General features: G+C 31.2%; 7 protein-coding genes across 9 annotated transcripts in view; 4 read left to right on the plus strand and 3 right to left on the minus strand.

Annotated features, from left to right (window-relative positions):
- The first annotated feature begins 4566 nt into the window (after window positions 1–4566).
- LOC142223645 (odorant receptor 1a-like) lies at window positions 4567–16459 on the plus strand. The gene is made up of 5 exons (XM_075293499.1): window positions 4567–4923; window positions 10795–10975; window positions 11091–11556; window positions 15619–15774; window positions 16238–16459. The coding sequence occupies exons 1-5, from the start codon at window positions 4584–4586 to the stop codon at window positions 16292–16294; spliced, it is 1200 nt and encodes a 399-aa protein (XP_075149614.1). The 5' UTR covers window positions 4567–4583; the 3' UTR covers window positions 16295–16459.
- A 10079-nt stretch (window positions 16460–26538) lies between these two features.
- Window positions 26539–27274, plus strand: LOC142227249 (uncharacterized). Its single transcript, XM_075297689.1, has 2 exons — window positions 26539–26933; window positions 26994–27274. The coding sequence occupies exons 1-2, from the start codon at window positions 26639–26641 to the stop codon at window positions 27269–27271; spliced, it is 573 nt and encodes a 190-aa protein (XP_075153804.1). The 5' UTR covers window positions 26539–26638; the 3' UTR covers window positions 27272–27274.
- A 6411-nt stretch (window positions 27275–33685) lies between these two features.
- LOC142223648 (ethanolaminephosphotransferase 1) lies at window positions 33686–63203 on the minus strand. The gene is made up of 5 exons (XM_075293500.1): window positions 62155–63203; window positions 52393–52461; window positions 42856–43466; window positions 42601–42781; window positions 33686–34805 (listed from the first exon to the last, which is right to left on the minus strand). The coding sequence occupies exons 1-5, from the start codon at window positions 62227–62229 to the stop codon at window positions 34443–34445; spliced, it is 1299 nt and encodes a 432-aa protein (XP_075149615.1). The 5' UTR covers window positions 62230–63203; the 3' UTR covers window positions 33686–34442.
- On the minus strand, window positions 63138–69821 carry LOC142223650 (odorant receptor 45a-like). The gene is made up of 5 exons (XM_075293501.1): window positions 69471–69821; window positions 66426–66606; window positions 64046–64505; window positions 63758–63913; window positions 63138–63703 (listed from the first exon to the last, which is right to left on the minus strand). The coding sequence occupies exons 1-5, from the start codon at window positions 69799–69801 to the stop codon at window positions 63650–63652; spliced, it is 1182 nt and encodes a 393-aa protein (XP_075149616.1). The 5' UTR covers window positions 69802–69821; the 3' UTR covers window positions 63138–63649.
- A 13969-nt stretch (window positions 69822–83790) lies between these two features.
- On the plus strand, window positions 83791–86427 carry LOC142223652 (transmembrane reductase CYB561D2). The gene is made up of 3 exons (XM_075293502.1): window positions 83791–84131; window positions 85797–85992; window positions 86056–86427. The coding sequence occupies exons 1-3, from the start codon at window positions 83937–83939 to the stop codon at window positions 86367–86369; spliced, it is 705 nt and encodes a 234-aa protein (XP_075149617.1). The 5' UTR covers window positions 83791–83936; the 3' UTR covers window positions 86370–86427.
- Window positions 86428–89547: 3120 nt separating this feature from the next.
- LOC142223653 (uncharacterized) lies at window positions 89548–110375 on the plus strand. 3 transcript variants are annotated; one of them, XM_075293503.1, is made up of 12 exons: window positions 89548–89752; window positions 95229–95267; window positions 95754–95813; window positions 95944–95979; window positions 101071–101190; window positions 101247–101354; window positions 101413–101502; window positions 104927–105169; window positions 105472–105531; window positions 105583–105657; window positions 109927–110004; window positions 110069–110375. In XM_075293503.1, exons 1-12 carry the CDS (start codon window positions 89627–89629, stop codon window positions 110321–110323), a joined length of 1290 nt encoding a protein of 429 aa, XP_075149618.1. In that variant the 5' UTR covers window positions 89548–89626; the 3' UTR covers window positions 110324–110375. The 3 variants fall into 3 exon arrangements, with proteins under 3 accessions (XP_075149618.1, XP_075149619.1, XP_075149620.1); XM_075293504.1 differs by having other exon boundaries at window positions 95232–95267; XM_075293505.1 differs by lacking the exon at window positions 95229–95267.
- Window positions 110376–135699: 25324 nt separating this feature from the next.
- LOC142224492 (centrosomal protein of 104 kDa-like) overlaps window positions 135700–144179 on the minus strand; it is a 13426-nt gene continuing 4946 nt past the window's right edge. The window contains exons 4-7 of the mRNA XM_075294269.1: window positions 138820–139976; window positions 138611–138756; window positions 138440–138541; window positions 135700–136619 (exon numbers count right to left, since the gene is read on the minus strand). Of these exons, the coding sequence (XP_075150384.1) occupies window positions 136471–136619; window positions 138440–138541; window positions 138611–138756; window positions 138820–139976 (1554 nt within the window). The 3' untranslated portion in view covers window positions 135700–136470. The remainder of the gene's footprint in view (window positions 136620–138439; window positions 138542–138610; window positions 138757–138819; window positions 139977–144179) is intronic.

Here is a 144179-nt window from a genome sequence, read left to right on the forward strand (position 1 = left end):
GTGTTTTGAGACTCGCTGTCAGCGTTGTTTTTATGTTTGTTCATAAAACTGTAACGGTATCGAAAGTTACAAGTGTTTTCTTCAAGTCGAATGAAAAATCAGCTAATTTGGTTGTCAATTAGCAAAAAAAATTTCATTAATACGCACGTGCCTCACGAAAAAAAAATATTTGGGAATTTAAAAAGAGGTTTTTATACATATGACTTTTTTCAAAAATTTCAACAAAAATTTTGAAAGTTTTTATTAAATCTGTTGTAGTACATGTCGAATAAAATATTTCTGGAAGTCCAATCTTAGAATTGCAAAAACACAACAGATGAGAAATTTTTAAAATTGAAAAGTTGCCTGTGGGCAACTTTGGGCAATTGTGGAAGTAAAATTACATATTTTTGAACATAAGACCTAGAGAAAAAAGGTTTGAAAAAGAATGATTTTGAACAAATTTTGAACTTCGATTGGGATGTCCCAGTGACGAGAAATGCGGTGATGATGTGGAAAACCTATCTGCAGTGCAGGGGGAATTTGGAAGGAATCGTAAAAAGGGAGGAAGCCATAGATATCGACTTTCTTGGCAACATACTAGTGCATTTGCACGAATATTGGCGCTTTATAATACTTTGGTTTATTTACACTGCCAGTTAAATTGACATGGGTTCAAAACAAAACATTTTCGTGATTCACGCTTGATTCACGCGAAGTCGTGAATGAAATTTAAAGGAAATCCCGCGAATGTGCGTGAACGGGACTAAACAAAAATATGTGGCGCGTGAGTAAAAATCAAATTGTGTTAATGATTGTGAGTGAGTAACATTTTTCCGAAATCACGCTCCCGATAAAAATTCACTTTTACGATCCAACTCACGCTCATGATCCAACTCACGCTTAAGATAAAATTCACGTTCACGATAAAATTCATGTTAAAGATAAAATTCACTCACACTCACGGTAAAACAGAGACACAAAAAGTCACAATCACGAACAAATTCACGTTCACGATTAAATTCAAGCTCACCGATTTCATCACGATTAAGATTTTATAGGGTGAGTCACGAGAAATTTCGAAAATTTTATTGAGCCACTAAAATTGTCGTGTTCCGAAAATATTCGTGAATCACGAGGTTTGTCGTGAAGTACGAAAATTCTCGTGAATCGTGCGAATGCGCGAGTATAACTTTTCATTTCGTGGATTGACGTGAGCGTGAATTCCTACCCACATGGCGTGCGTGAGTACAAATATTTCTTCGTGAATGTGTTTGAACGTGAGTGAAATTCCACTCACGCGCGCATCTAAGTATATATTTACTGTAAAATAACAAAAAACAGTAAATATATACTTATATGTATATATTTACTGTTTTAAAGTTGCCCACAGGCAACATTCTCTACAGCCTAAACAAATGGGCGTGGCGACCCGAAATTTTGGCCAGACGCTTCTTAAATGACTTCAATATGATTAAAAGTAAAAAAAAAAATTTTCGATACCTAAAAAAATTCGTGGTCGAAAGGGTTAATCGGCCTTTTTATAAACTCCACCATAGGATGGCGGTATATTAACTTTGTCATTCCGTTTGTACAACATCGAAATATTGCTCTAAGACCCCATAAAGTATATATATTCTGGGTCGTGATGAAATTCTGAGTCGATCTAAGCATGTCCGTCCGTCTATTAAAATCACGCTAAATTCCGAAAGAAACAAGCTATCGACTTGAAACTTGGTACAAGTAGTTGTTATTGATGTAGGTTGGATGGTATTGCAAATGGGTCATATCGGACCACTTTTACGTATAGCCCCCATATAAACGGACCCCCAGATTTGGCTTGCGAATCCTCTAAGAGAAGCAAATTTCATCCGATCCGGCTGCAATTTGGTACATACTTACACCAGTATATGGTCTCTAACAACCATGAAAAATTGGTCCACATCGGTCCATAATTATATATAGCCCCCATATAAACCGATCCCCAGATTTGGCTTGAGAAGCCTCTAAGAGAAGCAAATTTCATCAGATCCTGCTGAAATTTGGTACATGCACACAAAATTTTTTTTCTGGTTCAATCACGAAATTAATTGATCCAATTAATTTTTTAATTAAAATGTCTTCAATCAAAGAAATGATAGTATCAATTAAAAAATTAATTGAAGGTCAATTAAAAAATGAATTGATCCAATTAAAAAATTAATTGATACTATTAATTTTTGTGATTCATTTTTGTTTCAATTAAAAAATTTGTTGAATCAATTAAATTTTTAATTGAATATTTTTTAAAACTCAATTAAAATTCTAATTGGAAAAATTTTCGTGAAATTTTTTTCTGTGTGGTGTTAGTATATGGTCTCTAACAACTATGCAAAATTGGTCCACATCGGTCCATAATTATATATAGCCTCCATATAAACCGATCACCCGATTTGGCGCGCGGAGGCTCTAAGAGAAGCAAATTTCATCCGATCCGACTGAAATTTGGTACATGGTGTTAGTATATGGCCGCTAACAAACTTGCCAAAATTGGTCCAAATCGGTCGATAGTTATATATAGCCGATCCTCAATCACACAAAAATTGGTCCATATCGTTTCATAATCATGATTGACACTCGAGCTAAAAATAATCAACCAAAATTTTAATTCTATAGAAAATTTTGTTAAAATTTTATTTCTATAAAAAAATTTGTCAAAATTTTATTTCTACAGAAAATTTTATCAAAATTTTGTTTCTATAGAAAATTTTTTCAAAATTTTATTTCTATATAAAAATTTTGTCATAATTTTATTTCTATAGAAAATTTTGACAAAATTTTATTTCTATAGAAAATTTTGTCAAAATTGTATTTCTATAGAAAATTTTGACAAAATTTTATTTCTACAGAAAATTTTGTCAAAATTTTATTTCTATAGAAAATTTTACCAAAATTTTATTTTTATAGAAAATTTTGTCAAACTGAATTATATACGTATTTAATCGGCGTTTTGTTAGTTTAGTATATACCTAACTTAAAATTAACTAACTAACTTAAAAGTTTTTAGATACCTTGCACTCGGCAATTATTATCACAGCCCAAGTAATTTGATTGTCGATGACAGTCTTTAGTAGAAGTTTCTACGCCATCCATGGTGGAGGGTTTATAAGATTCGGCCTGGCTGAACTTACGGCCATATATACTTGTTGTCAATTATATTATATGTGTTCCCAGCAAAAAAAAAAAGAGCTTCCAAAAAAGTAGTTTGGATCCCCAATCTGTGATGCGGAAGTATTGCAAACTTGGATCATCTCCAATGAATTTTACATGGGCTTGTCATAGGACGAAAGTACTCCCTTTTTGGATTCTTTGCATTGCTTTAGAAGTTGTGCCCTGGAAGTTAATTTGAATGAAGAAATTAAAAAGGCGAAAAAAAAATATTTTTTCCTTCAACCAATTTCATTTTTTTCCCAACCATATTTTTTATTACACTATTATTTACCTATTATCTAATTTTTTATAATTTGAAAAACTTTTTCGCTCCGACCAGGGGTTGAACCTGGGATTGATGGCACCATAACAGAATGCCTTAACACACTCAGCCACAAACGCCATTGAACGTAAAGCGTCGAAAGGTCAATTCAAATGTTTGTGATATGATCATAATACGACACCAAGGAATAACATTCTAATTGCTTCTCGAGATGTTCTTTATTACTATGAACGACAAAATAAGAAACGCAGGTTCAAATCTCACTAGCGGAAATCTCTAAAAAAATATTTTATTTTTCTAAAAAAATATTTTTTTATTTTATGCATCGTTTTTATTTCCGGCATATATTAATAAATCATTAGTTAATAAATCTATACGATCATTGCAGTGCTGGAAACAATTTCAATTAAAAATTAACCAAGTCTTCTGTATACGCAAACGCTTTTGGTGATTTGTAGTTCATATAATAAACTGTCAATTAGGCAAATAACATATCATGTGGCTAACATTTCTACTTTGACACATATATCAGCGTGAACTTGGTAATGCTTCATGTTAGCTACCTTGTACACTCAAAAAAAGTGGAATCTTTATTTCACTAAAAAAATTATTTATATCTAGAAAATGTTCTTGAAGTCGTCGAAAATTATTTACTTATTTTTGTGATATCGGCGTGATGCCAGCGTTTTACTGTTTAGTTTAAATTTTCTAAAAATATTCAAAATTTTCTAAAATTAACCAAAAGGTTTCTTCAAAGTGGGTTCACCGTTTTTTTTTTCAGTGTAATTTGTAAAAACAATCTCTTCCCTCATGTTTCGAACTATTATCGAATACACTATGAATAATTGACTATACCCCAAATGTCTAACGTTTAAGGCCAAAGAAAACCCCTTTAATTGTCGTTTGCTAAAAGAAAAATCACACCAACAAAAGGTAAAATAAAGAACGCCTACTAAATTTTGAGGAAATTCATAGACCTCCCTGTTTTGACACTGATAACATATTATTATAAAATATGACAACAAAGGCATTGTTATTAAATGGACAAAGTCGCTAACACATACTTTATAAAAAGGATTTGGTTTTTTCAAAAAACTTGACAGTGCCTTTTTTATTCTCACCCATCGCTAAGATGTACGAAACAAACAGCAAACCTCGGCAAAATTTGGAATTTCTTCGAATTCAACATAAGGTTTTGAGCAGAATAGGCCTTGACATTGGGGTCATAGATGGCAAAGATTTTTTGAAAAATCGTCCAAAATTCTTGATTCTTATAATGATTGCCATTTATTTGGAAATTGGTCTAATTACCTTTGCTGTAAATCAATTTAGTGTTCAAATCGGTATGGCCAGTGGAGCATTGTCCATGTTTAATCAGGGTCTATTATTACTACTTAAGATGGGTTTCTTGATGTTTAGAGCAGATGATTTTTTGAAATTAATTTGGGATATGAATCTTCTGGCATCATTGGGTATGTATTGGAAAAAACAAAAACGATGAGCTCCGACTTTCTAGTTCTTGCCAATATAATATATTTATTAATGTATGCTTGGAAAAGTCGGGTTTTTTAATTTTTAAAAATGCAAAATACTCGACTTTCAACTTTTGCGATTAAATTAAAAAAAATCTGATATAATCAAATAAAATCAAAAATAAAGTCAAGTTAAAAAATTTAAGTTAGGTAAAAAAACAATATTGGAAGTTTTTACATTTTTTTATTATACCAATTAAAATTTGAATTAAATAAAAAAAAATATTTCCTATTAAAAATATAATTTATTTTAAATAAATTAGTTACTTAAATATAATTGGTTTATTATAACAAGTATAAAATCGTATAAAACTACAAGAAAATAGACTGCACCAATTAAAATATTAATTAAAATTTAAATTTTATTACATTTAATTTAATTTTTTAGCTGAATCAATTAAAAAATTAATTGAAAGTTCCACACAAAGTTCCAATTATATACATTTTTTTTTAATAATTACTTATCATTGATACATTCAATTTTTTATTTATTTATTTAACTCATTTTACAACCAAGCCGAAATGGCCATATACGGTTACAGGGATACTCAAAATAAAGAATTACATTAAATTTACTTAAAAAAATTATCAAAATAATTAGGACTACAATCAAGGACTGCAAAAACTTGACATTATTACACCTTATTACTAAGTATATATCTTACTACTAATTCTGACTCATATCTAAAGAAAAATCCAACCATAAATATAAAATATAAATAAAATTAATACTAAAGCATAAAATATTTTCTAGAGAAATAAAATTTTGACAAAATTTTCTATAGAAGTACAATTTTGACAAAGCTTTCTATAGAAATAAAATTTTGACAATATTTTCTATAGAAATAAAACTTTGACAAAATTTTCTATAAAAATAAAATTTTGACAAAATCTTCTATAGAAATAAAATTTTGAAAGAGTTTTCGATAGAAATAAATTTTGAGAAAAATTTCTTATAGAATTAAAATTTGACAAAATATTCTATAGAAATAAAATTATAACAAAATTTTCTAAAGAATTAAAAATTTTGACATAATATTCTACAGAAATAAAATTTTGACAAAAATGTCTATGGAAATAAAATTTTGACAGAATTTTCTATAAAAATAAAATATTGATATAATTTTCTCTAGAAACAAAATTTTGACAAAATTTTCTATAGAAATAAAATTTCGATAAAATATTCTCTACACGGATGAAAAAGACTGTTTTTCATATGTTTGGCTATAAACATTATATGTTTGGAACACAAATTTTTAAACACAATATTTTTGAGTGCAATCATATAATGTTCATAAACTAGCATAACATGTTTGGGACATAGATGTTAATATGTTAGAACATATTATGTTTCGGACATAAAATGTTTGTAGATATAATATGCTTGGATGCAAACATATATTAATTTAGAAATAGCCTATAAACATATATGTGTTTAGTAGCTTGGAGCGCTATTTAACAGGGAGCGATATTGAATTAAGTTGGTGGTTGTTGCTTGTTATTACAAAATGAACATTTTATTTTTCCTTGGGAAATTGATCAACTACTTCTTTGATCCTTACAAACTGCGTGGTCCGCTGTTCAAATCCCCGTCCGGCAAAAGGTAAAATTAAAATTAAAAAAATCATAAAATTGAATAATTTCTTCTACAATGTTTGTATTACAGAAAAAGGTGCTAAGAACTAAAAAATCTCGTGGAAGTGAGAAAGATGTCGGGGAATATACAATTGGGCAGAAACAAAATTTTGAGCATTCAGGTCGAAAACCTATGTTGTTAGCACCTATATTACCTGTTTATTTTCATAATTCATTATGATTGTAAATATATAAATAAATAAATAAAATTTTGAGCACAATATTGTTTGGGAGAATTTTTTTAAGCATATAATATTTTTGGGTGCAAAATGCTTCCAAACATATTATATGGTCACATAATAACATATTGTTTTTTGGAAGACAACATTATTGAATTTGGATGCAAAAATACAAAATGTTTGAAACTTAGACTACCCAAACATATATTGTTTAGACCAATATGCTTTCAAACATATTATATATTGGTAGAGATCAAACATATAAATGTTTGGGCAATACCCAAAAATGTATATGCTTGAAGCAAAATATGTTTGGGAGTATATGTTACGGAAGCGATTTTTTGTGAGGGTGTAGAAATAAATTTTGACAAAATTTTCTATAGAAATAAAATTTTGATAAAATATACAATAGAAATAAAATTTTGACAAAGTTTTCTATAGAAATGAAATTTTGGCATAATTTTCTATAGAAATAATATAATTTCTACACCCTCAAAAAAAATCGCTTCTCTAACATATGTTCCAAACATATTTTGCAGGAAGCACATATATTGTTGGATACTGCAGAAACATTAATATGTTTGTTTTATGTGAGCATATTATATGTTAGGAAGCATTTTGAATCCAAAAATAGTATATGCTTGGAAGAATTTCCCAAAGAATATTGTGCTCATTCCCTCACATAATTTTCACTTCCACGAAATTTTTGAGTTCTTCGCATCTTTTTCTGTAACACAAATATGCTGTTTTTTTTTTTCAAATGTCTATTCTCTTGGTTCCGAACGTCTATTCTCTTTATTCCGAATACTCATTAAATTAAATAGTATTTAGACTTAAGCATATAAAATTTTTGGCCTTAACACGAAACAGTTTTCCGAAACAACATACAAGCGGTTTCACAGAAATTGCTCTCATTTCATTCTCTCGCTGTGTTATGTTGATATCTTTTTATTCAACCCTCCCGGTTTCCATCTCTATTTATTTCTCTATACTAATTCTCTCTCTGTCGCTCTCTGAATAAAGTATCACAACATATATATGTTTACTCGAAATTTGTAAATTTATATATGTTTACATTCACACATATTATGTTTATGGAACATTCATGCCCCAAAAATAATATATTCTAACATATTAACATATGTGTCCCAAACATTTTGTGTTAGTTTAGGAACATTACATGTTTGCACTTAAATATATTGTGTTTAAAAATTGTGTCCGAAACACATTTTGTTTATATCGGAACATATGAAAAACATATTTTTCTAACAGTGTACAGAAATAAAATGTTGACAAAATTTGCTATAGCAATAAAATTTTTATAAAATTCTCTATAGAAATAAAATTTTGAAAAAAAAAAATTCAATAGAATTAAAAATTTGACAAAATTTTCTATAGAAATACAATTTTGATAAAATATCCAATAGAAATAAAATTTTGAGAACATTTTCTATAGAAATAAAATTTTGACAAAAATGTCTATGGCAATAAAATGTTGACAAAAATGTCTATAGACATAAAATTTTGACAAAATTTTCTATAGAAATAAAATTTTGACAAAATGTTCTATAGAAATAAAATTTTTCCATTCGTTTTGTTATTGCTTTTTTTTATCATTTTTGTTGTTTTTTTGATTTCAGCTTCAAACCATGCATTGATTAAACTGCAAGTGTAGCTTAACCAACAGAGGAAAAGAATGTTTGTCAAATTTATTTGGGCAAAGCCCTATAGACTGCAAGATGGTTGGATAGATACACGTTTCGGAATTACCACATTCCTCATCAGCATCCTCTACTTGTAGCAAAACTATCAACCAATTATCAGAATAAATTCCGGCAGTTCACTAAACCCAAAAGTAAACCACACTTGAACCTTCCGAAAAAAGGTTTTACATGATAGCCGGCTTATGCCGAAATAAATTCGTACAAACATATCTCTTTTCCTTTGCCACCGTCAAATCATCGATTTGAGTGCTGTTGGCTGGGTTTATTTTGAGCGTGCTTCCTCTTTTTTCCATTCGTTTTGTTTTGTTATTGTTGACTTTTTTCTTTAATCAATGTTGTTGTTTTTGATTTCAGCTTAAAACCATGCATTGATTAAACTACAAGTGTAGCTTAATCAATAAAATTTTGACAGAATTTTCTATAAAAATATAATTTCTACAAAATTTTCTATAGAAATAAAATTTTAACTTATTTTCTATAAAAATAAAATTTTGACTTAATTTTCTATAAAAATAAAATTTTGAGCAAACTTTTTATGGAATTAAAATTTTGACAAAATTGAAATTGAAGTAAAATTTAGACAAAATTTGCTATAGAATTCAAATTTCAACAAAATTTTCTATATAAATAAAATTTTTATAAAATATTCAATAGAAATAAAATTTTGACAAAATTTTCTCTAGAAATAAAATTTTGACGAAATTTTTTATAGAAATAAAATTTGAAAAATTTTCTATAGAAGTGAAATTTTGGTAAAATTTTCTATAGAAATAAAATTTTGAGAAAAATTTGTATAGAAATAAAATTTTGAGAAAAATTTTCTATAGAAATAAAATTTTGATAAGATTTTCTATAGAAATAAAATCTTGTTGAAATTTTCTATAGAAATAAAATTTTGTTGAAATTTTCTATAGAAAAAAAAATTGATAAAATTTTCTACAGAAATAAAATTTTGAAGAATTTTCTATGGAAACAAAATTTTCTACGGAAACAAAACAAATTTTTATGGAATTAAAATTTTGACAAAATTGAAATTGAAGTAAAATTTAGACAAAATTTGCTATAGAATTCAAATTTCAACAAAATATGGAAATAAAATTTCGACAAAATTTTCTATGGAAATAAAATTTCGACAAAATTTTCTATAGAAATAAAATTTTGACAAAATTTTCCATAAAAATAAAATGTTGACTAAATTTTCTATAGAAATAAAAATTTTGACAAAATTTTCTATAGAAATAAAATTTTGTCCAAATTTGCTATAAACATAAAATGTTCACAAAATATTCTATAGAAATAAAATTTTGATAAAGTATTCTCTAGAAATAAAATGTGGACAAAATTTTCTATAGAAATAAAATTATAAGAAAATTTTTGATAGAAAAAATTTTTTGACAAATATTTCTATGGATATAAAATTTTACAAAATCAGATTTTTTTTATATAATAACACCACCTAAAAAATTTCAACCGTATTGTATTACCAACGGAATGGAAAAGTTAGTATATCCTATAATGGAGGGTTCTATTCTGACCCAAAACACATACTTGTGTCACATTTGAACTCAGTTGGATTAAAACTGCGACTTTGATCACAAAAATGTGTTCACCACCGTGGTGCAATGGTTAGCATGCCCGCATTGCATACACAAGGAGGTGGGTTCGATTCCTGCTTCGACCTAACACCAACAAGTTTTTCAGCGGTGGATTATCCAACCTCAGTAATGCTGGTGACATTTCTGAGGGTTACAAAGCTTCTCTAAGTGGTTTCACTGCATTGTGGAACGCCGTTCGGACTCGGCTATAAAAAGGAGGTCCCTTGTCATTGAGCTTAACATAGAATCGGGCAGCACTAAGAGAGAAGTTCACCAATGTGGTATCACAATGGAATGAATAGTCTAAGTCGGGCTGCCACCTAACCTAACCTAACCTAACCTAGACCAACTCAGGGCCCTATCCTAAGCATTATAGCCCAAGACACCATGTGTCTATCTCGTATTCTTCTGGGTGTTGCAAACACAATGTTTTTACTATTCAATTGTTCATTAAATTTATTTGGTTCATTAAAAGAAAGTGTTAACTCTTATAAAATTGCAAGATGAGTATTTGATCTCAATTATAAATAAAAATTAATTGAAACGGCCCAAGAAATCTATTAAAGTCAAGTATGACACTTGTACTTATTTGACATCGATTACACGAAAATTCGATTTTCGAATTACATATCCCAGTGAAATATTATGAGGTTTAATTAATGTTCTTCACTTCCACAGCAAATGAAACCGAAAGTAAACCTTGGTTGGAAAAGAATCGATTTTCATGTGTAATTACAAAAGTCTATTTGATGTCCTGCTATTTGGCATTGTTTGTATCCATTATTATACCAATACCACTGATGCTTAATGAATATTTTAAAGGAGAGGAAGTCTTACCTAGGCTACCATTCTATGGAGAGTAAGTACAAAAGATTATCTGTTTTAACTGCATAATCAATATATGACGATAAAAATAATTTTGAAATTTGAAAAAATTAAGATTTTAGATTATTTCATTGTCCTCACTATTTCAGATTCCCCTTTGAAGATCTTGGCCTACCCATATTCATAATGAACTTTACTCTCTCAGCGCTATATGGCAATACTTTACTATGTCTTACCGTGGGTATTGATACCCTACTTGGTTGGATAGTTCATGCTATATCGGGACACCATCGCATACTATGTCTTAAAATAGCGAAAATTGCTGCTAAATTTTCTAACGAAGAAGCAAACAGCCATGAAGACTTCATACGGGATATTGGAAATTTTGTACGTTATCACAATAGACTGCTGGATTTCATTGATGACATCAATAGCATATTTGGACCAATTTTCTGGGCTGAGGTCTCTTTTAGCTGTCTACAAATGTGCTTTGTAATTTTCAATCTGAACTCTGATGCCGATATTCGAATGTTGCCTTTTAATATTATGGTTTTTACTGTAATCACTATGCAATTGGTTATATATTGTTTCGGAGGGCAAATGGTAAAAACCGAGGTGAGTAGGTAGCTTTATTTTTATATTGAACAGAGTAAGTTAGTAGGGAAGGTCTCACACATGTTTCTAAAAATGTTTTGAAAGCTAAATGTTACTCAAAAAAAAAAAAAAAAAAAAAAACAAGTAATACGGCCGTAAGTTCGGCCAGGCCGAAGCTTATGTACCCTCCACCATGGATTGGGTAGAAACTTCTTATAACCACTGCCATCCACAATCGAATTACTTAAGTTGCGGTAACGCTTGCCGATGGCAAGGTATCTTAAAACCTTCTAACACCGTCTTCTAAATTGTATGTAAGTCCATACGTGGTATATATTAAATCAAACAAGTATATACGGCCGTAAGTTCGGCCAGGCCGAAGCTTATGTACCCTCCACCATGGATTGCGTAGAAACTTCTACTGAAGACTGTCATCCGCAATCGAATTACTTGGGTTGCGGTAACACTTGTAACCGATGGCAAGGTATCTTAAAACTTCCTAACACAGTAATATGTACCACATAGTCCATACGTGGTATATATTAAACTAAAAAAGGCAGATTAAATACGTATATAATTAAGTTTAAAGTTTCTATAGAAATAAAATTTTGACAAAATAAAATTTTGACAACATTTTCTACAGAAGTAAAATTTGGAAAAAAATTTCTACAGAAATAAAATTTGGAAAAAATTTTCTATTGAAATAAAATCTTGACAAAATTTTCTATAGAAATAAAATTTTGACAAAATTTTCTATAGAAATAAAATTTTAAAAAAATTTTCTATAGAAATACAATTTTGACAAAATTTTCTATAGAAATAAAATTTTGACAAAATTTTCTATAGAAATAAAATTTTGGTAGATTATTTTTGGCTCGAGTGGCAACCATGATTATGAACCAAATAAAATTTTAACAAAATTTTCTATAGAAATAAAATTTCGACAAAATTTTCTATAGGAATAACATTTTGAAAAAATTTTCTATAGAAATAAAATTTTAGTAGATTATTTTTGGCTCGAGTGGCAACCATGATTATGAACCGATATGGACCAATTTTTGTGTGATTGGGTATCGGCTATATATAACTATAGACCGATATGGACCAATTTTGGCATGGTTATTGGCGGCCTTATAAAGGGTGATTCTTTTGAGGTTAGGATTTTCATGCATTAGTATTTGACAGATCACGTGGGATTTCAGACATGGTGTCAAAGAGAAAGATGCTCAGTATGCTTTGACATTTCATCATGAATAGACTTACTAACGAGCCACAACGTCGAATTTTCAGTGAATGGGCCCTAGAAAAGTTGGCAGAAAATCCGCTTTTTTATCGACAAATTTTGTTCAGCGATGAGGCTCATTTCTGGTTGAATGGCTACGTAAATAAGCAAAATTGCCGCATTTGGAGTGAAGAGCAACCAGAAGCCGTTCAAGAACTGCCCATGCATCCCGAAAAATGCACTGTTTGGTGTGGTTTGTACGCTGGTGGAATCATTGGACCGTATTTTTTCAAAGATGCTGTTGGACGCAACGTTACGGTGAATGGCGATCGCTATCGTTCGATGCTAACAAACTTTTTGTTGCCAAAAATGGAAGAACTGAACTTGGTTGACATGTGGTTTCAACAAGATGGCGCTACATGCCACACAGCTCGCGATTCTATGGCCATTTTGAGGGAAAACTTCGGAGAACAATTCATCTCAAGAAATGGACCGGTAAGTTGGCCACCAAGATCATGCGATTTGACGCCTTTAGACTATTTTTTGTGGGGCTACGTCAAGTCTAAAGTCTACATAAATAAGCCAGCAACTATTCCAGCTTTGGAAGACAACATTTCCGAAGAAATTCGGGCTATTCCGGCCGAAATGCTCGAAAAAGTTGCCCAAAATTGGACTTTCCGAATGGACCACCTAAGACGCAGCCGCGGTCAACATTTAAATGAAATTATCTTCAAAAAGTAAATGTCATGGACCAATCTAACGTTTCAAATAAAGAACCGATGAGATTTTGCAAATTTTATGCGTTTTTTTTTTAAAAAAAGTTATCAAGCTCTTAACAAATCACCCTTTACTAACACCACGTTGCAAATTTCAACGGATCGGATGAATTTTGCTCCTCCAAGAGTCTCCGGAGGACAAATCTGGGGATCAATTTATATGGGGGCTATATATAATTATGGACCGATATGGACCAATTTTGGCATGGTTGTTAGAGACCATATATTAACCCCATGTACCAAATTTCAGCTGGATCGGATGAAATTTTGTTCTCTTAGAGGCTCCGCAAGCCAAATCGGGGGATCGGTTTATATGGGGGCTATATATAATTATGGACCGATGTGGACCAATTTTTGCATGGTCATTAGAGAACATATACCAACACCATGTACCAAATTTCAGCCGAATCGGATGAAATTTGCTTCTCTTAGAGGCTCCGCAAGCCAAATCGGGGGATCGGTTTATATGGGGGCTATATATAATTATGGACCGATGTGGACCAATTTTTGCATGGTTGTTAGAGACCGTATATTAACCCCATGTACCAAATTTCAGCTGGATCGGATGAAATTTGCTCCTATTAGAGGCCTCGCAAGCCAAATTTGGGGGTCCGTTTATATGGGGGCTATATTTAATTATGGACCGATATGGACCAATTTTTGCATGGTTGTTAGAGACCATATACTAACACCATGTACCAAATTTCAGCCGTATCGGATGAGAGTTACTTCTCTATGGTGGAGGGTATAAAAAAGATCAATTAAATACGTATATATGTCAAACTGAATTGACAAAATTTTCTATAGAAATAAAATTTTCACAAAATTTTCTATAGAAATAAAATTTAATTATACAATTATTTTTCGAGCTTTATGGACAGATATAGATTAAGGAACATGGTTAATAGAGCCATTGAAAAGAAAACGCCAGATACAAATCTATACACGCCTGGACTGTACATATTTCGGTTCGGGCGAATGAACCTTTCCACAGCCTTTAGTATAGATCTGGCTGGGAGAGATAACTCAATTTTGGGTCCTTTATGCTAACTCCTTATGGAGAAAACATTTGGGAAATTTCCTCTTACAAATTGAATCATCTTATGAAAAGATGATGTACAGTGGGAGAAAAGATGATTCAATTTGCAAGAGGAAATTTCCCAAATGTTTTCTCCATAAGGAGTTAGCATAAAGGGCCCAAAATTGAGTTATCTCTCCCAGCCAGATCTATATTCGGAAGTTAGCGTGATTTCAACAGACGGACGGACGGACGGACCCACATGCTCAGATCGACTCAGAATTTCACCACGACCCAGAATATATATACTTTATGGGGTCTTAGAGCACTATTTCGATGTGTTACAAACGGAATGACAAAGTTAATATACCCCCATCCTATGGTGGAGGGTATAAAAAAGATCAATTAAATACGTATATAATTCAGTTTGACAACATTTTCTATAGAAATAAAATTTTGACAAAATTTCTATAGAAATAAAATTTTGACAAAATTTTTCTATAGAAAAAAAATTTTGACAAATTTTTCTATAGAAATAAAATTTTGACAAAATTTTCTATAGAAATAAAATTTCTATAGAAATAAAATTTTGCAAAAAATTCTATAAAAATAAAATTTTGACAAAATTTTCTATAGAAATTAAATTTTGGCAGCATTTTCTATAGAAATAAAATGTTGAAAAAATTGTCTATAGAAATAAAAATTTTACAAAATTTCTATAGAAAAAAATGTTAACAAAATTTTCTATAGAAATAAAATTTTGAAATAAATCTAGGCAAAAAAGTTTGTTTTTGCTTGTTAGTGTTTAGGTAAAATGTTCTCCAAATTTTGGTAGATTATTTTTGGCTCGAGTGGCAACCGTGACAGTCTACCATTTTGATTGTTAAGATCGTGAATTTTTATCAAATTAATATCTCTTGTTGCATCCCCGGTCCCCGAGAATAAATGACATGAGACCCTTAAAATCCCTATATATTTATTATGATATTTCAATATTTGTCTCTACTTATATATTTACACCTTATATAACTGAGATATTCTCTCTTTAACCTTATAACCGTATATAGAACGAAAATCTGTTTGGTGAAATCTATAGTCAATTTCCTTGGGAAAAACTCAATCCCACAGAAAAGAAAATGCTACTATTACCCTTGATGCGATCCCAAGCCAATATATCGCTAAGAGGATTATTTTTTGAACTTGATCGCAACCTACTGGTATATGTAAGTAAAAATTATAACGTATCATTTTTTAATAGAATAAAAAAATTTGATAAAACTTGCTATAGAAAAAAGTTTGGCAAACTTTTCTATAGGAATAACATGTTGACAAAATTATCTCTAGGAATAACATTTTGACAAAATCTGCAAAAAAATATTCATAGAAATAAAATTTTGAAAAACATTTTCTAGACAATAAAAATTTTTACTAAATTTTCTAAAAAAAAGTCTATAGATATAAAATTTTAACAAAATTTTCTATAGAAAATAAAATTTGACAAAATTTTCTATAGAAAAAATTTTTTTACAAAATTTTCCATAGAAAAAAGGTTGATAAAAATATGATAGGAATAAATTGTTGACAAATTTTTCTCAAAGAAAAGAATTATCTATAGGGATAAAATTTTGACAAAATTTTCTATAGAAAATAAAAAATATTTTAAAATTTTTTCCACTACAATTTCAGGTATTCCGAACGGCTTTCTCTTACAACACTCTACTTGGAGCTATGAAAGACAAATGAATGAATTCTGCAACTGTATTGTCGATTTTGGTTGACATATTTATTTCAAATATTTAATTAAAATTTTTAACACATTTACACTTTCACTAGAAACATTAGCTGCTGCTAATTAAACAATTAATTAACAGTTATTAGCACAAAATTTTTATTCATAAAATAAATGTAGCACGTAGTGATTCGCATATGTTTTAAATAATGTTTACTGGTGTTTTATTGTTTTAGGAAAAAAATATTTAAGTTAAAAAATCCAATTTCATTATGATCGGGATGTGGAGATGTAAAAGGAGTCTAAAAATTGGAATTTGAGGATTTTTTTTATTTATATTTATTATGAAAATAGCCAAGCCTATAGGCCAATAGAAGATGGTTACAAAAATACTACAAAATTAACTTTACATATAAAAATATTTAAGCAATATAAAAATTAATATAAAAAATATAAAAATTTAATAGCAATTGGTTAAAAAAATACCACAAAATTAACTTCACATATAAAAATATTTAATAAATATAAAAATTAATATAAAAATAAAAAAAAAACTAGCAATAATAAATTCTAACTGACTAAAACCAAACAAATATAACTGAAGATACATTTTTTAAAAATGAAAAGAAAAAGTGTGAAGACTACTAAGAAAGTATATACGGGCGTACATTCGACCAGGCCGACTCTTATGTACCCTCCACCATGGATTGCGTAGAAACTTCTACTAAAGACTGTCATCCACAATCGAATTACTTCGGTTGTGGTAATTCTTGCCGATGGCATGATTTCTTAAAACTTCTTAACATCGTCTTCTCAATAGTAAGTTAGTCCATACGTAGTATATAGTAGACAAAAAAAAAAACAAATTACATACAAGTACGTATATAATTCAGTTCTTGACCAGGGAGTCTAAAAATAATTAGGAACGATACGAATTTTGCGCTGTAATTAGAGAGCCCTAATTGAAATATACAATTATGAACCGATATGGACCAATATTTATGTCATGGGGAATGGGTTTATCTGGGGGCTATTTGTAGCTATAGACCGATATGAACCAAGTTCTGCATGGTTGTTAGCGGCCATATACTAGCACAATGTACCAAATTTCAACCGAATCGGATGAATTTTGCTCCTCCAAGAGGCTCCGGAGCCACGTATGCCACAGTTGCTAGAATTCTACCAAAAAATGGTCGATTATTTACTGTTTGGTAGATTGGTAGAATACCTGATGATTTGGTAGATTTTTCAAAATATCCCTTTCCAACTAAAAGGTACTTCAAAAAAAAAATATATCTTTATTTTTTCCAAAGAAATAAAATTTGGACAAAATTTTCTATAGAAATAAAATTTGGACAAACTGTTCGATAGAAATAAAATTTTGACAAATTTTCTATAGAAATAAAATTTTTACAAAATTTTGCAAAAATTTCTCAAAGAAATAAAATTTTGCAAAAATTATCTATAGAAATAAATTTTGCAAAAATTTTCTATAGAAATAAAATTTGACAAGATTTTCCATAGAAATAATATTTGGACAAAATTTTCTATAGAAATAAAATTTGGATAAAATTTTCTATATTTAGAACTAAAATTTTGACAAAGTTTTCGATAGAAATAAAATTTTGAGAAAATTTTCTAAAGAAATAAAATTTTGAGAAAATTTTCTAAAGAAATAAAATTTTGACAAATTTTTCTATTGAAATACAATTTTGACAAAATTTGTGATAGAAATAAATTGTTGACAAAATTTTCTATAGGAATAAAATTTTGACAAATTTTCTATAGAAATAAAGTTTTGACAAAATTTTCTATAGAAATAAAATTTTGACAAAATTTTCTATTGAAGAAAAATGTTGACAAAATTTTCTATTGAAATAAAATTATGAAAAAGTTTTCTATTGAAATAACATTTTTGCAAAATTTTGTATAGAAATAAAATTTTGACAAAATTTTCTATAGAACTAAAATTTTAGCAAAATTGATAAAATTTTCAATGGAAACTAAATTTTGAGAAAATTTTTGATCGAAATAAAATTTTGACAAAATTTTCTAAGAAATAAAATTTTGACAAAATTTTCAATTGAAATGAAATTTTCTATAGAAATAAAATTTTTACAAAATTTTGCAAAAATTTTCTATAGAAATAAAATTTAGCAAAAATTTTGTATTGAAATAAAATTTGACAAAATTTTCTATAGAAAAAAAAATTTGACAAAATTCTCTATAGAGATACAATTTTGAGCAAGTTTTCTACAGAAATACAATTTTGACAAAATTTGCGATAGAAATAAATTGTTGACAAAATTTTCTATAGGAACAAAATGTTTAAAAAAATTTCTATAGAAATAAAATTTTCAAAAATTTCCTATACAAATAAAATTTGACAAAATTTTCTATAGAAATAAAATTTTGACAAAATTTTCTATAGAAATAAAATTTTGACAAAATTTTCTATATAAATAAAATTTTAACAAAATCTATGTATATAAAATTCAATCTATGTTTGTTTATTTGTTTGTTTGTTTGTATGTTCCGAGTTGGCTCCGAAACGGCTGAACCGATTTACATGAAACTTTCAGAGATCGTAGGGGGCGTTCATGTGGTGAAAATAGGGTACCTCATTTTTTGACACCTGGTTGCGGACCTCCTCTTTGTCGGACTTTTTGAAAATTGGACCAAAGTTACCCGATTTGCTTGAAATTTTCATTGAAGGTTGGGGTTGGCATCTAGACAAAGATTCGCTACTTTATATTTCAATATTTGGAGGCGGAGGGGGACCTCCCCTTTGTTAGACTTTTCTTAAAGTACAGTGAAAAAACTAAAATTCTCTAAATTATCTGAGATTTACAGAGACCATGCGGTGAGGTTATGGAAATAAAATGGGTACCTGACGATTTCATATGTGGACGGGGAGGGGGACCTCCCCCTTGCCCTACTTTTTGAAACTTGGAACAAAATTATGCGATTTGCTTAAAATTTTCATTGAATGTTGGGGTTGGCATCTAGACAAAAATCCGCTACATTATTTTTCGATATTTGATCGGAGAGGAGGGCCACCCCTTTGCCCGACTTTTTTTTTAAAGTACAGTGAAAACAAAACTAAACTCCCCGACTGAAATTTTACGGAAAAAATGGGTGAGGTTATGAAATTTAATCAGGTTCCTGATTTTTTATAAAAATAAAAGGGCATAGGGAAACATCCGCTTCTCTTAAGTACATACAGAGAAACAATTCCACTTTACCGAGTTACTTGAAATTTACAGAGGACTGGGGAGAGGTTACGATATTAATAGTTGATACCAGATTTTGTGATATTTGGACGGATTTTGTTGGACGCCCTTTTAGGCTTATAATTTGCTTGACATTTTCTGGGACGTTTACAAAAGAAAAGCTACATTACTTTTCGATATTTGGTCTGGGTCCTCCTCTAAAACTGCAAAAAAAACAAACATTCTTAAGTTTTCTTGAAATTTACATAGGCAGTGGGGGAAGGTTATGAACGAAGAGGCAACCTTCCTTGCCCCACACTTGAAGGAAAGTTTCAAGAATTTTCAGGGAAGGTTAGGGGTGCTATTCACTACGGTGTTAGTCGATATTGTATCGGGGAAAGTGACGTCCCTTTAAAACAATAGAGCAAAATTTAAACATCGCCGATCTATTTGAAATCTACAGGGAACGTGGGAGGAGGTGATGAAATTTATACATGATTTTTAAATTAGTATATGATTTTTCGATATCTGGTTGGGGAAGGTGAAAATTGAAATAAACTTTGTCGATTTACTTCGATAGAATTTATAGGGACCATTGCGTAGTTGCGAAATTAATATAGGGTACGTGATAGTCCGATATCAGGTCGGAGTGGAGCGAAGGTGGGGGGAGGGTTCCCTTTTGTCCGTTTTTTTTTTTTCTTAAATTGAAAGTAGAGGGATGTCCGTAAATGGGAACTCGGTACATAATTTTATGATTTTTGCACAGGCTTCTGCCAGACTTCTTTTTAGTAAAGAACTTAAATTTACATGAAATTGGCAGCCAACGTAGAGGGTGCATCATTTTCCAACATTTTAGCAAATGTTAATGTGGTAAAATTTTTTACTATTTTTGCTTTTTCCGATTTATTTGATGGGAAACAGTAATTCTTTGTATGTTATTATAATATAGTGCTTAATTTTCAAATATGTTGAGGAGATGGATAGCTTTCCTTGACAAACCACACTTAAAATTCACAAGAAATATAGAAGAAGGTACACCCTCTCCCGCCGTATTTGTACATATAAACGAAAAAGCAAGTAGTCCGATTTGTTTGAAAGAATTCAAATCTTTTCGAATTTGTTTTCAGCACGAAGAATATAGTTGACTAAGTTAACGCAAAATATTCCTCCAAATATGCTTCGGAAGGCGCAGTGAAGCGGGCTGGGTTACGCTAGTTTTGTATAGAAATAAAATTTTGACAAAATTTTCTATAGAAATAAAATTATGACAAAATTTTCTATAGGAATAAAATTTGGGTAAAATTTTCTATAGAAATACAATTTTGACAAAATATTCTATAGAAATAAACTTTTGTTGTTGTTTTTTTATTTCAGCTTAAAACCATACATAGACTAAACTACAAGTGTAGCTTAACCAACAGAGGAAAAGAGTGTTTGTCAAATTTATTTGGGCAAAGCCCTATAGACTGCAAGATGGTTGGATGGACGCACGTTTCGGAATTACCACATTCCTCATCAGCATCATCTACTTGCAGCAAAACTATCAACCAATTATCAGAATAAATTCAGGCAGTTCATTAAACCCAACAACGAACCACACTTGAACCTTCCGAAAAAGGTTTTGTATGATAGCCGGCTTATGTCGAAATAAATTCGAAACAAACATATCTCTTTTCCTATGCCACAGTCAAATCATCGATTTGAGTGCAGTTGGCTCCGGGCAATACATACATTTTAAAAACGTTCAATATTTTTTTTTAACTTTTTTTTAAAGAAGCCGCGCAGAATCAATACCAAGATTCTTAAATAAAGGTCAAACCCTTTTGGATTTAAGAAAATTCTTTTTGCAATTTTAGTTTTAATCCTTAACTCAGTGAAAAGTTTTTCTTCCATGAAAACAATTAAAATACAATGTACCCTACTAAGAATTTTAATATTCCTCTCGACTTAATATCCACTATCTATGTTAGTATCGTCAATTATCTATCTCTCATGGGCAACTCCCCAATCTTCGGGAAAATTGGTTTGCTATTTCATTTTGTATGTTTGGCCAAACCCATTGATTATTCCGATTATACAAAAATGCGGAAGTCTTTTCTGACAAAACAAAAGAAAATCATCTTCTTATCGTTGTGCCCGGCAGAAGTGACCACAAGTAACGACAAGTTGTAAAAATTATTCCTGAAAAGCCAGTAACTCGCGAAGCCAAAGAATACTCACACCTCTTTCTTTTAGCATATTCAGGTTTTGGGAAATGGGAATGGCATAGGAAAAACACAAAAAAAAATCATCAGCATCTCCTACTCTCAGGTAAATGGCTAAGGAGAATGTTTAAACTTACCAACTTACTATAGTCCAGAGAACCAGTCTTCCATTATAGATGTTATGTAATCAATGAAGAGGATGATTGTCTTTCACTCATTCAGCATTGGAAGTTAAACTGATGTGGTTTAGAAAAGGCTTGGAGAATTCTAAATGCCCTTCTCTTAATTGAAAATAAACCCAATAAAAAAATTAATTAAAATCTAAAGAAAATTCAATTAAAAAATTTATTGGGTCTATTCATTTTTTAATGAAACTTGGAAATACTCGTATTATACACAGAATTAGAACAATGTTTTTGGGTATCAAATTAGCCACGATCACATATACCCTTCTTTTATTTCAGGAACTCGATGATGGTTAGGTTAGGTTAGGTTATGTGGCAGCCCGATGTATCAGGCTCACTTAGACTATTCAGTCCATTGTGATACCACATTGGTGAACTTTTCTCTTATCGCTGAGTGCTGCGCGATTCCATGTTAAGCTCAATGACAAGGGACCTCCTTTTTATAGCCGAGTCCGAACGGCGTTCCACATTGCAGTGAAACCACTTAGAGAAGCTTTGAAACCCTCAGAAATGTCACCAGCATTACTGAGGTGGGATAATCCACCGCTGGAAAACTTTTTTGTTGTTCGGTCGAAGCAGGAATCGAACCCACGACCTTGTGTATGCAAGGCGGGCATGCTAACCATTGCACCACGGTGGCTCCCATCAGTCCAAGTTGGTGATCATTTCAAATCAATGGGTACTTCCCGATTCTTTGTTTGGATCAACGATAAGGGACCTCCTTTTTTATAGCCGAATCCGTCACAGCGTTTCTTTCATTACTAAAAGGTGATAATTCACCGGTGAAAAAGTTTTTAGTGCTCGGTCCACGCAGGGATTTAACCCATGGCCATTTGCGTGGAAGGCCGGCATGCTAACCATTGCACTATGGTGTCTCCCAGCCACGGTTGCCACTCGGGCCAAAAATAAACTACCAAAATTTGAAGAAAATATTACCAAAAATCTAACAATCTTAATTTGAAGTTTTGCATCTATAGAAAATTTTGTCAATTTTTTTTATTTCTATAGAAAATGTTTGCAAAATTTTATTTCTATAGAAAATTTTTGCAAAATTTTACTTCTATAGAAAATTTTCTCAAAATTTTACTTCTATAGAAAATTTTGTCGAAATTTTATTTTTATAGAAAATTTTCTAAAAATTTTATTTCTATAGAAAATTTTGTCAAAATTTTATTTCTACAGAAAATTTTGTCAACATTTTATTTCTATGGAAAATCTTGTCAAAATTTTAATTCTATGGAAAATTTTGTCAAAATTTCAATTCTGCAGAAAATTTTGTCAAAATTTTATTTCTATAGAAAATTTTGTCAAAATTTTATTTCTATAGAAAATCTTGTCAAAATTTTAATTCTATGGAAAATTTTGTCAAAATTTCAATTCTGCAGAAAATTTTGTCAAAATTTTATTTCTATAGAAAATTTTGTCAACATTTTATTTCTATAGAAAATTTTATCAAAATTTTATTTCTATAGAAAATTTTGTCAAAATTTTATTTCTATAGAAAATTTTGTCAAAATTTTAATTCTATGGAAAATTTTGTCAAAATTTCAATTCTGCAGAAAATTTTGTCAAAATTTTATTTCTATAGAAAATTTTGTCAAGATTTTATTTCTATAGAAAATTTTATCAAAATTTTATTTCTATAGAACATTTTGTCTAAATTTTGTTTATATAGAAAATTTTGTCAAAATTTTATTTCTATAGAAAATTTTGTCAAAATTTTATTTCTATAGAAAATCTTGTCAAAATTTTAATTCTATGGAAAATTTTGTCAAAATTTCAATTCTGCAGAAAATTTTGTCAAAATTTTATTTCTATAGAAAATTATTTTATTTCTACAGAAAATATTATCAAAATATTATTTCTATAGAAAATTTTATCAAAATATTATTTCTATAGAAAATGTTGTCAAAATTTTAATTCTATGGAAAATCTTGTCAAAATTTTAATTCTATGGAAAATCTTGTCAAAATTTTAATTCTATGGAAAATCTTGTCAAAATTTTAATTCTATGGAAAATTTTGTAAAAATTTCAATTCTGCAGAAAATTTTGTCAAAATTTTATTTCTATAGAAAATTTTGTCAAGATTTTATTTCTATAGAAAATTTTATCAAAATTTTATTTCTATAGAAAATTTTGTCTAAATTTTATTTCTATAGAAAATTTTGTCAAAATTTTATTTCTATAGAAAATTTTGTCAAAATTTTATTTCTATAGAAAATTTTGTCAAAATTTTATTTCTATAGAAAATTTTGTCAAAATTTTATTTCAATAGAAAATTTTGTCCAAATTTTATTTCTGAAGAAAAAATTTCTATAGAAAATTTTGTCAAAATTTTATTTCTATAGAAAATTTTGTCAAAATTTTATTTCTATAGAAAAGTTTGTCAAAATTTTATTTCTATAGAAAATTTTGTCAAAATTTTATTTCTATAGAAAATTTTGTCCAAATTTTATTTCTGAAGAAAATGTTGTCAAAATTATATTTCTGTGGTAAATCTTCTCAAAATTTTAATTCTATGGAAAATCTTCTCAAAATTTCAATTCTATAGAAAATGTTGTCAAAATTTTATTTCTAAAGAAAATTTTGCCAAATTTTATTTCTATAGGAAATTTTGTCAAATTTTATTTCTATAGGAAATTTTGTCAAAATTTTATTTCTATAGTAAATTGTGTCAAAATTTTATTTGACTTTTAGACTCAATTAAAAAAGTGGTGGATTTTTTTTTTAATTTTTAACTAAAAATTTATTTCAAACAATCAATTTTTTCATCAAACTAAAAACACTAACCCCCATTTCTATAAAGATCCGTTAGTGTTCCGTTAACTAACCAACCTTTAAACCGTATTATGGACGAAACTTTCATCTTGCTTTTATGTCCCATAGGCCAGTTAGGAACTTAACTGACGAAAATTTTTCAGTTAAAGTTTACCTTAGAGAAGATATTTCCAATTTACTTTCTGTTAACTGGCAGTTAAATCCTAACGGAGCTACATGAAAATCAATGTAAGTCAGTTAAGAAAGTAATTGAAATTAGTTATATTTTTCAATGAAAAACATATTTGAGTTTTACAATCAACATCAATTCAATTTTTAATTGAATCAAGTAAAAAATTAATTGAAATTTGCAATTAAATTAATTAATTTTTTAATCAATATTTTTTTAATGTCTTATTAAATATGTGATTGATACTATCATTTTCGTGATTGAAGGCATTTCAATTAAAAAATTAATTGGATCAATTAATTTCGTGATTGAATCATAAAAAAAATATTTGTGTAAAGATTATTTAGAGATAGATGTGTTTGCCAATTATACTCCAAGCCAGCTCCTAAGTCGAAAAATTATATCACTCAACTCAAAACCACCTCCTCAGCCTTGGTGTCCGTCTGTCTATGTTTTTGTTGTTCGCAGGATTCCGGTCCCAATTATTACCCGACGTAATTTGGTAGGGAGTGTTCTTACATCACAAGGACGAATGCCATTGAATTTGAAAACAATCGGATCAAATTTAGATATAGCTCCCATATATACACAGAAAAAAAATTCACGAAATTTTTTCCAATTAAAATCTTACTTGAGTTTTAAAAAATATTCAATTAAAAATTTAATTGTTTCAACAAATTTTTTAATTGAAACAAAAATCAATCACACAAATTAATAGTATCAACTAATTGTTTAATTTGATCAATTAATTAATTGGCTGTCAATTAATTTTTTAATTGATACTATCATTTCTGTGAATGAAAACATTTCAATTAAAAAATTAATTGGATCAAGTAATTTCATGATTGAATCAGATTTTTTTTTGTATGTATCGCTCGATTTCGATTGCCCTTCTTTACCAATCGATCGGCGTTAAATTTGGCACAAAGTAATTTATTTTGCCACTTTTTAAGGGTACGATATCGGTGCAGATTTAGATATAGCCCCCATATATAGGTATCGCTCGATTTTCCCAAATTTGGCCACAAAACCTATATTTATTAACCGACCTTACTCAAAGCTACTACTCTACCTATTGTACCAAGTAACATATATCTCCAAAGATTCATCGAAATTGGTTCAAATTTAGATATAGCTGCCATATATATGTACCGCCCGATTTTCCCAAATTTGGTCATAAAATCCTTTAGTTATTAACCGATCTTACTCAAATTTAGCACAAAGTCGTCATTTATAATATCAACCAAGCCTGCAAAATATCATTCAAAACGGTTCAGATTTAGATATAGCTCCCATATATATGTTTCGCTCGATTTTCAAAAATTTCGCCCTAATAATCTTATTTTTGACAATAATACCTGATTTACTGACCGATAATGTCCTGATTTATTGACCGATCTTACTGAAATTTAGCACAAGGTAATTTTTTCTAATATCAACTAAACTTGCAAAAAATCGAAATCGGTTTCGGATTTCAGTCGGGTCGGCCGACTTTCTACTTTAATTAGTTTTTTTTTTCCGTGCGTGTCTCAAAGGGAATGACAAAATGTTAATACCCACACATCCGACACAGTGGAAGTGTAAAAAAATAATTCAAGAATACATAGCCACAGGGAACAGGTCTTCTTTGTTAATCTAACAAAATGAGCTGCAATACCAACGCCACCTCTGCCATTATTGCTTCATGGCTTGCTGAAGATGAAACCAGAAATCATTACGTAACAAATACCCTGGCAAGAAGGTTCTAAAGGAAAAACCAACGGATAGGCAGTCATTCATTCAAGCATAACTTGTGACTCCAAACCAATTATGTGTAAATTCAACAATCGATTGTTTGTCTTCTCCCTACTCTCAATAGTGGTAGCGTGTAAAACTAAGCCCATCCTAAAGCATGAGGAGTCCCAGGAAACAAATTTGAATTTCAATGAATTATTGGCTTTAACATCGCTATTGGCTCCGCAGGACAACTATGACCTACACTATGATCAAAGACAAAAGGGTAGTGAGAATTATCGCATTAAATTGGATGGTTTCTTTGTAGGAATACCACAGGAGGAAAGTTCATCTTTATTATTGCTTACCGATGATATTTTGGAGAGTTTTGGTGAGTATTCCAGATCATTTTATATGCCCTTAATAAGCAAATTTCAAACTCCCTTTTTAGGAGGGGATTTACCTTCAAACCCAGATAAAAATAAACAACAAAGGCTAACCGATTATGATTTGGAAAATTTCAAAAAATCCATGAGACCCTATCAATCCTTGGAACCTGAAGCTGGACCAACAACATCTGTGGTAGTTGAAATACCGTCTCCGAGCAAAAATGGTGAGGCCCGTCTTTATGATCAGGATTTTGAAGAATTACCACGAAAACCAACGTCTCGTACAAAATCTTATATCTCACAATTTGTGAATATTCTAAAGAGAGGTCATAGAAATTGAAAATGGATGGATACCAGAGGGTGCGACATTAAAGGAAATTTATCATAAAATTTATTTTCTATTAATTTAAAATTAATTCATTTATTTTCTAAAGAGAGGTCATAGAAATTGAAAATGGATGGATACCAGAGGGTGCGACATTAAAGGAAATTTATCATAAAATTTATTTTCTATTAATTTAAATAGAAAATAAATTTTACCAGGGTGCGACGTTAAAGGATATTTATCATAAAATTTATTTTCTATTAATTTAAAATTAATTAATTTATTTTCTAAAGAGAGGTCATAGAAATTGAAAAGGGATGGATACCAGAGGGTGCGACATTAAAGGAAATTTATCATAAAATTTATTTTCTATTAATTTAAATAGAAAATAAATTTTACCAGGGTGCGACGTTAAAGGAAATTTATCATAAAATTTATTTTCTATTAATTTTAAATTAATGCATTTATTTTCTAAAGAGAGGTCATAGAAATTGAAAATGGATGGATACGAGAGGGTGCGACATTAAAGGAAATTTATCATAAAATTTATTTTCTATTAATTTAAAATTAATTCATTTATTTTCTAAAGAGAGGTCATAGAAATTGAAAAGGGATGGATACCAGAGGGTGCGACATTAAGGAAATTTATCATAAAATTTATTTTCTATTAATTTAAATAGAAAATAAATTTTACCAGGGTGCGACGTTAAAGGAAATTTATCATAAAATTTATTTTCTATTAATTTAAAATTAATTAATTTATTTTCTAAAGAGGGGTCATAGAAATTGAAAAGGGATGGATACCAGAGGGTGCGACATTTAAGGAAATTTATCATAAAATTTATTTTCTATTAATTTAAAATTAATTAATTTATTTTCTAAATAGATTTAGAAAATAAAAATCTATTTTCCATATCTATTTATATCTATTATAAAATAAAAATTATTGTATAATTGATACTTGACTTATTGAGGGATTTCTAAAACATCGATATAGATGGTTCCTCTGTGAGTTATTTTCTATATTCTCAAGATGATGTTCAACTTTCATAAAAAGTGAATTTTCAACTTACGAAATTTTATAATTTGTATTTTATATATATTTTTGTTATATACTGGAGACTATTCAAGACTGATATATAAGTTAGAGATAAATATGTGTTGTTTAAAAATTATACTAAGATATTTTAATTTGTCCAAATTACAAAAAAACATAGTTTTCCACCAAATAAATAATATTTCCTAATTAAAGTCTGGTTTATTACTTCTTTAACTCTTAACTGCTGCTACAAAAATATTTTGTGACACTGGAAAAAATATATTCTCAGAGGACACATAGTAGTATCATTTGAGAAGACGACCTATCTGACACGACAAAAATATATTTTATACCCTCCAACATAAGATGAAGGGTGTAATAACTTTGTCATTCCGTTTGTAACACATCGAAATATTGCTCTAAGGCCCCATAAAATATATATATATATATATATATATATATATATATATATATATATATATATATATATATATATATATATATATATATATATATATATATTGTGGATCGTGGTGAAATTCAAAGTCGATCCAAGCATGTCCGTCCGTCCGTCCGTCTGTTGAAATCACGCTAACTTCCGAACGAAATAAGCTATCGACTTGAAACTTGGCATAAGCAGTTGTTACTGATGTAGGTCGGATGTTATTGCAAATGGGCTGTATCGGACCACTTTAACGTATAGCCCTCATATAAACGGACCCCAGATTTGGCTTGCGGAACCATGCAAAAATTGGTCCATATCGGTTCATAATTATATATACCCAGCAAAAACTAGGTATCCACATCTCATTACAATTGGCATTACCAGGAGTACAGCTGTCATTACACGTTGCATTACATTGTGGTGAATTATAATGAATAACTTGTAATGACAAAAATAAATACTTCTCGGTAATTTTCGAATTGTTATTCTCAAATTATTATGCAGTTGGCTGTAATGTAATGTAACGGTAATTCTGAACATTTTTCCGTTAAGAAATTTTTATCACAAATATTTCATAATAATTGTGCTTTAAATTAATGCCATTAACATATTATGTTTTAAATAAATGCTTCAAAAATAGATTTAAAATGCCATTTGCCTTATAAAAAAGGGACTTAAAATCCATTTTTAGTAGATTTCGAACCTAATGTGAATTGACTATTGCACGGTTGAAAAAGACTGTTTTTCATATGTTTGGCTATAAACATTATAGTTTGGAACACAAATTTTTAAACACAATATTTTTGAGTGCAAGCATATAATGTTCATAAACTCACAAAAAATCGCTTCTGTAACATATACTCCCAAACATATTTTGCTTCAAGCATATACATTTTTGGGTATTGCCCAAACATTTATATGTTTGATCTCTTCCAATATATAATATGTTTGAAAGCATATTGGTCTAAACAATATATGTTTGAGTAGTCTAAGTTCCAAACATTTTGTATTTTTGCATCCAAATTCAATAATGTTGTCTTCCAAAAAACAATATGTTATTATGTGAACATATAATGTTTGGAAGCATTTTGCACCCAAAAATATTATATGCTTAAAAAAAATTCTCCCAAACAATATTGTGCTTAAAATTTTATTTATTTATTTATATATTTACAATCATAATGAATTATGAAAATAAACAGGTAATATAGGTGCTAACAACATAGATTTTCGACCTGAATGCTCAAAATTTTGTTTCTGCCTAATTGTATATTCCCCCACATCTTTCTCACTTCCACGAGATTTTTTAGTTCTTAGCACCTTTTTCTGTAATACAAACATTGTAGAAGAAATTATTCAATTTTATGTTTTTTTTTTTATTTTAATTTTACCTTTTGCCGGACGGGGATTCGAACAGCGGACCACACAGTTTGTAAGGATCAAAGAAGTAGCTGATCTATTGCCCAAGGAAAAATAAAGAGTTAATTTTGTAATAACAAGCAACAAGCACCAACTTAATTCAATATCGCTCCCTGTTAAATAGCGCTCCAAGCTACTAAACACATATATGTTTATAGGCTATTTCTAAATTAGTATATGTTTGCATCCAAGCATATTATATTTACAAACATTTTATGTCCCAAACATAATATGTTCTAACATATTAACATATATGTCCCAAACATGTTATGCTAGTTTATGAACATTATATGCTTGCACTTAAAAATATTGTGTTTAAAAATTTGTGTTCCAAACATATAATGTTTATAGCCAAACATATGAAAAACAGTCTTTTTCATCCGTGCATATTTTGACCCATTGTAATCGGCGACAGAAACCAATATTTTCGAGATTTGGTTGCCTGAGACAATAAGTGGCTATTTTGCGAATTTTGGTGTATCTACGAATAAGTGATTACATATTAGGTGATTATATGCTCTAAAACCACTACTTTTTTCATGGCCGAAAGTATGCCTGGGGGGGAAGTACTTTCCTCCTAGGACATGCATATGTAAATGTAATCCGGAGCGATGCCAATTTATAAGTGGTTATTAATTTTTAAAAAGGCTTACATGCAAGATTACCGGGTAATGAGAGGTTTTGCTGGGTATGTTAGCCCTCTTATAAACCGATCCGCAGATTTGACCTCCGGAGCCTCTTGGAAGAGCAAAATTCATCCGATCCGGTGAAATTTGGTACGTTGTGTAAGTACATGCAAAAATTTGTCCATATCGGTTCATAATTATATGCAGCCCCCATATAAACCGATCCTGACCTCCGGAGCATCTTGGAAGAGCAAAATTTAACCGATCCGGTTGAAAATTGGTACGTGTTAATACTATATGGTATATAACAACCATGCCAAAATTGGTCTATGTCGGTTCATGATTATATATAGCCCCCATATAAACCTAAACCTATTTGGTTTTGGAGCCTCTTGGAGGAGCACATTTCATCAGATTCAGTTGAAATTTGGTATGTGGTGTTAGTATATGGTCTTTAACAACCATGCCAAATTGGTTCATAATTTTATATAGCCCCCCATATAAACCGATCTCCAGATTTGAACTCCGGAGTCTCTGCGAGGAACAAAATTCATCCGATTCAGTTGAAATTTGATACATTGTGCTAGTATATGGCCGTTAACAACCATGCCTAACTAGGTCCATTTCGGCCTACAGTTATATATAGCCCTTAGATAAACCGATCCCCTATCACACAACAATTGGTCCATATCAGTTCATAATTGTATATAGTCCCCATATAAAGCGACCCACATACATATTTCAATTCTGGCTCTCTAAGTGCCGCGCAAAAGTCCATACCCAGCAAAAAAATGGAAGTTCTTCTCAAGGCACAAATTTAAAAGAACTTCAAAAAATGGCCTCCCAAAGATGTTCTTTATTTTAACTGCACAGGAAGTTCATTTGAGTCAATTTTTTTATAACCCACTTTTTCATATTTTTAATGGGAAATTTATTTTTGTTTCAAATAGGTTAAAAACATATTAGGTATTAATAAAATGGTACAAATTATTTAAATATAGCCGAAAAAATGTTAAATCCGTTCTAGAAAAATTGCGAATTTTTGAAAATATTTGATGACAAACGTTCCAGACAAGCGTTATAATGCGTTAGAAATCATAAAAAATTTTAAAAATTATTTATTTGTCAAAATATCACAAAAATTCTCACACCTTAAGAAGTGATGCGATCCCCATATTTGAACTCCGTAGCCTTTTGGACAAGCAAAATTCATCCGATCTGGTTGAATTTTGGTATGTTGTGTTAGTATATGGTATCGATACATAATTATATATAACCCTCATATAAACTGGTAACCACATTTGGTTTTGGAGCCTCTTGGAGGAGAAAATTTCATCAGATTAAGTTGAAATTTGGTACAATGTGCTAAGATATGGCCGTTAACAACGATGCCTAACTAGGTAGACCGTCTACAGTTATATATAGCCCTCAGATAAACCGTTCCTCTATCACACAAAAATTTGTCCATATCGGTTCATAATTGTATGTAGCCCACATATAAAGCGACCCACATATTTCAATTCTGGCTCTCTAAGTGCCGCGCAAAAGTCCATACCCAGCAAAAAAATTGAAAGTTCTTCTCAAGGCACAACTTTAAAAGAACTTGCCCTCCCAAAGATGTTCTTTATTTAAACTGCACAGGAAGTTCATTTGAGTCAATTTTTTTATAACCCGCTTTTTCATATTTTTAATGGGATTTTTTTTTTGTTTCAAATAGGTTAAAAACATATTAGGTATTAATAAATTGGTACAAATTATTTAAATTTAGCCGAAAAAATCTAGAAAAATTGCGAATTTTTGAAAATATTTGATGACAAACGTTCCAGACAAGCGTTAAAAATCATAAAAAAAAATTAAAAATTATTTATTTGTCAAAATATACAAAAATGCTTAGTTCACATCCAAAGCATTGAATTCACCTCATACCTTAAGAAGTGATGCAAATTCAGTGCAGCGGCTGTTGAAATGGTGGACATCCGTCCTAGCCCATGTTAAATTCATCGCTTCTGCGGCAATTTGGCACCACTTCCGGTTCGTAATTATTTGTAGACTTACCTATATATATACCTTTTTTGTCTAATATATACCACGTATGGACTAACTTTGAATTTAGAAGATGAAGTTAAGAAGTTTTAAGATACCTTGCCATCGGTAGATAAGATTCGGCCTGGTCGAACTTACGGCCGTATATACTTGTTTGATTTCTCATCTCGAAAAAAGTTTCACGAACAGGCAGTGAAAAGAGATACAATGTTTTAAAAACTATAAATATGACTAAAAAAAGAAGGCACCTCTAGTGGAGAATAGTGGTGAAACTCAATTAACACCCATGTAAATTCATGCTCTAATAAACTCTCTAACTCTTAATCTAGGTTAGGTTATGTGGCAGCCCGATGTATCAGGCTCACTTAGATTATTCAGTGCATTGTGATACCACAGTGGTGAACGTCTCTCTTATCACTGAGTGCTGCCCGATTCCATGTTAAGCTCAATGACAAGGGACCTCCTTTTTATAGCCGAGTCCGAACGGCGTTCCACATTCCAGTGAAACCACTTAGAGAAGCTTTGAAACCCTCAGAAATGTCACCAGCATTACTGAGGTGGGATAATCCACCACTGAAACACTTTTTGGTGTTCGGTCGTAGCAGGAATCGAACCCACGACCTTGTGTATGCAAGGCGGGCATGCTAACCATTGCACCACGGTGGCTCCCAACTCTTAATTTAAACCACGATAATATAATCACTGATGCTTCGAAGACGGAGCGAAGTTATCTTGAACTTAAGGATTATCACATCAGCTTTAAAGGATAAGTATCTGTCCTATTTTAGCTCAATCCACTTACCTTACAATGTTTCGTTTAATTTTATTACTTACAGTTAAAAAAATAAAAAGGTAAATTTTCATTAATCGATATTGGGTTTTATTAATCAGATCATTTGATTAAACGATTAATGGCACAGTTTTTTTTTTTAAGTAAATTTCTTTAAGCAATTTAAAAAACAAAGTGACAATAAATTATATTTAAGGAACCAAATATTCGAGTTTACATGAAATAAAAAAAAACATAAGAACACTGGAAAATTTACATTCAAGAAAAATCCTAAACTGGTTAAGTTAAAAAATAAATTACAACAAAATTACTAAAGATAAAATACAATAAATAAGCGTTATTATTGCAAAACTAAAATTATTTCTCAAAGCATACGATTTGAGACAGAGAGCAGAGGTAAACATTGTTGTTATAAAACATTTACTAAGATATTAAAAATAATAATAAATTAATAATTAATAATAAATTAAAATAATACAAATCACTAAACAAAGCAAATTTGTTGCATTGTTCGAATCTCCATTAATTAAATATCAATGTTATCAGTGTAAGTTTATAATTTTCAAATTTTATATATATATATAAATAAATAAATAAATTATAGCCTCATTGAAATCAAATGAATAGTCGATGAGAATACTTTATGAGACTTGTCTTTGGTTGAAATTGAATTCTGTATTATTGATTAATACCATGTCTAAGGACTAACATAAATTTCAAAATCTCTACACTAAAATTAAGAGCAAAAAAATCTATCATAAATTATAAACAAGTTTAATAAATATTTTTTTTTTGTTTTTTGTTTAGATATTACTATAATAGTATTATTCTAGTTTTTCCGGAGAAGTTGCTAAATTGGAAGATATTTGTGATGATGAGGAGGCAATTGCATCTTTTGGTGATGAGCTTGAGCTTTGACCATTCGTTTTGGTTTTTTCTTCTTCTACTTTTGGCTTTCGCATATGTACACTGAAACAAATTCTATTGAAATGTTCACACATTTGATTGACTACCGAGGCACCATAATGCCAATGGCTAAGTGTAGTTAAAATGAACAACAAATACAATAGAAAACGTTCGAGGAATGGTATCCATAGACCCAAAGCTATAAAGATCACATATATTGGTGTCATCCAATGGAAATTTTCACAGCGTGTATTCGACATTTGAGCAACTATTAGACGGCACTGAAAGAAAGATAGAAAAAAAAGAGTTAATGATGATACGAAAACATTACGATTTGGATCTAATCGAAATTTCAAGATTTTAACCCTCTAATGCCCAAGCCCGCCTTTAGGCGGTCTTCATTTAATAAGGAAGCTTTTAGTAAAACACACATTAAGACAACAAAAATGAACAAAATAAAAAGATAACTTATTTGAAACTATTCAAGAGGATTTGCAGCATATGCTGAATTTTACGGTATACATTTTTCTTGCTTAGTTCTCTTGCTTTTGAGTCGTTAACATTGAAAATTTAATCGGCTGGCAAAAAAATTGGGGCATTAGAGGGTTAATATATTCCAAAGAATTTTATTGATATTCGATTATAACTAAAGACTTTAAATTATTATCATTATTATGTATTTATTTTTGTAACTAATAAATAATATAAAAATTAAAAAGTTAAAATACTTAAACCTTAAAGGTGGGTATTAAATCTGTAAAAGCAGAATAAACGTATACCTTTATTGATAGATTTTGTTCTAACTAGGTGGCAGTGATCCCAAGCAATAATTGAAAAAGTTTATTCCTTTTAAAATTAATTATTAAAGAAAAGAAACCGTGAAAATTTTACGGTTTTAGAACGATATTATTAATACCAGCCTTGGGGTACGATTTTACACTAGGGATGATAAATAGCACAGATGGAAAAGTACTAAAACAGCTTCGAAACTTCAAAACTACTTTTTAAAAACAAAAGGTACATAATCACGCTGATAAAGATGGACACTATGTTATTATTGAGAATTGAAAATGAATGAAAGTATATAAGGTCGAAAATTAGGCCAGTCCAAGTTTTATTCACCATGGGTTACTTGGGTTTTGCTTACAGTTGGCTATTGCAATGTATAGGTATTTCTAAACATTTTCTTCCAAATTGTCTTCCAATAGTCTATAAATAATTGTGAACCGATGTGAACCAATTTTAGAATGGTAATAAATTTCAACTGAATCGGATGAAATTTGTTCCTCCATAAGGCTTCAGAATCACGGTTGCCACACTTGGTAGAATTCTACCAAAAATAGTAGATTTTTTATTGTTTGAGAGAATGGTAGAATTTCTGATGTGTTGGTAGATTTTGCAAAATATTCCTCTCCAACTAAGAGGTACTTCAAAAATGTTCTATACAAATAAAATTTTGACAAAATTTTCTATAACATTCTATACAAATAAAATTTTGACAAAATTTTCTACAGAAATAAAATTTTGACAAAATTTTCTATAGAAATGAACTTTAGACAAATTTTTCTAGAGAAATAAAATTTTGACAAAATTTCCTATAGATATAAAATTTTAGCAAAATTTTGTATAGAAATAAAATTTTGATAAAATTTTCAATGGAAATAAAATGTTAACAAAATTTTCTACAAAAATACAATTTTGACAAAATTTTCTACAAAAATAAGATTTTGACAAAATTATCTATAGAAATAAAATTTTGACAAAATTTTCTATACAAATAAAATTTTGACAAAATTTTCTACAGAAATAAAATTTTGACAAAATTTTCTATAGAAATAAAATTTTGACAAAATTTTCTATAGAAATAAAATTTTGACCAAATTTTCTATAGAAATAAAATTTTGACCAAATTTTCTACAGAAATAAAATGTTGACAAAATTTTCTACAGAAATAAAGTTTTGACAAAATTTTCTACAGAAATAAAATTTTGACAAAATTTTCTACAGAAATAACACTTTGACAAAATTTTCTATAGAAATAAAATTTTTGACAAAATTTTCTACAGAAATAAAATTTTGACAAAATTTTCTATAGAAATAAAATTTTGACAAAATTTTCTAAATAAATAAAATTTTGACAAAATTTTCTACAGAAATAACACTTTGACAAAATTTTCTATAGAAATAAAATTTTGACAATATTTTCTATAGAAATAAAATTTTGACAAAATGTTCTATAGAAATAAAATTTTGACAAAATTTTCTATAGAAATAAAATTTTGAAAACATTTTCTATAGAAATAAAATTTTAACAAAATTTTCTATAGAACTAAATTTTGACAAAATTTTCTATAGAAACAAAATTTTGACAAAATTTTCTATAAAATAAAATTTTGACAAAATTTTCTATAGAAAAAAATTTTGACAAAATTTTCTATAGAAATAAAATTTTAACAAAATTTTCTATAAAAATAAAATTTTTATAAAAATTTCTACAGAAAAAAAAACAAGTAAAGAAAGTCTAAAGTCGGGCGGGGCCGACTATATTATACCCTGCACCACTTTGTAGATTTAAATTTTCGATACCATATCACATCCGTCAAATGTGTTGGGGCTATATATAAAAGTTTGTCCCAAATACATACATTCAAATATCACTCGATCTGGACAGAATTTGATAGACTTCTACAAAATCTATAGACTCAAAATTTAAGTCGGCTAATGCACTAGGGTGAAACACAATGTTAGTAAAAAACAAGTAAGTAAAGTCTAAAGTCGGGCGGGGCCGACTATATTATACCCTGCACCACTTTGTGGATCTAAATTTTCGTACCATATCACATCCGTCAAATGTGTTGAGGGCTATATATAAAGGTTTGTCCCAAATACATACATTTAAATATCACTCGATCTGGACAGATTTTGATAGACTTCTACAAAATCTATAGACTTAAAATTTAAGTCGGCTAATGCACTAGGGTGGAACACAATGTTAGTAAAAAAATGTGGGAAACATTTAAATCTGAAGCAATTTTAAGGAAACTTCGCAAAAGTTTATTTATGATTTATCGCTCGATATATATTTATAAGAAGTTTAGGAAAATTAGAGCCATTTTTACAACTTGTTGACTAAGCAGTGGCGATTTTACAAGGAAAATGTTGGTATTTTGACCATTTTTGTCGAAATCAGAAAAACATATATATGGGAGCTATATCTAAATCTGAACCGATTTCAACCAAATTTAGCACGCATAGCTACAATGCTAATTCTACTCCCTTTGCAAAATTCCAACAAAATCGGAGTTAAAAATTGGCCTCTGTGGTCATATGAGTGTAAATCGGGCGAAAGCTATATATGGGAGCTATATCTAAATCTGAACCGATTTCAATAAAATTGGGCACATTTGACTACACTACTAGTTGTACTGCTAGTGCAAAATTTCAATCCAATTGGGCCAAATTTCTGGCTTCTAGGACCATATTAGTCCATATCGCGCGAAAGATATATATGGGAGCTATATCTAAATCTGAACCGATTTCAACCAAATTTGGCACACAAGACTACACTACTAATTGTACTTCTAGTGCAAAATTTCAACCAAATTGGGCCAAAACTCTGGCTTCTAGGACCATATTAGTCAATATCGGGCGAAAGATATATATGGAAGCTATACCTAAATCTGAACCGATTTCAATAAAATTTAGCACACTTGACTACACTACTAATTGTATTCTATGTGCAAAATTTCAACCAAATTGGGCATAAACTCTGGCTTCTGGGTTCATATAAGTCCATATCGGACAAAAGATATATATGGGAGCTATATCTAAATCTGAACCGATTTCAATCAAATTTTGCACACTCGACTATACTACCAATTGTACTCCTCGTGCAGAATTTCAAGCAAATCGGGATAAAACTCTGGCTTTTGGTTCCATATAAGTGCATATCGGGCGAAAGATATATGGGAGCTATATCTAAATCTGAACCGATTTCTTCCAAAATCAATAGGGTTCTATTCTGACCCAAAACAGGAACATGTGCCAAATTTGAAGTCGATTGGACCTAAACTGCGACCTAGACTTTGATCACAAAAATGTGTTCACAGACAGACTGACGGACGGACAGACGGACATGGTTATATCAACTCAGGGAACCACCCCGAGTATTATTGCCAAAGACACCATGTGTCTATCTCGTCCCCTTCTGGGTGTTACAAACATATGCACTAACTTATAATACCCTGTTCCACAGTGTGGCGCAGGGTATAAATATGGGAAACATTTAAATCTGAAGCAATTTTAAGGAAACTTCGCAAAAGTTTATTTATGATTTATCGCTCTATATATATGTATTAGAAGTTTAGGAAAATTAGAGTCATTTTTACAACTTTTCGACTAAGCAGTGGCGATTTGACAAGGAAAATTTTGGTATTTTGACAATTTTTGTCGAAATCAGAATAACATATATATGTGGGAGCTATATCTAAATCTGAACCGATTTCAACCAAATTTGGCACGCATAGCTACAATGCTAATTCTACTCCCTGTGCAAAATTTCAACTAAATCGGAGTAAAAAATTGGCCTCTGTGGTCATATGAGTGTAAATCGGGCGAAAGCTATATATGGGAGCTCTATCTAAATCTGAACCGATTTCAACCAAATTTGGCACGCATAGCTACAATGCTAATTCTACTCCCTGTTCAAAATTTCAACTAAATCGGAGCAAACAATTGGCCTCTGTGGTCATATGAGTGTAAATCGGGCGAAAGCTATATATGGGAGCTATATCTAAATCTGAACCGATTTCAACCAAATTTGGCACGCATAGCTACAATGCTAATTCTACTCCCTGGGCAAAATTTCAATTAAATCGGAGTAAAAGATTGGCCACTGTGGTCCTATGAGTGTAAATCGGGCGAACGATATATATGGGAGCGATATATCTAAATCTGAACCGATTTCAATAAAATTGGGCACACTTGACTACACTACTAATTGTACTCCTAGTACAAAATTTCAACCAAATTGGGGTAAAACTCTGGCTTCTGGGACCGTATTAGTCCATATCGGGCGAAAGATATATATGGGAGCTATATCTAAATCTGAACCGATTTCAATAAAATTTGGCACACTTGACTATAGTACTAATTGTTCTTCTTGTGCAAAATTTTAAGCAAATTAGGGTAAAACTCTGGCTTCTGGGACCATATCGGGCGAAATATATATATTGGAGCTATATCTAACTCTGAACCGAATTCTTCCAAAATCAATAGGGTTCTATTCTGAGCCAAAACACATACTTGTGCCACATTTGAAGTCGATTGCACTAAAACTGAGACCTAGACTTTGATTACAAAAATGTGTTCACGGACGGACATGGCTATATAGACTCAGGAGCCCACCCTGAGCATTTTTGCCAAAGACACCATGTGTCTATCTCGTCTCCTTCTGGGTGTTGCAAACATATGCACTAACTTATAATATCATGTTCCACGGTGTGGCGCAGGGTATAATTACAAAATGTTCATTAATAAAATAAAGAAATAAAAAAAATTTTCTATAGAAATAAAATTTTGACAAAATTTTCTACAGAAATTAAATTTTGACAAAATTTTCTATAGAAATAAAATTTTGACAAAATTTTCTATTGAAAAAAAAAATTTGACAAAATTTTCTTAGAAATAAAAATTTGACAAAATTTCCTATAGAAATAAAATTTTGACAACATTTTCTATAGAAATAAAATTTTGACAAAATTTTCTATTGAAATAAAATTTTGACAAAATTTTCTTAGAAATAAAAATTTGACAAAATTTTCTATAGAAATAAAATTTTGACAAAATTTTCTATAGAAATAAAATTTTGACAAAATTTTCTATAGAAATAAAATTTTGACAAAATTTTCTATAGAAATGAAAATTTGAATTTGAAATTTGAAAAAATTCTATAAAAATAAAATTTTCTATAGAAATAAGATTTTGACAATATTTTATATAGAAATAAAATTTTGGCAAAATTGTCTACAGAAATAGAATTTTGAAAAAATTTCCTATAGAAATAAACTTTTATTGATGTTTTTGATCTCAGCTTAAAACCGTGCATTGACTAAACTACAAGTGTAGCTTAACCAACAGAGGAAAAGTATGCTTGTTAAATTTATTTGGGCAAAACCCTATAGACTGCAAGATGGTTGGATGTACAGCTGTTTCGGAATTACCACATTCCTGATCAGCATCCTCTACTTGCAGCAAAACTATCAACCAATTATCAGAATAAATTCGGGTAATTCACTCAATCCAAAGTGAGCTACACTTGAACCTTCCGAAAAAAGGTTTGATAGTCGGCTACTGCCTAAACAAATTTGCAAGCATATCTCTTTTCCTTTGCCAAACTCAAATCATCGATTTGAATGTAGTTGGGTGGCTTTTCCTCTGTTGGTTAAGCTGCACTTGTAGTTTAGTCAATGCATGGTTTTAAGCTGAGATCAAAAACAACAATAATGATTGAAGAGAAACCAACAATAACAAACAAAACGAATGAAATAAACTTTTGTTAAAAAAGATTAGACCGATTTCTCGAAAAAATCCCCAAATTTATGGAAATTTCCCAAGTTCCCAACTCAGAAATTTCGTCCCCATTCACGAAAAATATCCCCAATTTGGGGGGAAAATCCCCAGTACTGGCAACACTGATGTAAACAGCTTGCAGATTATGTCTTCAAATTTGGCACAGAGTCTTTACTCGGGTTAAAGAGAATCGCTATTGATTTTGGAAAAAATCGGTTGAAATTTAGATATAGCTGCCGTATATATTTATCACCAAATATCAGCCAAATCGGTTCAGATATAGATATGGCTGATTTCCACTCACGTGACTACAGAGGCCAAAGTTTTACTCCGATTTATGTGAAATTTTGCAGAGATAGTAGAATTAACATTCTTACTATGCGAATCAAATTTGGCCAAAATCGGTGCAGATTTAGATATAGCCTCCATATCTTTCGCCCAATATATACATATATATGGCACCAGAGGTCAGTGTTTCACCTTAATTTTTTTTCGAGTTTTACACAAAGAGTGCAGCTGATGGTGTCGCCAAGTATGTCAAATATGGTTCAAATCGGTTCAGATTTACATTTAGCTCCCATATACATCTTTCAGCCGATTTACACTCATATGATCACAGAGGGCAAAATTTTTCTACGATTTACGTGAAATTTTGCAGAAATAGTAGAATTAAGATTCTAACTATGCATGTCAAATTAGACTTTATTTATTTGTTTTAAATTAAAATTGTGTTAAAAATAGCTGAATATGTCTTGAAACGAATGCTAATAAAATTAAAAAAATATTAGACTACGACCTCATCACAACAAAGGCCGTTTCGTGGCCGATTATCGATTTTAGGTCGAATAACTAAACCGAAGCCGATTCTTCGAACGAGCTTAATATAACCTTTTAAGCGCATAGACTTTTTCTGCAGAATAATAATTATTTTTTTTAAAGAAGAAAAACTGAATCATCTATTGTAGGTAAAGACCCTATATCAAAATATAGTACACTACATGCGATATTCAGAATATTAATGTATTGGTCTAAAGGAACTTTAAATTCTTGCTCCATGCATATTACCCACAAATGGCAAATGGAGAAATAAAATTGCTTAAACATGCTTCAGGGTGATTTATTTTAAACCATAATCACTGTTTATAGTGCCTATTTTATAATTGTGTCACATTCTTTATGGGTCATTATTAAAAAATTTTGTGTGAGTGGACAAGTGTTTCAATTTATTATTATAAATATAAAACACTTGACCACAAATCTAGAAATGAGATTATTGACTTCCATATAACAGACCACAAATAGTAAAACACTATGATTCACCTGATTTTGTGTTCATCAGTATATTGAACTATTCATTAAATTTGATTGATATTGATTAAACAATAGGAAAAATTTAATAATCAATTTTATACTTAAAAACATATCCTAATCATTACCAAAATTACTGATAACATCATTCATTTTAATCAGTTTTATAATGAAATTTTCAATTTCTTGGAAACTTACGCTTATATTAGAAAATATGGTGCCACTCAACATAAATAAGACTCTGGGATCTTTTTCCATAATGTTATTGGGAGATATGAAAGGCCATACCAGTAACAGGACCATAAAAGCCAATAAAGGCCACATGGGTCGAATGGCTTCCGAAAATGAACGCATTTTTCCTGTACGTTCAACATAAGAGCTATTGAAAAAGATAAATAGAAATGTGTAATTTTGCAAATTCATCAAAATTCTATTATATGCATTAATACTCACTTGTATATATTGACCACCACCATTGGAGTATTGGCCATTGCACTGAAATGCAATAGACATTCAATAGCATTACCCAATGGTATACCAAAAGGTAAATCTCTTTTCCAAAATTCAAAACCAAACCACCATGTGATCAGGTACATAGCTGTAGAGCCCCACATGCTGAGATCGTAACCCCAAGGCAAATATAGAACACCAGTATTGTATTTTTCCCAATGGGAAATATAAAAATTAAAAAATACCATCCAGCATACATAATACATACGTATGGGAGCCACTGAGTAAATAGGTGAACGACCAAATATACTATACAGGCAAGTCGGTATCAATACAGCTGTGTACGAATCTAATCCATGATCAAAAAGTTCGCCCAGAGGTCCTGATAGACCTATACGTCTGGCTTGTTTACCATCTATACCATCCAATGTATAGGCCAGAAATATATTAATAGCCGTACATAGCCATACCCAAGATGGTATGGGTGTTGTATTTTCTAATCCTGAGCTGGCATAAAAATTCCAATCATAATACGAAAGCAGGCAAAAGTTTAAGGCTGTACACAGGAATCCCAGAAATGTCATAACATTTGGTGCAAGCCATCTTGGAAAAAACTGCAATAAAACAAAATAAGTTTACATAGTGAGTAACACAGTTTAAATATAAAAGGTGAAATTTCCCATTGGGTATGGCAATCTGCCTATTTCATGTTAGACAATCATCTTTGTGCATGTCAAAACATCATTCTCCTGGTCCATAAAATTTTCTATAGAAATAAAATTTTGAACAAATTTTCTATAGAAATAACATTTTTACAACATTTTTCTATAGAAATAAAATTTTGACAAAATTCTCTATAAAAGTATTTTTTTTTTCTACAGAAACAAAATTTTGACAAAATTTTCTATAGAAATCTAGTTTAGACAAAATTTTCTACAGAAATAAAATTTTAACAAAATTTTCTATAGCAATAAAATTTTGACAAATTTTTCTATAAAAATAAAATTTTAACAAAATTTTCTATAGAAATAAAATTTAAACAAAATTTTCTATACAAATAGAATTTTGACAAAATTTTCTATAGAAATAAAATTTTGACAAAATTTTCTATAGAAATACAATTTTTGACAAAATTTTCTATAGAAATACAATTTTTGACAAAATTTTCTATAGAAATAAAATTGTTGACAAAATTTTCTATAGAAATAAAATTTTCTATAAAAATAAAATTTTGACAAAATTTTTGATAGAAATAAAATTTTGAAAAAATTTTCTATAGAAATAAAATTTTGACAAAATTTTCTATAGAAATAAATTTTTGACAAAATTGTCTATAGAAATAAAATTTTGACAAAATTTTCTATAGAAATAAAATTTTGACAATATTTTCTGTAGAAATAAAATGTTGACGACATTTTCTGTAGAAAAAAAAAATTGACAAAATTTTCTATAGAAATAAAATTTTTGACAAAATTTTCTATAGAAATAAAATTTTTAACAAAATTTTCTATAGAAATAACATTTTTGACAAACTTTCCTATAGAAATAAAATTTTTGACAAAATTTCCTATAGAAATAAAATTTTCTATATAAATAAAATTTTGAAAAAATTTTTGTTAGAAATAAAATTTTTACAAAATTTTCTATAGAAATAAAATTTTCTATAAAAATAAAATTTTGACAAAATTTTCTATAGAAATAAAATTTCCTATAAAAATAAAATTTTGACAAAATTTTTTATACAAATATAATTTTGAAAAATTTTTCTATAAAAATGAAATTTTGACAAAATTTTTTATAGAAGTAAAATTTTGATAAAATTTTCTATAGAAATAAAAGTTTGATAAAATTTTCTATAGAAAAAAATTTAACAAAATTTTCTATAGAAATAAAATTTTGACAACATTTCTATAGAAATAAAATTTTAACAAAATTTTTGATAGAAAAAATTTTGATAACAAAATTTTTTATAGAAGTGAATTTTTGACAAAATTTTCTATAGAAATAAAATTTTGACAAAATTTTCTATAGAAATAAAATTTTGACAAAATTCTCTATAAAAGTAAAATTTTAACAAAATTTTCTATAGAAATAAAATTTGGACAACATTTTCTGTAGAAATAAATGTCGATAGAAATAAAATTTTTCACAAAATTTTCTATAGAAATAAAATTTTTGACAAAATTTTTATATAGAAATAAAATTTTGACAAAATTTTCTATAGAAATGAAATTTTGACAAAATTTTCTATAGAAATAAAATTTAAACAAAATTTTCTATACAAATAGAATTTTGACAAAATTTTCTATAGAAATAAAATTTTGACAAAATTTTCTATAGAAATACAATTTTTGACAAAATTTTCTATAGAAATACAATTTTTGACAAAATTTTCTATAGAAATAAAATTTTCTATAAAAATAAAATTTTGACAAAATTTTTGATAGAAATAAAATTTTGAAAAAATTTTCTATAGAAATAAAATTTTGACAAAATTTTCTATAGAAATAAATTTTTGACAAAATTGTCTATAGAAATAAAATTTTGACAAAATTTTCTATAGAAATAAAATTTTGACAATATTTTCTGTAGAAATAAAATGTTGACGACATTTTCTGTAGAAAAAAAAATTGACAAAATTTTCTATAGAAATAAAATTTTTGACAAAATTTTCTATAGAAATAAAATTTTTAACAAAATTTTCTATAGAAATAACATTTTTGACAAACTTTCCTATAGAAATAAAATTTTTGACAAAATTTCCTATAGAAATAAAATTTTCTATATAAATAAAATTTTGAAAAAATTTTTGATAGAAATAAAATTTTTACAAAATTTTCTATAGAAATAAAATTTTCTATAAAAATAAAATTTTGACAAAATTTTCTATAGAAATAAAATTTCCTATAAAAATAAAATTTTGACAAAATTTTTTATACAAATATAATTTTGACAAATTTTTCTATAAAAATGAAATTTTGACAAAATTTTTTATAGAAGTAAAATTTTGATAAAATTTTCTATAGAAATAAAAGTTTGATAAAATTTTCTATAGAAAAAAATTTAACAAAATTTTCTATAGAAATAAAATTTTGACAACATTTTCTATAGAAATAAAATTTTAACAAAATTTTTGATAGAAAAAATTTTGATAACAAAATTTTTTATAGAAGTGAAATTTTGACAAAATTTTCTATAGAAATAAAATTTTGACAAAATTTTCTATAGAAATAAAATTTTGACAAAATTCTCTATAAAAGTAAAATTTTAACAAAATTTTCTATAGAAATAAAATTTGGACAACATTTTCTGTAGAAATAAATGTCGATAGAAATAACATTTTTCACAAAATTTTCTATAGAAATAAAATTTTTGACAAAATTTTCTATAGAAATAAAATTTTGACAAAATTTTCTATAGAAATGAAATTTTGACAAAATTTTCTATAGAAATTAGAGGTGTGCACGTGACACGAAATTATCGTGGGTCATGAGTCACGCTGATGGTAACTGCGTGAGTGTGCGTGATTATCCAAACAAATAATATCTTCGTGAGTGTGCGTGAGTAACGAATTTCGGAAAAACACACGAAACATAAAATGCTTAGTGTTAAAAGTTTTATAACGCTCTCGATTTTAGTCATACTCATATTTTCAGTCAGGTTCTATAGGTAAATTACTCATAAAATTATTCGTGAGTCACGAGGTTTCTCGTGAGTCACGATATTTTTCGTGAGTCACGACAGTTAAAAGATTTTCGTGCGTGAGTACAAATTTTCTTTTCGTGAGCGTGAGTCCCACCAAAAACTATCGTGCGTGAGTGTGCGTGAATAAGACTTCTCCGTCGTGAGTGTGCGTGAGTAAAATATTACTCACGTGCACACCTCTAATAGAAATACAATTTTTACAAAATTTTCTACAGAAATAAAATTTTTACAAAATTTTCTGTAGAAATAAAGCTTTGACAAAATTTTCTATCAAAAAAAAATTTTGACAAAATTTTCTATAGAAATAAAATTTTGACAAAATTTTCTATAGAAATAAAATCTTGACAAAATTTTCTATAGAAGTAAAATTTTGACAAAATTTTCTATAGAAATAAAATTTTGACAAAATTCTCTATAAACGTAAAATTTTAACAAAATTTTCTATAGAAATAAAATATTGACAAAATTTTCTATAAAAATAAAATTTTGACAAAATTTTCTATAGAAATAAAATTTTGACAAAATTTTCTATAGAAATAAAGCTTTGACAAAATTTTCTATCAAAAAAATTTTGACAAAATTTTCTATAGAAATAAAATTTTGACAAAATTTTTTATAGAAATAAAATCTTGACAAAATTTTCTATAGAAGTAAAATTTTGACAAAATTTTCTATAGAAATAAAATTTTGACAAAATTCTCTATAAATGTAAAATTTTAACAAAATTTTCTATAGAAATAAAATTTTGACAACATTTTCTATACAAATAAAATTTCGACAAAATTTTTGATAGAAATAAAAATATTTGAGAAAATTTTTCATACAAATTAAATTTTGACAAAATTTTTATATCCGGAAATGACATACAAGCCTGTCGTGGTATGCTTTACGGAATCCATGTTTATGGTTGGTACCTGGAAAATTCTCCACAAGGCTTGGGAGAAGTAGTGCCTCAAGTAGTGTCTTAGTCACAGATGAGAGAAGGGAAATTGGTTTGTATGATTCACCCTTGCTTGAGTCTGTGGCTGACTTCTGTAGCGGAATCACAGTACCCATTTTCCAGATATCGGGTATAATGAGCGATTTCAAGGACTTCCTTAAACCACAACGATACTGCATTAACTAACTAAATAACCAATATTATCCAAGTCCAAATACCAAAAGTTCTTCAATCGATTTAAATTCCCTGAAAATCACAATCGCTAACTATATCCGAAAATGCTTTCCCAGTTTTGCTATAAAATCACAAAAAATCAGCATTTGCGGTAGCTCTCCTAATTATTCAAAACAAAAAAACATTCCATGCTTTCTCAATAAAACTAAAGAAATTTCCTTAGCATGTTTGGCATTTTATGACACCACTCGCCTTTAGGCTATAAATTTTAACACGCGACAATTAAAAACCCCAATCCCTGTTAACAAATTACACACACGCTTTCATATCTCAGCACTGTGTGACATGGTATGGCTCCAAAAGAAATGAGAATATTGCATGAGAAAAAAACCACCTACCACCTATCACGTATTTGACGTAAGCGATAGATCGAACGCATAATGATTTAAAATAAATTAATACTATGATAAGGAAACACAAGGTACTTGCCACTTTTATTCTAAAAAAAAATCAATATTATTTATTGGTTGTATGAATCACAGAAGAACTTAGGTGTTAAAAATTTGCTCTAAAACTAACCTTTTAAGTGATAACTTAGTCACATAGTAGCAATGATTTAATTGAGGTATTCGCCAAGTGCTTAAGGGAATACACAGACTGTTCTATGTCCACTGACAGAACAGAAATAGGACAAAATATTATTTTCCACTGTGCCCCCTCCCTTTTTTGCATGTAGTCCGTACATTTTACCATGGGGCATTTATGCAATATAAAACATGCCTATCAACATTGGCAACTAAATTGTAGCAGTATTACATTACATTACATTTCTTCCACCTCTGTTTAGGGTAGCTTTGACAAAGTAAACATGTTTACATAAGCCCATATATCTTGACAAGAAGAAAACACAGTGAAAGTTAGAAATGAAATTCATTTCACTTGGGCAGAAAAACACAGGTGTTGAATTTTTAATAAATTGCATACGAAATTATGTTTAACACAGCAGCTTGATGTGCACATGGTCAGCAAGATAAAAAGAGTATTTCGATCACATTCTATATTCTGATGTCGTTTGCCCTTATTCCGTCCTTATTATTTGTCAAAATGTTTTTTCTATAGAAAATTTTGTCAAAATTTTATGTCTATAGAAAATTTTGTCAAAATTTTATGTCTATAGAAAATTTTGTCAAAATTTTATGTCTATAGAAAATTTTGTCAAAATTTTATGTCTATAGAAAATTTTTCAAAATTTTATGCCTATACAAAATTTTGTCAAAATTTTATTTCCATAGACTTTTTTTTGTTTCTCTAGAAAATTTTGGCAAAATTTTATTTCTATAGAAAATTTTGTCAAAATTTTATTTCTATAGAAAATTTTGTCAAAATTTTATTTCTATAGAAAATTTTGTCAACATTTTATTTCTATATTAAATTTTCTTAATTTTTTTTCTATACAAAATTTGGTTAAAATTTTATTTCTATTAAAAATTTTGTCAAAATTTTATTTCTATAGAAAATTTTGGCAAAATTTTATTTCTATAGAAAATTTTGTCAAAATTTTATTTCTATAGAAAATTTTGTCCAAATTTTATTTCTATAGAAAATTTTGTCAAAATTTTATTTCTCTAGAAAATTTTGGCAAAATTTTAATTCTCTAGAAAATTTTGGAAAATTTTTATTTCTATAGAAAATTTTATCCACATTTTATTTCTATAGAAAATTTTGTCAAAATTTTATTGCTATAGAAAATGTTGTCAAAATTCTATTTCTATAGAAAATTTTGTCAATATTTTATTTCTATAGAAAATTTTGTAAAAAAAAAAAAAAATATTTTATGTCTATAGAAAATTTTGTCAAAATTTTATTTCCAAAGAATTTTTTTATTTCTATAGAAAAGTTTGTCAAAATTTTATTTCTATAGAAAATGTTGTCAATATTTTATTTCCATAGAAAATGTTGTCAACAGTTTATTTCTATAGAAAATTTTGTCAATATTTTATTTCTATAGAAATTTTTGCCACAATTTTATTTCTCTAAAAAATTTTGTCTAAATTTTATTGCTATAGAAAATATTGACAAAATTCTATTTCTATAGAAAATTTTGACAAAATTCTATTTCTATAGAAAATTTTGTCAAAATTTTATTTCTATAGAAAATTTTGTCCAAATTTTATTTCTATAGAAAATTTTGTCAACATTTTATTTTTATAGAAAATTTTGTCAATATTTTATTTCTATAGAAAATTTTGTAAAAATTTTATTCCTGTATAAAATTTAGCCAAAATTGTATTTCTATAGAAAATTTTGCCAAAATTTTATTTCTATAGAAAATTTTGCCAAAATTTTATTTCTATAGAAAATTTTGCCAAAATTTTATTTCTATAGAAAATTTTGCCAAAATTTTATTTCTATAGAAAATTTTGCCAAAATTTTATTTCTATAGAAAATTTTGCCAAAATTTTATTTCTATAGAAAATTTTGTAAAAATTTTATTTCTATAGAAAATTTTGTCAAAAGTTTATTTCTATAAAAAATTTTGTCAAAATTTTATTTCTATAGAAAATTTTGCCAAAATTTTATTTCTATAGAAAATTTTGCCAAAATTTTATTTCTATAGAAAATTTTGTCAAAATTTTATTTCTATAGAAAATTTTGTCAAAATTTTATTTCTATAGAAAATTTTGTCAAAATTTTATTTCTATACAAAATTTTTTGTCAAAATTTTATTTCTATACAAAATTTTTTGTCAAAATTTTATTTCTATAGAAAATTTTGCCAAAATTTTATTTCTATAGAAAATTTTGCCAAAATTTTATTTCTATAGAAAATTTTGCCAAAATTTTATTTCTATAGAAAATTTTGCCAAAATTTTATTTCTATAGAAAATTTTGTAAAAATTTTATTTCTATAGAAAATTTTGTCAAAAGTTTATTTCTATAAAAAATTTTGTCAAAATTTTATTTCTATAGAAAATTTTGCCAAAATTTTATTTCTATAGAAAATTTTGCCAAAATTTTATTTCTATAGAAAATTTTGTAAAAATTTTATTTCTATAGAAAATTTTGTCAAAAGTTTATTTCTATAAAAAATTTGTCAAAATTTTATTTCTATAGAAAATTTTGCCAAAATTTTATTTCTATAGAAAATTTTGCCAAAATTTTATTTCTATAGAAAATTTTGTAAAAATTTTATTTCTATAGAAAATTTTGTAAAAATTTTATTTCTATAGAAAATGTTGTCAAAAGTTTATTTCTATAAAAAATTTTGTCAAAATTTTATTTCTATAGAAAATTTTGCCAAAATTTTATTTCTATAGAAAATTTTGCCAAAATTTTATTTCTATAGAAAATTTTGTCAAAATTTTATTTCTATAGAAAATTTTGTCAAAATTTTATTTCTATAGAAAATTTTGTCAAAATTTTATTTCTATACAAAATTTTTTGTCAAAATTTTATTTCTATCCAAAATTTTTTGTCAAAATTTTATTTCTATAGAAAATTTTGTCAAAATTTTATTTCTATAGAAAATTTTGTCAAAATTTTATTTCTATAGAAAATTTTGTCAAAATTTTATTTCTATACAAAATTTTTTGTCAAAATTTTATTTCTATAGAAAATTTTGTCAAAATTTTATTTCTATAGAAAATTTTGCCAAAATTTTATTTCTATAGAAAATTTTGCCAAAATTTTATTTCTATAGAAAATTTTGCCAAAATTTTATTTCTATAGAAAATTTTGCCAAAATTTTATTTCTATAGAAAATTTTGCCACAATTTTATTTCTATAGAAAATTTTGCCAAAATTTTATTTCTATAGAAAATTTTGTAAAAATTTTATTTCTATAGAAAATTTTGTCAAAAGTTTATTTCTATAAAAAATTTTGTCAAAATTTTATTTCTATAGAAAATTTTGCCAAAATTTTATTTCTATAGAAAATTTTGCCAAAATTTTATTTCTATAGAAAATTTTGTCAAAATTTTATTTCTATAGAAAATTTTGTCAAAATTTTATTTCTATGGAAAATTTTGTCAAAATTTTATTTCTATACAAAATTTTTTGTCAAAATTTTATTTCTATACAAAATTTTTTGTCAAAATTTTATTTCTATAGAAAATTTTGTCAAAATTTTATTTCTATAGAAAATTTTGTCAAAATGTTATTTCTATAGAAAATTTTGTCAAAATTTTATTTCTATAGAAAATTTTGTCAAAATGTTATTTCTATAGAAAATTTTTTTTTTAAATTTTTTTCTATACAAAATTTGGTTAAAATTTTATTCCTATTGAAAATTTTGTCAAAATTTTATTTTTATAAAAAATTTTGTCAAAATTTTAGTTCTATAGAAAATTTTGTCAAAATTTTATTTCTATAGAAAACTTTGTAAAAATTTTATTTCTTTAGAAAATTTTATCCACATTTTATTTCTATAGAAAATTTTGTCAAAAGATTTTTTTTTTTGTTTTTTTTTTCCTGTCCCCAATTTCTTGAAATGGTTGGTTTATAATATTCAGTTAGTCTTTCCATAAAAAAAAGTTCACAAACTTATGACCTTTACTGTATCTCATTGCCATATAGAGGGTAATGGAATACAAGAACCAACTACAAAGTTGGCTTAGTCTATTAATGTTTTTCTGTAAGGTTCTGTTATCGTATTGTTTTTTTGATTTTTTTAATATTTTCCTTTAGCCTTGTGCCATAGTTAGTTAGGTTTGGCGCATTTACCTTGACAATCCAATTCCAAAAGGGATGCATAACATAAACACTCAACGGCGAGGTATCGCGTGCACTATACTGTAAAGAGATATGGAGAAAAAAGACAAAAACAATATTAAAAGGAATGCACATAACTAGGGGTTTATTTTATAGAACATTTTATTATTAATAAAGTTCAAAGGGATTAAATGGTACTACGTGCAAGATGAGTGAAATTCATCATTATACACGGGTAAATATTGACAAAAGAAAATATGACAGGATGAGAAAAGGTATGCAATTGGTGATTAGCTTTGCTAACGGTGACTTGGGTTTTTTTCTTATACATTCACTAACCATCAAGTATGTTAGTACTGACATAAATGGCTGATGATAATAGATAATTCTTGAAAAGTATAGAGAATCGGATGTAGTTTTATGACATGCATTAATGCTGTAGGGGAGAAAGTTATTTTCTTGGAATATTGTACTATAATAATGTTTTGCTTTAGAGTTTAATAATTAATAATTCGGCAAATATCACTACTAAATAAAATAATAACTTACGTATAAAAAATTTTAAATATGCTTTAAAGAGATTTAAGCAATTATACAAATACATATAAATTTCAAGATTTTAATTGACTTTCTAATTGCTGTTGTTTTGTTTTATATAATTGTGGTTAGTCATTGTAAAATAGATTTGTTTTGCGTATCATTTTATTTGACATTTAGGTAGTAACAGGTTGGCTGCTAAGTCCCCGGTCTAACAAAGAAAAACACATTTTTTTGTCAAAATTCGTTTTTATTATTCAACATAGTTCCCTTCAAGAGCGATACAATGATTATAACAATTTTCCTTCCAATTTTTTGATACCATTTTGGTAGTACTCCTTCGGTTTTACCTCAAAATAGGCCTCAGTTTCGGCGATCACCTCTTCATTGCAGCCAAATTTTTTCCCTGCAAGCATCCTTTTGAGGTCTGAGAACAAGAAAAAGTCGCTGGGGGCCAGATCTGGAGAATACGGTGGGTGGGGAAGCAATTCGAAGCCCAATTCATGCATTTTTGCCATCGTTCTCAATGACTTGCGCGTTGTCTTGGTGGAGCAACACTTTTTTCTTCTTCATATGGGGCCGTTTTGCCCCGATTTCGACCTTCAAACGCTCCAATAACACCATATAATAGTAACTGGTGATGGTTTTTCCCTACTCAAGATAATCGATAAAAATTATTCCATGCGCATCCCAAAAAACATTACTTTGCCAGCGGACTTTTGAGTCTTTCCACGCTTCTGAGACGGTTCACCGGTCGCTGTCCACTCAGCCGACTGTCGATTGGACTCAGGAGTGTAGTGATGGAGCCATGTTTCATCCATTGTCACATACCGACGGAAAACTCGGGTGTATTACGAGTTAAAAGCTGCAAACTCCGCTCAGAATCATCAACACGTTGTTGTTTTTGGTCAAATGTGAGCTCGCGTGGCACCCATTTTGCACAGAGCTTCCGCATATCCAAATATTGATGAATGATATGACCAACACGTTCCTTTGATATCTTTAAGGCCTCTGCTATCTCGATCAACTTCATTTTACGGTCATTCAAAATCATTTTGTGGATTTTTTTGATGTTTTCGTCGGTAACCACCTCTTTCGGGCGTCCACTGCGTTCACCGTCCTCCGTGCTCATTTCACCAAGCTTGAATTTTGCATACCAATCAATTATTGTTGATTTCCCTGGGACAGAGTCCGGAAACTAATTATCAAGCCAAGTTTTTGCTTCCACCGCATTTTTTCCCTTCAGAAAACAGTATTTTATCAAAACACGAAATTCCTTTTTTTTCTATTTTTTCACAATAACAAAAGTTGCTTCACAAAAGGCGCTCTATCTCTCAAACTAATTGTCTTACAGACGTCAAATTTTGACACGAATCATTTGAAGGTTGGTACTATATAAGAATAATATGAATTTAATACTAGCCACGCCATCTATGTGTCAGACCGCGGACTTATCAGCCAGCCTGTTATTTTGAATAAATAATATCTCCAATCAGTATGATTCTATATCTATAAGAGTCATTGACCATTTTGAAGTGTATTGCTCTTATTGACCATTCGACGAGCAGTAGTAGTTAACACATTTGCTCCAAAATCTATCAAACAAATATTTCTTAGACATCATCAATATTGACATCTACATATGAATTTAACAAAAATCATAAAAATATTTATTTGGACATCACTGTATAATAGATTGGGACAAGTGATTGGCTTCAACTCAGTATTATCAAATATAATGGGCATATTCAAGGTTCATCCATTGCTTATAACATTGGATATAAGAGTGTTCTTGTATGGAAGTTTAGACCATCTATAGATTGGAAGAACCTGAACTGTAATTTGGATTTTTTTCTTAGATTAGATTTCATTCGATTTGTGGGAAAGTTCAGCCGGGACGCATCTTATGTACCCACCACCATGATTTGCATTCAAGATTCTACAAAAGATAGCTGTTGATAATAGCATTATAAAGGGTGATTCTTTTGAGGTTAGGATTTTCATGCATTAGTATTTGACAGATCACGTGGGATTTCAGACATGGTGTCAAAGAGAAAGATGCTCAGTATGCTTTGACATTTCATCATGAATAGACTTACTAACGAGCCACAACGTCGAATTTTCAGTGAATGGGCCCTAGAAAAGTTGGCAGAAAATCCGCTTTTTTTATCGACAAATTTTGTTCAGCGATGAGGCTCATTTCTGGTTGAATGGCTACGTAAATAAGCAAAATTGCCGCATTTGGAGTGAAGAGCAACCAGAAGCCGTTCAAGAACTGCCCATGCATCCCGAAAAATGCACTGTTTGGTGTGGTTTGTACGCTGGTGGAATCATTGGACCGTATTTTTTCAAAGATGCTGTTGGACGCAACGTTACGGTGAATGGCGATCGCTATCGTTCGATGCTAACAAACTTTTTGTTGCCAAAAATGGAAGAACTGAACTTGGTTGACATGTGGTTTCAACAAGATGGCGATACAAGCCACACAGCTCGCGATTCTATGGCCATTTTGAGGGAAAACTTCGGAGAACAATTCATCTCAAGAAATGGACCGGTAAGTTGGCCACCAAGATCATGCGATTTGACGCCTTTAGACTATTTTTTGTGGGGCTACGTCAAGTCTAAAGTCTACAGAAATAAGCCAGCAACTATTCCAGCTTTGGAAGACAACATTTCCGAAGAAATTCGGGCTATTCCGGCCGAAATGCTCGAAAAAGTTGCCCAAAATTGGACTTTCCGAATGGACCACCTAAGACGCAGCCGCGGTCAACATTTAAATGAAATTATCTTCAAAAAGTAAATGTCATGGACCAATCTAACGTTTCAAATAAAGAACCGATGAGATTTTGCAAATTTTATGCGTTTTTTTTTTAAAAAAAGTTATCAAGCTCTTAACAAATCTCCCTTTACTATCTGATTTCAGCCCGATATTGACCAATTTTAATTGTTGGACAATTGTAGGAAATTGGAACCCATACGCTCATAAAATCTAATGAAGAAGGGTATAAATATTATACACGAGTCTCAAAAATTACATCTACAAAACCATTTAATGCGAGGTATATGTAATAATATGGGTCTATACCAGAGAATTAAATGAGTTCTAACGAGAGAGTGTATCCCAGTAAGTCTACAAATAATTACGAATCGATATGGACTTTTGCACGGTACGTAGGGAGACAGAGTTGAAATATGGGGGTCGCTTATATGGGGGCTATATAAAATTATGAACTTGATATGGACCAATTTTTGTGTGATTGGGGATCGATTTATCTGAGGGCTATATATAACTATAAATCGATATGGACCTAGTTAGGCATGGTTGTTAACGGCCATATACTAGCACAATGTACCAAATTTCAACTGACTCGGATGAAATTAGCTCCTCCAAGAGGCTCCAAAACCAAATCTCGGGATCGGTTTATATGGGGGCTATATATGATTATGGACTGATATGGACCAATTCTTGCATGGTTGTTAAATATCATATACTACCACCACGTACCAAATTTCATCCAGATCGGATGAATTTTGCTTCTCCAAAAGGCACCGGAGGTCAAATCTGGGGATCGGTTTATATTTATTTATTTATTTATTCAATATAATACAAAGGCCTAGTGGCCCACATAGTGTATTACACAGTAACAAATCATTACCATAGGCTTCAGAGTAAAAAAGACTTAAAAATTAAGATCCTTACAACTAAATAAATACACATCACAACCGGTTTCCAAATCTAATACACGAAAATAATTCAAGTAGTATATGGGGGCTATATAATTATGGAAAATAATTCAAGTAGTATATGGGGGCTATATATTTATGGACTGATATGAACCAATTCCTGCATGGTTTTTGGATACCATATACTAACATCACGTACCAAATTTCAACCGAATCGGATAAATTTTGCTCTTCCAAGGGGCTCCGGAGGTAAAATCTGGTGATCGGTTTATATGGGGGCTATATATAATTATGGACCGATTTCGACCAATTTTTGCATGGGTGTTTGAGGCCATATAGTAACACCACGTACCAAATATAAACTGAATCAGATGAATTTTGGTCTCCCAAGAGGCTACAGAGGTAAAATCTGGGGATCGGTTTATATGAAAGCTATATATAATTATGGACCGATGTGGACCAATTTTTGCACGGTTATTAGAGACCAAATATTAACACCATGTACCAAATTTCAGTCGGATCGGATGAAATTTGCTTCTCTTAAAGGCTCCGCAAGCCAAATCGGGGGATCGGTTTATATGGGGGCTATATATAATTATTGACCGATGTGAACCAATTTTTGCATAGTTGTTAGAGTCCATATGCTAATACCATGTACCAAATTTCAGCCGAATCGGATGAAATTTTCTTCTCTTAGAGGTTCCGCAAGCCAAATGGGGGGGAACGATTTATATGGGGGCTATATATAATTATGGACCGATGTGGACCAATTTTTGCATAGTTGTTAGATACTTTATACTAACACCATGTACCAAATTTCAGCCGGATCGGATGAAATTTGCTTCTCGTAGAAGGTCTGCAACCCAAATTTGGTTGTCTTAGAGCAATATTTCGCTGCTATCAATCACTGATAATTAGGAATTGAGGCGACTGCACTTGCCTGATCTTAGTTGGGCCAAAATTACCCTTTCTGCCGTGGGAGGTCTCTCTCCTCCGGTGCTATGGGTGGTGGTCGAGCTCCGAGAACAAGATTAACTTTGTAGCTCCTCACCACTTCAGCCACAGTATCCTCATGAATCCTGTTCAGACCTGTCTGGTATGCTGTCTGATCTAGAGACTCTCTTTTATAACACTGGATCTCGCGCTTTAGGTGAAGATCAACCTGGAAGGAGGTTGCCCATCCACAACATGGTGATTTGGACGACAACTTCAATAGCAACCCAACAGGTACTGCTTTCACAACATGTAATTGTGGCGACGCACTGGGATGATCTTGCTCTCCGCATATAGGTGATCCAGGGGTGTACTGCGGAGACATCCTGTTGCAGTTCTAAGGGCAGCGTTCGGACCGGTCTGTATGTTATTCCACTGCCTGTCGCTCGTTTGAGGTGTCCACACTGGCACTGCATAGTTTACCACTGCCCGGCCAATTGCCGTATATGTGTCGATAAATTTCTTTGTTCGGTAAGCGACTTGAGGACCATGTTTCTGCCGCGTAGCTTATGGGAGTAAATGGGAATATCAAGTTTCCATGGCAACTGTCAAACTAAAACATCTCAACTCGGTGTGAACCGTGAAATGTTTTGGAAAAACGTATGAGGAAAACGAGCCAGAGTTCCCTCTGGCACAACATTGAACAAAAACAGTCCAAATTACTTTGATTAAAAATTTCAGGAAAATAATCGGCTTCGGCCTCGGCTGACTATTGCTCTTCTGTCGAACATCGGCTACATTCAAGAAATTCGTTAATAAATTAGGGTAATCTGTATTATTTGCGAAAAATCGGTCCATACGCTACAATGCTACAGGTAGCATCTAAAAACACCCCCTTTACAAAATTCGCTCCCTGTAATCTGCAAAAAATAAAGTGGGAACGCAAAGCTTAGATTGACCTATATTGTCGGCAAATCTTTCGTTATGTTTATCAACATTTCCCCTTAATGGCCATTTGTACTATTGTTAAATATTTGTACAATAAAAAAGTAAACATTAAAATGCTCATCATGGATATTAATGCCGTTGGCAAAAAATTAATAAAAAATGATGATGAGTATTGAAGAACCAATAGAAGAGATCCACTGAATAGATATTTTGAACTAAGTCAAATATAATGGTAAACAATTGCGAACAAAAGTTCATTGAACTTTTAATATTCCAAGTTTTTATAGAACACGTGCGTTTGCTTTCGTGAATTTATTTCTTGCAGCCAAAATAGTCAATAGGGAGATTTTGAAATGAGTTCAACCATTGGCAGTACAAACAATAAAAGCTGAAAACATGAATTAGGTCACTCATGGTGACTTTTGTCATTTTGCGATTCTGGTACTGAAGCTAGCAAAAGATTCTAGGCTGTCTTACTCGCCAAAAGAACAATTTTTACAAAAACACAAAATCACCCTTAGATTTTGAACAGCGGCTTAATTAGTGGAATTACATTATATATTATAAAAACTATTTTCAACGTCAGTGAAAATACATTTTTTCAGGGCCTTGTCCCCAAATTAGGACGTTTTCATCCCCAAAAATCCCCACTTTAAATCAAATTTTTTTACAAAAATCCTAAATAAATGTTTGACAAGTTTTTACGAAAAATAGGCGGTTAATTTTTTAAAGTAGGCATTAATTTAAAAATTGAAGATATATAAAATTTTTGTCACGCAAGCTGCTACAATCAGATCAAGATCAACACAACACCAGCTAGAGAAATGTGTGAAGGAAGACTTAATTCTAAATACTCTAGTACCAAAAACTGAATTCAGTGTCTTTCAAATCAATAGTGGTTAACCTCCTCTAAGTAATACTGTTGCCATTTCTGAATGTTTCATTGAAATGCCACATTTTGTTTCGCAAGTAGTGTGAGAATTTGCAGCGTGGACTTCTTAGTAAGAATATAATGATGAACTATTTTCATCGCTGCATGCTACACATAATCTTTTCTAATTAAGTATTAAAAAAAATGGAAAAATAAAATCGAATATAAAAAGGTGGAGTTGTTGGAGCCAACGTGGTGTAATGGATAGTTAGCATTCCCGCCTTCAGTTCCACTTTCGACCAAACACCAAAAGATTTTTTGGGTAGTCTCCTCAGTTATGCAGGTGGAATTTGTGAATGTTTCGAAGCTTCTCTAAATTGTTTTATAACTAATGTGAGACGCCATTCGGTGTCCAGATCTAGTGTGCTCGTCGACTATCTTACTAATCTCTAGATTCAGTTCCTTGATTCTAGGGTCAGCAGGGTTAGTGCGATGGCGTTCATCACGCTCATCTACGAGTCCCACCGCTTCATCTGGGAAGTGGGTCATGAGAGGGGGACGGGAGCTCACTGAAGCGGCGATCTGTATATTCTCTGAATCCTTTTATTTATAGCCCCCTTATAAAACAAACTTCCAAATTTGACTTCTGTAGCCTCCTGGAAGAGTAACTTTTATAGGAACCGGCTGAAATTTAGTATACGATGTCAGTAAATTCCCTTTAACTAATATGCAAAATACAGACAAGACGATTCATATATACCCTCGGAGGAGGGTAGATGAGTTTCGAACTTTCGACCGAACACCAAAAAGTTTTTCAGCGGTGGATTATCCCACCTCAGTAATGCTGGTGACAAATATGAGTGTTTCAAAGCTTTTCTAAGTGTTTCAAAGCTTCCACTGCAATGTGGAACGCCTTTCGGACTCGGCTATAAAAAGGATGTCCCTTGTCATTGATCTTAACATGGAATCGGGCAGCACTCAGAGATAAGAGAGAAGTTCACCACAATGGACTGAATACTCTAAGTGAGCCTGATACATAGGGCAGCCACATAACCTAACATAGCCTTTAGGAGGCAAAAGTATTATAGCAAAAAAATGAACAATTGCTCGATTATTTGTAAAGAATCGAATCATATCTAAAACATTCTACTCCCTGTGCAAAATTTCAACAAAATCGGAGCAAAAAATTAGCCTCTGTGGTCATATGAGTGTAAATCGGGCGAACCGATTTCAACCAAATTTGGCACGCCTAGCTACAATGCTCATTCTACTCCCTGTGCAAAATTTCAATTATATCGGAGTAAAAAATTGGCCTCTGTGGACAAAGGAGTGTAAATCGGGCGAATGCTATATATGGGAGCTATATCTAAATCTGAACCGATTTGGATGATATTTTGCAAGTTTTTCGAGACTCATAAAATATTGGGATGTACGGAATTTGAGGAAGATCGTTTGATATACACGCCAATTATGACCAAATCGGTGAAATATATATATGGTAGCTATATCTAAATCTGAACCGATTTTTTCCAAAATCAATAGGGATCGTCTTTGAGCCGAAACAGGACCCCATACCAAATTTTAGGACAATCGGACTAAAACTGCATCAACAGACGGACAGACAGACAGACAAACAGACGGACATCGCTAAATCGACTCAGAATTTAATTCTAAGACGATCGGTATACTAAACGATGGGTCTCAGACTTTTCCTTCTTGGCGTTACATACAAATGCACAAACTTATTATACTCTGTACCACAGTAGTGATGAAGGGTATAAAAAACAAGTAAAGAAAGTCTAAAGTCGGGCGGGCCGACTATATTATACCCTACACCACTTGTAGATCCACATTTTCGATACCATATCAAATCCGTCAAATGTGTTGGGTGCTATATATAAACTATATGTTCCCATATACATAACATATATTTAAATCTGACTCGATCTGCACAATATTTGTTAGACTTATGTATACTTAAAATTTAAGTCATCTAATGCCCTGAGGTGGATCAAAATGTTAGTAAAAAAAAATATGGGAAACATTTAAATCTGAAACAATTTTTAGGCAACTTTGCAAAAGTGTTTTTATGAATTATCGGTCGATAGATATGTATTAGAAGTATAGAAAAATTTGAGTCATCTTTACAAGTTTTTGACCTTGCAGTGTCGTTTTTACAAGGCAAATGTGGGTATTTTGGCCAATTTTGGCGAAATCACAAAAAAAAAAAACATAATATGGGAGTTAAAATTTAAAGCAAATTAGGGCAAAACTCTGTCTTTTGGGGCCTTATAAGTACATATCGGGCGAAAGATATATATGGGAGCTATATCTAAATCTGAACCGATTTCAACAAAATTCGGCACACTTTACGACACTATCAATCGCACTTCTTGTGCAAAATTTAAAGTAAATCAGGCAGAAATTCTGTATTCTGGGGCCATATTAGTAGATATCGGGCGAAAGATATATATGGGAGCTATATCTAAATCTGAACCGATTTCTTCCAAAATCAATAGGGTTCTATTCTGAGCTAAAATACATACTTGTGCGAAATTTCGATTGGACTTAAATTGCAACCTAGACTTTGATTACAAAAATGTGTTCACAGACAGACGGACGGACGGACACACGGACATGGCTAGATTGACTCAGGGGCCGACCCTGAACAATATTGCAAAAGACTCCATATGTCTATCTCGTCTCCTTCTGGACGTTGCAAACATATGCACTAACTTATAATACCCTGTTCCACAGTGTGGCGCAGGGTATAAAAAAGCAGAAAAATCTAAATTCCTTACCTTATAGTTATCGAAGCCATTTAGATGCTCCTTATCCAGGTATTTATAATTCAACAGCTGCTGTACCAAAGTCATAATACTGCTTTGCAAAGGGATGATGGTCACAAACGAAGTCTAGAATCCGTGATGATGGATTGTACTATGCTGATTTGTACCCAAAGGGGGTGACTTAAACAGCCGGCAATACTGCAGGCAAACGAACTCACAAACAATGGAGAAACACCACTAGTTTCTCTTTTTTTCGTCGTCGCCACCTTTCTCTTTTCGATAAAGGTATGAGTGTTATTATACTAGTAGCCACAATTGATGGTTGTGGATGGGTGATGGTTTTTAGAATATATTAGTTGTTAGAATTATAATTGAAACTAATTGAAAGAATCCAATGACTGGCCACACATTTTGTAATGGATTGAAATTATAAATATATATTTTTTTAAATGGTAATCACGTTTTCATTGTTTTTTCAATGCAGTAGCATTTGATTTTCCAAAAAAAAAATATAAATCTTCAACTGCTAGCCGTGTTTAGAATTTTAAATGGGAAAGTAATTCAGCTATTGTCGCCAAATCGGTAGCAGCAGAGCTGTTTGCGTCACAACACAACACATGCGAGACACCAAGAAACAAAAAAAATAACACCCACGCACCGCAAACGAATAACCACAGAACTTACAGGCCAATGGAACGGACAAAGCAATTTTTAACTAAATACATTTTGCAAATTGTCGTGTAATTTTTTAACACTTTAGTTTTTGTAGCAGCTTTGTCTTTGATTTACAAAGTTTTTATTTTATTTCATTTTTTAATAACAAAATCTATTGATTTTTTTTTTGTCACAGCCTCTCACGTCTTTCGTCTTTGCAAAAATTTTATTTGTATTCCACCCTTACTTTTGCAAATAAATTATTTTCGCCTTTTTATGACTAAAGGATATCTTAATTTTTACTAAAAAATTTGACCCGTATTAATAAGATTTTTTACCACTATATTTTAAAATGTATTATTTAATAATTGTCGATTTATTTATAAATTTATAGCGGTGCGTGTTATTGTTCTCTTTTATTTGGTGTCCGTGAAAGGAATAGTTCATGGTAATCGATTCCCATGGCAGACCAATATCGATAACTTGTTAACAGGGAGAGAGAGAGAGCAGCATTGTTACAAAGCAGCAGCCGGCAATGGCGATATACGATTACAACGATAATTCGATAGTTACGATAATGAGAAAACGCAATCCAGTCGGCCAACGAAAGCGATGGTAGTGGACAGAGATTATGTAGGTATTTCAAAACAAAGGGGTTTCATACTATAAAATCCAAAATTTCTTAAATGTAATTGATTATTGCAACTCATATATATTCAAAAAGCCCTCAAACGACTAAAACGCAAGCACAAAGAGATATGCTTAGATTCAACACGCTTTCAAACATTTTTTAAAGACGTGTGGGGTAGCAGTAACACTTGACGAAAATGTTGTAGATTTTGTAGCGAGCTTTTTATTCCTTCATAGCTCCCAACAGTGTTATGAATGAGAAGGCATTTTTGAAAATCTAGAAAATTAGAATCAATCATTGAATTTTGACACATATAATGACACAACATACAAAAACCAAAAGACTCCGATTCAGGTGAAAGAATAAACCCTTTAATATGGCTTCCTTTTGGGCCCTTATGATTGGCATTAGTATTAGTTTCTTCTCAGATGGATACATCTTATCCCATGGCATATCCATGTAAATATCTTCACATAGCATATCGTTCTAAAAAGAAGAAGAAGAAAAACATTTGTATAAAAAAGATCTAAGTACCCCTTATTAAAATCAAGTAAATCCAATTTTTTTAACTTCAAATTTTGGAAACTACATACCTTGAAGAAATACCCTTTTACTCACCTCATTTTTTAGCTTTTCACCACCAAAACAATAGATCATCAATTGTATAGTAACAGACGCTGAAGCGACAAAATTAAATGGAATACTTGCAAAATTTGGAGTATTTACCAGCGAATATAAAAGAAAGCATAACTGCAAACAACTCATTGTTATTTCAGCCCAGGCCATTGGTCCATACAGCAGATTGAGATCATCAACAAATTTCAAAACTTGATCATGATATCTCACAAACTCTCCAATATCCTTCCGAAAGTCCCCATGATTGTCGTACAAATCAATTTTCGTGGCTGCCTTTTTGATTTTATTGCAAAGAATACGAAAATGACCAGATATTGCATGTACGTACCATGCAAAAAGAGTATCAATACCAATTGAGGTATTAGCAAGACCACGAATATGGAACATGGTAAGAACGTAATTGACAAGAGACGCAGGCCATCCACCATCATCGTATGGGAATCTAAAAAAGGAAAGTACAGTCGACTCCGCTTTACTGAAACGTTAAAAATGCAGCCATTTAATTTCAGTTATCCGAAGTTTTTGCTAAAGCGGACTACGGATAACTGAAAAAAACTTCCAGTAATGCGAACTTCGGATAACTGAAAAAGTTTCAGTAAAGCGGACTCCGTATAACTGGAAAAAAAATCCACTCAATTTCAGTTAACCGAACTTATGACCAATGCTATGTACATAAAATAATAAAAACAAGGTGCTTGATTCCGTGTGTGTGCCATCTACAATTTTACCTTTCAGTTGATTTTATTTACAGAGTGATTTAAACTGTTTTGAAAGTGCCATCTTCACTTGAAATAAAGCGTTCTCAATACGGAGAAGAAAATGTACTCTCTCTCAATAGCGAGAATGTGGCATTTTCAGTAAAGCGAAGTCATACTAATGTGACGAAACTCATTTGAACACAAAAAACTTTTCAGTAATCCGATTTTTTCAGTTAAGCGGAGTTTCACTAAAGCGGAGTAATTTAAATGAAATGGACAGAAAAAACAACTGGGGAATGCGATCGATTTCAGTTATCCGAGGTTTTTCAGTAAAGCGCATTGCGCTAAAGCGGAGTCGACTGTATAACGTTTATTGGCCGGTATCCAAATTTTGACAAAATGTCCTATAGAAATAAAATTTTGACAAAATTTCCTACAGAAATAAACTTTTTTTCTATAGAATAAATTTTATTTTTATAGAAAATTTTGTCAACATTTTCTATAGAAAAAAATTTTGACAACATTTTCTATAGATAAAAAATTTTTACAAAATTTTCTATAGAAAAAATTTTAACCAAATTTTCTATAGAAATGTAATTTTGACAACATCTTCTATAGGAATAAAATTTCGACAAAATGTCTATAGAAATAAAATTTTGACAAAATTTTTTATAGAAATAAAATTTTGACAAATTTTTGTTAAGAAATAAAATTTTGAGAAAATTTTTTATAGTAATAAAATTTTGACAAATTTTTCTAGAGAAATAACATTTTTAGAAAATTTTGACAATTTTTTCAAGAGAAATAAAATTTTGAGAAAATTTTGTGTAGAAATAATATTTTGACAAAATTTTCTATAGAAATAAAATTTTTACAAAATTATCTATAGAAATAACATTTTTACAAAATTCTCTGTAAAAATAAAATTTCGACAACATTTTCTATTGAAATATATTTTGGCAAAATTTTGTAGAGAAATAGATTTTGACAAAATTTTCTATAGAAATAAAATTTTGACCAAATATTCTATAGAAATAAAGTTTTTACAAAATTTGCTATAGAAACACAATTTTGACAAAATTTTCTATCAAAATAAAATGTTGACAAAATTTTCTATAGAAATAAAATTTTGACAAAATTTTCTATTGAAATATATTTTGGCAAAATTTTGTAGAGAAATAGATTTTGACAAAATTTTCTATAGAAATAAAATGTTGACCAAATATTCTATAGAAATAAAATTTGGACAAAATTTGCTATAGAAACACAATTTTGACAAAATTATCTATAGAAATAAAATTTTTACAAAATTCTCTGTAGAAATAAAATTTTGACAAAATTTTCTATCGAAATAAAATTTTGACCAAATTTTCGATCGAAATAAAATTTTTACCAAATTTTTTATAGAAATAGATTTTGGCAAAATTTACTATAGAAATAAAATTTTGACAAAAACAAAATTAAATTACCACAAAACTAAGATCGTTTTAATAAAAAGTATTTAACAAATTCAAAAATTAAAATAATCAAAAATATATGATCGAAAACTTAAAACAAAATTTTTTAATTTGGTAGATTAGTGGTAAAATTTTCTTCAAATTTTGCAAGATTTTTGAGTGGGTGCATACCGACCTTATGGAACTAATGAACTTAGTAGTACTTACTCCATTTCAAAGGGCAATTCTAAATGCATATCCCAGCCTTTCATATACTCATAAACAACAAATATCCACGGTATAATTGCCACACATGTAATGCAAATCCGGCAGGCGTATAAGTACGCCTTTGTTATCAATTCACCGCGTCGATTTTGTGAAATCCATTTTTCATTTTCTTCAGGATTAGCTTCAAGAGATGAAAATTGAAAGTTATTGCAATTGGCTCAGTTTCAATGGAAAATGTCATTATCATTGTTTTTTTTATACCCACCACCATAGGATGGGGGGTATATTAACTTTGTCATTCCGTTTGTAACACATCGAAATATTGCTCTAAGACCCCATAAAGTATATATATTCTGGGTCGTGGTGAAATTCTGAGTCGATCTGAGCATGTCCGTCCGTCCGTCCGTCCGTCCGTCCGTCCGTCCGTCCGTCCGTCCGTCCGTCCGTCCGTCTGTTGAAATCACGCTAACTTCCGAACGAAACAAGCTATCGACTTGAAACTTGGCACAAGTAGTTGTTATTGATGTAGGTCGGATGGTATTGCAAATGGGCCATATCGGTCCACTTTTACGTATAGCCCCCATATAAACGGACCCCAAAATTTGGCTTGCGAGGCCTCTAAGAGAAGCAAATTTCATCCGATCCGGCTGAAATTTGGTACATGATGTTAGTATATGGTCTCTAACAACCATGCAAAAATTGGTCCACATCGGTCCATAATTATATATAGCCCCCATATAAACCGATCCCCCGATTTGGCTTGCGAGGCCCCTAAGAGAAGCAAATTTCATCCGATCCGGCTGAAATTTGGTACATGGTGTCAGTATATGGTCTCTAACAACCATGCAAAAATTGGTCCACATCGGTCCATAATTATATATAGCCCCCATATAAACCGATCCCCCGATTTGGCTTGCGAGGCCTCTAAGAGAAGGAAATTTCATCCGATCCGGCTGAAATTTGGTACATGGTGTCAGTATATGGTCTCTAACAACCATGCAAAAATTGGTCCACATCGGTTCATAATTATATATAGCCCCCATATAAACCGATCACCAGATTTGATCTCCGGAACCTCTTGGAAGACCAAAATTCATCTGATGCAGTTGAAATTTGGTATGTGGTGTTAATATATGGCCTCAAACTCCTATGCAAAAATTGGTCGATATCGGTCCATAATTATATATAGGCCCCATATAAACCGATCCCCAGATTTGACCTCCAGAACCCCTTGGAAGAGCAAAATTCTTGCCATTCGGTTGAAATTTGGTACGTGATGTTAGTATATGGTATCCAACAACCATGTAGGAATTGGTTACTATCAGTCCATAATTATATATAGCTCCCATATAAACCGATCCCCAGATTTGACCTCCGGTGCCTTTTGGAGAAGCAAAATTCATCCGATCTGCTTTAAATTTAGTACGTGGTGGTAGTATATGATATTTAACAACCATGCCAAAAGTGGTCCATATCAGTCCATAATCGTACATGGCCCCATATAAACCGATCCCGAGATTTGGTTTTGGAATCTCTTGGAGGAGCAAATTTAATCCGAGTGAGTTGATTGTGCTAGTATATGGTCGTTAACAACCATGCCTAACTAGGTCCATATCGGTCTATAGTTATATATGGCCCTCAGATAAATCGATCCCCAATCACACAAAAATTGGTCCATATCAAGTTCATAATTGTATATAGCCCCCATATAAGCGACCCCCATATTTCAATTCTGGCTCTCTACGTACAAAAAGTTCATATCGATTCGTAATTATTTGTAGACTTAACTATACATAACTTTTTTGTCTAATATATACCATGTATGGACTAAATCACAGTCTTTCGTAGAAGTTTCTACGCAATCCATGGTGGTGGGTACATAAGATTCGGCCTGGCCGAACTTGCGGCCGTATGTACTTGTTTTCAACTGTGTTGATCGGTGTTGCCCAAAGTTGGGGATGTTTTTCGTGAATGAGGACAAATTTTTGGGTTGAGGACTTGGGGATTTGGTGAGGAATTTCCATAAATTTGGGAATTTTTTCGAGAAATAGGTTTTTTCTACAGAAAAATTTGTCAACATTTTGTAAAAATTTTATTTCTATAGAAAATGTTGTAAAAATTTTATTTCTATAGAAAATTTTGTAAAAATATTATTTCTATAGACAATTTTCTCAAAATATTATTTCTATAGAAAATTTTGTCAAAATTTAATTTCTAAAGAAAATTTTGTCAAAATTTTATTTCTGTAGAAAATTTTGCCAAAATTGTATTTCTATAAAAAATTTTCTTAAATTTTTATTTCTATAGAAAATTTTCTTAAAATTTTATTTCTATAGAAAATTTCGTCAACATTTTATTTATATAGAAAATTTTGTCAACATTTTATTTCTATATAATATTTTTACATAATTTTGTATCTATGAACATTTTTTTAATGTTTTTTTCTGTACAAAATTTTGGCAAAATTTTATTTCTATAGAAAATGTTGTTAAAATTTTATTTCTGTATAAAATTTTGAAAAACTTACCGATTTGAAGAAAATGGACCAAAATCAACCAAATTCCATTTGGTCCGACTATCGGTCATAATTTAAAAATTAATAATTATGTGGAGGAAATTTGGTCGGATCGGACCAAAATGGCAACCGTGGCCTATTCTCTCCAAAGTTGGCACTAACACCTGTTTTATCTGGGCGTGTATACACAACTATGTGGAGAGTATTCTTCTCACTTTTTTCGAGTCTCATTGAACCGAATATATGATAAAATTTGTCGGATCGGACCAAAATGGCAACCGTGCCCTATTCTCTCCAAAGTCGGCACTAACACCTGTTTTATCTGGGCGTGTATACACAACTATGTGGAGAGTATTCTTCTCACTTTTTTCGAGTCTCATAGAATCGAATAATATGATAAATTCAAATTCAATTGAAAGACAGTGAGAAGTCTGAAGATGCCTTTTTTTTGTGTCTCATCATAATGAGCAGCTTCAAATTGATATCAAATGAAAAGTATTAAATTTTATTTTTTTCATTTTCAAACTTACCATCTTTTGCCAATTTATTCAATTTCCAAATCAAATTTAACATCTTATCTCCTTTGTAGATAATCATTGTGCCTTTGAACATCAGCAAAACTCCTTGATTGAACATTGACAGGGAGCTGGTAATGTTATCGATATTCGTTATGCTATGGATAACGAAAGTAATAAATCCATACTGCATGAATGTAACACAAGTGGTATAGAACATAAGCTTCCAAAAAGAAGTGATTAACCGATCTCTTCGTAAAACTCCGATATCAAGACCTAACCCCATAAACGATTGATATTGAACATGCAGATAGTCTAAATTCTGTCTTTCCGTCGATAACGACATTTTGCGTTTGTGATTCGGCTGAAAGTGTGAACTTGTGGGAAATGATTTAGTAAATGTTACAAAATTTTTGCCAATTATTTGCTAATTGCTTTGTCCAATGTCCTATGTTGTTATATTTCACACATATTATATTTATAATTTAATTTGGAGAATTTTTCAATTGGTCTAAATTGTTCAGTTGTAATGGGATTGAAAAAAATGAGTGAAATTTACACGATTTATTATTTAATACACAATTTCAACTGAATTAGATGTACACCCAACGAAAAAATATTCTTCTCCAGAACGAAATTTTACCTTTCTCATAAGGTATTTTATTTTAAAAGACATACACGTGATTTTATGACATGCCTTAGAAAAGAAAACTCTTCTTTCAGTGAACAGTACACCATCTTGTACGAATATGATCATCCTAAGCATTTTTCAAAAGCATAGTGGTATTTTTTTCGACGGGGAATATGTAACATGTTTGCCACAAACATGTTATTTTAATGGAAATTATGTATCTATTTTCGGCAGGCATGTATATGTTTGGCGAGAACACAATATTTTTGCGGTAAAAATATTCTCGACCATCCTTTACGAAATTGGATTTCTGAGAAATCTGTCATCGGAATGGTTCTCAGGTTTGCTAACTACACAGAAAAATATTCACGAAAAATTTTCGAATTAAAGTCTTGAGTTTTAAGCAAGTATATACGGCCGTAAGTTCGGCCAGGCCAAATCTTAGGTATCCTCCACCATGGATTGCGTAGAAACTTCTACTAAAGTCTGTCATCCCCAATCGAATTAAAAGGTTGGCTGATAAGTCCCCGGTCTGACATAGATGGCGTCGCTAGTATTAAATGCATATTATTTTTATATAGTACCAACCTTCAAATGATTCGTGTCAAAATTTGACGTCTGTCAGACAATTAGTTTGTGAGATAGAGCGTCTTTTGTAAAGCAACTTTTGTTATTGTGAAAAAAATCGAAAAAAATGAATTTCGTGTTTTGATAAAATACTGTTTTCTGAAGGGAAAAATACGGTGGAAGCAAAAACTTGGCTTGATAATGAGTTTCCGCACTCTGCCCCAGGGAAATCAACAATAATTAATTGGTATGCTAAATTCAAGCGTGGTGAAATGAGCACGGAGGACGGTGAACGCAGTGGACGCCCGAAAGAGGTGGTTACCGACGAAAACATCAAAAAAATCCACAAAATGATTTTGAATGACCGTATAGCAGAGGCCTTAAAGATATCAAAGGAACGTGTTGGTCATATCATTCACCAATATTTGGATATGCGGAAGCTCTGTGCAAAATGGGTGCCGCGCGAGCTCACATTTGACCAAAAACAACAACGTGTTGATTATTCTGAGCGGAGTTTGCAGCTGTTAACTCGTAATACACCCGAGTTTTTCCGTCGATATGTGAAAATGGATGAAACATGGCTCCATCACTACACTCCTGAGTCCAATCGACAGTCGGCTGAGTGGACAGCGACCGGTTGAAAGACTCCGAAGCGTGGAAATACTCAAAAGTCCGCTGGCAAAGTAATGGCCACTGTTTTTTGGGATGCGCATGGAATAATTTTTATCGATTATCTTGAGAAGGGAAAAACCATCAACAGTGACTATTATATGGCGTTATTGGAGCGTATGAAGGTCGAAATCGCGGCAAAACGGCCCCATATGAAGAAGAAAAAAGTGTTGTTCCACCAAGACAACGCACCGTGCCACAAGTCACTGAGAACTATGGCAAAAATTCATGAATTGGGCTTCGAATTGCTTCCCCACCCACCGTATTCTCCAGATCTGGCCCCCAGCGGCTGTTTCTTGTTCTCAGACCTCAAAACGATGCTCGCAGGGAAAAAATTTGGCTGCAGTGAAGAGGTGATCGCCGAAACTGAGGCCTATTTTGAGGCAAAACCGAAGGAGTACTACCAAAATGGTATCAAAAAATTGGAAGGTCGTTATAATCGTTGTATCGCTCTTGAAGGGAACTATGTTGAATAATAAAAACGAATTTTGACAAAAAATTGTGTTTTTCTTTGTTAGACCGGGGACTTATCAGCCAACGTGTTATTTATGTTGTTCTCTTAAATCAGCCATAAATCATACTGAAATACGAAATATTTTGTAATACAAAATATTTTGGCAATGGTAAAGGCAGTCTCTATTGGTATAGTTTTCGGAAGAACACTATTAATATAGTGGCATTTTTTGTAACACTAAAAAACTGTTTGGAAAAGAAAGAAACCTATTTCGATTTCAACATCGTTAAACGGGGTCACTAAATGCACATGTTCAGGCAATATTCCCAAAAGGGAAACACTACCATGTAATACGACATTCACATTACACTTGCAAAATCCACTTTAACTAGATTTCAATTGTCGTATGCTCTACAATTTTAATAGATTTCAAGCCTAATGTGCATCTATCTTCTATCTTCTATATATAAAATTCAATTTATGTTTGTTTATTTGTTTGTTTGTTTGATTGTTTGTTTGTATGTTCCTGGTCGCGGAGGGGGGCCTGGTCGCGGAGGGGGGCCTCCCCTTTGTCGGACATTTTGAAAATTGGACCAAAGTTGACCGATTTGCTTGAAATTTTCATTGAAGGTTGGGGTTGGCATCTAGACAAAGATCCGCCACTTTATATTTCGATATTTGGTGGCGGAGGGGGACCTCCCCTTTGTTCGACTTTTTTTAAAGTACAGTGAAAAAAACTAAAATTCTCTAAATTATCTGAGATTTACAGAGAACATGCGGTGCGGTTATGAAATTAATATGGGGTACCTGATGATTTCATATGTGGACGGAGAGGGGGACCTCCTCCTTGCCCTACTTTTCGAAACTTGGAACAAAATTATGCGATTTGCTTGAAATTTTCATTGAATGTTGGGGTTGGCATCTAGACAAAAATCCGCTACATTATTTTTCGATATTTGGTCGGGGAGGGGGACCACCCCTTTTTAAAGTACAGTGAAAACAAAACTAAACTCCCCGACTGAAATTTTACGGAAAAATAGGTGAGGTTATGAAATTTATATCAGGTTCCTGATTTTTTAATAAAAATAAAAGGGCATAGGGAGATATCCGCTTCTCTTAAGTACATACAGAGAAACAATTTAACTTTACCGAGTTACTTGAAATTTACAGAGGACTGGGGAGAGGTTACGATATCAATAGTTGATTTTGTGATATTTGGACGGAACAGAGTCCGTCCCTTTAGGCTTATAATTTGCTTGGCATTTTCTTGGACGTTTACAAAAGATACATCACTTTTCGATATTTGGTCGGGGAGGAGGACCTCCTTGCCCCACACTTGAAGGAAAGTTTCAAGAATTTTCAGGAAAGGTTAGGGGTGTTATTCACTACGGTGTTTGTCGATATTGTATCGGGGAAAGTGACGTCCCTTTAAAACAATAGAGCAAAATTTAAACATCTCTAATCTACTTGAAATTTACAGGGAACGTGGGAGGTGATTAAATTTATACATGATTTTGAAATTAGTATATGATTTTTCGATACCTGGGTGGGGAAGGGGAAAATTGAAATAAACTTTGTCGATTTACTTCGATAGAATTTATAGGGACCATTGAGTAGTTGTGAAATTAATATAGGGTACGTGATAGTCCGATATCAGGTCGGAGTGGAGCGAACGTGGGGAGAGGGTTCCCTTTTGTCCGTTTTTTTTTTTTCTTAAATTGAAAGTAGAGGGTTGTCCGTAAATGGGAACTCGCTACATAAATTTACGATTTTTGCACAGGCTTCTGCCAGACTTCTTTTTAGTAAAGAACTAAAATTTACATGAAATTGGCAGCCAACGTAGAGGGTGCATCATTCTAGCAAATGTTAATGTGGTAAATTTTTTACTACTTTTGCTTTTTCCGATTTATTGGATGGGAAACAGTAATACTTTGTATGTTATTATAATATAGTGCTTAATATTCAGATATGTTTAGGAGAAGGATACCTTTCCTTGACAAAACACACTTAAAATTCACAAGAAATATAAAAGATTGTCCAACTACTTGAATACAGAACATTATTTTAAAAATTTGGAGGAAAGGGTACACCCTCTCCCCAACATTTTGTAAAACGAACCGTTTTACATATGCATATCCGCCGTATTTGTACCTATAAACGAAAAAGCAAGTAGTCCGATTTGTTTGAAAGAATTCAAATCATTTCGAATTTGTTTTCAGCACGAAGGATATGGTTAACTACGTTAACGCAAAATGTTCCTACAAATACGCTTCGGAAGGCGCAGCAAAGCGGGCCGGGTTACGCTAGTAAGGTATAAATTTAAAATTAAAGTAACTACCTTAAAAAAGGTTGGAATTTTCTTATTTCATAAAAAACATCTTTGCAATAATTATGAAATTTTGAAATTATGCAATTGCCAACGTGGGTTTACTCAGTCTACCAGTCTATCGGAATGTCAGGTTACAGAAATATGACAATCATAAATTAGGAAGTGCAAACTTCTTTTTAACAATTGGGAGCCCGTTGGAATCTGGATTAGAACCCACGACTATGTATGTTCCACAAAGCAACTACGAGGGTGGTTCGAAAACTTCTTAGCCTATCAATGAAAGAGAACAGTTAGTTTTTCAAAATGAAAGAGAATAGTTAGTTTTTCAATATAATCTCCTCAAACTTCAATACACTTAGTCCAACGCTTTTCTAGCAATTCTATCCCTTGATTATAATAGTTTTCCTCAAGGTTTTCAAACTAGTGGTTTACAACTGTAATTGCATCTTCATTTGAGGTAAAACGCTTGCCAGCAAGGCATTTTTTTAGTTTTGGGAACAAGTAAAATTAACTGGGAGCTAAATCAGGAGAATAAGGTGGTCAAGCAACTTTAATTCGTTGATTTTAGCCATTGTTAAAAAACTCTTGTGCACTGGTGCGTTGTCTTGATGAAAAATTAATTTTTTTTTGTGTTGTAAGCCAGGACGTTTTTCTCGAATTTGTAAAGCGGGTAGCGAAAAAATAGCAATTTCCCGGGAATTCCCGGGACCCCGTTCCGGGGAAAAAACCCCTAATTGTGGATGACAGTATTTAGTAGAAGTTTCCACGCAATCCATGGTGGAGGAGGGTACATACACGCTCACAAAAAATCGCTTCTGTAACATATACTCCCAAACATATTTTGCTTCAAGCATATACATTTTTGGGTATTGCCCAAACATTTATATGTTTGATCTCTACCAATATATAATATGTTTGAAAGCATATTGGTCTAAACAATATATGTTTGGGTAGTCTAAGTTCCAAACATTTTGTATTTTTGCATCCAAATTCAATAATGTTGTCTTCCAAAAAACAATATGTTATTATGTGAACATATAATATGTTTGGAAGCATTTTGCACCCAAAAATATTGTATGCTTAAAAAAAATTCTCCCAAACAATATTGTGCTCAAAATTTTATTTATTTATTTATATATTTACAATCATAATGAATTATGAAAATAAACAGGTAATATAGGTGCTAACAACATAGGTTTTCGACCTGAATGCTCAAAATTTTGTTTCTGCCCAATTGTATATTCCCCCACATCTTTCTCACTTCCACGAGATTTTTTAGTTCTTAGCACCTTTTTCTGTTATACAAACATTGTAGAAGAAATTATTCAATTGTATGATTTTTTTATTTAATTTTACCTTTTGCCGGACGGGGATTCGAACAGCGGACCACACAGTTTGTAAGGATCAAAGAAGTAGCTGATCAATTGCCCAAGGAAAAATAAAATGTTAATTTTGTAATAACAAGCAACAACCACCAACTTAATTCAATATCGCTCCCTGTTAAATAGCGCTCCAAGCTACTAAACACATATATGTTTATGGGCTATTTCTAAATTAATATATGTTTGCATCCAAGCATATTATATTTACAAACATTTTATGTCCCAAACATAATATGTTCTAACATATTAACATATATGTCCCAAACATGTTATGCTAGTTTATGAACATTATATGCTTGCACTCAAAAATATCGTGTTTAAAAATTTGTGTTCCAGACATATAATGTTTATATCCAAACATATGAAAAACAGTCTTTTTCATCCGTGTGGTAATACTATCGATATTGGTTATACTGTGTATGGCATAATTGATAAATCCATATTACAGAGTAGACATTCACATGATAAAGAAAATCAACGTCCAAATTTTGCCTTTCTTGCAAAGACGACATTTTTGATGGTATTCGTTTCAAACAACTGAACATTTGACTAACTCAAGAGGCTTACATTTTGGCTGGGTTTCTTATTTCACATAGTCTCCTTTATTTGGGAAGCGGTTATTGTCTATTAAGCGTGTGCAAATTATTTGATAATTGTTTGTGTTGAGGACATTGGTTATCCTTTTTTATAACGTAGACTTTAATTATTTTGTCTAATTGGTTTTGGATCGTAACATATGTCCTGGATTACGAATTGTTAATGGATTCAAATGAATTATTTATAATCTACAAATTGGACATTGTTTTAATGGAAAACAAGTTTACACTTCACCAAAATATAGGGGTTAGCAATTGGGTGGGCAACATGGGATGTACACCAAAAGAAAAGATTTCTTTTTTTGGGGGGAACGACATTTTAGACAAACTTAAGAGATTTATTCTTTACGTCAAGCTCAATAATAACATAGATCCGGAAAATCGTCATTTCTTCACAATTACTTTTCTTTAATAATAATCGATTTTAAGGAATACAAACTTTGTGAAAATTTGCTTTGGGGTATTCCCCATCAGGTTATAATAAAATTTGCAACAAAAATGTATAATTTTATGCATTTTTTACTGATTTAGTTTTCATTTTAGCGGCTAAAATCTAATTTAGTACTCACCTTTAGAACGAAAGTTCCTCGCCTAATTTCTACCGCGATGGAGTATAAGGTTGGCACTAAAAAACACAAAAGAGTCGATCTTCTCAAGACGGCGTTTCGCCGGGAGTGAACCGAAATTCCGCAGAGCCACTTTCGTGCAGCGTGTGATGACTTTGTCGGTTCCTCGAAGGCCATAATTCGTGCCAAAAGGCAGTCAATTCTAATAAATATAAACTAATTCTAAAATGTGAGGATATGTTATATCCGATTTTTATATCCTAAACCACATAGTGATCAGTGTATAATAACTTTGATCTGTCAAAAAAATGTGCCTACCAGAAATATTGATTTTAGACCCAATATCGACTTAGAATCATCTTCTGAGTCGATCTACCCCTTGGTGTCCGTCCGTCCGTCTGCCCATGTATTTGTTGTTCGCAGGATTCCGGACGCAATTATTAACCCATTTTGATGAAATGCGTTTTTTTTGGCACAATGACGAACGCTATTGAATTTGTGAATAATCGAATCAAATTTAGATATAGCTCCCATATATGCATGTATCGCTCGTCTTCGATAAATGGGGTCAGATTACGCTTATTTACTAACCAATAATAGTTAAATGTGGCAAAAAGTAATCTAATTTACCATCCTTTAAGTGTACAAAATTTCATCGGAATCGGTTTAGATTTAGATATAGCTCCCATATATATGTATGTATCGCTCGATTTTCCCAAATATGGCCATACGACCCTTATTTATCAATCGATCTTATTCAAAGTTGGCCAAATCTATTTTTTTTTTTATAGTACGTACTATATGTGCAATATATCATCGAACTCGGTCCAGATTTAAGTATAACTCTCATATATATGTATCGCCCGATTTTTCCAAATTTGGTCATAAGACCCTTATTTATCAACCGATCTTACTCAAAGTTGGCCAAATCTAATTTCCTATGGTATTAACTATATGTGCAAAATATAATCGAACTCGGTCCAGATTTAACTATAGCTCCCATATTTCGCCCGATTTTCCAAAATTTGACCATAAAACCCTTATTTATAGACCAAAGTTGGCTTACTGTAATCTTCTGTAGTACTAATTATATATATTTCATGGAAATCGGTTTGGAGAAACTGCAGTTTATGGGCCCCTCACCGAATTACTTAAAATTAATATATAATGTGTCATTCGGTGAGCTGATTCCAACATAGTGACCCATACCCGGGGGAAGTACCCGGGTCTTGAGATATAGCCCTCCAAAGGGTCAATAATAATTTGATATATCTCTTTTGTTTTTTGTCCAATTTAGACAAACTTGGTATCATATGAAAGCTTATTCAAAGCATAAGCTTTCATATGATACCAATATTTAATATTAAAATATTAAAAAGAAAATGTTTACCCTAATTTTTTGTTATTTTCCTTCTATCCCAAAAACTCTTCGATTATACCCAGTGATTTTTATACATAGTTTGAAAGCCTAGTTTCTGGCCTTTCGATTGATGTACTACATGTCTTTATAGGTCAATTTTTAGCAATGTAATTGAGCTTTTATTGTGAGTAGAAAAAAATTGTTTTATTACTGAAATAATTTTTGTATGTTGTAAGTATTAACCCAAGGGGGAAAAGTGGCTGGGCCGGACAGAGTCCAAAGTGGGCTAACGTGGACCCAAGGGGGGGGAGTAGGGGGCCTTCGGCCGGGGTTTAAGACTTTCTCCTATGGACAGAGTCCAAAGTGGGCTAACGCAGGACCAAGGGGGGAAAATGTAGCCGGCCGGACAGAGTCCAAAGTGGGCTAACGTGGTCCCAAGGGGGGAGAGTAGGCGGCCTTCGGCCGGGGTTTAAGACTTTCTCCTATGGTCATAGTCCAAAGTGGGCTAACGCAGACCCAAGGGGGGAAAGTAGCAGGCCTTCGGCCGGGGTTTAAGACTTTCTCCTATGGACAGAGTCCAAAGTGGGCTAACGCAGGCCCAAGGGGGGAAATGTAGTCGGCCGGACAGGGTCCAAAGTGGGCTAACCTGGACCCAAGGGGGGAGAGTAGCCGGCCTTAGGCCGGGGTTTAAACTTTTCTCCTATGGACAGAGTCCAAAGTGGGCTAACGCAAACACCAGGGGAGAAAATATTTCAGTAATAATACATTTTTTTTTGTCTACTCAGAATAAAAACTCCATAACTTTGCTTAAAGTGGACTTATAAAGACATGTTGTACATCAATCGAAAGGCCAGAATATAGGCTTTCAATCTATGTATATAGGCTTTCAATCTATCTTTTTTTATTTATATCTCCCAAACTAAATTAAATATTAGATAAATTGCGTATAAAAGTGCATTGAATAAGCTTTCGTATGATACCAAGTTTGTCTAGATTGGAGAAAAACTAAAAGAGATATATAAAGTTTTAATTGACCCTTTGGAGGGCTATATCTCAAGACCCGGGTACTTCCCCCGGGTATGGGTCACTTTGTTGGAATCAGCTCACCGAATGACACAACATATATTAATTTTACGCAATTTGGTGAGGGGCCCATAAACTGCAGTTGAGCCATCGGTTTTGTATTAAATATAGCACCAATATATATACGTATCGCCCGATTTTCAAAAATTTGGTCATACTCGTAATAGCCTTATTTATTAACGGATCTTACTCAAATTTAGCACACAATAGCCTTCTGTGGTTTCAACCAAACCTCCAAATCGGTTCATATTTAGATATAAATTTGGCCTTAATACTCTTATTTATTAACCCATGCTATTCAAGTTTCAAATTTTTATATATATTATTCGATCGCATTTAGTCTTACATGTAACTCTTACATAATAATATTAACCGATTTTGGATTTATTGCCCAATTTTTAGCATTACATATAAGCCACCCTGTATTTTATATTATCGGAAATCATCAATAATATAATTGTTAAAGTTATAAGACTTTTCACTCTTGCGCAAAGTTTAGTTTATGTATGTTAATGTTAACAAAATCCAGTTCATTGTAACTTTCAGAAGTCATTCGATATTTCGTTAAAATAATCGCCTAAAAAAATTCAAAGCTTTCTGAGCAAAAGGTATTTTTGTGTATCCCTTGATAATACATTTTCAGACCTCGAGATGATCAATGCGGGGGTACCACAGGGCTCCGTTTTGGGGCCAATTTTATACAATATATTTACAGCGGACATGCCTCATCTGGGTCCATGCAACTTAGCCGCTTACGCAGATGATGTTGGCATTTACTATACACATGTGTTTAGTCATGATATATTGACTGAACTTCAAAGTGGAAGATCAAGCTCAATCTGGATAAGGCTCAGGCTATCTTTTTTACTCGAAAAAGAAAATCCTGTTTTTTTACCCAGTCATAGTCTTACTATTATGAACAATGATATTGCTTGGTTGGATAGCGTTAAATACCTAGGAATTTTTCCCGATAAAAAATTAACTTTTAACTTTCATATTACTAATATTGTCAAGAAAGTAAACTTATATAAGAATCCTTTATCCATTAATAAACAGGAACTCTTTGCTTTCCAAAACAAATAAGATTCTAATCTTTAAGTCAATATTTCAACCTATCATTCTTTATGGTTGTCCTATTTGGGGAAATTGTGCTAAGACCCATATAAAGAGACTACAAACTGCTCAAAATAAAATACTAAAAATGTCCCTTAAATCAGTGTTGCCAATTTGGTGCTTTTAGCACCAAATTTAGTGCTTTTTGATTTCTAAAAAGCACCAAATTGCCTTTTTGGTGCCTTTTCAAAAAAAGCACCAACTTGGTGCTTTCTGACATTTTCATTTAGTGCTTTTGGTGCTTTTTTTATTTTGAACAGTATTAAGTTTAATTGATACAAAAATTTTGATTAGACTTTCAAGAGCCGAAGAAAGTCAAATTTATTGCCAAATATAGAATTTGATTGTTATGAAGTTGGTATTCATTATTTTTTAATTAATATTGTTATTTAGGGTATTCTGAAGGAAAGTCGAACGATGAGTGCCGAATTTTTGAATTTGGTAAAGATGTCATTAAAAACGTTGTATTAAATTCACAAAAGCACGCAGAATTGGAATAAGCAATAGACTTCTTCCATATATTAATATTTTGAAAGTTGAAAAACATGACTGATCAAAATGAATTGGACGAAAGCATTAAAACTGATCAAAGTGTATACTTAAATAGCGGTTCATAATGGTGAGTACTAAGTTCGAGTTTTGCCGCAAAAGTGAAAACTATATCAGTAAAAACGGTATAAAATTATGCATATTTGCTGCAAATTTTATTATAATGTGGAATAGCCAAAAGCAAATTTTCACAAAGTTTGTATTCCTTAAAATGAATTATTAAAGAAAAGTAACCGTAACTTCTTAAAATTCAATTCATAATACATCTTCGGATGTTTTTTTTTTTTTTTTTTTTTTTTTTTTTTTTTTTTTTTTTTTTTTTTAGTAGAGCATTTAATTTTCGATTTTGTGGTGGAAGGTGGTATGTTAGAATTTATAATATATTTTTGGTGCTTTTTGGCCTTGGGGAGTTGGCAACACTGCCTTAAATTACCTTGGCATTTCTCGACGGTTTCATTGCATCAGTAATGTCAACCATGTTTTGGAAAGCATTGATCGAATTACCAACAATTTTCGAACAAAATGTACTTTCTCCATAAATCCATTAATATCTAACTTATATATTGAACATTAAAATACCACGCTATTAATACAATTATAAACTAATTTTGTATAGAAGGTTTTTGCTAATAGTTTTCCTTCAAACACATTATCTTAAAAAAAAAAACAAACAAACAAAAATATTATGTATTATACCACAATTCTAATATTCTAGATATAAGGCAAAGCCACTTCTGTGCAATACCTTTAGAAAGATAACAAAGAAAATGGAAAAATCTTACTATTAAATAAAGAATCGCCTAAAAATAACAAAATATTGGCAACATTACCGCTCATGTGAGCAGGGCTGACAATTTTGCCGATTTATCGGCATTTTGACGATTTTTTTACTCACAAAATGGACAATTCCGATTTTAACGATATTAACGATATTAACTACTTTCTTTAGACACATAGTTTAGGGAGTTAAAGTTTTTACATTTTGAAGTAATTTTTGAAAATTTTAAAATAAATTTGGAAAATTTTGGGGAAAAATTCGGAAACAAAACGTGGAGTACTTTGGCTTTTCGAGTTTTGCCAAAATTCATACAAATAATCATGATTCTTCCAAACTCCACAGCAAACGTAGAAATTTTTAAGCAAAAAACTATTCTGTTCAAAAAATAACCTAAAATGAAATAACTCAAGTTGTCTTAATACCACAATTGATGATTTACTCAGAATGTGCCATAGAAACTTTTACTAATTATGATAAAATTCTATTACAGTATAAAAAAATAAACACATATAGACATATCTATCGCAAACACCATAAAAAATCACCCGTTTTGGAAAACAGAGGACTTTTTCTTTAGTTTCAAAAATATTTTAAATTTTAAATAAAAATGTTACTCAATTAATAACAATATATTAGAAAAGTAGATTTTTTTATACAAAAATTACGAAATATTTTTCTTTAACCAGAAAATGATTTTTATGGTAATGTTATTTGTATACAAAACTGATTTCTTTATATATATTTGTATTGAAATGCATAGTTGTGTACATTAATTTTCTGTTTTGTATATAAAATAAATACTTTTGTTTTGTGTCTACCCAAAAAATATGTTTAATTTTAATATTATTTATATTGCCGATTTTTTGATGATTTTTAAAATGCAAGTGCCGATTATGACGATTTTTAGCAACAAAAAAAGTAAAAATTTTTCTTGAAATTTTATTGAGTCCAATTATTTAGTTGCTCTCTCTCTCTCTATTTAAAAACACTACTGTTATTTTAGCGGATTTGCCACAGAAAATAGAGTTGTTGCTATATACGCTAGTTCAAAAAAATAAATTGGAAGCAAAATCAATACGTCGCCTAGATAATAGAAATTAATATATTTTTTAACTTTACCTGCCGGCAGCCACATTTCGAGAGACTTGGCAAAATTTATTCTCCAATAAGCAACCACTTTTTGAATTCTAAACTACTTGTTGGATGAAGCTATGATTTTTCAACCAAGTAAAGGGTGATTTGTTAAGAGCTTGATAACTTTTTTAAAAAAAAAAACGCATAAAATTTGCAAAATCTCATCGGTTCTTTATTTGAAACGTTAGATTGGTCCATGACATTTACTTTTTGAAGATAATTTCATTTAAATGTTGACCGCGGCTGCGTCTTAGGTGGTCCATTCGGAAAGTCCAATTTTGGGCAACTTTTTCGATCATTTCGGCCGGAATAGCCCGAATTTCTTCGGAAATGTTGTCTTCCAAAGCTGGAATAGTTGCTGGCTTATTTCTGTAGACTTTAGACTTGACGTAGCCCCACAAAAAATAGTCTAAAGGCGTCAAATCGCATGATCTTGGTGGCCAACTTACCGGTCCATTTCTTGAGATGAATTGTTCTCCGAAGTTTTCCCTCAAAATGGCCATAGAATCGCGAGCTGTGTGGCATGTAGCGCCATCTTGTTGAAACCACATGTCAACCAAGTTCAGTTCTTCCATTTTTGGCAACAAAAAGTTTGTTAGCATCGAACGATAGCGATCGCCATTCACCGTAACGTTGCGTCCAACAGCATCTTTGAAAAAATACGGTCCAATGATTCCACCAGCGTACAAACCACACCAAACAGTGCATTTTTCGGGATGCATGGGCAGTTCTTGAACGGCTTCTGGTTGCTCTTCACTCCAAATGCGGCAATTTTGCTTATTTACGTAGCCATTCAACCAGAAATGAGCCTCATCGCTGAACAAAATTTGTCGATAAAAATGCGGATTTTCTGCCACTGATTTTGGTAATAAAATTCAATGATTTGCAAGCGTTGCTCGTTAGTAAGTCTATTCATGATGAAATGTCAAAGCATACTGAGCATCTTTCTCTTTGACACCATGTCTGAAATCCCACGTGATCTGTCAAATACTAATGCATGAAAATCCTAACCTCAAAAGAATCACCCTTTAAAAGCGATTTAATATGTTGAGCTGAATTGAGCTTTAATTGTTGGCAACACTGAAAAAACTCATAGATGCAAATAAAATATAACTCTCATTTACACTCATATGTTCTGGACGGTGGCAAATGTTTTTTTATCTCAAAATTTTATGGTTCGCTTCAAAAAAAAAAAACCTAACAGAGTAGTTCTTGTGGATGGCTAGAAAAGGTTGTGTAGTGAACACGGAGGAAAGTAGACAGACGAATTATGTCGGCGGCAAATATAAAATCAACCGGTGGTATTAAACCAAAACAAAAACCTGCCATTTGGCCTCAAATTCAAAGTATATTAAATACAGTCAACCATATATTGATTGTTTTAATTGCTGTTTTTGTTACACTCTTGGCCCGGAATTTAGATTTTAAAGATACGGCCATGCACATGTTTTTAACAGTAATTGGGGTAAGTCAAATGGGGGCAAAGGTGAATGCATATCTGTGGAACAAATTATGTCAATGTGAGTGTGTATGTTTTTGGAGATGTAAACCTGTTGGTGCCATCTATGACGTCATCAAAGTTTTGTTTACAATTCACCGAGTTGTCTGGGAAGATTTGAGTACACGCGTGTCTTGTCTTGTTTATTTGCTGTCATATGCTTTCTGTCACCAACATATGGTGTGGAAAAACATGGCATATTGATGAGTGACAGTGGCTCACAGCGAAGAGAACTTTGTATTTTAAAGATTTGAACGCTAATTTTGTTCTTAATAAATAATTTGGGAACAAAAATGCAATTCAATTAATGGTATCGGTTATTTGCTTTGACATTTTAATACAATTTGCTTAAAGTAGATATAGCATAGATAGATATATTTTGGATTTATTTGGCTCTCTGAAAAGTGCACTGAAAAAATATTGGATGTTTTATATAAAAAACTTCACGAAATTTACACAAATTTTTTAAAAAACAAAGAAATTTAAAATAAAAGAATTTTTGCTTTACAAATATTTTCCATTAAGTTTAGGACACAAATCCTTAAAATTTCCCTGTTCATATCAAAAACAAAATACCCGCCACATTCAAAAAACACAGTTTTGTTAGTTTTAGAAAATTTAAACTAATTTTAGAAAATGTTTACTAAACTGTATTACAAACTCAATTGTCACACCGATTTCACAAAAATAAGTAATTTTTTCGACAAATTAATTCAATTCGACAAAATAATTTATTAGCCATAATTATTTCCTTTCACTTGCTTAAAAAAATTTCGAAATTTGAAAGAAAAATTTGGAATTAAGAATAGCAAAAATGTCTACACGGTCGAAAAAGACTCTTTTTCATATGTATGGGTTTAAAAATTATATATTTGGAGCTCAAATTTTTTAACACTATATTTTTAAGTACAAGCCTATAATGTTCATAAACTAGCATAATATGTTTGTGACATATGTATATGTTAATATGTTAGAACATATTATGTTTGGGACATAAAATTTTTGTAAATGTAATATGCTGCTTGTTAATTTAGAAATAGCCTTTAAACATATATGTGTTTAGAAAGAGAGGCCTATATATTATGCTGCAAGTACAAGAATGGAAGTAACCAATTGGAATTGGTTACTACCATTGAAAATTTCATTAAATTTTTTTCTACCAGTGTATGCCTAAGGTGAAACATAATATGTTTGAACAATACAAACAATATTTTGTTTGGACCAATTCTGAATATATATGCTTGAAGCAGAATGTGTTTGGGGTATATGTTACAGAAGCAATTTTTTTTTTTTTGAGGGTGTAGTACCATACGAAGTTCAAGATGGGTACATTATTAGTAAAATTTACAAATTTTAAGAAATTCTGAACTATTTTGTGGGAGACACGAATTAAGTAAATTTTTATTCTTCATTTGTGTTTAATTTCTCCCTTTTTAGTTCGTTTACCTAACGTCACAAAAAAAAAAATGTTTTTAAAACAATAATTCCATGAACCAAAAATAGAATTAAATCGGCTCTAGTGCCATATAGTTTTCACTTTTTGTTTTTGAATGCGGTCCACATTTTTATTAAAAATGCATATTCACTTCTAATAATTTGTTTATCGTATTTTGTTTTGTTTTTTCGTTTCAGTGGCATTTTTTGGCAGCTGAAGCCCTTATGTCCCATTATGCTTACAATCCAATAACAAGAAATCTATCACATCGAAACAAATCACGATTCCATGGTCTCCTTCAATTAGCTGGTGGTTTAATGGCTATTTGGGGTAGTTTGGGTAAAATTCTTGCAACTGAAGGCGAACATTTTACCACACTTCATGGTAAAATTGGTAAGTAAACTGATATTAATCAATGCATATTCCACATGCTTGTCTAAATTTCATTCTTTTTAGGACTTGGTGCTACCTTTATGAGCTGTGCTAGTCTTCTTGGTGGTACAGTGAATTTCTTCCAACCAAAATTCGCCCATAAAGTCTATACACCGGCTGAAATAAAATACCGACATAACTTGTTTGGAATTTTTGGATTTGCCATTGCCATGTGTACAGTGTTTTTAGGATATTTCACGAAATTTTTCACAAAACATGTCGATGCTGATGTTATTCCCGCTTTTGCTTTGGCCACCGCTTTAGTATTTTTGTTGACAATAATAGGACCATCTACATCCTTGATCGATAAAATGAAGTACAGAAAGAAAGCGAAATAGATGTAATGAAATTAAAAAACAGAAATTTTGTACTTGAAATAAAATAAGAACAAGACGATGCGTTGTGAAGCTTCTTATTAGATTTTTATACTCTAGGACAACAATTACAATACAACCAATCGCACATCCGTTCTAAAAATACAACAAGCTTAAAAAGAGGGAGATACTATCACGGATACCACTTGTGCCAAAAATAATCTACTAAAATTTGAAGAACATTTAAAAAAAAATCTACCAAATTAAAAAAATCTTATCTTGAAGCTTTTGGTCAAATTTTTTTGGTTATTATGAAATAATTTTTTTCTTAATTTATTTTAGAAGTTTATATATTATGATTTCCTCTATAAGCGACAATGTTTTGGGTGTATAAGTATCCCTTGAACAGCAATGGAATTTCACTACTCCGTTAAAAAGGGAGAACTTACAATGGACTTTGGACGAAAATTAAAATTTGATGGTATTGAATTTATAGAAAATTTTGTCAAAATTTTATTTCTATAGAAAATTTTGCTTCTTAAAATTTTGAAAAAAAATTATGGAAAGAAAATTTTGAAAAATTTTTATAGAAGTAAAATTTTGACAACAATTTTCTATAGAAATAAAATTTGAGAAAAATTTCTATAGAAATAAAATTTTGACGAAATTTTATATAGTAATAAAATTTTGACAAAATTTTCTATAGAAATAAAATTTTGACAAAATTTTCTATAGAAATAAAATTTTGACAAAATTATCCATAGAAATAAACTTTTGACAAAATTGTCTATAGTAATAAAATTTTGACAAAATTGTCTATAGTAATAAAATTTTGACAAAATTTTCTATAGAAATAAAATTTTGACAAAATTTTCTATAGAAATAAAATTTTGACAAAATTATCCATAGAAATAAACTTTTGACAAAATTGTCTATAGTAATAAAATTTTGACAAAATTGTCTATAGTAATAAAATTTTGACAAAATTTTCTATAGTAATAAAATTTTGACAAAATTTTCTATAGAAATAAAATTTTGACGAAATTTTCTATAGAAATAAAATTTTGACACAATTTTTCTATAGAAATAAACTTTTGACAAAATTGTCTATAGTAATAAAATTTTGACAAAATTGTCTATAGTAATAAAATTTTGACAAAATTTTCTATAGAAATAAAATTTTGACAAAATTTTCTATAGAAATAAAATTTTGACAAAATTATCCATAGAAATAAACTTTTGAGAAAATTTTCTATAAAAATAAAATTCTGACAAAATTATCTATAGAAATAAAATTTTGACAAATTTTTCTATAGAAATAAAATTTTGACATAATTTTTCTATAGAAATAGACTTTTGACAAAATTTGCTATACAAATAAAATCTTGACAAAATTTTCTATAGAAATAAAATTTTGACAAAATTATCCGTAGAAATAAAATGTTGGCAAAATTGTCTATACAAATAAAATTTTGATAAAATTTTCTATAGATATATAATTCTGAAAAAATTTTCTATAGAAATAAAATTTTGACATCATTTTTCTATAGAAATAGACTTTTGACAAAATTTTCTATAAAAATAAAATTTTGACAAAATTTTCTATAGAAATAAAATTTTGACAAAATTTTCTATAGAAATAAAATTTTGAAAATTTTTCTATAGAAATAGACTTTTGACAAAATTTGCTATACAAATAAAATGTTGACAAAATTTTCTATAGAAATAAAATTTTGACAAAATTTTCTATAGAAATAGAATTTTGACAAAATTTTCTATAGATATAGAATTCTGACAAAATTTTCTATAGAAATAAAATTTTGACAAAATTTTCTATAGAAATAAAATTTTGACGAAATTTTATATAGAAATAAAATTTTGAGAAAATTTTATATAGAAATAAAATTTTGAGAAAATTTTCTATAGAAATAAAATGTTGTCAAAATTTTCTTTAGAAATAAAATAAAATTTTGACGCAATTTTTCTATAGAATAGAATTTTGACAAAATTTTCTATAGAAATAAAATGTTGACAAAATTTTCTACAGAAATAAAAGCTTGACAACATTTTTTAAAGAAATAAAATTTTGACAACATTTTTTAAAGAAATAAAATGTTTATAAATTTTCTATAGAAATAAAATGTTGACAAAATTTTCTATAGAAATAAAATTTTGACCAAATTTTCTATAGAAATAAAATTTTGACGAAATTTTATATAGAAATAAAATTTTGAGAAAATTTTCTATAGAAATAAACTGTTGTCAAAATTTTCTTTAGAAATAAAATAAAATTTTTAGAAAGAAATATTTTTTTTCTTTAGAAATAAAATTTTGACCAAATTTTCTATAGAAATAGAATTTTGACAAATTTTCTGTAGTAATAAAATTTTGACAAAATTTTCTATAGAAATAAAATTTTGACAAAATTTTCTAATAAAATAAAATTTTGACAAAATTTTCTAATGAAATAAAATTTTGACAAAGTTTTCTACAGAAATAAAGTTTTGACAAAATTTTCTATAGAAATTTGTTTGGACCCTGAAAATATATATGTTTGAAGCAGAGTATATTTTACAGAAGCGATTTTTTTTGAGGGTGCACTTGTGGCTTTCCAGTCAATTATAAAGCTGTCACACTACTCATTTGAATTCCATTACGAATATATTTATTTTTTAATGAAATATAAATGCTTTTGTAAGCTTGTAAAGAATAAAATTAACTGTCACTGGTATAAATCTGTTAGCTGTCAGACAAGCGATTGAGAAATGATAGCAACCTGAATTTGGTTGCCAATCTTGTATTGGTAGATTTTTTCATATAGCATAAAGCAATTTAAAATTTCGGGGCGTTTAAAACCGTATCATTACTCTTTCAGCGTATGGGTCCACGTGCAATTCAATTGGAGTCAATTGGTTGCCATTTTTTTTTTCTTTCAAGAAACATCTTGGAATTATGATTATTTTTACATTAATACAAAAAAAAAAAAAAAACTCATTAGTAGTTCTTCCTAAATATAATTTTAAATAACCACAGTTTATTTAATATATATATCCACTTCACGTTGAGTTTTTTATATGCACAATAAAGATCTACAATTTTATCGGATGATAAAAATAAATTGTCCAACGATGATCACTTAGTCATAATTGATTCAAATCTTGGATACCACATATAAAAGGTTATAATAATTTATTCATCAATCTGTTCACTTACAATTCATATCGAATTCATATCAACCGATTTAATATATTAATCCAACGGATCTGTGATTGCCTATTAAAATGCATTTTAAATGGATTTTTCTAATATCTTGCATAGTGCTATGTTGTTATGGTGACGCTGTCCGTTGTGGCAAAACCAAAGGACGTAGTAAATCGTATGCATATAAGCCTGCTTCATATGCGAAGGTAAGTCCAAAATTTAAGAAATGTGCTAAAATGTTAAATTGCTTCAAAATGAAACGCACGACAAAAAATCTCGTTCACGATAAAATATAAGCACACGAAAAAAATCACACTCACGAACAGATGCACCGTCACGATGACATTCATGCTCATCGATTTCAATCAACTTCAAGACATTGATCACACTCAATATTTCACTAGCGTCCATTGTTTGATGGTGAACCATACTTCAATTTTGCAAATGACCATCGTCAGTTATAAAAATGCTCCTTAGGTTAGGTTAGGTTAGGTGGCAGCCCGATGTATCAGGCTCACTTAGACTATTCAGTCCATTGTTATACCACATTGGTGAACTTCTCTCTTATCACTGAGTGCTGCCCGATTCTATGTTAAGCTCAATGACAAGGGACCTCCTTTTTATAGCCGAGTCCGAACGGCGTTCCACATTGCAGTGAAACCACTTAGAGAAGCTTTGAAACCCTCAGAAATGTCACCAGCATTACTGAGGTGGGATAATCCACCGCTGAAAAACTTTTTGGTGTTCGGTCGAAGCAGGAATCGAACCCACGACCTTGTGTATGCAAGGCGGGCATGCTAACCATTGCACCACGGTGGCTCCCTTACCATGAGTAATTGCAGCGAGTCATGAGATACCATAAATACCAAAATACCAAAAATGGTAGAATTCTACCAACTCTCCAAATAATAGGTACTTCAATTCTCTATAGAGAAATATAATTTTGAAAAAATTTTCTATAGAAGTAAAATTTTGGAAAAATTTTCTATAGAAATAAAATTTTGGAAAAATTTTCTATAGAAATAAAATTTTGGAAAAATTTTCTATAGAAATAAAATTTTGGAAAAATTTTCTATAGAAATAAAATTTTGACAAAATTTTCTATAGGAAGAAAATTTTGACAAAATAGAATTTTGACAAAAATTTCTATAGAAATAAAATGTTGATAAAAATTTCTATAGAAATTAAATGTTGTCAAAATTTGATTTCTATAGAAAATTTTGTCAAACTTTTATTGCTATAGAAAATTTTGTCAAAATTTTATTTCTATAGAAAATTTTGTCAAAATGTTATTTCTATGGAAAATTTTGTTAAAATTTTATTTCTACAAAAAGTTTTGTTAAAATTTTATTTCTACAGAAAATTTTGTCAAAATTCTATTTCTATAAAAACTTTTTCAAAATTTTATTTCTATAGAACATTTTTCCAAAATTTTATTTCTATAGACAATTTTTCCAAAATTTTACTTCTATAGAAAATTTTTTCAAAATTATATTTCTCTATAGAGAATTGAAGTACCTTTTATTTGGAGAGTTCGTAGAATTCTACCATTTTTGGTATTTATGGTATCTCATGACTCGCTGCAATTACTCAAAATTTTATTTCTACAAAAAGTTTTGTTAAAATTTTATTTCTACAGAAAATTTTGTCAAAATTTTATTTCTATAAAATTATTTCAAAATTTTATTTCTATAGGAAATTTGGTCAAAATTTCATTTCTATAGAAAATTTTGTCACAATTTTATTTCTCTAGAAAATATTGCCAAATTTTATTTCTATAGAAAATATTGCCAAAATTTTATTTCTATAGAAAATTTTGTCAACATTTTATTTGTATAGAAAATTTTGTCAAAATTTTATTTGTATAGAAAATATTGTCAAAATTTTATTTGTATAGAAAATTTTGCCAAATTTTATTTCATTAGAAACTTTTGTCAAAATTTTATTTCTACAGAAAATTTTGCTAAAATTTTATTAGAAAATTTTGTCAAAATTTATTTATTAGAAACTGTTGTCAAAATTTTATTTCTATAGAAAATTTTGCTAAAATTTTGTTAAAATTTTATTTCTATACAAAAATTTGTCAAAATTTTATTTCAATATTCAATCATTTTCTTAACTGTTTTTATACCCTGCGCCACACTGTGGAACAGGGTATTATAAGTTAGTGCATATGTTTGTAACACCCAGAAGGAGACGAGATACACATGGTGTCTTTGGCAATAATGCTCAGGGTGGGTCCCTGAGTCGATATAGCCATGTCCGTCTGTCCGTCTGTCCGTCCGTCTGTCTGTGAACACATTTTTGTGATCAAAGTCTAGGTCGCAATTTAAGTCCAATCGTCTTCAAATTTGGCAGATGTTCCTAATTTAGGTCAGAATAGAACCCTATTGATTTTGGAAGAAATCGGTTCAGATTTAGATATAGCTCCCATATATATCTTTCGCCCGATATGCACTAATATGGACCCAGCAGCCAGAGTTTTATACCGATTTGCTTGAAATTTTGAACGAACATAATACTTAGTCGTGTAGTGAAGTGTGCAAAATTTGATTAAAATCGGTTCAGATTTAGATATAGCTCCCATATATATCTTTCGCCCGATATGGACTTATATGGCCCCAGAAGCCAGATTTTTGGCCGAATTTGGTTGAAATTTTGCACTAGGAGTACAATTAGTAGTATAGTAAAGTGTGCAAAATTTGATTGAAATCGGTTCAGATTTAGATATAGCTCCCATATATATCTTTCGCCCGATATGGACTTATATGGCCCCAGAAGCCATAGTTTTGACCCAATTTGGTTGAAGTTTTGCACAGGGAGTAGATTTAGCATTGTAGCTATGCGTGCCAAATTTGGTTGAAATCGATTCAGATTTAGATATAGCTCCTATATATATCTTTCGCACGATATGCACTTATAAGAACCCAGAAGCCAGAGTTTTATCCCGATTAGCTTGACATTTTGCACAAGGAGTACAATTGGTAGTATAGTCATGTGTGCCAAATTTCATTGAAATCGGTTCAGATTTAGATATAGCTTCCATACATTTTTTTCGCCTGATATGGACTTATATGGCCCCAGAAGCCAGAGTTTTGGCCCAATTTGGTTGAAATTTTGCACTAGGAGTACAATTAGTAATATAGTCATGTGTGCCAAATTTGATTGAAATCGGTTCAGATGTAGATATAGCTCCCATATATATGTTTTTCTGATTTCGACAAAAATGGTCAACATACCAACATTTTCCTTGTTAAATCGCCACTGCTTAGTCGAAAAGTTGTAAAAATGACTCTAATTTTCCTAAACTTCTAATACATATATATCGAGCGATAAATCATAAATAAACTTTTGCGAAGTTTCCTTAAAATTGCTTCAGATTTAAATGTTTCCCATATTTTTTACTAAAATTGTGTTCCACCCTATTGCATTAGCCAACTTAAATTTAGAGTCTATAGATTTTGTAAAAGTCTATCAAATTCTGTCCACGTCGAGTGATATTTAAATGTATGTATTTGGGACAAACCTTTATATATAGCCTCCAACACATTTGACGGATGTGATATGGCATCGAAAATTTAGATCTACAAAGTGGTGCAGGGTATAATATAGTCGGCCCCGCCCGACTTTAGACTTTCCTTACTTGTTTTTTTTTTTAAATTTATTTTAAAGTTTATCAGATAATTTTTTGATCGATTATATTTTCAACATCAATAAACTTATTAATTAGATATATTCTAGTGACACACCCTCAAAAAAAAATAGCTTCTTTAACATATGTTCCAAACATATTTTGCAGGAAGCACATATATTATTGGATACTGCCGAAACATTAATATGTTTGTTTTATGTGAACATATTATATGTTTGGAAGCATTTTGAGCCCAAAAATATTATATGCTTGGAAGAATTTTTCCCAAAGACGATTGTGCTCATTCCCTAACATACTCGTTATTTTCACTTCCACGAAATATTTTAATTCTTGGCAACTTTTTCTGTAATACAAATAATGTTGAAGAAATTATTCACTTTTAAAATTTTTTTAAATTTTACCTTTCGCCTGCACGGAGAATCGAACCCAGGACCATACAGTTTGTAAGCCAACACACTATCCACTGGGCTACGTAGCTGTTATGGTCACCAGCAGATAATTATCGTTATAAGTTACATTTATATAGCATAGTTTGCAGCGCCCACGAGCCCATGTAAACATAACATTATTTAACAGAAACATACATTTGTTTGCCACGTGGAGCAGTGGTTAGCATATCTGCCTTGAATGCAAAGGGTCGTGGGTTCAATCCCTGCTCCGACCGAACACTTTTTTTTTTTTTTAATTTACACATTTATATTTATACTATATAAATTTTTTATAATGAAACTTCGAAATGTGGGTTATTAAAGATTTATAGTCATTAACAGTGCTTGATATAAACGAAATTGATTTTAATTGATTGATTTTTGGATAAAATATTATTTTTTATTGCAAAAATAACAATTTTGTTACAAAAAACTGTTTTTGGTACAAAACTTTAAAATTTGGAAGGAATTCAAAAACTCTAACAAAAGAAGAACGTGGCGTCGAGTAGTAACATACATAAATAATTTTATAATATAAACATAAATTTATTTAGGCGTGAACAGTTTTTTACTAGCATTTAACACCATCGGTCCAAAATGCCTTTTATTTTTCTTTAATAATTCATTTTAAAGAAAATAAACCTTTTAAATTGTTTTAGCTGCAAAACTCGAACTTAATGCCCGCTTTTATATTTGAAGGTGTCCGTCAACTCCTCTTGGACTACTTATTAATGAAGAGGAACTAAACTTTGTTTTTATACATTTTACTGTGTAATTTTTCACTATTTCCTCCTTATTTCATTTTAATGTCCCAACTCTAAAAAGAGAATAGTGCCCTTTCGTTATTTTTATGAAGACCCCTGATTTCTTTTAACGCACCAAGAAAAAAATTGTTCCCAAAATTGTTGCCAAAATGATAAACAAAACACATGTCCACACATACATAAAATGCTGCTCTCAAGGCGAAAACACATGCTTTTTTTCAAATGTCTATTCTCTTGGTTCCGAATGTCCATTCTCTTTATTCAAATTAAATAATTTTTAGACTTAAGCATATCAAATTTTTGGCCTTATCATAAAACAGTTTTCCGAAACAACATACAAGCAGTTACGCAAAAATTTCTCTCTTTGGATTCTTTCGCTGTGTTATGTTGATATCTTTCGTCAACTCTCCCGGTTTCCATCTCTATTTCTTTCTCTATACTCTCTCTGTCGCTTTGGATAAAATATCACAACATATGTATGTTTAGCCGAAATTTGTAAATTTATATATGTTTGCATTCACACATATAATTTTCATGAAACATTTATGCCCCAAACATAATATATTTTAACATATTAACATAGATGTCCCAAAAATTTAGTGTTAGTTTAGGAACATTACATGTTTGCACTTAAATATATTGTGTTTTAAAATTGTGCCCGAAACACACTTTGTTTATATCGGAATATATGAAAAACATATTTTTCTAAGAGTGCATTTATTCTGTGATATTAAATAAAAGTGAACTATATTAAAAATAATTCAAATTAAATGTAATTCAATAATAACTGTTTTATTTCTTTTTAATATATTTTCATACCCCACAAAACCGTATACAGCAGGACCGAAGAACACTTAAAATATATAAGTCTTCATATGTAAGTTGTAGTATTTTATAGATAACAGTCTCAAATCTAGTATTCCTTAAATAGTCACATAATAAACCAATTCATTACATATAAACACAAAAGACACGTTTTTCGTATACAAAAATCTTCGAGTACATCATAGATTAAAGAGAGAATGAAAAAAAAAAATGTCTTTAACCCTTCGATGAGTAGTAAGGTCCCTGCGGACTTTTTGAATTTGTATTCATAAATAAATCTGTCTTTTATATAATCTCAAATATGTTGGGTTATCACTTTCTGTACTAATTAGTCATGAACTATCAAGTTTGAGATCAGGTGAAATACAGAGTTATGAAATAATAAAAGTCAAAAGTCTTCCACTGCGACCTTACCACCCATCGGAGGGTTAATATTTACTTAATTTATTTGAAATGGAAGAAAATAAAATACAAGATATTCTATTCAAATGCAATAAAATAGTCCAATAAAATGAAGCAATTGTTAATATATTTTCAGACCACGCAGAAACGTACGACGCATGTCCGAAGACCGACTCAAATTAATAAATCCATTTACGTAAGTAGTACACACTCACATGTACATATGTATGCCTCAAATAGTCACAAAGTTTTTTTAATAAAAATCTAGATTGTGATTTAAAGCTTAACTATTTATCTAAATTTTTAAATTGTTCTTTTTTTCATAGAAACCACATGATCAGTCAGGCTTGAATTTATCTCCGGTAAGTTTTTTTGCACTTTGTATTTTTTTTACAACCGCATCTTGAAATATTTTGTATTAATTATATTATACATACAAAAAATTTCTGATTCAATCACGAAATTAATTGATCCAATTAATTTTTTAATTGAAATGCCTTCAATCACAGAAATGATAGTATAAATTAAAAAATTAATTGACAGTCAATTAAAAATTAATTGATCCATTAATTGATCCAATTAAACAATTAATTGATACTATTAATTTGTGTTGATTGATTTTTATTTCAATTAAAAAATTTGGTGGTTCAATTAAATTTTTAATTGAATATTTTTTAAAACTCAAGTAAGATTTTAATTGGAAAAATTTTCGTAAATTTTTTTCTGTGCATTAAATTAGGTTGCCTTTAATTAATTTTATTAAATCTACTTAAAGTTAGTATATTGAAATATGTAATTTATATTAAAATAAATTAAATGAAACTACTTAAATTAAAATAAATTAAATAAGTCCTCACAGAAAACAAACTGGTTCAATTATAAAAGCAATTGATCCAATTTATTTTTTTAATAGAAATGGCTCCAATCACGAAGATGATAATATCAATCACAGTATTAATTGGACATAAAAAATTTAATTGATGATGATTGCAAAAACCAACTAATTTTATTATTACTTCAATAATTTATTTAGCTAAACTTCAATCGTAAGAGATATGTTACTTCAATTCTCTATAGAAAAAAAATAGTTTTGAAAAAATTGTCTATAGAAATAAAATTTTGACAAGATTTTCTATGGAAATACATTTTTCACAAAATTTTCTAAAGAAATAAACTTTTGCCAAAATTTTCTATAGAAATAAAATTTTGACAACAAATTCTATAGAAATAAAATTTTGACAAAATTTTCTATTGTAATAAAATGTTGATAAAATATTCTACAGGAATAAAATTTTGACAACATTTTTTTTCTATAGAATAATTTTTTTTTTCTATAGAATAAATTTTCTATAGATAAAAAATTTTGACAAAATTTTCTATAGAAATAATATTTTTACAAAATTTTCTATAGAAAAAAAATGTTAAACAAATTTTCTATAGAAATAAGTTTTTGACAAAATTGTCTATAAAAACAAGTATATACGGCCGTACGTTCGGCCAGGCCGAATCTTATGTACCCTCCACCATGGATTGCGTAGAAACTTCTACGAAAGACTGTCATCCACATTCGAATTAATTGGGTTGTGGTATCTTAAAACTTCTTAACATCGTTTTGTTAGTTAGTCCATACGTGGTATATATTAGACAACAAAGGTATGTATAGGTAAATCTACAAATAATTACGAATCGATATGGACTTTTGCACGGTACGTAGTGAGCCAGAATTGAAATATGGGGGTCGCTTATATGGGGCCTATATACAATTATGAACTTGATATGGACCAATTTTTGTGTGATTGGGGATCGATTTATCTGAGGGCTATATATAACTATAGACCGATATGGACCTAGTTAGGCATGGTTGTTAACGGCCATATACTAACACAATGTACCAAATTTTAACAGACTCGGATGAAATGTGTTCCTCCAAGTGGCTCCAAAACCAAATCTCGGGATCGGTTTATATGGGGGCTATATATGATTATGGACTGATATGGACCACTTTTGGTATGGTTGTTAGATACTATATACCAACACCACGTACTAAATTTCAACCAGATCGGATGAATTTTGCTTCTCCGAAAGGCACTCGGGGTCAAATCTGGGGATCGGTTTATATGGGGCCTATATATAATTATGGACTGATATGAACCAATTCCTGCATGGTTGTTGGATACCATATACTAACCGAATCGGATGAATTTTGCTCTTTCAAGGGGCTCTGGAGGTCACATCTGTGGATCGGTTTATATGGGGGCTATATATAATTATGGACCGATTTTGACCAATTTTTGCATTGGTTTTTTGAGGCCATATATTAACACCACGTACCAAATTCAACTGAATCAGATTCATTTTGGTCTTCCAAGAGGCTCCGAAGGTCAAATCTGGTGATCGGTTTATATGGTGGCTATATATAATTATGGACCGATATGGATTAATTTTTGCTTGGTTGTTAGGGACCATATACCAACACCATGTACCAAATTTCAGCCGGATCGGATGAAATTTGCTTCTCTTAGAGGCTCCGCAAGCCAAATCGGGGGATCGGTTTATATGGGGGCCATAAGCGTAGGAAGGCCTCTGGGGAGGGGGCTTAGACCCCCCCAGAAAAAGTTTAGCCCCCCCCCAGAATTTGAAAACCTATTTACGATTTTCCATTTTTATAAAAATTAAACAAGTATATACAACCGCACAAAGTTACGCTAAAGACTTTCATGCACAATCGAATTACTTCGGTTGTGGTCGCAGTTGCCGATGGTAATGTTTGAAGTCTGATATTTATGAAATGAAGCTGTGGTTGTGATTTAGTTTATTATTTTGTTTAGTCTGATTTAGTCAATTTAATTAAAAAAATAGTAATTGATAATAAAACTATTCTTTCATAAATTAATATCTTAATAATGCTGCAAAAAAAACGTCGCCAAAAAAGAAGCGAAAATGTTCTTTTTGGGTCCGGGAGTGGTGCAAAATTGGCGTAGAAGCGATGAATGTGATATGAATTTGTCATAGGAGGGATGTCAATCGAACAGCCGTTGCAATTGATTTGCATCACTTCTTAAGGTGTGATCCGAATTCAGTGTTTTGAATGTGAATTAGAAAATTGTGTGATATTTTCCCAGCTAAATAATTTTTATATTTTTTATAATTTTTAATGCATTCCAAAAGCTTGATTGAAACATTTTCCCTCGAATATTTTCAAAAAGTATTGATTTTTCTATAATGGATTTGTCATTTTTGTGGCAAAATTTGAATAATTTGTACTACTTTATTTATTCTTACTCTTTTTTTAAACTAGTTGAAATAAAGAAAACAAAAAATTACGTATTAAAATATGAAAAAATTAAGTAAAAAAACTTCCTGTGTAGTTAAAATAATTAATTTCTTTGTGGAAGTGCTTTTAAAGTTGTGCCTTTAGAACAACTCCCATATTTTTTTTGCTGGGAAAAGTGTGAATCTACTTTAAGTTGCTTTATTATAAATTAATTGTCGAGTTATTTTGATGTCTAATTTTTTATTAATTTTTATGAAATAAAATATTAATTGAAGTTATAAGTTCAGTCTATACATTTTTAGCTAGGGGGCTATAGCCCCCCCTAGGAAGATTGTCTAGCTACGCTAATGATGGGGGCTATATATAATTATGGGCCGATATGGACTAATTTTTGCTTGGTTGTTAGGGACCATATACCAACACCATGTACCAAATTTCAGCCGGATCGGATGAAATTTGCTTCTCTTAGAGGCTCCGCAAGCCAAATTTGGGGGTCCGTTTATATGGGGGCTATACGTAAAAGTGGACCAATATGGCCCATTTGCAATACCATTCGACCTACATCAATAACAACTACTTGTGCCAAGTTTCAAGTCGATAGCTTGTTTCGTTCGGAAGTTAGCGTGAAGTTAGCGTGAAAATTTTGTCACACTTTGTTTTTAAAGAAAATTTTGTTTCTATAGAAAATTATGTCAAAATTTTATTTCTATAAAAAATTTTATCAACATTTTATTTCTATAGAAAGTTTTGTCAAAATTTTATTTCTATAGAAAAAATGTTTTCAAAATGTTATTTCGATAGAAAAAATGTTTTCACAATGTTATTTCAATAGAAAAAATGTTTTCAAAATTTTATTTCTATAGAAAAATTTTGTAAAAATTTTATTTCTATAAGAAATTTTGTTAACATTTTATGTCTAAAGAAAATTTTATCAACATTTTATTTCTATAGAAAATTTTGTCAACATTTTATTTCTATAGAAAATTTTGTCAAAATTTTATTTCTATAGAAAATTTTATCAACATTTTATTTCTAAAAAAAAATGTTTTCAAAATGTTATTTCGATAGAAAAAATGTTTTCAAAATGTTATTTCTATAGAAAATATGTTTTCAAAATTTTATTTCTATAGAAAAATTTTGTAAAAATTTTATTTCTATAAAAAATTTTGTTAACATTTTATTTCTATAGAAAATTTTTTCAACATTTTATTTCTATAGAAAATGTTGCCAACATTTTATTTCTATAGAAAATTTTGTCAAAATTTTATTTCTATAAAAAAATTTTGTCAAAATTTTATTTCTATAGGAAATTTTGTCAAATTTTATTTTTAAAGAAAATTTAGTTTCTATAGAAAAATTTGTCAGCATTTTATTTCTATACAAAATTTTGTACCTCTTAGTTTGAGAGGAATATTTTGCAAAATCTACCAATACATGAAGAATTCTACCAATCTACCATACAAAAAAATCCACCATTTTTGGTAGAATTCTACCAACTGTGGGAACCATGAAGACAACCCACGTTCCTAAATAGAAGTGAGTATGCATTAGCATTACTTTCGTTACACTTTTTCAAATATTCTGTTGAAGGGGCATTTTCAATGTTCAACATAATTAAAATCAAAGTAAGAAATCGTATGTTAACTTCAACAGCGAATTTAATATTTGTTTATTTTTCTGTTTTTATGAGCCGAATTTTCACTTACATTCTTTTTTTAATTTCACTTAAAACATTTGTTCGACCTATTTTCACATAACAAAACAGAAACAAAAACTTGTATACTAACGTGATCATATGGGAGCCACCGTGGTGCAATGGTTAGCATGCCCGCCTTGCATACACAAGGTCGTGGGTTCGATTCCTGCTACGACCGAACACCAAAAAGTTTTTCGGCGGTGGATTATCCCACCTCAGTAATGCTGGTGACATTTCTGAGGGTTTCAAAGCTTCTCTAAGTGGTTTCACTGGAATGTGGAACGCCGTTCGGACTCGGCTATAAAAAGGAGGTCCCTTGTCATTGAGCTTAACATGGAATCGGGCAGCACTCAGTGATAAGAGAGAAGTTCACCAATGTGGTATCACAATGGACTGAATAGTCTAAGTGAGCCTGATACATCGGGCTGCCACATAACCTAACCTAACCTAACCTAACGTGATCATTTAACATTATTATTCCAGAAGGTAAATACAATCTTGACGGTCAATCGTCCTAGTCATAGAAATACAACATTTTCGGCAAGTAGTCCAAGCTTTGGTAACGCTTTTGCTCCAACCACCTTTAGAAACAATACAGTCCAGGTAATTAATTCCGTTATTTTATACAATTTCACATAATTTTGTATTCTATTCATTAGAAACCGTCTACATTCTCCAAAGGCTCTATTTACAATGTACCCAAAGGACGCAATGAAACCACAACAGTTCGAGCGAAATCTACCGTCCTGAACAGTACACCCTTTAAGGTATTTGGCAATTGAATTGCATCCCTATTAAAATAAATGAATAAATTTTGATTTACAGATTGCTGGTCAAAATTTCACTAAAAATGGATTTGATAAAGTAAATAACAAGCATTTTAAAAAGCCTGCAATCAACACTGGCCGAAATTTGGTAAGCTTATTTGTTTATTACCAGAGATGGTTTGTCGTAAACTATAATTTATTAGACAATAATACGTCGTAAAATACTTACGGTACGGTCACACTGGGCAAATATTTAACAGAAATCCAAAAAGAATTTGTCACCATACCCAAACCAGCAAACATTTTAGCTCATATTGGATATATAACATCAGAATAGGAGTATTTTCCTAAAACTATATCCAGACATTTCAAAAATGTCCCTGGAAAAAAGTTTGACACTCATTTTTGTCAAATATTTTTAACAGTTTTTTTTTTTTATTTTCTCACAAAATTAATTAGTCTATTATGCTTGTTAAATAAATATATTCGGTAGGTTCTAAAAACTTCGATTCGTCGGTTTCTTGATGATCGTCATCTGATAGTAGATTTGATTCGTTTGGATCAGTTCTTTGATGATTGGCAGTTGATGAAAATTAAGTTCGTGGATGATCGGTAGTCGATGACAATGTCGGATCGTAGAGATTCGGTAGTTGATGAGAAATTCATTTCGCACATAATCGAAATGAAAAATTCTGTTCGTCGATGATCTGTAGAGGTGAGAAATTCGGTTCGTTGATGAGGACTTTGATTAGTTAATGAAGAATTCGGTTTGTAGGTGATCGGTGATTTAGGAGAACTTCGGTTTGTAGATAGTCGGAGACAGTTGCATTCGTTGATAGGTGGATGATTAGTCTGTGCTAAGCAGTTCGGTTTGTTGATAATTGGGAAGTCGTGTATTAAGACGTGTCGATAATGTATCAGCTTCGGTATCGGCAATGGTGTGATCGGTTCTAGTATTACTGACGACGGTCATGCAAACTGATTTACTAGCCTGTCTACGAGCGAAGTCTCAGTGGTGGAACTGTGGGTCCAAAGGTCTCAGTGGTGAACCTATAGGCCCGAATGTCTCAGTGGTGGAACTGAAGCCTCGAATTTTTCAGTGGTTGAACTGTGGGCCCGAAGTTCTTAATGGTAGAATTGTAAATCCGAAGGTCTCAGTGGTGGAACTATAGGCCCAAAGGTCTCAATGGCAGAATTGTAGGCCTGAAGTTCTCAATGGTGGAATTGTAGCCCAGAAGGTTTCAGTAGTGGAACTGTGGGATCGAAAGTCTCAGTAGTGGAACTGTGGCCCCGTTCATAGCCCAGAAGGTTTCAGTAGGGGGATCGAAAGTCTCAGTAGTCGAACTGCGGCCCGAACATCGCAGTGGTGGAACTGTTGACTCGAATATCGCAGTGGTGGAACTGTTAAACCGATGATCCCAGTGGTGGTGACCAGAAAGTCTCAGTGGAGGGACTGTAGACCCAAAGGTTTCAGGGATGCAAGTGTCGGCTCGAAGGTCTAAGTGGTGGAACTGTTGACCCGAAGATCGCAGTGGTGTTGACCCGAAAATCTCAGTGGAGGAACTGTAGACCCGAAGGTTTCTGGGATGCAAGTATGGGCTCGAAGGTCTAAGTGGTGGAACTATAGGCCCGAAGGTTTCAGTGGGGGAACTATAGGTCCGAAGGTCTCAGTGGTGGAACTGTGGGCTCGAAAGTTTCAGTGGGGGAACTATAGGTCCGAAAGTCTCAGTGGTGGAACTGTGGGCTCGAAGGTCTCAGTGGTGGAACTGTAGACCCAAAGGTCTCAATGATAGTATTGTAGGCCCGAAGGTCTCAGTGGTGGAACTGTAGCCCAGAAGGTTTCAGTAGTGGAACTATGGGATCGAAAGTCTCAGTAGTGCAACTGTGGCCCCGAACATCGCAGTGGTGAAACTGGTGACCCGATGATCGCAGTGGTGTTGACCTGAAAATCTCAGTGGAGGAACTGTAGTTCCGAAGGTGTCAGGTATGCAAGGTGGGCTCGAAGGTCTCAGTGGTGGAACTGTAGACTCGAAGGTTTCAGTGGGGGAACTATAGGTCCGAAGTTCTCAGTGGTGGAACTGTGGGCTCGAAAGTTTCAGTGGGGGAACTATAGGTCCGAAAGTCTCAATAGTGGAACTGTGGGCTCGAAGGTCTCAGTGGTGGAACTGTAGGCCCAAAGGTCTCAATGATAGAATTGTAGGCCCGAAGGTCTCAGTGGTGGAACTACAGCCCAGAAGGTTTCAGTAGTGGAACTGTGGGATCGAAAGTCTCAGTAGTGGAACTGTGGCCCAGAACATAGCCCAGAAGGTTTCAGTAGTGGAACTGTGGGATCGAAAGTCTCAGTAGTGGAACTGTTGACTCGAATATCGCAGTGGTGGAACTGGTGACCCGATGATCGCAGTGGTGTTGACCCGAAAATCTCAGTAGAGGAACTGTAGTTCCAAAGGTGTCAGGTGTGGGCTCGAAGGTCTCAGTGGTGGAACTGTAGACTCGAAGGTTTCAGTGGGGAACTATAGGTCCGAAGTTCTCAGTGGTGGAACTGTGGGCTCGAAAGTTACAGTGGGGGAACTATAAGTCCGAATATCTCAGTGGTAGAACTATGTGTTCGAAGGTCTCAGTGGTGGAACTGTAGCCCAGAAGGTTTCAGTAGTGATACTGTGGGATCGAAGGTCTCAGTAGTGGAACTGTGGCCCTGAAGATCGCAGTGGTGGAACTGTTGACACGAAGATGGCAGTGGTGTTGACCAGAAAGTCTGAGTGGAGGAACTGTAGATCCAAAGGTGTCAGGGATGCAAGTGTGTGCTCGAAGTTCTCAGTGGTGGAACTGTAGCCCAGAAGGTTTCAGTAGTGGAACTGTGGCCCCGAAGATCGCAGTGGTGGAACTGTTGACCCGAAGATCGCAGTGGTGTTGACCAGAAAGTCCCAGTGGAGGAACTGTAGATCCAAAGGTTTCAGGGATGCAAGTGTGGGCTCGCAGGTCTCAGTGGAGGAACTGTAGGCCCGAAGGTATCAGTGGGAGAACTATGGGTCAGAAGGTCTCAGTGGTGGAACTTTGGTCTCGTAGGTCTCAGCGGTGGAATTGTGGGACCGAAAGTCTCAGTTGGGAAACTGTAGGCCCAATGGTCTCAGTGTTGGCACTGTGGGACCGAAGGTCTCAGTTGTGGAACTTTGGCCCCGAATATCGCAGTGGTGGAACTGTGGGCCCGAATATCGTAGTGGTGGAACTTTTGACACGAAGATCTCTGTGGAGGAACTGTATGTCCGAAGATTTCAGGGATGCGACTGTGGGCTCGAAGGCCTCAGTGCTGGAAATGTAGGCCCGAAGATTTCAGTATGTGGCCTTTCCAAAATGCTGTGGGAAATACATGGCACGACATTTTTTTATTGGCATGCAAACGAGTGATTTAGACTTAGTGCCCGCAAAGGACAAGGTTGTAGTTTGATTCCATGCATACATTGTTTGGAAAACAAACTTTTGATTTGGAATGTCGTCCAATTTTCTGATGCTAATAGTTTTGGTTTTTGACCATCGAATACATTTTTATGACATATATATTTTTCTAAATATTTCAGACATTATTTTCAAACATGAATCAAACATTTACCCCAGCGATTGTATCGAGGAATCCTCTTCCAAGTGCCATTACAAAGGTTAATCGAACCTTGAACTCTGCGGTACCGTGGAACAACTCAGTAAATGGCACAGCTAATCGAACATTTACTCCAGCAGTCGTATTGAAGAATCCTTTACCTACGGGCATTACAAAAGTTAACCACACCTTGAATTCCGCAGTACCTTGGAACAACACATCAAATGTAAATATGAATAGATCAGAGAATGAAGCCAAACAGCGTATGACGGCGAAGTTTTTTTTTTCATCAGCGGCGGCGAGTGAGCCCGCATAAAATCGTATACTCGGTGACTCGATAAAATAATTTATTGCAAACTATCGTAGGATATTTGTACAACGTTATCTAGTCTGCTTTAAGAAAATACAGCCGAATACATTTTTTTCTACTTAACAAAAGTAGTCGACGAAGGTTAAAGCAAGCTTCGGCGGCTTCATTCTCTTGAAAATATATATCTAAGTGATTCCTAATTGCTTTCGATTTTTTAGAATACAACGAGAAACGCTAATCGCCAGACACCAGGATCGCAAACTACCATTTCCAACAATGTAGGTATTGAAAGTATTGTTTTTTTTTTTAATAATTATGATTAATTACAGTTTCACATATCTGTCGGCAATGATAATGGTCCCAATGGAGGTTTAGATGCACCAATCAGTGGTTACCCCACACAGGTATGATTAGATATGGGGCAACTAGAGTTACCATTGTGCCACTTTAGTGACAATTTTTTTTTACTTTTGACAAGCGTTGATGGTTAGGTTAGGTTATGTGGCAGCCCGATGTATCAGGCTCACTTAGACTATTCAGTCCATTGTGATACCACAGTGGTGAACTTCTCTCTTATCACTGAGTGCTGCCCGATTCCATGTTAAGCTCAATGACAAGGGACCTCCTTTTTATAGCCGAGTCCGAACGGCGTTCCACATTCCAGTGAAACCACTTAGAGAAGCTTTGAAACCCTCAGAAATGTCACCAGTATTACTGAGGTGGGATAATCCACAAGCGTTGATACTTTTGTGCCAGTGTTTTGTTGTGCCTCTAAAAGTCATACCATTTTCATTTTTGTGCCACCTGTTTCCCATGTTGTTGGGCCACTTTTTCATGAATTCCTTGCTTATGAAATATTTTTCGAAAATTTTGATTCCTGATCCCTTTTAATTTACAGCTTGAGTCCATTTACCTTCTGAAACCAACGTGTTATCTAGGGGAAAAATTGTGACTCCTGAAAATATGCAAAGAAGTTTTACTTTATTGCGCAAACGGGGGTTCTCCCATGAATGAAAAAATAATTTGAAAAGAATGTGACCTCATAACTCCAAAAATAACGAGCAAAATTCAATTAATTCGTATTTTTATACCCTCCACCATAGGATGGGAGTTTATAAACTTTGTCATTCCGTTTGTAACACATCGAAATACTGCTCTAAGACCCCATAGGTTAGGTTAGGTTAGGTGGCAGCCCGATGTATCAGGCCCACTTAGACTATTCAGTCCATTGTGATACCACATTGGTGAAATTCTCTCTTATCACTGAGTGCTGCCCGATTCCATGTTAAGCTCAATGACAAGGGACCTCCTTTTTATAGCCGTGTCCGAATGGCGTTCCATAAAGTACATATATTCTGGGTCGTGGTGAAATTCTGAGTCGATCTAAGCATGTCCGTCCGTTCGTCTGTTGAAATCACTCTAACTTCCGAACAAAACAAGCTATCGACTTGAAACTTGTCACAAGTAGTTGTTATTGATGTAGGTCGGATGATATTGCAAATGGGCCATATCGGTACACTTTTACGTATAGTCCACATATAAACGGACCCCCAGATATGGCTTGCGGAGCCTTTAAGAGAAGCATATCTCATCCGATCCGGCTGAAATTTGGCACATGGTGTTAGTATACGGTCTCAAACAACCATTCAAAAATTGATCCATATCGGTCTACACATATGTATAGCCCCCATATAAACCGATCCCCAGATTTGGCTTGCGGAGCCTCTAAGAGGAGCAAATTTCATCCTACCCGACAGAAATTTGGTAGGTGGTGTTAGTATATGGTCTCTAATAACCAAGAAAAAATTGATCCATATCGGTCCATAATTATATATAGTCCCCATATAAACCGATCCCCAGATTTAACCTCCGTAGGCTCTTGGAAGAGCAAATTTCATCCGATCCGGTTGAAATTTGGTACGTGGTATTAGTATATTGTCTTTAACAGCCATGAAAAAATTTGTCCATAATCATATATACCCCCATATAAATCGATTCCCAGATTGGGTTTTGAAACCTATTGGAGGAGAAAATTTCATCCGATTCAGTTGAAATTTTGTGTTTTGTATATTGGTCCATATCGGTTCATAATTGTATATAGCCCCCATATAAAGTGACCCCCATATTTCAATTCTGGCTCTCTAATTGCCGCGCAAAAGTCCATATAGGTTCGTAATTATTTGTAGACTATTTATTTATATATACCTTTTGTGTCCAATATTAACACGTATGGACTAACTTACAACTTAGAAGACGATGTTAGGATGTTTTAAGATACCTTGCCATCGGTAAGTATTACCACAACCCAAGTAATTTGATTGCGGATGACAGTCTTTAAAGGGTGATACGGTCAAAATTTGGTCAAGGGAAAACGCGTGTAAATCGGTGAAATCGTTTATTTAAAAAATCAAATTAAATTTCTTTTTCTAGTTCAATTAGTATAAAATTCAGGAAAAATATTCAGTTAGGCTTTCGCTTTTCCAAATCCGAATTGCCGGGCCTCACGCTTGACACCTGTCATCAGATTTTGTACAGCCACCTTGTCCACCTTCTTCGCCGCAGAAAGCCAGTTTGCCTTGAACTGCTGCTCGTCCTTAGCAGTTTTTTTGGTCTTCTTTAGGTTCCGCGGCGTACCACTCCATGGCCTTTTTACCGTAATGGCAAGATGCCAAATCCGGTCAAAACAGTACGGAACAACCGTGTATCTTCAGGAAAGGCAGCAGACGTTTATTCAAACACTCTTTCACGTAAATTTCTTGGTTGACAGTCCCGGAAGCTATGAAAATGCTGCTTTTCAAGCCACAGGTACAGATGGCTTGCCAAACCAGATATTTCTTTGCGAACTTTGACAGTTTTATGTGCTTGAAAATATCTGCTACCTTTCCCCTTCCTTTTGCCGTATAAAACTCCTGTCCCGGAAGCTGCTTGTAGTCGGCTTTGACGTAGGTTTCGTCGTCCATTACACCGAAAGAATTTTCTTCGTAAAAAGAACGACAAATTTCGTTAAAAGTACGAAATTTGTCATTGTTTAACAACCAAAGAAACTTTTCATTAAAAGTACGAAATATTTCGTACTTTTTACGAAGAAAAGTTCTTCCAAAATTTTCGTAGTTTGTAAGAAAAAAAATCGTACTTTTTATGAAGAATCTTCGTACTTTTTATGAAAAATCGTCGTACTTTTTATGAAACAATGAAAATGTTTCGTACTTTTTATGAAAAATTTTCGTAGTTTTTATGAAAAATGTTCGTACTTTTTATGAAAAGCTTTCGTACTTTTTCCTGAAAAATGTTCGAACTTTTAGAAAAAAAATTTATAGTCGAAAGTGCATTTGGTTGTAGTTGCAAGTGTGAAAAATGACATTACTACTTTACATCTTAAGTTTTTGAATAATTTTTAGTTTTATTGCTTCACTTTTATTCATAGCGCGCTATCACCCAAATGAGAAGTAGCATAGACTTGCATAAAAAATAGAATAAAGGAATACACTCAAGCACATTATAAAAGACAATTTAATGCCGCGAACGGAAATTTTACAACTTAAATGAAACTTATTCGTTATTTCAAAAAAAATGTTTCGTGCTTTTTATGAAGAAATTTTAACGCAGAATGTTTCGTAAAATATTCGTAAAAACTTCTTCACAAAATCATGAAATATGAAGAAAGTTTCGTTAAAAGTACGAACTTTTTACGAAGAAAAGTTAATGTAGAATATTTCGTAGAAGTTTCGTACATTCGTAAAATGTTCTTCGTAAAATTTATGAAAATGAATGAAAATTTCGTTATTTTAATGAAGAATTCAGGAAGAATAGTTAATGAAGAATTCTTCGTAAAATTAAAGAAGAGAATTCTTTCGGTGTACCACGCAGTCAAACTTCGACAGCATCGTCGTGTACAGCCTCCGGGATCGCGCTTTGGCCGTCGTATTTTGTTTATCATCGCGATTTGGAGTCACTACCTTCTTGTAAGTCGATAGTCCGGCTCGTTTTTTGGCTCGATGCACGGTTGTAGACGATACACCCAGCTTATTTGCGGCATCTCGGAGAGAGAGGTTAGGGTTTCGCTTGAAACTACCGGCAACTCTCTGTCGTCTCAGCGGCTTCCGGTTTTCTATTTCCCTCCGATCCAGCCTTCCTGGCTGTCGACAAACGTTCCCCAAACACTTTAATTACATTTGTAACGGTTGATTTGGCAACTTTTAGCGATTTTGCCAGCTTTGCTTGCGAGTAGCTCGGATTTTCGAGATGCGCGAGCAAAATTTTGATACGCTGCTCTTCTTGCTTGGACGGCATTTTGACAACTGAAGAGTGAATTCCAAAATCAAAATGGGATCAACTTTCTACACACACACCTTCAAAATGAGGGGTGTTCAGGTTTTTTAAATGCAAAATTGAAAGAAATACGTCAAGTTTATATTGACCGTATCACCCTTTAGTAAAAGTTTCTACGCAATCCATGGTGGAGGGTACATAAGATTCGGCCTGGCCGAACTTACGGCCATATATACATACTCGTATCTTTATAAAAAAGTGTGCCACAATTTCTAAATTAATATGCCTCATTTTATTGCAAGTAGCACTTTTAGGGCCACTCTATTTAAAATCTCAACGGCAACGCTAGTCGCAAACCATAGCAGAAATCTATTACCAAAAATAATTTTCTTATTTATTCATAGACCAGTGATAAAGCAAGCAACTCCAAATCAAATGGTTTGCAAGATTTCGCCAAAAAAGCCATCAAGGGAGTTGTCAAGGTATGAGCATCTGAGATGGTAATTTTAAAAATTTCGAATTTATATAAATTTTATATTTTTACAGAAATTAACGGAAAAGAACAAAGAAGCACCCAAGGTAAAGAAGGCCACATACACATCGACCAGTAACAAAAAAAGTCTTTTGAACAATCAAGATTATACCTGGGATATAATAGATGATGCTCCAGCTACCGCAAAAGTATCAGGATCAATGAAGAACATCATCATTGTTGTCGTCATATGTATTTTAATTGTTTTGGTGGGCCTGGGAACGATTGTCTATTTCTGTAATAAGAAGACATCTGTGACATTGCAATAAACAGCAGAACTTTTAAAGCTTAAATAAAAATGAAATTTTCCAAGTTGAATATGGAGACTATTTCTTCTAATGTCAATCTAAGTTTGGGTCGAATACCTAGAAGGTTTATTTATTATTGTCCCAAACTACCAATTAGGGTATAGCATAGTCGCCTTTGACCGACTTTAACTCCACCATAGGATGGGGAGTATACTAACATTGTCATTTCGTTTTTAAAACATGGAAATATTTATCTCAGATATAAACCGAATGAATGTTTGTCAAATTCTTTTCCTCTGTTGGTTCAGCTACTCTTATAGTTTAGTCAACACAATGGTTTCAAAGCTGAGATCAAAACAACAAATAGGATTGAAGTACAAACCAATAATAAAAAACAAAACACCATTGAGGTAAGAGGAAGCACGCTCAAAATAAACCCAGCCAACTGCACTCAAATCGATGATTTGATGGTGGCAAAGGAAAAAGAGAGATGCTTGTATGAATTTATTTCGGCATAAGCCGGCTATCATAAACTTTTTTTCGGAGGGTTCAACTTTGGGTTTAGTGAACTGCCTGAATTTATTCTGATAATTGGTTGATAGTTTTGCTGCAAGTAGAGGATGCTGATGAAGAATGTGGTAATTCCGAAACGTGCGTCCATCCAACCATCTTGCAGTCTATAGGGCTTTGCCCACATAAATTTGACAAACATTATTTTCCTTTGTTGGTTAAGCTAGTCTAGTAGTTTAGTCAACACTGGTTTTAAAGCTGAAATCAAAACAACAAATATTAAATAAAATTTTGACAAAATTTTCTATACAAATAAAGTTTTAAAAAAAATCTATAGAAATAAAATATCACGTAAATATTTTATTCAGTGTAGAGATAAAATTTTGACAAAATTTTCTATAGAAATAAAATCTTGACATAATTTTCTATAGAAATTAAATTTTGACAAAATTTTCTATAGAAATTAAATTTTGACAAAATTTTCTATAGAAATTAAATTTTGACAAAATTTTCTATAGAAATAAAATCTTAACAAAAATTGTGAAAAAATTTTCTATAGAAATAAAATTTTGACAAAATTTTCTATAGAGATTAAATTTTGACAAAATTTTCTATAGAAATTAAATTTTGGCTAAATTTTCTATAGAAATAAAATTTTGATAAAACTTTCTATAGAAATAAAATTTTGATAAAATTTTCTATAGAAATAAAATTTTGATAAAAATTTTGATAGAAATAAAATTTTGAAAAAATTTTCTATAGAAATAAAATTTTGACAAATATTTCCATAGAAATAAAATTTAGACAAAATTTTATATTAAAATAAAATTTTATGTAGAAATAAAATTTTGACAAAATTGTCTATATAAATAAAATTTTGACATTTGTGATTTGCCCAAATAAATTTGAAAAACATTCTTTTCCTCTGTTGGTTAAGCTACTCTTGTAATTTAGTCAACACTGATTTTAAAGCTGAAAAGAGAGATGTTTGTACGAATTTATTTCGGCATATGCCGGCTATCATAGACCTTTTTTCGGAGGGTTCAGTTGTGGTTCACTTTGGGTTTAGTGAACTGCCTGAATTTATTCTGATAATTGGTTGATAGTTTTGCTGCAAGTAGAGGATGCTGATGAGGAATGTGGTAATTCCGAAACGTGAGTCCATCCAACTATCTTGCAGTCTATAGGGCTTTACCCAAATAACATTCTTTTCCTCTGTTGGTTAAGCTACCCTTGAAGTTTAGTCAACACAATGGTTTTAAAGCTGAGATCAAAACAACAAATATGAAATAAAATTTAGACAAAATTTTCTATACAAATAAAATTTTGAAAAAAAAATCTATAATAATAAAATATCATGTAAATATTTTATTCAGTGTAGAGATAAAATTTTGATAAAATTTTCTATACAAATAAAATCTTGACAAAATTTTCTATAGGAATAAAATTTTCTATAGAAATAAAATTTTGACAAAATTTTCTATAGAGATAAAATTTTGACAAAATTTTCTATAGAAATTAAATTTTGACAAAATTTTCTATAGAAATTAAATTTTGACAAAATTTTCTATAGAAATAAAATCTTAACAAAAATTGTGAAAAAATTTTCTATAGAAATAAAATTTTGACAAAATTTTCTATAGAGATTAAATTTTGACAAAATTTTCTATAGAAATTAAATTTTGGCTAAATTTTCTATAGAAATAAAATTTTGATAAAACTTTCTATAGAAATAAAATTTTGATAAAATTTTCTATAGAAATAAAATTTTGATAAAAATTTTGATAGAAATAAAATTTTGAAAAAATTTTCTATAGAAATAAAATTTTGACAAATATTTCCATAGAAATAAAATTTAGACAAAATTTTATATTAAAATAAAATTTTATGTAGAAATAAAATTTTGACAAAATTGTCTATATAAATAAAATTTTGACATTTGTGATTTGCCCAAATAAATTTGAAAAACATTCTTTTCCTCTGTTGGTTAAGCTACTCTTGTAATTTAGTCAACACTGATTTTAAAGCTGACATCAAAACAACAAATATGAAATAAAATTTTGGCAAAATTTTCTATACAAATAAAATTTTGAAAAAAAAATTCTATAGAAATAAAATATTACGTAAATATTTTTTTCAGTGTAGAGATAAAATTTTGACAACATTTTCTATAGGAATAAAATTTTGACAAAATTTTTTATAGAAATAAAATTTTGACAAAATTTTCTATAGAAATAAAATCTTGACAAAATTTTCTATAGGAATAAAATTTTGACAAAATTTTCTATAGAAATAAAATGTTGACAAAATTTTATATAGGTTAGGTTGTAGAGGATGACATCAATTTTCTTGAATTGATGCTCACTTAGACCAGTATAGGTCCATTGTGATCCCTCGAAACTTCCACCTGCTCGTTCTCTTTGAAAAATATCTCAGAATAAGCAACTAGAGGCCCTGATGAATGCAAGTATGTTCCTTAAGCTGCACTCCAGCAGATCAGTGAGAGCCTGAAATAAAAAGGAGCCCAGTATCTTGTTTCTTCTAAAGGATAAAGCTCGGCACTGACACAGGAAGTGGTACGAGTCCTCCGTAACTTTCGGGTCCAGGCACCATCTACAGATATCATCGTCTTTAAGTCCTATTCTTACCCTGTGTTTCCCAAGTGTGTTATGTCCTGTTATGATACCAATAAGTGGCCGTAATTCCTCTCTGTTCATCGACAACAAAATTTCACAGTTCCTACGTTTCTTTTCATCCCATATCAACTTAGTTTGCTCGCAACCATCCGAAGAGACCCAGCGTCTTCGCCATTGCTCATCATATTTAACCTCTGTCATGTAATGCTATGAAGATAGTGGAGGAAAAACGTCCGCTAGCACGTTGTTCGTTCCACGAGCACCCTCCTTAGCCAGCACATCCGCTTTCTCATTTCCTATTATCCCATAGTGCCCAGATACCCAGCACAGAGTTATATTATGCTGTTCAGTGAGAAGTTTGAGTTCTCGACGACAGCGGCTGACTACCCTAGACCTTATGTCAGCACTGCAAAATGCCTTTATTGCTGCCTGACTGTCGATGAAGAAGCTGATATCGCTTCTGAATAACGGCGACTCAGCAACCTTTCTGATCGCAGAAATCTCAGTCTGAAAAATACTGCAATCCCTATCCAGCGTGTAAGACTCCCTTATTCCTAGTTCACTACAATAGATTCCGCTGCCCGTTCCTGCCTCCATCTTGAATCCGTCCGTATACATGTTCAGGGTTCCGAAGGGTATTCTCCTGTCTTCCCACTCCTCCATACTTGGTATAATGTATGTCGGTTTGTGATGATAAACATACTCTGTGGCCATATGGTCCGTCTCTCTATACTGCCCGGCCAGAATTTCAGTATGCCTGCAGGTTGTCCTCTCCAGCGTGTTCAAGCTCTTAAGTCTCAGAAGTGTCAGTTCAGCCGTCTTCCTTACGTGTAAATCGAGTGGGATAAATCCCATCAGTACCCCCAAAGCGACAGTGGCTGTGGTCCTCATGGCACCTGTCATATAGATGAGTGCAGTCCTATTTACCCCATTTATTCTCGATATATGATTTTGGTGTCTCACGATTGTCCACCAAACATGACAGCCATATGTGGCCACAGGTCTTACATCCGCGGTATAAAGCCAACCAAAAAGAGAAGGCCTCATTCCCCATCTCTGCCCGACCAATTTTTTGACACGAGTATAGTGCCGCATAGGCCCTCTTAATGCGATCGGCAGTATTCTCCATCCAGTTCAGTTTGGAGTCCAAAATAACTCCTAGGTACCTCGCAGATTTCGAGAGCGCCAACTTTATGCCCTGGAATTCAGGAGACTTGTACCCTATAACCTTTCTTCTCCTGGTGAACAGTACCAACTCCGTCTTACCAGGTACCCTAAACCGCATCCTAGAGTCCACTTCGAGAAATACTGCAAAGACTCGCTCAGCACATCCGAAATAGAATCGAGGAATTTTCCCGATATCATTATCACAATGTCATCCGCGTATGCCACTACCTTCATACCCTTACTTGTCAGCCCAAACAATACCTCGTTCACCACCAATAGCCACAGCAAAGGTGATATAACCCCTCCCTGTGGGAATCCTCTAGTGGTCCTAGCCCTCCTTGTGGAGCTCGCTAGCTCGACCACCATGTCCCTGCTTAGCAACATCAACTCGAGCCATCGTGGTGCAATGGTTAGCATGCCCGCCTTGCATACACAAGGTCGTGGGTTAATTTCCTGCTTCGACCGAACACCAATAGTTTTCAGCGGTGGATTATCCTACCTCAGTAATGCTGGTGACATTTCTGAGGGTTACAAAGCTTCTCTAAGTGGTTTCACTGCAATGTGGAACGCCGTTCGGACTCGGCTATAAAAAGGAGGTCCCTTGTCATTGAGCTTAACATAGAATCGGGCAGCACTCAGTGATAAGAGAGAAGTTCACCAATGTGGTATCACAATGGACTGAATAGTCTAAGTGAGCCTGGTACATCGGGTTGCCACCTAACCTAACCTAACCTAACCTAACATCAACTCGATCCACTTTATAACGAATTTCTCAACACCATTCCTCTCTAATGCATGTACCACTTTATCAATTTTCGTATAATTAAAAGCAACTTCAATGTCCAGAAACGCCGCCAATGTATAGTCGCCATATGTCATGGATCTCTCTATGTGATGTACCACTGAGTGCAGGGCAGATTCTATAGATCTGCCCTTAATAAAGGCATGCTGACAGATTGATAGTTTCCTGTCTAACTGGTTCCTTATATGATATCCTCTCCATCGTCTTTAGCAAGAAGGATGATAAGCTTATTGGTCTAAAATCCTTCGCCGTTCCATGTGATATCTTCCCCGCTTTAGGAATGAAGATTACCTTAACCTTCCGCCAAGGCTTTGGTATATATCCAAAACGTAATGAGGCCCTCATCAACTCCACATAGGATTCAACCAGAGATCGAAAGATTCCTGAAGCATACCTGGGTATACCCCGTCCAAGCCTGGAGATTTATATGGGCCGAAGCTGTCAATCGCCCATTTAACGCTGTCCATGGTCACCAAATCTAATATGTCCTCAGCTCCTCTGTGGTCCATAGAAACAAGAATATCCGTTGTATCTGTGATCTCACACCCCGGGTAGTGCGTTTCCAATAACAGGTCTATAGTCTATTGAACTAAAATTTTGTTTTTTTTGTTTGGTAGTTTTTGTTAAAATTTTCTCTTAATTTTGTTAGATTTTTTTTTGTCTCGAGTGGCAACCGTGCTTCTTTCCAGAGCCTCTTGGAGGTGTAAATTTCATTCGATCTGGTTGAAATTTGGAATGTGATGTTAATATATAATAACCATGCCAAAATTGGTTCATATCGGTCCATAATTCTATATAGCACCTATATAAATCGACCCCCAATATTTGACATTTGAACACGGTTGCCACAGGTGGTAGAATTCTACAAAAAATAGTAGATTTGAATTCTTAATGTTTTGGTAGATTTTGCGAAATTTTCAAATTTCTTAAAAAACAAAACAAAAATTTTATTTAAAACAAAGGTTATAATTTTTGCTTCAATAAATTTGTTTTTAGGACACTAATTTTGGAAATTTGTGTTCCTCCGTTAAAGTCATATTTGTTTGAATTAAGGCAACATTTCCCTAAAATAAAGAAAAACATTTTTGATTTAATTAAATCGTTCTTTAATTAACTGAAATATTGAATCAAAAATTTAAAATTCCAACCTTCTTTTGGTCATATCTCTAAACTAAGCGTCCTACACTGAAAAAAATATTTACATGATATTAAAGATTCCCAGCAAAAAAATTTGGAAGTTCTTCTAAAGGTATAAATTTAAAAGCACTTCCAGAAGATGCACTACCAATGATGTTTTTTTATTTTAACTACCCAGGAAGTTTTTTTAATTAAATTTTGTATATCTTGTTATACCCTTCACCACTACTGTGGTACAGGGTATAATAAGTTTGTGCATTTGTATGTAACGCCAAGAAGGAGTAATCATAGACCAACCTTTTAGTATACGGATCGGCTTAGAATTAAATTCTGAGTCGATTTAGCGATGTCCGTCTGTCTGTCTGTTGATGAATTTTTGTGTGCAAAGTACAGCTCGCAGTTTTAGTCCGATTGTCCTAAAATTTAAATTCATCGCTTCTGCGTCAATTTTGCACCACTTCCGGATCCAAAAAGAACATTTTCATTACTTTTTTGGCGGCGCTTTTTTTGCTGGGTTACGCAACCTCAATTTTAGGATGCGCAATATACACACTATAAAGGACAAATTTCTTTAAAAATATGAAATTTTAATTAAAAGAAAGTTTATAATCTTTGCTTCAAAAATCTTTTTCATTAAATTTAGGACACACATTTTTAAAATTTGCGTTCCTCCGTTAGAGTCGTATGTCTTTGAACTAAGACAAAATTTCCCTAAAGTAAAGAAACACATTTTTGATTGAATGGAATCGTCCTTAAACTAAGTGAAATATTGAATCTTTAGATTTAAGATAAAAACGCTTCAAATATAGGCTAAGACTTATATTGAGGATTTACCGTCTTTGGTTTAAAGTTTTTTTGGAATTAAGAAAACGTTTTTTACTTTGAAGTATCCGTTACAATTTGGATTTTTAAAGTGGCATTTATTTGTACGTGAGTACCTTTATAAATAAACCGCGGGGAAATAGAATGAACATTTGATAAATGAGATCTGTATCCTAATTGCAATTTTATTGGTCCTAGATTTAAGCCAGATAGGCCGCTAAAAAATATCTTTGTTTTAAAGAAGCCGCATCGCATCTTTGGCTCGGAATCAATACCAAAAAAATCTTTGGATCCAAGTAAACATTTTTTTTGAGTGTAGCCATAGGTAAAAAAATAACTATTTTTTGATTTATGATGGGTTCACTTATATTTGGGTGTATGCAATTAGGTTAATCCTTAATGAGATCACAACGAAATGGCAAAACTTCGTAAAAGAAAGATAATGATGTATATATATGTTCGTCACTGTTCGCATCCAGTCTAGGGATATCTTTTTCGACGGGCTGCCAAACGCTTGGCCCTCAAGCTATTTGGATCCAGAGTTGGCTTTTCACCATGACTTCCCAAACGTCTTACTTTATCGGCCTGTCTACCGGCTTTAGCAGCATTATTGGCCACTCTTCCCGCACCTCCAACAGCTCGAGCCTAACAGGAGATTTAAAAATATAAAAAAATATTAAATAAAATTTAAAACTACATACATTGCCAAATTGAAAACATTGCATCTACTTACAATACCAGCTATTAAACCGACAAATGCCTCAGCAATGGGTCCTTCGAAAACTAGAACTATTACCACTATTAAAATGAAAATATTTAAAAAATTCATTGTTGAACACTATTGCTTTAAATAATGAAAAGAAATGATTGTAATTCATATAAAATCATTGTTTTATTTGCAATATTTATGCAAAATACCTAATCAATATAAAACCGCAAATTACTAAATGTAGTGACATACTCGTGGTATTTATACCCTGCGACACACTGTGGAACAGGATATTATAAGTTTGTGCATATGTTTGCAACGCCCAGAAGGAGACGAGATAGACACAGGGTGTCTTTGGCAATAATGCTCAGGGTGGGTCCCTGAGCCGATCTAGCCATGTCCGTCCGTCCGTCCTTCTGTCTGTGAACACTTTTTTGTGATCAAAGTCTAGGTCGCAATTTAAGTCCAATCGCCTTCAAATTTGGCACATGTTCCTAATTTGGGTCAGAATAGAACCCTATTGATTTTGGAAGAAATCGGTTCAGATTTAGATATAGCTCCCATATATATCTTTCGCCCGATATGAACTAATATGGACCCAGCAGCCAGAGTTTTATACCGATTTGCTTGAAATTTTGTACAAACATAACACTTAGTCGTATAGTCAAGTGTGCAAAATTTGATTGAAATTGGTTCAGATTTAGATATAGCTCCCATATATATCTTTCGCCCGATATGGACTTATATGGCACCAGAAGCCAGATTTTTGCCGCATTTGGTTGAAATTTTGCACTAGGGGTACAATTAGTAGTGTAGTCAAGTGTGTGTGAAATTTTTTAGAAATCGGTTCAGATTTAGATATAGCTCCCATATATATTTTTCGCCCGATATGGACTAATATGGTCCTAAAAGCCAGAGTTTTGGCCCAATTTGGTTGAAATTTTGCACAGGGAGTAGATTTAGCATTGTAGCTATGCGTGCCAAATTTGGTTGAAATCGATTCAGATTTAGATATAGCACCCATATATATCTTTCGCCCGATATGCACTTATATGGACCCAGAAGCCAGAGTTTTATCCCGATTAGCTTGAAATTTTGCACAAGGAGTACAATTGGTAGTATAATCATGTGTGCCAAATTTGATTGAAATCGGTTCAGATTTAGATATAGCTTCCATATATATGTTTTTATGATTTCGACAAAAATGGTCAAAATACCAACATTTTCCTTGTTAAATCGCCACTGCTTATTCGAAAAGTTGTAAAAATGACTCTAATTTTCCTAAACTTCTAATACATATATATCGAGCGATAAATCATAAATAAACTTTTGCGAAGTTTCCTTAAAATTGCTTCAGATTTAAATGCTTCCCATATTTATACCCTTCACCACTACTGTGGTACAGGGTATAATAAGTTTGTGCATTTGTATGTAACGCCAAGAAGGAAACGTCTGAGACCCATCGTTTAGTATACCGATCGTCTTGGAATTAAATTCTGAGTCGATTTAGCGATGTCCGTCTGTCTGTCTGTCTGTCCGTCTGTCTGTCTGTTGATGTATTTTTGTGTGCAAAGTACAGCTCGCAGTTTTAGTCCGATTGTCCTAAAATTTGGTATAGGGTCCTCTTTCGGCTCAAAGACGATCCCTATTGATTTTGGAAAAAATCGGTTCAGATTTAGATATAGCTGCCATATATATTTTTCACCGATCTGGTCATAATTGGCGTGTATATAAACCGATCTTCCTAAAATTCCGTACATCCGAATATTTTATGAGTTTCGAAAAACTTGCAAAATATCAGCCAAATCGGTTCAGATTTAGATATAGCTCCCATATATAACTTTCGCCCGATTTACACTCATTTGCCCACAGAGGCCAATTTTTTGCTCCGATTTAGTTGAAATTTTGCACAGGGAGTAGAATTAGCATTGTAGCTATGCGTGTCAAATTTGGTTGAAATCGGTTCGGATTTCGATATAGCTCCCATATATAGCTTTCGCCCGATTTACACTCAAATGACCACAGAAACCAATTTCTTGCTCCGATTTAGTTGAAATTTTGCACAGGTAGTGTGCCAAATTTGGTTGAAATCGGTTCAGATTTAGATATAGCTCCCATATATAGTTTTCGCCCGATTTACACTCATATGACCACAGAGGTCAATTTTTAACTCCGATTTAGTTGAAATTTTGCACAGGGAGTAGAATTATCATTGTAGATATACGTGCCAAATTTGGTTGAAATCGGTTCAGATTTAGATATATCTCTCATATATAGCTTTCGCCCGATTTACACTCATATTACCACAGAGGCCAATTTTTAACTCCGATTTAGTTGAAATTTTGCACAGGGAGTAGAATTAGCATTGTAGCTATGCGTGCCAAATTTGATTGAAATCGGTTCAGATTTAGATATAGCTTCCATATATATTTTTCGCCCGATATAGACTTATATGCACTAGGAGTACAATTAGCATTGTAGCTATGCGTGCCAAATTTGAAATTTGGACAAAAACCTTTACATATAGCACCCAACACATTTCACGGATTTGATATAATATCGAAAATGTGGATTTACAAAGTGGTGCAGGGTATAATATAGTCAGCCCCGCCCGAATTTAGACTTTCCTTACTTGTTTTTTATAAATATTTACAATATTTTATTTTTGTAAATATTTATAATATTTTATTAAAAAAAAAGATAAGTCATAACGCGAATGCTATTTCAATCATAAATAACTAATTCATCATGCATTATTGCAGATTTATCATATTCTTAAAAATGAAAATATATTTTTAATTGTAAACAATGATGACTAAATGTGCAAGTTTATTATTCATACGATCAGGGTGAAAATAGATATTAAGAATTAGTTTTTTATGAATAAAATATCCAGATGGAATTCAAATTTAATTTAAAATGTTTTAATCACAAAAATAATAATTAATTAGAAATAGAAAATACTTAATTGAAACTTAAATTGATTTCTTTGGCTTTTTTAATTAATTTCTTATTTGCTTTAATTAAAAATTTAATTGATTTTAATTATAAAACTTAATTTGTTATAGGATTTCTATATCCTCCACCATAGAGGATAGGGGGATATACTAGCTTTATCATTTGGGACCTCCCCCTTGCCCTACTTGTTGAAACTTGGAACAAAATTATGCGATTTGCTTGAAATTTTCATTGAATGTTGGGTTTGGCATCTAGACAAAAATCCGCTACATTATTTTTCGATATTTGGTCGGGGAGGGGGACCACCACTTTGCCCGACTGTTTTTTTACAGTGAAAACAAAACTAAACTCCCCCGACTAAAATTTTACGGAAAAAGTGGGTGAGGTTATGAAATTTATATCAGGTTCCTGATTTTTTAATAAAAATAAAAGAGCATAGGGAGACATCCGCTTCTCTTAAGTACATACAGAGAAACAATTAAACTTTAGGGAGTTACTTGAAATTTACAGAGTGGTTACGATATTAATAGTTGATACCTGATTTTGTGATATTTGGACGGAAGAGAGGCCGCCCGTTTAGGCCTATAATTTGCTTGACATTTTCTGGGACGTTTACAACAGATACGCTACATCACTTTTCGATAATTGGTCGGGGAGGAGGTCCTCCTCTAAAACTCCAAAAAAAATTCTTAAGTTTTCTTTAAATTTACAAAGGCAGTGGGGGAAGGTTATGAACGAAGAGGCAACCTTCCTTGCCCCACACTTGAAGGAAAGTTTTAAGAATTTTCAGGGAAGGTTAGAGGTGCTATTCACTACGGTGTTTGTCGATATTATTTCGGAGAAAGTGACGTCCCTTTAAAACATTAGAGCAAAATTTAAACATCTCCGATCTACTTGAAATTTACTGGGAACGTGGGAGGAGGTGATTAAATTTATACATGATTTTTAAAGTAGTATATGATTTTTTGATATCTGGTTGGGAAAGGGGAAAATTGAAATAAACTTTGTAGATTTACTTCGATAGAATTTATAGGGACCATTGAGTAGTTGTGAAATTAATATAGGGTACGTGATAGTCCGATATCAGGTCGGAGTGGAGCGAAGGTGGGGAGAGGGTTCCCTTTTGTCCGTTTTTATACCCTCCACCATAGGATGGGGGGTATATTAACTTTGTCATTCCGTTTGTAACACATCGAAATATTGCTCTAAGACCCCATAAAGTATATATATTCTGGGTCGTGGTGAAATTCTGAGTCGATCTGAGCATGTCCGTCCGTCCGTCCGTCCGTCCGTCTGTTGAAATCACGCTAACTTCCGAACGAAAGAAGCTATCGACTTGAAACTTGGCACAAGTAGTTGTTATTCATGTAGGTCAGATGGTATTGCAAATGGGCCAGATCGGTCCAGTTTTACGTATAGCCCCCACATAAACGGACCCCAAAATTTGGCTTGCGAGGCCTCTAAGAGAAGCAAATTTCATCCGATCCGGCTGAAATTTGGTACATGGTGTTAGTATATGGTCTCTAACAACAGTGCAAAAATTGGTCCATATCGGTCCATAATTATATATAGCCCCCATATAAACCGATCTCCCGATTTGGCTTGCGAGGCCTCTAAGAGAAGCAAATTTCATCCGATCCGGCTGAAATTTGGTACATGGTGTTAGTATATGGTCTCTAACAACCATGCAAAAATTGGTCCACATCGATCCATAATTATATATAGCCCCCATATAAACCGATCCCCCGATTTGGCTTGCGAGGCCTCTAAGAGAAGCAAATTTCATCCGATCCGGCTGAAATTTGGCACGTGGTGTTAATATATGGCCTCAAACTTCCATGCAAAAATTGGTCGAAATCGGTCCTTAATTATATATAGCCCCCATATAAACCGATCCCCAGATTTGACCTCCGGAGCCCCTTGGAAGATCAAAATTCATCCGATTCGGTTGAAATTTGGAACGTGATGTTAGTATATGGTATCCAACAACCATGCAGGAATTGGTTCATATCAGCCCATAATTATATATAGCATCCATATAAACCGATCCCCAGATTTGACCTCCGGTGCCTTTTGGAGAACCAAAATTCATCCGATCTGGTTGAAATTTGGTACGTGGTGGTAGTATATGATATTTAACAACCATGCCAAAAGTGGTCCATATCAGTCCATAATCATATATAGCCCCCATATAAACCGATCCCGAGATTTGGTTTTTGAGCCTATTGGAGGAGCAAATTTCATTCGAGTCAGTTGAAATTTGGTACATTGTGCTAGTATATGGCCGTTAACATCCATGTCTAACTAGGTCCATATCGGTCTATAGTTATATATAGCTCTCAGATAAATCGATCACCAATCACACAAAAATTGGTCCATATCAATAATTGTATATAGCCCCCATATAAGCGACCCCCATATTTCAATTCTGTCTCCCTACGTACCGTGCAAAAGTCCATATCGATTCGTAATTATTTGTAGACTTACCTACGCATACTTTTTTTTGTCTAATGTTTACCACGTATGGACTAACTCACAATTTAGAAAACGATTTAAGATACCACAACCCAAGTAATTCGATTGTGGATGACAGTCTTTCGTAGAAGTTTCTACGCAATCCATGGTGGAGGGTACATAAGATTCGGCCTGGCCGAACTTACGGCCGTTTATACTTGTTTCTTAAATTGAAAGTAGAGAGTTTTCCGTAAATGGGAACTCGGTACATAATTTTATGATTTTTGCACAGGCTTCTGCCAGACTTCTTTTTAGTAAAGAACTTAAATTTACATGGCAGCCAACGTAGAGGGTGCATCATTTTCCAACATTTTAGCAAATGTTAATGTGGTAAAATTTTTTACTACTTTTGATTTTTCCGATTTATTGGATGGGAAACAGTAATTCTTTGTATGTTATTATAATATAGTGCTTAATTTTCAGATGTGTTGAGGAGAAGGATACCTTTCCTTGACAAATCACACTTAAAATTCACAAGAAATATAGAAGATTGTCCAACTACTTGAAATATCACAATGGACTGAATAGTCTAAGTGAGCCTGAATCTTAATCGGTCTGCCACTTTAACCTAACTACTTGAACACATAACATTATTTAAAAAATTTGGAGCAAAGGGTACATCCTCTCCCCGACATTTTTTAAAACGAACCGTTTTACATATGCATATCCGTCGTATTTTTACCTATAAACGAAAAAGCAAGTAGTCCGATTTGTTTGAAAGAATTCAAATTTTTTCAGTATGAAGGATATGGTTGACTAAGTTAACGCAAAATGTTCCTACAAATACGCTTCGGAAGGCGCAGCGAAGCGGGCCGGGTTACGCTAGTTTTCTATAAAAAATAAAATGTTGACAAAATTATCTGAAGAATAAAATTCTGAGAAAAATTTACTCTAGAAATAAAATGTTGACAATATTTTCTATAGAAATAAAATGTAGACACAATTTTCTATAGAATTAAAATTTTAGCAAAGTTCTCTATAGAAATAAAATTTCGGCAAAACTTTCTATAGAAATTTAATTTTAATTTTCTATAATTTTTCTATAGAAATAAAATTTTGAAAATAATTTTCTAAAGAAATACAATTTTGACAAAAATTCTCTATAGAAATAAAATTTTGAAAATAATTTTCTAAAGAAATACAATTTTGACAAAAATTCTCTATAGAAATAAAATTTTGACAAAATGTTATTTCTATAGAAATAAAATTCTGACAAAATTTTCTATAGAAATTCAATTTTGACGAAATGTTCTATAGAAATAAAATTTAACAAAATTTTCAAAAGAAATAAAATTTTGACAAAATTTTCTATAGAAGTAATTCACCAATTCTACTAATGAAATTTTCGAAAACCAACCAATACCAACGAAAAAGTCGAAAGATCTACTTTGGTTGCGAATATGCAAATATTTCTATGGTAACTCAAACATTTTTCAAGTGCAAAAAATTATTTTCGAACAGGGATCATTTTTGACGCAACCATGTTATTTTTTCTAAAGTTAGCGTGATTTCAACTGACGGACGGACACGGCTACATCGGATCGATTATTGCTAATAGTAAAATTCCGAGTCGTTGCTTTATTGAGTTTCAAGGTAATATTTATGCGTTACAAACAGAATCACATAGTTGAGGTAATGAGTGTAAAATAGTCATAATAATGTTTTGATTAGTTAATGATATACGAATTTTATAACTTTACAATAAATTTAAGCTTGTCGCACTTTACGCCAAACTTTGGATGTCACACTACCAATCTTCTTCGATGCACCGCCAACATGTCGAACCTAGTACAATAATAGGAAATTTTAAGATTCGAAATTAAATATATCAACAACTTACAATGCCTTTTGAAACATACTTCAATGCAGGGATCGATTTTTCACCCAACGATGTGACTTTATGGGTAAAATTTTTTATAATACCAGAAGAATTTACCTAATATAAAATTTTACATAAACATGAAAAATAGTTACAAAAGAGGCGATTAAAATAAAGGGTGATTTGTTAAGAGCTTGATAACTTTTTTTTAAAAAAAACGCATAAAATTTGCAAAATCTCATCGGTTCTTTATTTGAAACGTTAGATTGGTCCATGACATTTACTTTTTGAAGATAATTTCATTTAAATGTTGACCGCGGCTGCGTCTTAGGTGGTCCATTCGGAAAGTCCAATTTTGGGCAACTTTTTCGAGCATTTCGGCCGGAATAGCCCGAATTTCTTCGGAAATGTTGTCTTCCAAAGCTGGAATAGTTGCTGGCTTATTTCTGTAGACTTTAGACTTGACGTAGCCCCACAAAAAATAGTCTAAAGGCGTCAAATCGCATGATCTTGGTGGCCAACTTACCGGTCCATTTCTTGAGATGAATTGTTCTCCGAAGTTTTCCCTCAAATTGGCCATAGAAATGGAATGTAGCGCCATCTTGTTGAAACCACATGTCAACCAAGTTCAGTTCTTCCATTTTTGGCAACAAAAAGTTTGTTAGCATCGAACGATAGCGATCGCCATTCACCGTAACGTTGCGTCCAACAGCATCTTTGAAAAAATACGGTCCAATGATTCCACCAGCGTACAAACCACACCAAACAGTGCATTTTTCGGGATGCATGGGCAGTTCTTGAACGGCTTCTGGTTGCTCTTCACTCCAAATGCGGCAATTTTGCTTATTTACGTAGCCATTCAACCAGAAATGAGCCTCATCGCTGAACAAAATTTGTCGATAAAAAAGCGGATTTTCTGCCAACTTTTCTAGGGCCCATTCACTGAAAATTCGACGTTGTGGCAGATCGTAAGTCTATTCATGATGAAATGTCAAAGCATACTGAGCATCTTTCTCTTTGACACCATGTCTGAAATCCCACGTGATCTGTCAAATACTAATGCATGAAAATCCTAACCTCAAAAGAATCACCCTTTATTACATACAACGCCGTCAGTTGCGGTGGCTATAATGGCTACAACTTCTCCTGCAACATCCGCTGTTTTTGACTGGGAAGAATTATTGAAAGATGTACGAATAGAAATATAGTAAAATTCTAATTTTTTTACATTTTAACTTACAAAACCTAAGGCTACACCAGTCAATGCTTCTACATCAGGATCGTTGCTAATGAGGGCCATGAGATCAGTTTAAATGGCAATCTTTTAAAACCCTCCTTGTTTAACGCTTGATAATCGAATGATTTATTTATGATAAAAGAAATGCAAACTTAAGGAAATTTAAATGGCGTAGACTATATTATCCAGACCATGTTGGTGGCGAAGCCAATATTATCCACACGATGTGTAGCGGATAAAATCTTTATCTTTGATTTTCTTCGGAAAACCTCAAGCTTAAAAATACAGTCGCATAACTATCAGCTATATTTGTGTCATCTACTCGTTCAAGGGATAACACCGGACGAAGTGCATACATATTTCCATAGTTTTATTTAAAAATAATAATTTATATAATAAATATTTTAAAATAATTTATAAATTATAAATATATATTAAAATAATTTATAATTAAATTTAATTAAGAAGATTCAAGATCATGATTAATTGAGTTATTGAAACGAAAACACCAGATACCAATCTAAACAAGCCTGACTATACACATGTTTCATCGCTGGCTTATTCGAATTTCCATAGCCTTTAGAGTGAAGATGATTCATTTTGGTAGCTTATTTTTTTATCATATTTCAATTAGTAAAATATTTTAAAAATTAAACCAACATTTTCTTTCATGGTGTATTCACTTTTTTCGGGTTTACTTACCACACCTAAGAAATGAAAATAAAAATACATTTTTGATTTTATTTTTAATTTTATTCAGAATCCTTCATTAATCTTTCAACTACAATTTAATTGTATTCATTTCATATTATTTAATTTTCTAATATATATATATATAATTGTATTTCTTTTTTTTATTTTGTATTTCAAATTGGATGGGTTGAATATAACGGACGTTTAACCATAGTTTTGTAGTAAACAAATTCAAAAAATATTTTCATATAACAAAAAAAAACATATTTTTAACAATAGTAGTAGAAACTAGTCACCAAAATTTATTTTAAATTTGCCATCATTTTGTAAAAAAATAATACTGGTTACATAACATTTATTCTAGCCAATATAACATACATACATATGGAGCACAGATTTATTTCAATTGCAAAATCGTATGCTATCAATTTGTATTGTAATGTTATCAATTTCTTCTCTGTGTATATATGTAATAGGAATACCACATACTGAAAATAATAAAATTTTGACAAAATTTTCTAGAAAAATAAAATTTTTATAAAAATTTCCATAGAAATAAAATTTCGATAACATTTTCTTTAGAAAAAAATTGTATATAAATAAAATGTTGTTAAATTTTCTATAGAAATATAATTTTCACAAAATTTTCTATAGAAACAAAAATTTGATAAAACTTTCTACAGAAATAAAATTAAGACAAAATGTTCTATAAAAAAAAATTTTTACAAAATTTTCTATAAAAATAAAATGTTGACAAAATTTTCTATAGAAATAAAATTTTGACAAATTTTCTATAGAAATAAAATTTTGCGAAAATTTTCTATAGAAATAAAATTTTGACAAAATTTTCTATAGAAATAAAATTTTGACAAATTTTCTATAGAAATAAAATTTTGCGAAAATTTTCTATAAAATAAAATTTTGAGAAAATTTGCTATAGAAATGAAATTTTGAGAAAATTTGCTATAGAAATAAAATTTTGACATAATTTTCTATAGAAATAAAATTTTGGCAAAATTTTCTACAGAAATAACATTTGTACAAAATTTTCTACTGATATAAAATTTTGACAAAATTTTCTATTGAAAAAAAATTTTGACAAAATTTTCTATACAAATAAAATTTTGACAAAATTTTCTATAGAAATAAAATGTTGACAAAATTTTCTATAGAAATAAAATTTTGCGAAAATTTTCTATAGAAATAAAATTTTACGAAAATTTTCTATAGAAATAAAATTTTGACAAATTTTTTATAGAAATAAAATTTTATCAAAATTTGCTATAGAAATAACATAAGAAGATAACATTCTCTTCAGAAAGAAAAATTTGAAAAATTTTTATAAAAATAAAATTTTAACAAATTTTCTATAGAAATAAAATTTTGTCAAAATTTTCTTTAGAAATAATATTTTATTTGTTGTTTTGATCTCAGCTTTGCGTTGACTAAATTACAAGAGTAGCTTAACCAACAGAGGAACAGAATGTTTGCCAAATTTATTTGAGCAAAGCCCTAGAGACTGCAAGATGGATAGATGGACGCACGTTTTGGAATTACCACATTCCAACTGCACTCAAATTGATGATTTGACATTGGCAAAGGTAAAGATTTATTTAGGCAAAAGCCGACTATCATAAACCTTTTCTTGGAAGGTTCAAGTAGAGGATGCTAATAAGGAATGTGGTAATTCCGAAACATGCGTCCATCCACCCATCTTGCAGTCTATAGGGCTTTTAAGCTACGCTTGTAGATTAGTCAACGCAATGGTTTTAAGCTGATATCAAAACAACAAATAGGATTGAAGAACAAATCAACAATAAAAAACGAAATAATATTCTGACAAAATGTTTTATAGCAATAAAATGTTGACAAAAATTTCTATAGGGATACAATTTTGGCAAAATTTAATATAGAAATAAAATTTTGACAAAATTTTCCATAAAAATAAAATTTTGACAAAAATTTCTATAGAAATAAAATTTTGACAACATTTTCTATAGAAATAATATATTGACAAAATTTTCTATAGAAATAAAATTTTGACAAAATTTTCTATAGAAATAAAATTTTGACAAAATTTTCTATTGAAATAAAAATTTGACAAAATTTTCTATAGAAATAAAATTTTGACAAAATTTTCTATAAAAATAAAAATTTTGACAAAATTTTCGATAGAAATAAAATTTTGTCAAAATTTTCTATAGAAATAAAATTTTGACATAATTTTCTATAGAAATAAAATTTTGACAAAGAAATAAAATGTTGACAAAATTGTTTTACAGAAATAAAATTTTGACAAAATTTTCTATAGAAATAACATTTGTACAAAATTTTCTATTGAAATAAAATTTTGACAAAATTTTCTATTGAAATAAAATTTTGACAAAATTTTCTATAGAAATAAAATTTTGACAAAAATTTCATTCTAGACATAAAATTATGACAAAATTTTCTATAGAAATAAAATTTTGACAAGATTTTCTATAGAAATAAAATTTTTAAAAAACAACAAATAGGATTGAAAAACAAATCAACAACAAAAAACGAAATAATATTCTGACAAAATGTTTTATAGCAATAAAACGTTGACAAAAATTTCTATAGGGATACAATTTTGGCAAAATTTAATATAGAAATAAAATGTTGACAAAATTTATTGTAGAAAAAAATTTTGACAAAATTTTCTATAGAAATAAAATTTTGACAAAATTTTCTATAGAAATAAAATTTTGATAAAATTTTCTATAGAAATAAAATGTTGACAAAATGTTCTATAGAAATAAAATTTTGACAAAATTTTATACAGAAATTAATTTTTTTCTATAGAAATACAATTTTGACAAAATTTTATATAGAAATAAAATTTTGAGACAATTTTCTATAGAAATAAAGTTTTGACAAATTGTTCTATTCAAAAAAATGTTTATGTTTGTTTGTATGTTCCGGGTAAGTGCGGAAACGACTGAGTGGATTTACTTGAAACTTTCAGAGATCGTAGGGGGTGCTCATGTGCTGAAAATAGGTAACCTAATTTTTTTGGTATCTGGCCTAGCACGACTTTTTGAAAATTGGAACAAATTATCCGATTTGCTTGAAATTTTCAGGTGAGATTGGAAGGGGCGTCTAGACAACGAACGGCTACTTTATTTTTCGATATTTGGTCGGGGAGTGGGGCCTCCCCTTTGCCCGACTTTTTTTTACATTACAGTGAAAAGAAAACTAAAATTCTCCGATTGAAATTTTATGGAAAAACAGGGTGAGATTATGAAATTTATATAAGGTTTCCGATTTTTTAAGATTTTGTCGGGGATAAAAGGGTATAGGGAGACATCCGCTTCTCCTTAAGTACATACAGAGAAACAATTAAACTCTTCCAATTTACGTGAAATTTACAGAGCACGTGCGGGAAGGTTACGAAATTAATATTGGCCCTTTGGTCTTTTGAAAATTTGGCTTATAATTTGCTTGATATATTCTGGGACGTCTACGCAAGATACGCTACATCACTTTTCGATATTTGGTTGCGGAAAATTCTCAAGTTTTCTTGAAATTTACAAAGGCTGTCGGGGAAGGTTATGCAATCAATATGATGTACCTGATTTTTGGGTTTTGGACGGAAAGGGAACCTTCTCCTTGCCCCACACTTGAAGGAAAGCTTCTAGATTTTCTTGGAATTTTCAGGGAAGTTTGAGGGTGCTATCCATTTCTGTGTTTGTCGATATTTTTTTCGGGGAAAGTGACGTCCCTTTAAAAAAACTAGAGCAAAATTAACCAGGGAACACGGGGGGAGGTGATTAAATTAATACAGGGTACATGATTTTTCGATATCTGGTTGGGAAAGCGGAAAACTTTGTCGATTTATTTGGAATTTATAGGGACCGTTGGATAGATTGTGAAATTAATGTAGGTTACGTGATTTTTCGATATCAGGTCACCCGTTTTGTCCGATTTTTTGAAAATTAAAAATAGAGGATTGTTCTCGGTCCATAATTTTATGATTTTTGCACAGGCTTCTGCCAGACATTTTTAAACTAATGGCGATTTCTATTGGGAACAAAGGTGCAATATTCTCGAAATTGATTGCCAAATATGAAGGACACTGTCATAGATTTTGGATCCTGTATCCCTCACAATATTATGAATTAATAAAAACTTTTGAATGGCACTATCTATCATTTGAGTGAAAATGTATTGAGGGAAATAGTAGTGTAACACCAGGTCAACATATTTTTGGCGAAACGAAAACGCCTTAAGTAACGAAGAGGGTGCATCATTTTCCGATATATGTTCAAGTTAATATAGGATACGTGATTTTTCGATACCGGGAAAGACATGTTTTCCATGTCCAACATTTTAACAAATGGTAATGTAGTAAATTTTTCAAGTACTCGTACTTTTGATTTTTCCTATTTATTGGACGGGAAACAGTGATTCTACGTATGTTGTTGAAATAGAATTCTTAAATTTCCGATATGTTGAGGAGAAGGATACTTCTCCTTGACAAACCACACAGGAAATGTAGACGACTGTCCAACTACTTGAATACAAAACATAATTTTAAAAAATTGCTGGAAAGGGAACATACTCTCGCCGACGTTTGTTAAGACGGACCATTTTACATCTGCATATTCGCGGTATTTCTGTATATAAACGAAATAATTCAAATTTTTCGAATTTGTTTTCAGCTCGAAGGATGATGGCTGACTAAGTTAACGCAAAATGTTCCTACAAATATGCTTCGGAAGGTCCAGCGAAGCTGGCTGGGTTACGCTAGTTTTCTATAAAAAATAAAATTTCTATAGAGATAAAATTTTGATAAAAATTTTCTATACACGGATGAAAAAGACTGTTTTTCATATGTTTGGCTATAAACATTATATGTTTGGAACACAAATTTTTAAACACAATATTTTCATATAATGTTCATAAACTAGCATAACATGTTTGGGACATATATGTTAATATGTTAGAACATATTATGTTTGGGACATAAAATGTTTGTAAATATAATATGCTTGGATGCAAACATATATTAATTTAGAAACAGCCTATAAACATATATGTGTTTAGTAGCTTGGAGCGCTATTTAACAGGGAGCGATATTGAATTAAGTTGGTGGTTGTTGCTTGTTATTACAAAATTAACATTTTATTTTTCCTTGGGCAATTGATCAGCTACTTCTTTGATCCTTACAAACTGTGTGGTCCGCTGTTCGAATCCCCGTCCGGCAAAAGGTAAAATTAAAATAAAAAAAATCATACAATTGAATAATTTCTTCTACAATGTTTGTATTACAGAAAAAGGTGCTAAGAACTAAAAAATCTCGTGGAAGTGAGAAAGATGTGGGGGAATATACAATTGGGCAGAAACTAAATTTTGAGCATTTAGGTCGAAAACCTATGTTGTTAGCACCTATATTACCTGTTTATTTTCATAATTCATTATGATTGTAAATATATAAATATATAAATAAAATTTTGAGCACAAAATAGTTTGGGAGAATTTTTTTTAAGCATATAATATTTTTGGGTGCGAAATGCTTCCAAACATATTATATGTTCACATAATAACATATTGTTTTTTGGAAGACAACATTATTGAATTTGGATGCAAAAATACAAAATGTTTGGAACTTAGACTACCCAAACATATATTGTTTAGACCAAGATGCTTTCAAACATATTATATATTGGAAGAGATCAAACATATAAATGTTTGGGCAATACCCAAAAATGTATATGCTTGAAGCAAAATATGTTTGGGAGTATATGTTACAGAAGCGATTTTTTGTGAGCGTGTACAAATAAATTTTTTACAAAATTTCCTATAGAAATAAAATTTTGACAAAATTTTCGGTAGAAATAAAAATGTTGACAAAATTTCATATAGAAATAAAATTTGGACAAAATTTTTGGTAGAAATAAAAATTTTACAAAATTTTCTATACAAATAAAATTTTGACAAAATTTTATATAGAAATAAAATTTTGACAAAATTTTCTATAGAAATAAAACTTTGGCAAATTTTTCTATAGAAATAAAATTTTGACAAATTTTTCGGTAGAAATAAAAATTTTACAAAATTTTCTATAGAAATAAAATTTTGTATAGAAATAAAATCTTGATAAAATTTTCTATAGAAATACAATTTTGATAAAATTTTCTATAGAAAGACAATTTTGACAAAATTTTCTATAGAAATAACATTTTCACAAAATTTTCTATAGAAATAAAATTTTGACAAAATTTTCGGCGGAAATAAAAATTTGACAACATTTTTTATAGAATTAAAAATTGAACAAAATTTTCGGTAGAAATAACAATTTTACAAAATTTTCTATACAAATAAAATTTTGACAAAATTTTATATAGAAATAAAATTTTGACAAAATTTTCTATAGAAATAAAATTTTGACAAATTTTTCGGTAGAAATAAAAATTTTACAAAATTTTCTATAGAAATAAAATTTTGATAAAATTTTCTATAGAAATAAAATCTTGATAAAATAAAAATAAAATCTTGATAAAATCTTGATACAATTTTCTATAGAAATACAATTTTGACAAAATTTTGACAAAATTTTCTATAGAAATAAAATTTTGACAAAATTTTCGGCAGAAATAAAAATTTGACAAAATTTTTTATAGAAATAAAAATTGGACAAAATTTTCGGTAGAAATAAAAATTTTACAAAATTTTCTATAGAAATAAAATTTTGACAAATTTTATATAGAAATGATATTTTGACAAAATTTTCTATAGAAATAAAATTTTGACAAATTTTTCGGTAGAAATAAAATTTTTACAAAATTTTCTATAGAAATAAAATTTTGATAAAATTTTCTATAGAAATAAAATCTTGATAAAATTTTCTATGGAAATAAAATCTTTATAAAATTTTCTATAGAAATACAATTTTGACAAAATTTTCTATAGAAATAACATTTTCACAAAATTTTCTATAGAATACAATTTTGACAAAATTTTCGGCAGAAATAAAAATTTGACAAAGAGATAAAATTTTGATAAAAATTTAATATAAAAATAAAATGTTGACAAAATTTTCTATAGAAATAAAATTTTGACAAAATTTTCTATAGAAATAAAATTTTGACAAAATTTTCTATAGAAATAAAATTTTGACAAAATTTTCTATAGAAATAAAATTTTGACAAATTTTTCGGTAGAAATAAAAATTTTACAAAATTTTCTATAGAAATAAAATTTTGACAAAATTTTATATAGAAATAAAATTTTTACAAAATTTTCTTAGAAATAAAATTTTGACAAATTTTTCGGTAGAAATAAAAATTTTAAAAAATTTTTTGACAAAATTTTCAGCAGAAATAAAAATTTGACAAAATTTTTTATAGAAATAAAAATTGGACAAAATTTTCGGTAGAAATAAAAATTTTACAAAATTTTCTATACAAATAAAATTTTGACAAATTTTATATAGAAATAAAATTTTGACAAAATTTTCTATAGAAATAAAATTGCGACAAAATTTTCTATAGAAATAAAATTTTGACAAATTTTTCGGTAGAAATAAAATTTTTACAAAATTTTCTATAGAAATAAAATTTTGATAAAATTTTCTATAGAAATAAAATCTTGATAAAATTTTCTATAGAAATAAAATCTTGATAAAATTTTCTATAGAAATACAATTTTGACAAAATTTTCTATAGAAATAACATTTTCACAAAATTTTCTATAGAATACAATTTTGACAAAATTTTCTATAGAAATAAAATTTTGACAAAATTTTCGGCAGAAATAAAAATTTGACAAAATTTTTTATAGAAATAAAAATTGGACAAAATTTTCGGTAGAAAAAAATTTACAAAATTTTCTATACAAATAAAATTTTGACAAAATTTTATATAGAAATAAAATTTTGACAAAATTTTCGGCAAAAATAAAAATTGGACAAAATTTTCGGTAGAAATAAAAATTTTACGAAATTTTCTATAGAACATAGCTATAGTGAGTAGCATATATTAAAATCAACTCTGGTGATTAATTTCCTATGGGTCGTTCACACACAAAGATTACGAGCATAGCAATAAACTAAAAATCATTATTTTATCTTTGCTTATGAAATATTATATCATCAAATTATTATAAAATACGTAACAAATAAATATATAAACACTGGAACAACATATTATAAAAATAATTATAACACAGTTTTATGCTTAAGATAGGAACTTAAAATTATTTTTTGTGGATTATAAACTATAGCTGTGATATAACAAAAATAAGTAAATAGGTTATATTTTCAAATTCTGATTTTCTATTATTCTATTACAAATAGGTAAAAATATAAGTATTTGATTTTTTTTTTTTAATGAAATTATATCAATTAAAAATGTGTTGTGTATTTTATGTATAAATTTATAAAACTTAATTTTATAGAGTCATGTTAGCTTTTGGTTGAATTGTTAGTTTGGTGAGGCTTTCTCAAAAAGATAGTAATTTTTTGCTTGATGGAGAATATGTAGACTATGTTGGGATAAAAACTTGAGAAGCTTCATAAAAATCAGAGTCAAAAATCCAATAAAATAGAATTCCAACATATGATCCACACTTTTATATCATATTGGAATTGTGGCAGTCATTGGCCCACAATGTTTATTTAAGGGTCCCACACACTTGCCAAATAATCCCCAAAGAAAATGTTTGTCCAAAAATTTAAGCAAATATAATTTTAATTAATTTTAAATTATATTTCATAGATTTTTAAATAACTTAAGAAATTAACTAACTAATTCTTTAAAAATTCGACTATCAATTTTCCAGTCGTCAGTTTTTTCTGCATCATATTCTCCCCTAGCAAAAACTTACACCTTTTTGTGTAAGTATAGTGTTTTTTGTTTTACGTATGCAGTTTTAATTTAATTTTGATTTTAAATAGCTATCTATTGCAATAGCATTTTCATTTGCAAAAAATTCGAGTGTTATAATCTGTAGTTAGTTTCATTACATTTTAAGCTCCAAAAAAGTATCCCTAGCATAGTGTGTTTCTTGTAGGGGAATATAAAATTCGCCCTATGCAAAAAAAGAAAATCCTCCCAACGATTTAACTGTAATATTTATGTCCCAAGTGTCTCCTGTTAGACAGTCTATTTTATGGTAGATTTATAAAATTTCCATTTCGCTTACGACGATGTGGTACATTTTTTAGAACGCCTTCTTGAATTGCCAGGACATCCGGAGGCACTCAATAGATGAAGTTTCCATCCCCCATCCAAAGGTAAATGGACATCATCATGGCACAAGGGGCAACGGGCAGCACCCGTTTTCAATTCTGAAAAAATGAAATAAAAAATTTTATTAATAATTAGGAAGGATAAACATTTTTGAGGCCTACCCCAATTATTTAAAAATCTCTAAAAGTTCTAAAATCATGATTTTTGAATTATGGCCAAATAGCCATATCAAAATAAAAACTATTTGACCTGTCAAAGTGTGAAAAGAAATATAAAACTAGAATCTAAAATAACATCAGCTATAGTTTTTGTATGATTATCCATTTACTAAAGACGTACAATAGAAAAATGATCTAAAACTTGCGTATTTTTGGTTGATTTTTAAAGAAGTTTATAAAAGAGCATTTTAGAACCCGCCAATATTTATAGCGTATTTAGATTATAGCCTCTACTTTAAAATAACAATGCAAAATAAATCGAAGTTAAGTAGGGATTGAAAGTTCAATGTCGTTTTTGAATGTCCTCTCTAGTAAATATCGGTGATCAAAGGGTTAATGACACAAACTGTATTAGAAAAAAAGTTGTATGCCAATTTAAGTACGGTACCATAGGATACGGGAGATTATTAAATTTATCATTTCGTTTGTAAGCCATCCAAAATGTTGGTTTCAGATGTCCGTCCGTCTGTTGAATTCATACTAACTTCCGAATAAAACAAGCTATCGACTTGAAACATGGCACAAGTAGTTGTTATTGATTTAGGTCGAACGATATTGCAAATATAGTGCCCGTATAAACCGACTCCCAGACACGGTTGCCACAGTTGGAAGAATTCTACCAATAATGGTAGATTTTGTACTTGATGTTTTCGTAGTTTTTGCATAATATTCCTCCCCAATTAAGAAGAACTTTACACATTGTCTATAGAAATAAAATTTTGACAATATTTTCTATAGAAATACAATTTGGACAAAATTTTCTATAGAAATAAAATTTTGACAATTTTTTCTGTAGAAATAAAATTTGGACAAAATTTTCAATAGAAATAAAATTTTGACAAAATTTTCTATAGAAATAAAATTTTGACAAAATTTTCTATAGAAATAAAAATTTGACAAAATTTTCTATAGAAATAAAAATTTGACAAAATTTTCTATAGAAATAAAAATTTGACAAAATTTTCTATAGAAATAAAATTTTTACAAAATTTTCTATACAATATACAATTTTGACAAAAATTTTTATAGAAATAAAATTTTGACAAAATTTTCTATAGAAATACAATTTTGACAAAAAATTTTATAGAAATAAAATTTTGACAAAATTTTGTATAGAAATAAAATTTTAGCTAAATTTCTATAGAAATAAAATTTTGACAAAATTTTTTAAAGAAATAAAATTTTGACAAAATTTTCTATAGAAATAAAATTTTGACAAAACTTTCTATAGAAATACAATTTTGACAAAAAATTTTATAGAAATAAAATTTTGACAAAAATTTTATAGAAATAAAATTTTGACAAAATCTATAGAAATACAATTTTGACAAAATTTTCTATAGAAATAAAATTTTGACAAAACTTTCTATAGAAATACAATTTTGACAAAAATTTTTATAGAAATACAATTTTGACAAAATTTTCTATAGAAATAAAATTTTAGCTAAATTTTCTATAGAAATAAAATTTTAGCTAAATTTTCTATAGAAATAAAATTTTGACAAAATTTTTTAAAGAAATAAATTTTTGACAAAATTTTCTATAGAAATAAAATGTTGACAAAATTTTTCTATAGAAATAAAATTTTGACAAACATTTTTATAGAAATAAAATTATGACAAAATTTTCTATAAGGCGAACGCCGAGTCTTAACTATTTTCTTTCCGCCGTATATAATGGTTATTTCTAATGTAAATTACCTCTGCAATAGTCTTCCATTTGATGTAAGTCATAAAGTTGTTTATGCACAGATTCCGTGCAACGTTCACACATTATGTAATTATCCTTTACTTCACATTCCTCTGAAAAGGACGAAACATTCTCTGATTAGAAAAAAAACTAGTTTCAAAAATTTGAGTTTTAAGACTCACTTGTCAAATGGTAATTTAAAGCAGCCACCTCCAATACCTGACTACACTGGGGACATTTTGTGAGAAAGGGACATGACTTCCAATAGTGACGATCCAACTGAGATTGATCACCGTTTTGTGAGGACCAATCACAAAAGGGACAACATCTGAAACGAAAGAATACTGCAAAGTCAACTACTACTCAAGCAGTTCGAAACCTTAGAACTTACATCACATCAGTGGTTTCTTCAAATGATTCTGAATTTGAGTTCGAATTGGAATTCTTTCGGGAACTACTGGCTGATATCATTGAGCGTTTTAGTAATTCATTATATTGCTGTTTGCCATTACATTTGGCATTATCACGTCCTGCATAACCATTACTAGTTCCGGGATTATTGCCTACTTGTGCCAAAGTTTGACCGCTTCGACTCTTTAGTATACGCGTCTCAGATCTCCTCATAGGACTTGATTGTGAGTCTGGTGATTTGCAAGAGAATCCATAAGGACTGGCACGACTATCCGAACTACCACCACTGGCCCCACCGCCCAATTGTAAGTGTTCCACTGTACTTCGGTTCGATGGAGGTGATTGAGGGTCACTGGAACTATGACCCGCTGCATATTTATTGGCCTCTAGCATTTCTGTCTTACGCTCCAGATCCAGTTTATCGAACTCCGTAAATAGTTGGCGATACAAAAGATTACGTCGCGTTATATCATCATCGGGCGGTAGCTGCTTACGCACAAGACGTGGATTTACTTTGTATACGAGCAAAAGTATCCTTTCGGCTACTTTACGCACCGGCTCCGCGGGATGATGTATACCCGAACAGCCGCATTCCGAGAGGGCACGACATGTTAAACCGCTGTGCTTGTCGGTGCTGATGCCTTGACTGAGCACCAATTGTTCCAACATTTGCATGCGGCTCAAGGCCAATCGTGGATGGGTGCCAGAACTCACTGTCCTCGATAGAGCGGGAGCCACTAAATGCTGTTCCGCCACTTCAGGACAAGAGGCCATACTCAAAATAGTGTGCTGGGCCATGGTGTGTATACGGGCCGATGGATCACCCGACTTGGCCAAAAGTTCTGGCAGCAAACGATCTACACAACGAGCCACCTCGCTTTGTGACACCCGTCCGGGTACATATTCCAAAAATAGAACTCTCACCGTTTCGGTGGCTTGATTGAATACAGAGTAAACAGCATCCCGCACCGATCTATGCAACAGGAAGGCAGCACTACGGGCCACTTTATTGGGTCCAGCTGTACTTTCAGTGTTTGCATTATTTGGCGTTTCTGTTTCTTGACCTTTAAGAAAATTCCGCAGACGAACGAGGCCATCTTCACGATCTTGAAATTGCCGTGAGTAGAATTGTTCAACCTGAAATGAAAGCGAATTAAAATGAATTTAGTTAATAATATGACGGAGACATTATTCGAGGCATAGGGTATAAGGGATAACAGAAGATATGATGAACAGTGGTGTTAGATATGGTTCAATTTACAAGCGGATAATTATTTTTTCTTTTCTCCACTCGAAGTTAGCCCAAATTGAGTTATCTCCTCCGTCAAATCTATATCGAGGACTATGATAATGTCCTGAGTCCCTGTCAACTGCACAGAAAAAAAAGTGTCTTGTAAATTTCAGGACCAGTTTAACTTTCACATAGTTCAACAAATTTACTGTAATATAGTTCATTTCTCGTAACCACAACGAAAATTAACTTAGCTAAAGGAAAACTTATAAAAATTCAGTAAATGTTTTTTAGTTCACTAACTACGAAATGGGAAGGATTTTTCCTTAAATAAATTTCCAACACAGTAGTTAATGCATCCTTGATTCTATTATAAAAATACATGGACAATATAAAAATCTTACTACGAAATGTGGACAATTTACTAAGAAAAAATTTTGTATGGAAAAAATTTTTTGTAGTAAAAATTAACTTAACGACATTACCGAATCGCACGTTGGCTACCTACAGATTATTTCCCTTTTTATTATATGTTGGAGTGTTTTTACTCACATTGAAAATTTTAGATAAAGTAGAATAAAAAGTAGTTAATATAATCCTTGACGGGTGTATATAATTTTTTATAGATTCCTCATAGATTTGGTATATATTTTACCTTAACTTATAGATAGAATTCCAACTAATCAATAAACGTGTTACTGGAAAATGTGAGTGCATCATGTGAGGGAGTTTTTAGAGACATTTTGTGTATATCTCGTACGATTGTTTGTGTTTGTTATTGCGGCATTTATGCTGTTGTTGGTTGTTTTGATTCTAGAGACAATGGAATGTTCCTTTTGTGTTGTTGGTATCTTTTGTGGTGAGAGGTGTTTTCTTGCAATAGCGAGATCAGAAAGGGATCGTGTGTGTGTGTGGAGTTGTTTTTCTTTACGTCAGGTATGTATCCTTTATGACTATTTGTGTCTTTGAGTTTTATTGCTGCATTCAGTTCTGTTGATGTATTTATGAAGTGCACACGTGGATTTAATTTTGCAAAATTGTACGTGCGGTATTGGTGTGTATTAATGAAAATACATTTATTTCGAAACTGAGAAGTGAATGATGTGATGTTAGAGAAAGCAAAAACGCTTTTTATTGATAAAAAAAACAAATAACAGATTAAGGAACTGTATATTTCTGTTAATAGTTTAAAATTAATGCGGATTTTTAATTGATTTACATAACAAATATACAACATCAGTGATAATAGGATAATCTATATTTATTCTACATTTGGATCACAGGTTGGAGATGCAACCAGTTTTTTGAATCTATATTTTTTATGTTACAGCAATTCCTACATATGAGTACTAAGTTCGAGTTTAGCCGCTAAAATTAAAAATAAATCACTAAGAAAAGTATAAAATTATACGTCTTCGATACAAATTTAAATATAACTTGATGCAGAATAGCCCAAACCAAATTTTTTATAAAGATTATTTTTTTATAATGGATTATTAGAAAACTTATCATGAAAATTTCGATTTTAGCCGCTAAACTCGAACTAAAATACTAAATGCTATACTGAAAAGTGGAAATTATGCCTAATTTTATAATATTTTTTATTTCAAATATATTCTGTGAATAATTTCAAAAAACGTCCCATTAGTCCATGGATATGATTCCTACTGGATGGATTTTTCAATGTGGTAAGTTTTTCTATAAACGGTATTTTGTCCGTTTTTGATAAAACCAAAATTTCAATTTAATAAAAATAATTATTTTCACTTGCAGGTAGACAGGTCTTGTAATGGTATTTTTTTTTTTTTGTTTTTTGAATACTCTTACTGTTTAATGCTAATTAAGCTGAAATCCTTATTGGCTCTAGGAAATACTCTTGAAAACCGTGAGTTAAAAATCAATATGAACGATAGAATTTGATAATATTTTTCTTATATTTTGTATAACTTTGCAATTTCAGATGCTTATAAGACAAATCCGCCCAATAAAAGTTAGACAAAATCGATGAAATTGGACAATAATTCAGGGAATATAGAAACGTATGCCATATATATCTTCCATATGGATAGAAAACATGGAAATTTAAATTAATTAGTTTAGTCCTAATAACATAGAATAGTACTCTTTTGAAGAAGCAATTACTAACTACCGACAAGTAACTGCATCCAACGAACTAATACAAATATTTCCTTTATTGTAAATCATAACCCATAGTTTTGTGTAATATAATAATAATTTTTTGAAATAAAATACTGGTGGTTATAGAAAATTGACTTGTTTTGAAAAAAAAATTTTTAGTTGTATAGAGGCTTGTTGTACCTTTGATTCCTCAATTTCTCTACTTTTTTGAAAATTATACCGACAAACAGTTTATTTCAAACCAATTTCTTAATACAGGTTTCCCAAAAAATTGTTAATTTTTCCGGATAGCAGGAATATTTTGAATGAGTTTAACTATATTCTTCCCACAGCATAGTAATAATGCACTAAAATACGATGCAATACATGAACTAATTTATAAGAAAATCATAAACTTATCTAGATGAAAAAAATCTTTGGCGCCAAATCATGGTCATTCTTACTATGGTTTAGTTCATTTTTCATAAAAAATAGTAAACTTTTTTTTCGGTGTGGCAACACATATTAAACAAGTATATACGGACTTAAGTTCGGCCGGGCCGAATCTTAAATATCCATCACCATGAATCAAAAAATATAATTGTTTCCTTACACCGAAACAAATCCGTAGCTATAATATCGCTGAATTTAAGTTATTTTTATTGGAAAAAAAATTATTTGTTTGTACTAAAGTTTTATTATTTTTTACGAAATTTTCCACAGATTAATGAAATCTTCCTTTTTTTTAAGTATGTCTCAAACATTTTATGAACTAAACGTGGGTATAAAGTTCAATGACCGTGCACATAAGTTCATTATGAACTAAAGCAAAAGAACGATTCCCAAAAAGTGGTCATTTTTTGGCGCCAATGATTTAGAAAACTCTTCGTCAGGTTACTTGAAAATACATGTGTAGAATCTCAGGTGGATTTGATGACAGATACTCTGCCAAGCAAACATATATACCAACATAGAAATCGGGAGACTTGACACATGGGCCGACCCACACCATATTCGCTACACCTATTTATGGCCGGAAATACCTCTAAATTTTGAATTTCCGGCAAATGGGATAAGGTTGGTTTAGGTTAGGTGGCAGCCCGATGTATCAGGTTCACTTAGACTATTCAGTCCATTGTGATACCACATTGGTGAACTTCTCTCTTATCACTGAGTGCTGCCCGATTCCATGTTAAGCTCAATGACAAGGGACCTCCTTTTTATAGCCGAGTCCGAACGCCGTTCCACATTGCAGTGAAACCACTTAGAGAAGCTTTGAAACCCTCAGAAATGTCACCAGCATTACTGAGGTGGGATAATCCACCGCTGAAAAAACTTTTTGGTATTCGGTCGAAGCAGGAATCGAACCCACGACCATGTGTATGCAAGGCGGGCATGCTAACCATTGCACCATGGTGGGATAAAAATTGGGGTGTTTCGAAGTAAAATCGGGAGATCAGTCTACTTGTGGGGTATATCAAAATTGATCGATACGCCCCATATTCAGCTCTTGATTTTGAATTTCAGGCAAATCGCATAAAAATTGGGATGTCTACACTACTTAGGAGCTCAACTCTGGAGATCGGTCCACATGATATAAATACAAAAACATGAACCACCATATTCGGCGTACTTATGCGTAGACCCAAAATATCTCCAGAGTTGATTGATTGAAGGTAAATCGGATAAAATTTGCTATGTCTAGAAGCCCAAGAAGTCACATCGGGCGATCGGGATATATGGGGGCCATACAAAATCGTGCATATCAAAACCCGGACCGATATAGCCCATCTTCGAACTAGACCTGCGTGCAGATAAAAGACGAATATGCACCAAATTTCAGGACGATAGGACGACTGTAGCGTGATTACAACAGACAGACAGCCAGACGGACATGCTTATATCGTCTTACAATTTCTCCCTGATCAAGAATATATATACTTTATACAGTCGGAAATCGATATTTCGAAGTGTTACAAACGGAATGACAA

Source organism: Haematobia irritans, chromosome 2, assembly GCF_050003625.1.
Source record: "Haematobia irritans isolate KBUSLIRL chromosome 2, ASM5000362v1, whole genome shotgun sequence".
Lineage (NCBI taxonomy): Eukaryota > Metazoa > Arthropoda > Insecta > Diptera > Muscidae > Haematobia > Haematobia irritans.

Bases quoted from the DNA above. Each gene is read 5' to 3' on its own strand.
- LOC142223645 (XM_075293499.1), top strand. From the start codon at position 4,584: ATGTACGAAACAAACAGCAAACCTCGGCAAAATTTGGAATTTCTTCGA. The intron at 4,924-10,794 runs GTATGTATTGGA...TCACTTCCACAG, and splicing joins GAATCTTCTGGCATCATTGG to CAAATGAAACCGAAAGTAAA. The intron at 15,775-16,237 runs GTAAGTAAAAAT...CTACAATTTCAG, and splicing joins ATCGCAACCTACTGGTATAT to GTATTCCGAACGGCTTTCTC.
- LOC142227249 (XM_075297689.1), top strand. From the start codon at position 26,639: ATGTGTAAATTCAACAATCGATTGTTTGTCTTCTCCCTACTCTCAATA. The intron at 26,934-26,993 runs GTGAGTATTCCA...CTCCCTTTTTAG, and splicing joins TGATATTTTGGAGAGTTTTG to GAGGGGATTTACCTTCAAAC.
- LOC142223648 (XM_075293500.1), bottom strand. From the start codon at position 62,229: ATGACTTTGGTACAGCAGCTGTTGAATTATAAATACCTGGATAAGGAG. The intron at 43,467-52,392 runs GTAAATGCGCCA...GTTTTATTGCAG, and splicing joins TTTGGAATTGGATTGTCAAG to TTTTTTCCAAGATGGCTTGC. The intron at 34,806-42,600 runs GTAAGTTTCCAA...TCTTTCTTTCAG, and splicing joins CCATATTTTCTAATATAAGC to TGCCGTCTAATAGTTGCTCA.
- LOC142223650 (XM_075293501.1), bottom strand. From the start codon at position 69,801: ATGTCGTTATCGACGGAAAGACAGAATTTAGACTATCTGCATGTTCAA. The intron at 63,914-64,045 runs GTGAGTAAAAGG...TCTTCTTTTTAG, and splicing joins GTGAAAAGCTAAAAAATGAG to AACGATATGCTATGTGAAGA. The intron at 63,704-63,757 runs GTATGTTGTGTC...CTAATTTTCTAG, and splicing joins ATCGGAGTCTTTTGGTTTTT to ATTTTCAAAAATGCCTTCTC.
- LOC142223652 (XM_075293502.1), top strand. From the start codon at position 83,937: ATGTCGGCGGCAAATATAAAATCAACCGGTGGTATTAAACCAAAACAA. The intron at 84,132-85,796 runs GTAAGTCAAATG...TTTTCGTTTCAG, and splicing joins TGTTTTTAACAGTAATTGGG to TGGCATTTTTTGGCAGCTGA. The intron at 85,993-86,055 runs GTAAGTAAACTG...CATTCTTTTTAG, and splicing joins CACACTTCATGGTAAAATTG to GACTTGGTGCTACCTTTATG.
- LOC142223653 (XM_075293503.1), top strand. From the start codon at position 89,627: ATGCATTTTAAATGGATTTTTCTAATATCTTGCATAGTGCTATGTTGT. The intron at 101,191-101,246 runs GTAATTAATTCC...TCTATTCATTAG, and splicing joins TTAGAAACAATACAGTCCAG to AAACCGTCTACATTCTCCAA. The intron at 110,005-110,068 runs GTATGAGCATCT...ATATTTTTACAG, and splicing joins CCATCAAGGGAGTTGTCAAG to AAATTAACGGAAAAGAACAA.